General features: G+C 47.7%; 5 protein-coding genes across 8 annotated transcripts; 4 read left to right on the top strand and 1 right to left on the bottom strand.

The window, feature by feature from the left end:
* Positions 1–25,704: 25,704 nt before the first annotated feature.
* On the top strand, positions 25,705–50,514 carry CABP1 (calcium binding protein 1). Of its 4 annotated transcripts, XM_010228677.2 has the most exons (8): positions 37,460–37,575; positions 37,752–37,988; positions 42,471–42,647; positions 45,925–45,955; positions 46,552–46,695; positions 47,604–47,713; positions 48,097–48,244; positions 49,978–50,514. In XM_010228677.2, exons 2-8 carry the CDS (start codon positions 37,944–37,946, stop codon positions 50,001–50,003), a joined length of 681 nt encoding a protein of 226 aa, XP_010226979.1. In that variant the 5' UTR covers positions 37,460–37,575; positions 37,752–37,943; the 3' UTR covers positions 50,004–50,514. The 4 variants fall into 4 exon arrangements, with proteins under 4 accessions (XP_088388523.1, XP_088388524.1, XP_010226979.1 ...); XM_088532397.1 differs by lacking the exons at positions 37,460–37,575; positions 37,752–37,988 and adding an exon at positions 25,705–26,253; XM_010228680.2 differs by lacking the exon at positions 42,471–42,647 and having other exon boundaries at positions 37,462–37,575.
* Positions 50,515–52,496: 1,982 nt separating this feature from the next.
* On the top strand, positions 52,497–58,166 carry MLEC (malectin). Its single transcript, XM_088532396.1, has 5 exons — positions 52,497–52,722; positions 54,743–54,921; positions 56,281–56,457; positions 56,617–56,674; positions 57,146–58,166. The coding sequence occupies exons 1-5, from the start codon at positions 52,497–52,499 to the stop codon at positions 57,373–57,375; spliced, it is 870 nt and encodes a 289-aa protein (XP_088388522.1). The 3' UTR covers positions 57,376–58,166.
* Positions 58,167–63,183: 5,017 nt separating this feature from the next.
* Positions 63,184–66,111, top strand: UNC119B (unc-119 lipid binding chaperone B). The gene is made up of 5 exons (XM_088532395.1): positions 63,184–63,406; positions 63,760–63,873; positions 64,365–64,476; positions 64,709–64,881; positions 65,701–66,111. Exons 1-5 carry the CDS (start codon positions 63,190–63,192, stop codon positions 65,811–65,813), a joined length of 729 nt encoding a protein of 242 aa, XP_088388521.1. The 5' UTR covers positions 63,184–63,189; the 3' UTR covers positions 65,814–66,111.
* Positions 66,112–69,866: 3,755 nt separating this feature from the next.
* ACADS (acyl-CoA dehydrogenase short chain) lies at positions 69,867–75,251 on the top strand. The gene is made up of 10 exons (XM_088532269.1): positions 69,867–69,915; positions 70,070–70,239; positions 71,483–71,632; positions 71,832–71,943; positions 72,142–72,293; positions 72,514–72,684; positions 73,761–73,898; positions 73,982–74,077; positions 74,405–74,461; positions 75,094–75,251. The coding sequence occupies exons 1-10, from the start codon at positions 69,867–69,869 to the stop codon at positions 75,244–75,246; spliced, it is 1,248 nt and encodes a 415-aa protein (XP_088388395.1). The 3' UTR covers positions 75,247–75,251.
* A 4,339-nt stretch (positions 75,252–79,590) lies between these two features.
* SPPL3 (signal peptide peptidase like 3) lies at positions 79,591–133,216 on the bottom strand. The gene is made up of 11 exons (XM_088532413.1): positions 133,043–133,216; positions 104,464–104,541; positions 96,277–96,365; positions 93,632–93,751; positions 91,058–91,136; positions 90,237–90,349; positions 85,153–85,259; positions 84,029–84,192; positions 82,109–82,308; positions 81,101–81,210; positions 79,591–80,486 (listed from the first exon to the last, which is right to left on the bottom strand). The coding sequence occupies exons 1-11, from the start codon at positions 133,063–133,065 to the stop codon at positions 80,415–80,417; spliced, it is 1,155 nt and encodes a 384-aa protein (XP_088388539.1). The 5' UTR covers positions 133,066–133,216; the 3' UTR covers positions 79,591–80,414.
* Between the last annotated feature and the right edge of the window lie 2,223 nt (positions 133,217–135,439).

Raw genomic sequence — 135,439 nt, 5'->3', positions numbered from 1 at the left:
TCCCGGTGCCGCGTCCCCCATCCCTGGGTACCGAGGGACCTCCCGGCGCTCTCCTGAGCACTCCCCGGGCTCGCTGCTCCCTCCGGGGCTCCCGCTCTGCCCCACGATCCAAAGGGACACGTGCGCAGCACGCGCAGCGCCCGGCCGAGGCCTCGCCAAGGCTTCGGTGTTCGGTCCGGGAGGCTGATGAGGAGCGGCAGGCACAGGGAGAGCGCCGCGGTGCCGGAGCCCGTGCACGGGCCCAGTCCGCACGCGGTGCCGCTGGCGGGAAGGGAGCAGCGTTGCCGCTGCGGGTGCCACAGGGCTCCCCCGGGCTCCGGGGAGCACGGACCAAGAGCTGGGAGCGCTTCACTCTGCCAGCTCAGCTGCATTGGTGCCAGGAGTTCAGTCCATACCAGGGTGGGAAATGGGCCCTGGTTCTTTGCATTGCAGCCAAGAGAGTCTTGGATGGAAGATTCCCCATCACCATGGGTGTTCGTCAGCAGCTGGCTAATAAAGTGGTGAATCCAGAAAACTCCCTGGGCTGAATTTCTCTGGTTTTATTCTGCACGTTGATTTCATTTCAGGAAGTCTAAGCCGTGTGGTGTGGGGATGTTCCTGAGCTGCTGTTTGGGTCACTGGCGCTGCAGGGTTCTCTGGCCAGCTGCTTCAGGCAAGGTTTTCTGTGCCCCATGTGAGGTGCTTCGATAATAGTTGCCTAATTCTCTCTAGACTTTGAGGAGACAGAGCATCAAACCTGGGCTGTGAGCTGCCCTAAACCTAGAAATAGCTGAGTGGCTTTTGGTGCCTGCTGGCCCTTCCTTAGCGAGTCTGCAGTGCGGAACAGGGCTGGAAAACGGGGCTGAGGTTGTCTCTGCCCTACAAGTGGGTCCTGGCGTCCTCTGCCAGCAGTGACCGTGGGTAGCTCTGCTCAAGGGCCAGCAGGGCCGGCTCTGCAGAGCTTCCCCATTCACGTTGCGTGTGGTTGGCCTGGGCCATGGGCAAGAGCTGCCTGCTCTTGCTAGGTACAACACTTCTGAGGTGCAGAGGGGTTAAATATATTATTCAGAGTATGTAAGTATATAGTGAATGGGTGTCAAATGTGGTGACATGGGGCAAGGACATAATAAAAGTAGAGGGAGTCCCATATTAGAGCATGTTGTGCTGGAGCATTGGTCTTGCATGTTGCCCGCTCATCATGTAGCCAAAGTAATTGCATTTTGGAGTCAAGTGAGGACACACTTGTATTCCTTCCTTGTGGTATCATGGTTTAATCTTCCCTGCATGGCCAAAACCGCATCGTGCTTCCCCTGGAAGCACTGAACTAAATTTGCCCTTGCTGGGTTTTGGTGTTGCAGGTGTGGATATGAGAGATGGTGGTGACAACTAAATTTTGTTCCATGGCATGCACAGCTCATCCCCAGATAACCTTGCAGCAGAGCATACAAACCAGCCTGGCTAAAATTAAAACTGCTTCTTAAAGCTGCTGTCTGATGTTGCCTGAAGCTTTTTGTTCGTTTTATTTTTGTAAGGTCACTGAGACAGAAGAGTGCATTTTCGAAGCGTATTGGCCTGGAGCCTTTTGTGTAGATGCATTCATTTAACATTTAGGACAACCTCCCTCTCCCTAGTTGCTTCATTTTTTTTTTCCATTGTTTTCTATCTCTTTCTATTCCTGTCTTTTTTTTTATTATTTTATTATTATTTTTATTTTTTAGCTCAGAAGCCCTCAAGTCAATAACAGATCCTAACCTTTATGTGCAGGAATAGAAGCTATCATTTTTACCATCGCAACACGCAGTCCCTAATCATCAGCTTTCACATTCGCTCATCATCAGAGCCGTCCTTAGCAGAAGCAGGATGCATCACTCCAGGTTCCTCTCCCTCGCGAGCAGCTGCCGGGCGCCCGCGGCTGCCGTGGCCCCTCTCCCGGCGCGCTCGGCCACGTGAACCGCTCGTCTGGCGGAGCCGCCTGCGCCCGCCGCTTCCAGCAAAGCCTGTTCCTGCCTCCTTCAGTGGCTTGCAGTGTAGTCTTGGACTACTTACTTCAGATCAAAATGTAAATTCCTTTTTTTTTTTTTAATTTGCATTTTCAAAGAGCTGAGAACATTAAATTCCAGTTCAGATGAGTAGTGGCTGCATGAACAGGCGCTCTGAGAGGTGTCCCAGGTATAGTAAGCTGAGCTTCCAATAAATGTCCAAAATCAGGAGTCATGTTGGAAGATGTAAGTCACTGTTTAAGATCCAATAAAGGGCTCGAGTGTCAGAGTTAGGCACCCACCGTCTGGAATGGACCAGGTCACAAAATCGGGCATCTTTTCTTCCTATTCAGCAAAGGAATATGGAAGAATGAGAACAAAGAGCAGTCAAAAAAGCCTTTGGGCCAAGTGAGAAGCTGTCTGTAAATTTCTCAGCTTCATTTGCACCATTTCTGCAGTAGGGATGATTGCAGATCCTTTATTAATAGATGCATATTAAAAATCCATGAAATGCCCCCTTTAATACTGTTAACTATCAAATACAGTAAAACTGTTTCTATACATGAGAGCTGTAGGCAGCATACTTCATTAGCTGCAAGCTGCTGCTAGCAGCAAACAGCTGCTTCCAAGCTAGTTAATTAAACTAAAGCAAAAACAAGAATATTAGTTCAGATCGTTGAGGATTCTCTCTTCCTTTCCTTTCTGCATTAGGGAGTGCAAGCTGAGCAACAAACCACATGAGTTACTACAAAAAAAAAAAAAAAACTCCTTAACAGTGTTATTAAGATGGATTAATTATTCTCTGTTCTGGTCTCTGAAGATAAAGACTAATTATTATTAATTATGTGTAATTGAAAAATTGGTCCTCCACAAATAATCCAGTAGCAGCTAATGAGATTTTTACTTCTGGCCCCTATAGGGAGGAATACCATGTTCCATAATGTTAGTAAAAACCACCATAAACTAAATCATGGCCTCGGAGAGTTTTATTGGATTTCCTGCCTGCTCTTTAGACCGTGTTTTTTGGCTGTAACCCGTCTCGAGGCATGCGGGGGAGATGGGCTCCGCGTTCTGCTCAGGGCTCAGCGGACACTTAGGGGAAAGAAGATTCTGTAAAGAAAGAAGAATCTGTAAAGCTGTTGGCAATTGATAATGCCCCAAGAGTTTTCTTCAGTAAGCTCCCAGAAACCTGTCAGAAAATAATAATAATAATAAAGCAAAGCCACACAGGTAAGCCAAAGGAAAAAAAGTGTATATGTATAAAAAATCCTGACTTTATGAAGCCAGGAAGGAAGCTTTTGCAAGAAATCTCTCCAGTGAGAAGTGCATCCTCTGCGGGGCAGCATGGACAGCAAAGGAATCTACTGAAGGAGGGAGATCGTGTTGAGATGTGTGAATTCAAGTGACAATGAAGGTTTATTATGACTATACAAAGGCAGAATGTTTTAGATAAGGTTGATTGGCTCGAGACTTGAAAATTCTGGCAGCCCCACAGGTTTGTGGTGTTAGTCACAAAACCTCCAAATACTTTGGTGCGTAACCTTTGACTCAGATGGGAGTCAGGCCCTTAAGATCTGTGGACCTTAGTTTCACATTGGCAAAGTGAGGATAATGCATTTCCTTTACTTCAAGGAGCACTACGAGTAAATTACGGGGTTATAACCCGGGCCGGTACGTGTCTCGGGTTGGGTGCCAGGTGGTGCATGGACTTTGCCTGTGCCGGTGTCATCCAGGTGCAGCCGCGAGTGCGGATTTGGGGGCAGGAATCCACGCGGCTGCTGCTGAGCGAATTCAGGCGCTGACACAGACTAGCGAAGTCCAGTGCAAACAGGTTTCCAGAGGCAGCCGCTGTGACAGGCTGAAGGAGACAGAAAGCCCTGAAGCATTTGACCCATTTTGAGAAGTTTGCTGGGGGTTTTGGTTTGTTTTGTTTTTGATGTGTTTGCACCTGTGTCGGAGAGTCTGTAAATATTGTCATGTTTTCTAAGCACCCTGTGAAGGCAGAAATGAGCTAAAAAACCATCTGGGTGCATTTGCTGGGCGGCTTCCTGAGGGCAGGGGCGTTTGGGCAGGCCCTGGGTGCTGTCTCCCTGCGGGCTGCACGTAGCAGCCTCCTCGCAGGGCTCGGCAGCTTCTCCTTCAGCGAGAGGGCCTGGGGGCGGCTGACGCGGGATGGATCCCTGGGGCCACCCCGGCAAAATCCCACGGAGCGCACCCTGGAACTCAAGCAGTTGTCACTCTGTGACCTTCTTTGTCCCCGTCTCATACTTGTGGTGCTTAAAAGATCATGTTTAGCCCGCTGTAACACTAGTGACTTAATTAGAGCTGAATTTGGTCCTACTGCCTCTGAACATGAGCAGCTTCCATCGAGTCATCTAAAGCATCAGATCTAGTTTCTGCTCTCGCTCAGTCCTGGTGGCGTCTGGTTTCATTTTCCATCTTTTCGAGGCGAGCTCACTTTTCCCCACATTTCAGCATCGCCTGCTGCGTGTCAGCGCCCAGGGCTGCCTGCGTCCCGCGGCCAAGGCCGGCACCGCTGCCGCGGAGGACGCGGAGAGGCATCGCCATTGGTGGCCTCGCTGCGCGTAGCTTGGAGCTGGGCTCCGCTCCTGGCTCAGGAAACCTTGCCAGGGCCGGGGAGGTTTGCTTCTCTGCGCAGGAGTTTGGTCCTGTTGTTAACTTCTTCCTTCCCTCCACCTCTCCCCGTCACTACTGCATGGCCAAAATAAAACTCCATCCTCTTTGCTTGTGGAAAACTGAGGGACAGCTGCTTAAGTGGTAGTGATGAGGTATGAAGGTGTAGGCCTTCAAAAAAGCACAAGATGGTGATTTAGAGTGTTTTTTGGGTTCCTCTAAAATAGATTTTCAACTTCAGCTCCTGACTCTTATATATATTGCTGCATGTAATAGGCATTAGTGAAACCAGTCAATCATTTTATGTAGTTAATTTACTTAAATCATACCTATTAAACTATTGTTTTTGTCTTTTGCTTTGGTGACTTGCAGTGGGCAGGTATTTCTCCATAAGCATGAGGGCAAGAAACATCATTTGTCTGTTACGAGGGACCGGTGACTCTCGTGATATGGCCCTATAGCGAAGCTTGGTCTTCTGTAAAAAGGCGAGAGTTTGGGCAGGGGTCGGAAGCGCCTGCTCCCATTGCCTCCTGCTCCACACTGTACTCACCAAAAGAAAGATACCACAGTGACAAGCACAGAAAATATTTCGTGTGAAGGACGTAAAACAAATCTCAAAATCAGTTCTTTAGCCTCATACCTGCTATAAATTTATAGAGGAGCAGATATTTAGAGGCTGGGATGTGTAAGTAATGGACTTCGGGCCTTCAGAAGCAAGCAGCCTGTCTTTCTGGCTGTCAGGGCTGTGTAACCGTGTTGCCAAGATCCAGTCTGATGTTTTATTTATTATTATTCATAAGCTGCTATTCTTAACAGCAATCAGACTCTTCAGGCTGTGCCGTCGGGGGGATTATCCCACTCGTGGGGTGGGCAGAGTCCCTTCGCCGCGAGGCTCCTTCTCCAAAGAGCGCCCGGGGCTAATCACTGCGGAATGGGACACCTGTCATGTCATCGTGTCCGAGGACGCGAGGCAGGCCTGTCATTCCCTAAAAGCCCTTAAATCTGTTATTACGTGGTAATCCTCGCGCACGAGGCTTCCGAATAAGAAATTGGTGGAGTCCGGCAAGGTATGGCTCATGCTTCCTTTGCATAATTCCCACAGTGCAGCTCTCCCCACTCTCCCTTCGGAAATCATTAATAAGCAATAAGAATATTATATAAGCTGGCATCTTTTTTTAAACCATGATAATTTCAAATGCTATTATAATTAGGACAAAGATGAGAGTTTGAGCTGGGGGAGGGAATGGAAAAAGGATTAAACTGATCTCCACCATGACGTTAGAAGATTGCTTTGACTGTTAGAGCCTAGTTTGGACAATAATGGGTAGACACATGGAGAGGGAAGTAGAGAATTTATTTAAAAGTATTAATGCTTTTCATCCCGGAATGGTATCTGTTGCCGTAAATAGGATCACAGCCTTTTCGACCACCTGTATTTTGATTAACTGGCCCTGCAGAAGCAGCCTGGGAAGGGATATGTGCTTGTGTTGCATCCCGATGTTTATCGGCTCAACACGGAGTTGGATCAGGCAGGCAGAGGATGTTCCATTGCTGCCAATGACTTTGTGTGAGTGAGAACGACAGCGAGCTGGGGTGCCCCGTGCGGCTGCGGCGCTGTCGTGTGGCCGGAGACTCGGCCTCTCGAGCCGCGCTGAATCGGAGATGATATTTTCCTGGAGGAGGTTTAGGATCTGGGAGGTTTAGTGTCAGGCAGGATTCACTGGTGAGGGAAAGCCAAGTGAAAGCACGGTTAATAGATGTAACTAATAGGGCCGCTTTCTTCTGAATGCGGAAGATTTTAAAAGTCACTTGTCAGAATCGTTTTCCCTCTAAGTCTGCAGCAGCCCTCGGATACGAGCCCGCTCCTGATGTTCCCCCTCACTCACATGCGTGAACACGGGCGGGCGGGCGGGAGGAGGCAGCTGCACTGACACGCTATGGGGTTTGCAGGAACACGATGGCAATTTAGCACAACGATTAAAAGATTGCAAACATTTATTAATAGCTTTGCTGCTGCAGCAGCTTTGCCCGAGCAGCCTGGCTTCCTCAGGGATGCGCTTGCCTCCTGCCCGTTCCCTTCCAGCGCGTTAGAAACTGGAGAGGCATTTTTGTGCTCATTTTAAATTTAAAGCTATAGATGCATACAGTGCTGTGGAACATTTTACTTCCTACCAAGGGGTAAAACCCCCCAAACACTGATGTGAGAAAGAAACAAATAGAAGATGGGCAAAGCAAAAAGAAAGATTTGCCCTTTCGGATATTGCTTGGCTTTTCTTCTCCATCCTGTGCTCCTCTGCAGTTGTCTCCTTGCCCTGTCTCCTGCTCCTTCCCCTTGGGATGGAGTGGTGTCTTTTTCCAGCACTGCACTAGATTCAAGTGTGTGTCTGTGGTATCTTTTTGATTTTGTGCAACAGGATCAGTGATAGACAGGTACAAACATGGTGTTGGAGAAGATCCACTGGAAATCCCATGGAGCAATCGGACTCCTGAAGTCAGGAGCAAAAATCAGTTCCCTTGGCCTTCTCCTGGACTGTTGTCCTTCAGATTTGGTTTCCTCTCTAACATGGGGGAATGAGAGAGGGAAATGTTCCAAGAAAAAAAAAGGAGAGAGAAGGACCTTGGATGAACAAGAAATCACCTTCTCCTGGTCCTGCTCATGAGCGGTGAGCACTGTAAAGGAGATGGGCAATTCTGCTTGGAGTGCCTCGCATCTGGGGGATTTTTATCCTGCAGAGCAGATGATAGTGACTGACTGGTGTAAATTTGCAACAGGCGGATAGCTCTCCTACGCAGATGGGGACCTCCTCCATATTCCCATCTACAGTGGAATAATCAGTTTCTTGCGCACTTTTTTAGCTGGGCCCTAGATCTGAGACAAATTGAAATGTCTGGATGGTCTAAAAGGAATACTTTTTTTTTTTTTTTTTTTCCTGCTAAGCAACAATAGCAGCAGATAGAGCTGCTTGCACCTCTGCAGCTGTCCTAAATCATTCCTGTAATTAGGTAGGATGACAGCACGTCTCGGCCGTGACTGTTCCTGTACAGCGTGGCCAAGACTGCAAGGGCCACGGGGCATCGGCTACCTGTGCCTGCCTTATTAGTTCCTTAGGGGAATTTTCCATGTATACGTGCACGCAGTCTAACCGCACCGCTTGGCAATTTCTTAAAAATGCCACTGCATAATCACTGCCTCTCTGCTTAATGCTGTAGAACGGGCAGAAGGGAAAGGAAAGTAGATGCAGTGGATCAGAAAGGAGAAAGCGAGCGAATTGTGCGAGTCCTGTGTTATTTGACGGCCGGCTTTTGTGTGTGGCAGGGCGCTTTGAGGGCATTTGGCTCTTTATGAACTGTTTCCCCTATTCCTTGAAGTTTGCAGTTAACATATTTCATCCACCATTTCTCTAGTCCAAGATGTCCATTTTGGAACTAGAGTAGCAGGATTTTTTTTCTAGCACAAGAGGATGGAGCTTATGGAAAAGACCTGATTATCTCTGTACCTTTTTGAGCAGTGCACGGCACGACCTCAGAACACCCAGCCTCAGTGATAGGTGTAGCCCCTGCAGCACCTTCCTCACTTGTGATATTTAAAGTCTGTCCTAGAAAGGCTGTCAGGTAGCTTCTATAGCCTTAAAACACACTGCTTTTCTAGGGAATAAGTATAATACCTTGAGTAATTCTGGTTGGAGTTTCCACCTGTAGTTTTAGTTGATTCCATGAATGCACTTGGGCTAATTGCTTCCTCCTCTTTCTTCATTTAGAGGCTGCAGTAGCCAAGGAGTGATCTCAATCAGCATGAAACAGACCTCGATGTTGCAGCGGTGCCTGGTCTCAGGTGAGAAGGGACAGAGATAAGATCCCACAAACACTGGTTCAACAGGAAAAGCAACCTGCAGAGAAATTTTATTTCATTTCTTTTTTTCCGAAGAATGCAAGAGGACAGGACAGATAACAGCAGCTAAGTAACTAGCTACTTCGTTAAAGTTCTCATCCTTTCCTGGCAGTAGCTTTTATTTACATTGTTTTCAGTATCTTTCATTTCCAGGTTTGATGTATGCAATAACAAAAGGATGCAAGAATCTTACAGCTTTGGGACAGTTAAGACACCTATTAGTGGAATTATATTGGGTTTTCCATGGCCTGAAAGGCCATTTGGAATGAATTAGCCTTTACAAATACTTAACACAGTAGACCATCCTTTTCAGAATTTCTGCTACCCTCACCACAACCTTAGCCCCTGTTGAGGCTCTTGTCTCACATACACCTTATTGGGATGTTGTTACTACCCTATTTGCTTGGCTTATTGATAGAAAATATATTGTGTTTCCTAGGCATAGGATCCACCATCCTGTTGAGCAGTAGTCAGACTACTCTACTGTTGGTATTTCCTCCCTGTGTTAGGCTACATGCTCCTTCCAGGTACATTGGCCATATCTCTAAAAGCAGAATCCTATGGTTACAAGTTAGTGAAGAATTTGCTTTCTTATATATTGAGATATCTCTCTGTGTCCTGCATCTTGGTTAGTATATCTGAGCTTGAGCAGCAAGAAACAGAACTACAGCTGTGGCTGAAATAAATTGCGCTGGGATCAAAATGCAACGAAGGGCCAAAGTTTTAAGTTTCTCAATTGATAAATAGAGCAGGACAATGAACGTTTTAAAGATTTAAAATATAATTTACTTAAGCAGGCAATTAAAAGAAATTCTGGACTGTTAAGAAATGAACCAAATGCCAAAGGTTCACCCATTCTCTCTTTCTCCCATCGTTAAAGGACGATCAGAGCTTGAGATCAATGGTGAGGGATTGACCTTTACGATTTACTTTTAGCCATCCCACAACGCTGGAGGTAGAGTCAGCACTCGGAAATAACCCAGAAACACCCTTGAGATGCAGTTAGTCTGCAGGGGTACAACCTTTGTAACGCCCAGATGCCCCAGAGGGGCTTAGGAATATAGTGGCCAGTAGCAATGGGGCTAGGTTTTTATTAAAGGATAAGATTTGGAAATGAGAGAAGGGGTGGTGAGCCTGTCTGTTCTGCATAGTGAGAAGCAAGCAGGGGAGGTTCTTCAGGGTTTTCTTGTTTTGGGTTTCTTTGGGTTTTTTTGGCACAGAAATGGGAACAAGGCAAGAGAAACTGAAGATTACTTTGTATCCTTTAGAAGACAGAAAAGAAGAAATAATGAGAAAAGTGGGAGGAGAGATCCTAAGTGCTAGTACAAAGGAGAATTGTCCCTTCTAGGTGCCAGGTGCTAATAAATAACTCTCTAGGTGCTGAGAAGAAGGGTAGAAAGGAGGACAGGGGATTTTCAAGTTTCTCCTTCCTGAATAAAGCCCTTCTATTTAGAGAAAAAGAAATCTCTTCAGAGATAAAATATTCCCAGACAACATGAATGTAGAACAGTCTAAATGATGAAATTGCACATGATGAATTTGGAAGTCTGTTAGTTTTAAAACTCTATCAGAACAAAGTCATTAACATTGAACAGAAGATGCTTGGATGATTTGACGATGAATTAAAAAGTGGAGGGAAGATGGAAAGGCAGCTAATGTAAAACTGCATCATCCTGCTGCCTCCATCAGGACAACACTGTCACACCTCTGCTGCTAGCAGAAACCTGCCAGCCCTTGACATCGTTTTGCATCACAGCATGACCCATAAGCACATTGCACTTGCCATCACATAGCGTAGCAGAGCAGTAGCTGCCCATTTTGCTGGAGAACGTAGCTGTTTTCTGTGCTGCTGAGCGCTGAGAAACTGAGGGAGTTGAAGTACATAGCTCTGGTTTTGTGTGGGTCCTCATCATCCCTACCACTTTTTACTTCTATTAATAGCTCTGTGTAATTTTTCTCTTTCAAGATGCTACTTGCAGAGGTTTGGCTCAGCTGAACTATGTGATATTATGTTTGCCCACTGTTGCTTTCTCACACAGTACTTGAGCCACCGGTCACAGCCATCAAACACTGTGTATGGAAAACACACCAGGATCACTTCGATCATGTTATTGTAAACTCTCCATGTGAAAGCAGTAATACTGGCTTCCAGATCCTGCCTGTGTCATCAGATCAGCTTTCTATTCTCTTCCTTACCTGCCATTATTTTTCTTCCTTTTAACCCAGGACTTCTTTAAATCCTTTTTTTTTTTTTTTTTTTTTTCTCCCACCGTATCCCAAACCCTGAAATCCCTGCTGATCACAAGGAATTGGCTTGGCATGGGCTTGTGCTTCACTTGCTTACCTAGGTGTTTATCCCAAAGTTCACCAAACATCCATCCTTGCTGCCCAGAACCTGGGGCAGGGCACGATTCAGCAGAGCCCCATTTGCAAGCAGAGCTGCTAGAATCCCTTTTCTCCAGACACCTCACATCCAGGCAAGGCCAGGAAATCACAGGGAAATCACTCTGTGCTCCTGCAACACGCTGGGAAAGAGCTGTCACTGCCCCCATGCACTGTCCAGGTTAGAAGAGGATGCAGGTCCTGGGTGGATTGCTTTCCCAGCAGAACCAGCAAATCTAACCCTGGGGTTTCCCGTTGTAATTCCATGTGCTTTCCTTGCAGGACACACACAGGTGTGTCTAGTAGTGAGAGGGCAGTATCCCAGGTCACTCACTGCTGCTGTGCTCATTCGCTGGCCACACGTTGCCAGATCTTGGAAAAGGGAAGTTCTTTGACGAAGAGCCGCTTTGGAAGGCATTTGGTCCTCACCCTAACGAGCCACGTCGGGGCGAGGAGCCGCGGCTGGCGAGGGACGGCCCAGGGGACAGGCAGAGGGGGCCCGAGGGCCGGGGCTGTTGCTAAACTCTCCACAGCGGCTTCCCGTTGTTCGCGGTGCGATGTGGCTTTCGGGGGCTTGCGAGTAATGAGCAGAGCGAGTTTGTCGAGTGTCCCTGTCCCCCAGGGCCGCTGCCCTTTGCGAGGGAACACTGCGTCCCACGGCCTTTCGCAGCCGCGTGCCCAGCCTGACACAAGCGGCCTGGCGGGGCCTGGAGCTGCCGGGAATGACTCACTCCACCTCAGCGGCTCCGGTGAGGAGCTGCAGGGAGAAGCTATTTTTAACCAGACCTTTCAGGTTCAGCGCAGCAGCATCTTCAGCAGGAGGAGGGGGCGGCCGTGGGGATGGCGCACGGAGCTTTGGAGTTACAAATTACCCCCACGTTGCCCCTGGAGCCGGCACCTTCCCCAAGCCCTTTACCCGGCTCTCTGGGTGCTCCGGTCCCAGCTTAAGATGTTGCTGCTAACTCTTCAGTTCCCCAGGGAGCTGGAGATGACTGTGAGTGTCATCAGTGTGAACAGACTCGTTCTGCTCTAGTTACCAAGCTCGCTGCTGCCGTTTCTGCTGACCCATGACCATGGCACGAGCCTTTTCTCTTGCCTTTTCTCTTTGCCTGCCCATGTTTGCCCCTGACTTGGCATTAACATGAGCTCTTTTCACGGGTGTTTTCAAACAGTCACGCTGCCAGCAAATCCCACCTAAACCTCCTGAGGTTTCTCTTGTATGGGAGTTAGTGCTGTAATTTGTAAATGTGTAGTTGTTTTTTCTGATCTTTCCATGCGCTCATTTCATCTCTAGGTGCTTCAGTGACGCTGTATGTAAGACCGAGATAATGATACCCCCTGGGTTAAGCACAGTGTGATCTGCAGCTATGAAACACCACCTAAGTGGTAGTTCTATTGCCACAGAACAATAGGAAATCATATTGCACAACAGTGGAGGACAGCATGTGTAGAAGAAAATATTTACTATGAACACATAGCTCTTTGTATCTAAGTAACTACAGCTCTTATCTTGAAGCACATTAGTATTTATCAGAATTATTGAATTTCATGTTAAACTAAACTTATTCAGGTTATCTGTTCTCCTGAACAGCTTTTGAATTCAAAGCCACATGGCATCGGGGATCCTGCTGCATTAATGTTTACCCTGTTGTTCCTCCGTGTGCTGAAACCCATACAGCAATCAGGGAGCTGCTGGCTCCTGTCATTCTGTGGGCTCCTTCCCATAGGTTAAATGCTTCAGATTTGTCTCTTCATCTTCTTGTTTTCTTCTCTCTACTTCTTTCTTTGTATCCCTACTGCCATTATTGGGGTTTCCCGGTGTATAACCAGTGCACAGTTTGGTGAATACAAAGTCCCAGCTCCTCCCTAAGGCAGTTAGACCCACAAGTTTCTTTAGTGTTCTCTCTTCTGGCAGTCCTGCATGTCTACACGATGGACCCGGAGGCACACTGGCCTTTTTTACAGTGTATTGTGTTTATCATCTTCCTACACATGCCACAGTATGAATAATTCACTTGTCCTTGGTTCCGACTGTTTACTGAAGGGACAATCTATCCTGCATGAAACCAAACAGTATTGTGAGGATCATTTCCTTCTCTAAGCCCAGTTGACAGGTTGTGAAGACTTGTAAATGTGAGATGTTCTTTGTAGGCTCTCGCTAGTAATCTGGATGGTGGCTGCCTGCTGCACAGTAGTGCCAGGTGTCCCAAACTGCTGCTGCCTTTTCCTGAATCTGAGTTTCGTTTTGAGAAAAGGAGAGCTCTGGCTCTTATAATTGCAAATAGACCACTGAAGCATCAACAAAATATTGCCGATATATCTGTATTCATCTTGAGAGAGCAGACCCTATTTCAGGCACATGGACATTCATCTTCGGATTTTTGCACAGTAAAAGAAGATATGTCGTAGTTGCAAATCTGGTGTCAGCTTTGCTCCCTGTTTTCTTCTCCAAAATTTTTTCAGAGTTGATAAAAAGGTACCTAGGGCTGTTGGTTTATCCTTTTAACAGCTGCCTTTTCTCCATCCCCATGGGTGCCTTAGGCAGCAGTGAGCTCCCGCTGGCCGCAGGAAGCGCAGGCTGCTCCCAACCTGGAGCTGCTTGGGAAGACTCCGGAGCGGGATCCCAGCGATGGGCGCTGTCCAGCCACGGATCCCACAGCGGCCGCAGGATCCCAGAGCAGTGAGGGCCAGGAGGCGAACCGGGAGGACATGCACTCGTCAGAGACTAAAAGGGATTTACCTCCCTGCAATTGCAATTGCTTGTTTTGTATCTGGGGAAAATCCCTTTTGACAGCCCAGGCAAAGAGCTTCTAATTCCTGTCTCCGGCTCATTTTTCACTTCAATCCCTCAGCGAAAGGATTTTAATGCTTGATGGATTCAAACAAAATTATTTCTGTTCCTGTGGCTTTGCAAAAGCCTCCAGGGTGTGTGTGTGTGCGCGCAGAGGAGGAGGGATGGGGCTTGTTTTCGTTGCACTTCGATAAACCCCCTCGACAAGGGAAATGTACTTCATTTCTTCATTTAGGACCTTTCTGCTGCTGGTCCCTCCTATGGCAGCCCCCTGGCCCTAGGCTCACAGCGGTGCCCACGAAAGATCTGCTCTTCCTGGGGTTAGCTGATGCCATGTTCCAATGAGGGTCCTGTTGCAAATGGGAATACAAATAACGTGACCAGACTTTGCTTCCAGGAAGAGCGCTGGGAGGGGAGGATAATTGGGGGAAAACTTGTATCTTGGCCAGTTCTAGCTGGGAATGAGACCCCAGCATGGCCCATGCAATCAGCAGCCTTTACCACAGACGTCTTATTTGAACACGTGTATGTTCACGATAGTGTTATTCTAATGGAGAAGTATTGCTTCTTATTAAATTTCCAGGCTCTCCTGCCAGCAGAAATCACTGCAGGGAGCAGGGCAAGGGCTCTGCTTGCATAATATTCAGCAATCTGCCCAAATTTCACTTGCTTTGCCACTGTGCGTTTCCGCTGCACAATGTCCACAGGGCTCTTGTCTCTGGGAAGCAAAACTGCTTAAGTGCCCAATATCCCATTCTTCCGTCCAAGTGAAAACATCATCAGAATAAAAATTAATAAAGCAAGAGTTCTGTGATACACGGCTTTGAATACTTAAAATCAGTGTGCTAAAAATCACCATTAATCTCTGAAAGTTTTACAGTGTTCCTTGGGCTTGGAGATGTCTCTCAGTGTATAGAGCCACTGTTGTTAAGGGTGTCGTAACCGCAGCTGGGGATACCGTGTCCAGCTTAAGTTGTTTCATTTATTCTGACTGTTACCAGGCTGACACATGCTCCGGCAAAGAATTCAGGCTCCTGGAGTGGGAAATGTGCTGTCTGCTGGTCCTCAGCGTGTGTCTGTCTAAGGACATCCCGCTGTGCCCACAGCCTCCAGTGAACACCCCTTTACAGCTAGTGATTAGCACCGTGTGTATCATATTCACATCGTGTTCACAAGGCCAGCGGATCCAGGGCACGCTGAGATGTTGCTGGTACTGCGTTCTGCTTTATACATCTCTTCATACTTTTTTTTTTTTCAAATTCCCCAAATTCAATTTCAATTTCACCCTTTTTCATTACAGTTTTGTAACTCTCCGTTTTGCTTTGGTTAAATACACTGTCTACAGATGAGAAGACCTATTTTATTAGTGTGGTTTTCTAATTTGTTGCATCAGAGACCATTAGCTTACACTATAAAGTCAAAATTATATATAAATTTTATCTTGAAGTTTTAGTTGTAAATACATTAATAACATTTCAGGAATTACTTTATTTAGTAAGTGTATTCTTCCTTGCAATTGTATATTTATCTCACCCTTGACAATAATCACCAAACTTTGGAGACGAGGATGGTAATTTGAAGTGTTAACGAACTTTGGAACGTTGCTAATAAAATCACGTAAGTCCTTTTGGTAGAGGAGGAAGCTGATTTACGGACCAGTGCATCCTGTCTAGCCTGAAAGCTTCAGCTAATTATCACACCAATGACATCGGCAAGCCCCTTTTAAAATATCTTCAAATTGTAAAAAAATGACTTCTAGGTGACATTTTCCAAAGGCACAATAAGTAATTGACCTGGGTTTGTTAAAAAAAAAAATCCAGGAAAATGTAGAGATTTTGCTGTGGCAGTAACTGATTAGTTAACCTTGTGCATTGTCATTCCAGCAAGGAAGTAGACAGAAATATTTGTAATGTGGAGTTCTATACTCTGTTCTTGCCATCACTGCGCTGGATTATTTGTGCTGTAATAATAACCAATAATGTTTGTTAATATTTGGATTGAATGTCTTTCCAAGTCCCCAGTGCTCCATTTTACAAAGGTGTGAGCTGTGAACTCAGCTGGATACCAGTTGGATTAACTTGCTACAGATCTAATTATCTAATGCTACATACATATTAACATATGAGTACCATTTCTTTAACAGCATTTCACTATAGTTATAGTTCTTTACAATAACAATTATATTCACAGAATCACAGACTGCTTAAGGTTGGAAGGGGCCTCTAGAGATCATCTAGTCCAACCCCCTGCTCCAGCAGGGACATCTAGAGCACGTGGCACAGGGTGGCATCCAGGCGGGTTTGGCAGATCTCCATGGAAGGAGACTCCACAGCCTCCCTGGGCAGCCTGTTCCAGGGCTCTGGCACCCTCACATTACAGAAGCTCTTCCTCACATGGAGGTGGAACTTCCTGTGTTTCAACTTACACCCGCTACCCCCCGTCCTGTCACTGGCCACCACAGAGACGAGCCTGGCCCCATCCTCCCTACATTCACCCCTCAGGTACTTGAACGTGTTGATCAAATCTCCTCTCAGCCTTCTCTTCTCCAGACTAAACAGGCCCAGCTCGCTTAGTCTTTCCTCATACGACAGACGCTCCAGTCCCTTAATCATCTTCGTGGCCCTACCCTGGACCCTCTCTAGAAGCTCAATGTCCCTCTTGTCCCGGGGAGCCCAGAACTGCCCCCAATGCTCCAGGTGCCTCCCCAGAGCTGAGCAGAGGGGCAGGATCCCCTCCCTCTCCCGCTGGCAACGCTCCTCCTGGTGCGGCCAGGAGCCCATTGGCCTTCTTGGCCATGAGGGCACATCGTTGCCTCATGGTTAACCGTTGTCAACCAGGACTCCCAAATCCCTCTCTGCAGAGCTGCCTTCCAGCAGGTCCATCCCTAATCTGTCCTGGGGCCTGGGGTTTTTCCTCCTCAGATGCAGGACCCTGCCCTTGTCCTTGTTGAACCTCACGAGGTTCCCCTCTGCCCAGCTCTCCATCCTGTCTAGGTCTCTCTGAATGGCAGCACAGTGACAGGATGCAGTGTCAGTGCCCCAGAGAAAGGATCCTGCCATTTTCTTTTCTTTCACTCGCTGTCTTTTGAAGTTAGTTGGTGATTCTGAGTCCGCTAACACTTTCCACCATGGAAAAGCGAGGGACATGACTAGGTTCTTTAAGCTGAAAAAACATTATCAAACCTTTCTTTAACTGTCACATTCTAATAACCTTCCCATGTACTGCCACTTGCTCGAGCCTAAGTCTTGCCATGCCTTTGGCATGGAAATAATACTTTTTGCTTCTACTCTTACATGTTTTTTCACTCTCCTATTTACTCAGTGGTCTAGTCTGTATACGCCTTTAAGGATATAAAGTTCATTAGGATAATCTCTACATTTTACCTTCACTCACTATTTTTTTATTGCACATTGGGCAGTTTCTAGCATTGTACTGACTCGTGTGCCGTTGTCCAACTTAATAAATGTTGTGTTTCCTTTCAAGCTGATTGCATATTAATTTATCACTGTAGCACTGAGCTTTCCTGCTATGAGCAGGAACTCAGCTAGCAACACAGTTAACTCAGTGCTGTGCAAACTGCTGCTTGCAAAATTTGCAAAGCTACCCAATCCGTGACATTCTTTGCATCTTCTCCCATATGCTGCTTAGTTTCTTGGTCTGTCCTGGTTGTCAAAGCACGTTTGTGATTTTACATGATTTTGTGTTTGAGCTTAATATGCCCTTCTGTTTCAGATCTCTTTCTTGCTGTATTTTGTGTTTCCATTGTGCTTCTGTTTGCTCACACGTACCCCTGGACTGGATGATTGCCGCAAATTGGTACTGGGACCTTCAGTAAGTCTTGAAAATTTGGCGTGGGGGGAGTAGAGGGAGAAACAATTCACTAAAAAGAGGCCAGGCCATAATTCAAAAGTGCAGCAAAAGTCTTGAGAGATCTCTTGAAAATCTTTGAAGAGGTAAAGAGCCAGCCAGTCACACACATGGCTGGGGTTTCCTTTTTTATATTCACCTAGAAAAACCATAATTGACGCTCATTTTTTACATGGAGTGCAACATCTCTTAGTTTATACTTTCTCAATGAGTTTTCACTGCCTGAATTAACTGAAACCTCTTAAGCATTTCAAGTGCATCAAGATTAAGTATTAAGAAAAATAAAGCTGCCTTCTGGTTGTCTTCCTTCTCGTTGTCATGTCCATGGCTGGAACAAGCTCCAGGCTGGGCTCTCGCAATAAAAAGCGCTGCAGGAGAATGGTCTTTTTTCCACGAGTCTCCCCAGAGTAGCCTATTCCATAAGTAAAGAGCATATTCAAAATGCAGTCAATGCTATTTGCCTGAATACGGCACATAACAAAATGATATTTGTGGAGAACAGATGGAGGCCGTCTGATTTAACTGTTCCCATGAGACGGGCAGGCAAATGACCTGGGCTCTTGAAGGAAATACCCTTTGGGGCACTTCCTTGAAGAGAATATTTTTGAAGATTAAAATAAATCAATCTGCGGAAAATAAATCTAATAACCCCCAGTTCATTTACAGAGCCCCATGCCTATAATCTTTGGGACCGTTTGCTCTCTGCCGGGGCAGAGATGCAGCGAGCCAACGTCGCAGCCGACTGACAAATACACTGAGTGCAAATTCCCTCGTCACACACTCTTCCCAGAAAGCTGCAGGGGTGTAAATGAGCAGCTGCTCTTCCGATCACAATTCCACAGAAGTTTTTGTTAGTGTTTTTAGGGCTTCTGTGCCATCTTCTGCTCTCCCTCCGCGTGCTGTTTTCTCCAGATAATTTTCTGCTTTGATTGCAGCCAGGGAGATGGCTGTGACACTGTGTGCATTCCCTAGCCCTGCGCGGAGTCCTAATCCTTCTAATAGCTGGAGGTTTGCAGTTTAAGTCTTTTATTAATATTCCATCTTAATTGTAAAGCACTTCAGTGGTATCCAGAAGCCTATATTACATAACATCCTTATCCACACTGGAGTGCTTCAGAGCTCGGTGTCAGGAAGAAGCTCTCTCTGATCTGCGTCGTCTGTCAGCAGTCCTTGTACCTTGAGTGGCACAAAGCCATTAAAAATTTACTATATATTTCAAATGTTTAAGTGCAGGCAATGTATATTTTTAAACATCCAGCTTTATTAGGAGGAGTGTGACTTGCTGTCACGTACAGATTTAAGTGATGTAATTAGTAAAGCTTCCCATCTTCCAGGAGATCTTTTAGGCAGATCTAAATCATCTGAAAAGTGAAAGGCGCTCTAGGAAATAGTTAAGACAGTTCACAGTGTCAGTGCAGGTAAAATCCTATTATGTATTAGGTCGTCTGAGCAGGGGTCAGTGTGAGGACCAGGAAACTAAGGGGGTTGGGAAAGAGATGGGAGAAGGCAGGAACGGGTCTCCCTGCAGCAGCACTGAGCAGAGAGAAGGGAGAGGCACTTCTGCTAATCCATAATGCGCCTTTGTGCTGCTTAGATTTTACTTCATTGCAGATGATCATCCTCCTTCCTATTATACTGCTTCAGTTATTTCAGGCAGCTGCCAGCCCTCCCAATGTTTGTGCGTCTCAGTGAAGGCTGGAAGTGATCTGTAAAACTAGCAAACCGGCATGTTTAGAGTGTGAACCTTCACGTGCGTTTGTCTTAAGGAGGTTTTGTTCAGGAGATGGATTCAGCTCAGACACAGTGTTCAGACTGAACAAAGCCCGAAGAGAAATCGAGCCTTCCTGGGAAATGGATTCAGGAAACAAACAGCTTTAATGGAGTTATTAATAAGCAGATAAAGGAGAGATATGAACCTGAGTGCCCAATAGCAGGCATGAGTCTCACCTTAAATGTCCCCTGGAAAAGAATAAGAACATAGGGCCTGTGCGTCTGCAGTTTACATTGAGAAGTCACTTGCAGAAACAAAGCAAACCTGTTTGCTCCAGCTCCCATGTCTGCTGCCTGAACTGATTTTTAAGAGCCCACAATGCTTTCTGCTTGTATCTGAATAGAAAATCTTAAATCCCAAAGACTTCAGAATGACTTTGGAAAGCAGGTGTTACCATCTGCACTTTGCATGGGAAGAAACTAAGGCCCTGAGCAACAAAACTCACCTTTCCTGTAGGTTCTCTTCAAGGTGATGGCAGAACTAAGCAGCGATTCAAACAAAATCCCAGGCAATCCGAGTAGCTCCCAGTTTGACACCAGCTCTGCTTATACACCAGTATATGGCTACCTCCCTGCAAACTGGGAAGTGGATTCTTGTGCCATTGCACTGACTTGGGGCCCTTCTCTCTAATTTGCTGAGATGAAAAATGGTCCAATCGTTGTATTTCCATGCAAAAGTTAAATCATTTGTAATACATTAGATAAAACTACTCATTCTGTATGAATTAATTTGATCCTTTAGGAAGTGTCACTTTACTAAAATGAAGTGAAAGTGCTTCTCTAGATATTTAAGATACATATCTATATATCTTATATCTATGTATCTACTCTCTAGATATTTAGGTATTTATCTAGATATTTGGTGGAAATTACCAAAAAGCTCCAGTATTCAATACCAATTTATAATATTATTAATGTTTTTACATCAGCTACTGAAATGCAGCATCCCTCTGAAACAAGACATAAAAAGCATTTTGCAATTCACTTGTTTGAAGACTTGACAAATGACTTTACCTGAAATAGAATGGGATATGTGGGGCAGAATGCAACTACCCAAGCGTGCTCATTATTTATGTAGCTTGTTTAATTATTCTAGACATCAGGACTTTTATTAAATTCTTGCATAAAAGAAAAAAAAAAAAGGCAGATGATGGATTACGACTCCTCGGTGCCTGTGTTAAGTTCCTGGTGCCCACAAGGCCCAGCAGCGTGGCGGGCGCGTGGGGTTTTGAGTCAGCTTGGCTACAGAAACACGATGTTTATCCTTCACTGGCTTCACATCCATGACCCTATTCCCTTGTGTCAGTATGAGGGCTATAATTTTTCATTTGAAAGAGACTATTGGCTGCTAATTGAAACCTGGACAGACATATTTTGCAACTCATACATCTTCCTTTCTGGTTACAAGCCAGACGTGCCAGACTACCTCTCTCTGCAGAGCTATCTTCCACCAGAACCTTGCTGGTTCCATTACCATTATCAGTGTTCATTAAATAAAATATTTGGAACAGAGAGAGAAGAGCTGCCCTGGAGATAAGGAGTGATTCACTCTCGCCGATCCCCGGCGAATTGGGACTCGCTGTATTTGCTTCTTACTCAGGGCTGTTTGTTGTATAACTGAGTTTACGTTGTGTAACTGAGCCGCCTCGTGATGGTAACTCCTGCTGTAGTTGGTGCTAGTGAAAGGTCCAAGGATGAACAGGAGCAACTGCTTTTATCCTGGTTTTACAGGCACCACAGGAGTGGTGGAATAAAGTGATATGAGGATTGGTCTGTCATCATTTTGACTTGTATTAACATGCATTTGAATTATACTTTTGAAAGTAACTGTTTCCTACAAGAAACACAAGAGGTTACTGTGCAGTAGACTGGCTGCAGACAGCAATTCCCTTGGTCTTGCCCCTCAACAGATCTTTGCTTCCAACCCAGACCTCAAGTATTCGGCTGTCACTGATGCCACCCTCCCCTCCCTCAAACTAATTATTTGGACAGGTTTGGGGGTTTTGGGGGTTTTTTTGCCCATATTTGGTGAAGATAAACATGTTGCTAATCAGCAAGAAAAAAAGCAGGCTCTGTACCTGGCAGTCAGGGATCCTTTCACTTGGGCTGAAGAGTCCACCTGTGTCTGAAGGAGGCTGTAACCCTGTGGTCCGGGTCATACGTCAGAAAGCTGGAGCTCACTCAGCCATGTACTTCATTTATTGCATCTGCAAAACAACTGCATAGGCTCACAAAAAGAAAAATTGCTCTTACCTAGGAGTCATTTGAAAACAAAAAGTTAGCAAGTAACTTATTTTTTTCCTGCCACTCCTCCAGGACGAGTTGCTGATCTCGATTCGAGCCAAAGAGAAGCGGCCACATGGAGCATTCCTTTCCATTATCATTTTAAGCCTTTAGACCGCTGGGCACGGAGCAGCGGTGCTGCTGTTGGAGCCGTGTCGGTCTCACTGCAGGGATTCTCAGGGGAGTTTCTCCCCGGCGCCAGCACTCGGGGATCTCCACGTTGACACACGCGCGGGCTGCCCCGTGGTTCCCGTTCTGCGCACGCGTGAGTCGGATGCAGCAGACACACGAGGGGTGACGCTGGGCGCCGCGAGCGCGTGGACCCCCCGCGCCGGGGCAGCTACGCGGCTTCGCTAACCGCGCTCGCGGCTGGGCCAGCTGGGAGCCTCGCTGACTCGGAAAGGGATGGGGAGCAGCAGGCCGGGCGAGGAGGGAGTCTAGGAAAACTGGGCTTTCCTACGAGCCTGGAATAGGGAAGGCTGCGTTTCTTCCCGGGAGCCTGGCTGAAGGCAGCCCTTACAGGCTCAGGGAGCTCAGCCCGAGCAGTCTCCTTGGGCAGCAGTTTCCTTTGCATCCTCTTTCACGTCTCTTGGTTTAAGGAGCTCAGGAAGGGTTGGGGCATCAACTCAGCGTGAAGCGTGGTCTCCTGCCCTGACAGCATGGAGCTGGAATCAGGCAGAAGTCTGTGCCCTCATATGGCAGAGCAGCAATCAGAAAGGCTCGTTGCTTCCCTCTGGAAACCTTTCCCCCTTCCTTATGGGGATGGCTCTGGCGTTTTTCCTGTCCCCCATCCCCGGTGGGCAGAGCTTGGTCCTATTTCTGACAAGTCCCAAGTTCTCATTACACAGCATATGGGGAGCTTTGCCTTGCTTCCCTGCATGATTTCTCCTCCACTTTGTCTTTCCCAGCCATCTCAAGTTTCTTTAGTTGCCTTTTCCCTGTGGTCTGTCCTTTCCTCCAGGCGCTGTTAACTTCTGTTCCGTCACTGCTCCTCGTCCTCTCCCATTCCCAAGGCTGGGATGGGACGATCGCTCTGTGGCCTTTCCGCCTTCCAAGCCACGACCTGCAGCCCCAGCCTCGCGGGGACAGCTATCGAGGGCAGTTCTGTGGTGGGGATGCGGGGGACGGGGGGATTTGAGCTCGGGGATTACAGCCACAGCGATAATGCCTTTGTAATGCTGCCAGGATTACTGCTCTCCCGCGGAGCAAAACCTGAAGAGCAGGACCAAGTCCTCAAGCAGACAGGATCTCCAGCTGTCCGTGTGTTTCCTTTCTCTGGAGGAGGACACAGGCCTGGCCAAATACAGTGTGCCAGAAGACCAGTATTTGGCATCTTTATGACCGCTGCAACAGGCCATGTCTCTACAACCCTTTAACTGAGGTGGAGAGAATAAAGGGATGGGAAAGGCTGCAAGTGAGGGCTGGACAGTCCATCTGCAGCTGTGGGGCAGGCTCCTCATCCTGATCCCAAGAGCATCCTGGCTCTTGGGCCAATCCAGCTTGGATTTTGTGGTCTTTGGCAGACTGTGCCACATGATAAGTGTACTGCCCTAGGAGATGCTATTCTTGCAAGTGCAGTGAAAGCAAACGGAGCCTAAGAAACCCCAGTGCCACAAAACACTGCAGACCCTGGCCCTATTTACCAGCAGCTTTCTGGAGATGCACAGCTTTCCCGTGGGCATTTCTCATTTGTTCCCAAACATCCTACCTGGGCAGCTCCCCTTGACTGAGATGCACTCCTCTGTGCTCAGGGCACACGATGCAGCCCTGAGCAACACTTGTTTTTGCTTTTTCTTTTTTTTAATTGCCTCCACAGAAATGAGGGCGAAAAAAAAAGAATCTGTTGAGCTCTTTCCCCTCAAGCGCCCATGCTTTTGTGCACATCCATGCTATCTGCTACGCTTCTAAGGGCAGCAGGATTCTGCACATGCAGTATTTACAATTAGAAGCCGGGATCAGACACCCACCCTGCCTCGCCCCAGGCTGGCCGCTGCCTCCAGGGAGCCCCCAGGACACAGGGAAGGGAACGCAGCCCCCCCGGCTCCGCCTGGCACCGAATCACACAGCTAGTGGTGACCGAGCCGTGTCTCGGGAAGCAGGAGCACATTACATAATGTAATCTTCATGTCTTGAGGATTCTGGCCTGTCCTCTTTTGCGCTGCCAGATGGAGCCGGAGCCCATCCCTCTCCAAGGGAGCTGCTGTTGCATCTCACAGCTCAGCAGAGCTGGAATTACACGCTGCAAGCGGGCGCTGCTGCTCCCCGCCAGTGGCTACGGAGCCGCTGCCATCCCCATGTTCATTTGTCCATTAAAGGAGATACAAGAACCACCTCGAGAATTAAATTGTCTCAAGTGCTGCCATGTCTTTGTTGCTCTGTTCCGTAATACGGCCCCTGCCTGTGCTCCTATTGCCCCTGCTCCTCAAGATGCTCCTTGCCCGGTCCCCGAAGTGCCCTCCAAAGGGAGGGATCCCACGTGCACAATGAGTCCCCTCCCAGGACCTGCTCCAAAGTCTGCAGCGCTCTGATGATGGAGATGAGCAGCTACCACCCACCTGTTGACAGCGATATCACCACGGTCCTCAGAAATAGCTCAGCAGTCTCCAAGAGCTGGAGGGCCGCGTTCATCCTGCCTAGGCAGGAATCCCTCCGCGTGAGCTTCCTCACGGTGGTGCCAGCAGCCTCTCCAGGGCATCACTGCACCCCGGTGAACATGCTTCCAGGACACAGGTATTGGCACCTTCTCCTTTGCATCTCCAGCTATCTCTGGGCTTCTGGCAGAGGGTCTCTTTAGTGTCCACAGTTCTGGCAGTGCAGGTGCAAAAGCCAAGGCTCCTGCTCATCTGCCTCTGAATTACCTTCTGCTTTGGTATTAAACAGCAGCATATTCTGGAGAAGACAAACGAAAAGAAAAGGTTCCTCAGCTGTAACCCGGAGCAGAAGCAGCGGGTGTGCAGTACGCAGGCAGAACGCACAGTGCTCGCTGCATGCGCTGCTGTAGCGCGGGTATGAGCGGGGACCTGCTGCTGGACAAATGTCCCCACTGCAGAGCCCCTTGCCAGCCCCTAGGAGCCTCCACGGCAGCTCCTGCCACACATCCGAAGCTGGACGGCCTTGCCGCCCCACGGGTGGCCGCAGGGCACAGCATGGAGGGCACACGGCGCACGCTGACCCCAGGCCTGCAGCACAACCCGCCCTCCCGCGTGGCTCTGATCTCCCCGGCGCGTGCAGCCGTCCTGGTGAAGGACGAAGGCACGGGCCGAAGCAGGAGCCCGGGCGCAAGGGAGCTCATCGTGCCTGATCATGCCTCCATCTTCCCGGGCATCGGGACCTCCGGCGTCTCCGCGTGGGGTGGCAACGCACGAGCACTATGCGAGGCTGAGCAGGGCCTGGGGCCTTTCCTGTCGGGAACGTGTCCCCTGCTGTACCTGTGGCTAAAGAGAAGATCATTATTGAACTTTATAGCCCATCCATAGCCCCTTAAATAGCCCTCTGCTTGACCACAACGAGGTTAAATAATCTCCTTTCTAGATACAAACCCCTTTATGGCTACAGCATTGTGCCCTAGGAAACCTTGGTGCCTATTTTGGAGGCTGGAGCACAGCCCCCCAGTGCCCTTGCTGGGACAGGCGGTGGCCACACGGAGACCCTCTTCTCTCAAACCTCGGGACACCTGGGCCTGGGGTCGGCTTGGAGCCCTCTCGTCCAAGGCCCTCGGGTGCTGCCCCGTCCTGCCCGTGTCACTCCGTGCTCGCAGGTACCGCCTGGGCCGGGACTCCCGCTCCCGCGGCCGCCGGTTCTGCTCTGCCCTGGGGGGACCCGCAGGGCTGGGGAGAGGAGCGGAGCCCCCGGGCAGCGAGTGGCGCCGCGGGCCGCCCCCGCGCCACGGAGCCGCCCCCGGCGCGGAGCGGGGCGGGGAGGCCCCGGTTCACCTGGGTGAGCGGCGGCGGCGGCGGCGCGGGGGGAGCCCGGCGGGGGCCGGAGCGCGGCAGCCCCCGCGGAGCGCCCCGCGCGCGCCCGTCACATGGGCCACGGTGCGGGATTTAAGCGGGGCTCCGCGGGCCATGCCGTGAGCGCCGAGCCGCGCAGCCGGCCCGCAGCGGCGCCCTCCGCCCGCCCGGGCATGCGGCTCTAGCGGCCCCGCCATGAGCGGCTCCTCCGTGGCCAAGAGCGAGTCCCGCACCTCGCTGCTGAGGGCGGCGGGCGACAGGAGGGCGGCGGGCGCCCAGCCCCGCGGCGGCGGCGGCCGGGAGCGGGAGCTGCTGCCCGGGGAGCCGAGCGCCCGCAGGCCGCTCTGCCGCCCGGAGGATGCGGGGCGCCTGTCACATGGCCGGGGGCAGAGCCCGCCCGAGGCGGCGGAAGGAGGGCCGAGGAGCGGCGGCGGCTGCAGGGAGCCGGCGCGGGCGCCGCGGCCCCGCCAGCGCCTCCCGCCTCACGCCGGCCCCGGCCGCCCCGCCGAGGCGCCGCCGGCCGCGGCCGCCGGGGAGGAGGCGCCGCAGGACTTCGCCTTGGGCGCCGCGCTGCGCTGCGGCAGCAGCGAGTCCCTGAGGCTGCCGGGGGGCGCCTCGCCTCCCGCCAAGCCCGGCACCAAGTGCTCCGCCAAGGCGGGCGGCCGGCCGCCCGACGCCGACCCGCTCCTGCACCAGCTGCGCCCCATGCTCAGCTCCGTCTTCGGGCAGGTAAGAGCCGGCGGGGCGGGAGCCTCCGCGGGGCCGGGAGCCTCCCCCGGGACGAGGAGCCTCCGCCGATGAAGGAGCCTCCTCCGGGAAGGGAGCCCCGCGGAGCCCGGGCTCGTCCGGGCTCCCCGCTCTGCAGCGGGGGAAGTTGCAGCTCTGGCCGCTGCGGGTAAGAGCCGGAGAAACGGAATTTGATGTTTTCATTTATTTATTTATTTTAAACCCTATTTACTTATTAGATTCCGTCTCCCTGGCTCCCTGCCGTGCTTTGCTGTATTTGTTTATATCTTCTTATGGTACATTTCTGTACAATCAGCATATGAATCATTTCTGATGGCAGAAGCTGTCAGGGGAAGGTAGTGGGAAGGATGGCAAAAAAAACAAAAAACAAAAAAAAACCCTGACCCAGTTCTGAAGCCTCCCCAGTCACTATGTTGGGATGGAACAGATGCTTTTGGGGTTTGCAAGCGCTTTGGGTACAAAGCTGTCGTTTTTAGCTGCCACTGGTAGTGAAATTACCCAACAGGACTACCCTTTGAAAATGAAAAGGCAGAGGGAAACTGGCTTGAAATTTTCTTTTAGAGCCATTTAGGGATGTTCCTAGGAGATGTAATCTCCGGGAAGATTAATGTAACTGCAATCTCTCAGCAGCACAATTATAGGTATAAGCCAGCAGCCCGGAGGGCTAAATTCCAGCCCTGTAAATGATCGATTAAACCAGAATTGTGGTTTGTGAGTTTTGTAGTTGTCGGGTGGGTGGGTGTGTTTTGGGGCTTGTTTGTTTGTTTTTAAGTTGGTTTGGGAGCTTTGCAGAGTGCCTGTTCAAATTAAAACTATATGGGGAGAGTCTTTGTACTTGCGAGGAAGGACGTGATGCTCCTGGTCTCAAAGTGTCGTCTGCCTCTGTCCATCTTGGCTTCTCCAGCAAGGCTCAAACCTCATCTGTTCTCAACAATTTTGCATCCTCACTGACAGTCTGTTGATTTATGAATGTTACTGTTGTGTTTAATGTGGAACTAACATTACCTGCTCTGTGGCAGCAGTTTACCAGAAGCCTAGATTAAAATGTTGTAGTTGCAATAAGGAAGGTCCTAGTGATCAGCTAGCTGGTTAATTTAGGCAACAAAAAGCAGTATTTCAGCACTGGACGCTGAAATCTCTGGGCTCAGCTCTGTCTTGTGCTGTCCTTGTAGCTCTGACAAAAGTGAGATGCATCCAAGGGGAAGGTTTCACTCTGCAGCCCCCTGTGTCCTCCCCACCAGTGTCAGAAGTGTGAGCAAATCCCTGACAGGGCATTGCTTTTCTACCTGCTATGCCACTTGCATCTCACGGTCGTGAGACACTTGTGAATGCCACAAACTTAACCAAATTAAATTGCAGGGTTGGACACGGCCGCTTACACACTGCACAACTGTAGCTGTAGTTCTCTTGCTCTGTACCAAGCCCCTGTGCTTACATACGAGCCCCAACATCTTCCTTCCTGAGCGTGATGCTCTTTATTCCCATTTCCCTCTGTATTCATCTGTCACCTGCTTTCTTTGGACTAACTGTGAGCAAACGACCATCTAGTGGTGGTTTTAGGACTGGCTGTTAGGAGTGTGTAGTGGTAGGGCTATTTTGTGCATACCAGAAGCAGAGCGTGGGGAGCAACGAGCTGGGATGTGGAGGGAGCTGCTCGCAGGAAGACAGATGTGAAGGTTTTCTGCGGTGACATCAAAATCCGGGGATGCCTGAAGGCTCAAGGGTAAGAACAGTGGAAATTTCCTCGCAGGAAGGGATGATGGTGAGTCTCTTCTCATGAGTGAAGAAATGAATGTGAAGCCCTGTGCAGTGTTTTAGACAGGCAGGAACGCGGAGCTGTGGGAGGCCGAGCCTGGGTTCAGCCTTGGCCGCAGGTGCAGCCGAGTCCAGGATCGCCATGCGCCGTGGCCGATGCCGTGACACCAGCCTGCTCCATGCCGTAACAAGAAGAGAGCAACAGCTCGGCAGACAATCTATTTAATCCAAGAACTTCTCTCCAGCCCACACAGCCCACAGTGAAGCAGTCAGAGCAGTGATTTTGCAGCGAGCTCGGGAGGGGAGCGTGGTGATGCATGGCTGCAGCAGCCGCACACAGTGAGCCGGGAGCGTCTGGGGTTTCTCAGCACAGCTGTGCAGATGGGAGACATCCCCAGCGGTGCCGTGATACGGTCACATACGCAGAGCTCCACGGCGGTGCCATCAGACAGGCGGACAAGATTGCAGGGGTGGCTTCCTGGAGGGTGACACTGCTGCAGCAGAAGGAAGCAGCCCAGGACTCCAGGGCTGTCTTGGGCAGATTTGTAGCTGTGCCGGGGGAAGCGCGGGGCAGAGGCAGAAGTGCAGTGTTTATGTAACCAGCACGGCGGTGTGGTGCACGCTGGGTGTGCGCTCTGGGGGAATGCTCAGACTCGGCACTGCCAGGATATGGTATGCAATAATATTTTATTAATTATATTCCTGCTACACTGGTGCAGTGATGCTTTAGCGTAACAAAACAATAATACTCTTTGAAGGCATTTTGCCATTTTGTAATTGAGCACTATGTGAATTAACAAATGCAGGAGATCATAATGGTGTATTAGTATAAGCCGGGCTCTCATTTTAGCCTACCGACACGTTCGCGCACTGGATTGGCGAGGCAGCTGTGGAGCAGCGCGTGGCCGTGGAGTTTATGCCGGGTGAGCCCTTGGCGCGGCACAGCACCGAGGCACGGCCGGAGAGCACGGCGCCGTAGCGCGGTAATGCGGTTGTGTGGCGGAGCGGAGGCTGATACTGGTGCCATGTGGTGGCAGCCTGGCAGTGCACGGGTGCGAGAGCAGTGTAGCGTTGCAGCCTGACAGCAGTTTGGTGGTTTAGCGGTGCCGTAACGCAGCGGTGCGGAGGGGAGCGGTCCCGTAGCACAGCATTGCTGGTGCGGCACGAGGAGAGGGCTGCCGCAGCCCGGCGGAGCCGCCGGAGTGTCCCAGGCACGCGGGGGCACGTGCAGCGTCGGGGTGGGCTGCCTGTACGGTGCGGAGCGGGGCAGCGGTTCTGGGGCACTGCGGTGGTGGTAGCTCATGCGAGAGTGCAGCAGCTCCTGGCAGGGTGCACACATGAAGCAAAGAGGAAAAGTGGCTCCAGAAAGGGGAAGTGCACAGGTATAGGGAGGTATATAGTGTTAGGTGGATATATAGGAGATGTATGTGCTTTGCACCTGGCAGGGGGGCGGTACAGCAGTGGTGAAGGCGCGTAGTGAAGCAGAAGGAGCCGCAGAGCGGGATGCAGCGCTGCACGGAGCCGTAGCCCGTCAGCAAGGACAGAGGAGCGGCAGCTGGGAGAGTGGTGAGGCGACAGCCTGGCAGCAGGACAGGGTTTGTACGTGTGACAGCAGCACAGAGGACATAGAGCAGGCAGGAGGCGGTGGGGACAGCGGTCAAGAGCGGCCGTGGCTGTGATGTAGCAGCCCTGTGGCAGTGGGAGTCAGGATGCAGCAGGATCCTGGGTGCAGGACCTGGGGGTAGCTGCAGTGTGGCGGTGGCAGTGGCAATTCCACAGCTGGATTTGTGGCACAGAGCCACACTGCAAAGGTGCTGCAGTGCCACATCCTCCCGTTACCTTTGCATCAGCCTCCCCGGGCCACGGGCTTGGCCCAAGCTGGCACCTTTCAGTTGAAGAGCTTTTTCCGGCCTTCGCTATGCAATATTAATTTGCAAGTGATCCTGCCATGTGAGCCATGACCGTTTTCAGAGCCATTTAGCTTTCACACCCTGCGTGACTGTTAAATTTTTTAAGTGAAGTGATTCCCTGACAGTTTTCTGTCAATTGCCTCTGGTAGCATGGGGTTCATAGGGGTCAAACAATGCCACAGGGAATCATTAAATATTTACAGGCTTCTGCTGTTAGTGCAGTGGCCGAAGGGGCTTTTGTGTTCCTATTTGTACAGGCAGTTAAAAGCCTCTCCTGTCTGCACTTTCTCCCATTCTCCTCCTTGTCTTAGTGTTCAAATTGCTGTTGAACTGGAGGAGGATTCCTCCTGCATTTCCTTTCCTCCTTTTGCTCATTCTTCCTTTAATTATTCTTGGGCTTTAGTTAAGATTAACAAGTCTCAGTGGGTCTTCGCGCAAACTGGAATGACAGAGCTGTCCGTGTTCTGGAACTGTGCATATCCCACAGCTGTATATGCATGAGGAGTGGGTGGATAAATAACATCTCGGTCCAAACCAGCCAGGAGCCAGCAAGCAAAAAATGCGGTTTTCCATCCTCTCGGAGGGAGGCTGGACACCCTTGCCACTCTCCTCCCAGCACAACGCTCCCTGGCTCAGGCATTGCCTCCAGTTGGCTCTTGGAACAGGAGTTGTGCCTGAGTACAGTCGCTGTGGGAGGACTTTGGCATGGAAGGAGCCTGCTGAGGGGCCAGCAGCCCCGTGCAGCCTCACCAAGGGGATGCCCGGTGATGGCTCTGTCATGGAAACTGGTGGTTGCTTCTGTAAGTTGGGCTGTGCCGGAGCAGTGATGGCCGTGATGGAGGGCTGCAAACGCAGAGCTGCGGGCTAGCGAAGGTGATGTGCCGCCTGCTGCCACGTGTGGCCTGTGTTGTGCTGTGCCAGAGGACACCAGAGCAGCCACATGCCAGCACTCACGGCAAAGCGAGGACGCTTCCTTCCCCGCCACACAGCTTCAGGGTCAAACCCACAGAGTAACGGGGCAGCTGGGGGTGAAGGGGGCTCAAAATGTCCGGTCACTACAGTAATGTCCCTCCTACTGCCTCACGAGCTGCCTTGTGTTGAAGTTATGTAGGGGGGGTCGCGAGAGATGAGGAGGAGCAGGCGCGGGGGCGTCTCTCCCTCAGCGTTTCTTCGGGTTTGTCCCTGCACCTCCGAGTACTCCCTGTGACAAGGACAGAGGGCTCCTCTCCGGTGCTCCCTGGGGTCCTTCCTCTGCCCCCTGCCGCGTACGCGGCCCCTGACGGTGCCAACGGCGCCAACGGCCGCGCGCGGGCAGCTCTGCGTGTCCCCATGGCGCCCCCTGCTGCCCCGCGCGGCTGCCGTGTCCCAACCGGCTCCCGTCCCGTTTCTCCCCAGCCTGTCCCGTTGCCCCCACGTCCCCCGCGTTGCCACAGGCCGGGCGGGCTCCCCGGGAGACACCTCGGGCGGTTGGCACAGGACGGAGCCCGGGTGAAGCGCAATAGCCGCAAGCTGAGGACAGCGGCTCCCGCCCTGGGCACCTCAGGATGACATAGGGTGGCCCAGGGCCTTGCGTCTTCCCCAACGCGTGTAAGGGCCCTCAGGAGCCCTCGCAGCAGCTGCGTGTGTGCCCCCTGCACAAGCAGCCCTTCCTTTGGGGCGCGTGTGCTGCCCCGACCCCCGTGCGCCTTCCGTACTTAAACAGCCAATGTACGCATATGCCTGCCGACACCGTCCGTGTGCTCCGAGGTGCCTCTCCGCGCTCGCTGTATGGAGGGAAAGACACCGAGAGACCCCGTTTCCCTCAAGCGTGTCGCTCTGCTCTGCCCCTTCCAAGGTTTGGGGGAAATGTGTCACTCTTAGCGCTTCTAAAGTGCTGGAGGGACAGGAACCACCGCACTGGTGCTGCTCGCAAGCACCCTGCCTGTGGGAGCTCTGCTGGGAGGTGTTAAGCTCTGCCAATGGTTAATTTTGAAACAAATCTCTGGTTTAAAAGCCTGCTGAAAAGCTTCACAGTAAAACCAAGGCAAAGGAACATTCATTAAATATTCAGTTCATGAAATATACAGCAGCATGAGCATTTCTGGTTGGATCCAGCTTATCTTTTGAGAGAAGAAAATGTTTCAATAATGAATTAATTGTCATTTCAATGATAATTTCCCGGTGCGTTTTGGCAACCTGGACCGCCTTGTTTTCTGTTGAAATACTGTTGAAGCCGACGGCTTTGAGCAAAGTGCCAGTGAGGGACGGGTTTGGCAGTGGGTGTAGTAGCTGGGCTGAGAATCTGTCGGCTCAGCTGGCTGCAGTTCTCTGTAGCGTCAGAGCTCCAGGGACTGGTTTTCCCTGATGAGTCCATGAGTGGTATTGATTTCCAATAACAAGCAGCTATATGGTGTGCAGCCAGTAAAAGATGCTTAGCTCACTTTGGGCTCCCTTTCAATAATCCTGTGACATTCCTGTGACCTTAGAGAGCAGCAGCAGTGCCCACAAACTTGAGTAATCCTGCAATTTTCTCTTAGAAATAAACAGATGTCATAGCTTGCATGGTCCCATTTAGGTTTTTTAGTAACTTTCTTTACAAGCATAAGGCCGTGGACTAGAATAGCTATGAATGAGGTCGTTAGCAGTTTTCTAATCTCTCTTCTACCCCTTCCTCCCTCCTAGAGCACTTTCTGTCTTGCAACCATCTTTGGAAAGAATAGACATCACTGCTTCAGCCCACACTGATGAAACATTCTCTACCCTTGGAAGGGAATGGGCAACACACTGTGTCATGTGAGGCATCATGTCACAGCATTTGAAGGCAGGAAGTGAAAAAATCACCAACAAAATAGTCCTGCTTTCTGCTGAAATAATGCAGAATTTAGTTAGTGACCAGCTCTGCTGAAAAATAGCCAGAGGTTTTGCACTGTGATAAATGAGCTGATCCTTCTAAAGGTGCTGTCAGATCCTTACTCGAGATGGAAGTGAGCTAGGCCTCAGTTATACTGAGTTATACTGAGTTATACTCAGCGGGGTATTTCATACAGTTACGGAGGTTGTTGAGGAGTGGGTTAGCGCTGATTCCCAGGCCTCTGCTCATCTACTCATCAACCACACTTTCTCTAGCACTTCAGTGGGCCGGCCAGATGCTCCCGTCCTTTTTTACTTTGAGAGAGGTAAGGAACCAAGGTAGAACTGATGCTTAGCAGGCACAGAACGATTCATGATTCTCTTATTCCACACTGTTACAACAGCTTCTGGGCCTCAAATTTGTGATTGACATTTTGTAGCCCACTGATGATCTTGAAAAGCAGAAAATATCCACAAACTATGGTGCTGTGGCCAATGTATCTTCTGCGTGGGATTCTGGAAGCTGGGTTAGACCTAAATATTTGTACCAGATCTGCACGGAAGGTGTCAGGAAATGGGACGTTCCCATCTGCTTGTAGCTAACACTCAGTAAAGCCAATTAATTCTAGACAAAGCTACTCTGAACAGAACTTGCCAATCAAGGCTTTGTTACCTTGAGAGTGATGGAAAATATCCTTGCTAGTTTAGGTCTTTTTAATAACCTTTCTGTTGTTTGTGATTGAATATGATCCAATTGCTCTAATGGAGGAGAATATTATGCACAGCGTGAGTCAGCAACACTTTTTTCCTGGAACAGCTGACAGCAAAGCAAGTTCCCAAACTCTCTGCAGAAATATTAAGACCTTTGGATGAAGATCTGGACTGTATCTACGAATATCTGCTGGTGCCCCCCCGCCGCCCGAGATGGATCTGTGCTTGTCTGGCTGGAGGGAGGAACTGGCCGAGGTTCATTTGAGGACAGAAGACACAACTCCATATGCAGCAAAACCACTCAAGGGGCCTAATGCAAAACAAGAAAGGCAGTAACAGTCTGGAGTACCAGGGCATGTTCCAGGGCTGGGGAGCTGTAAAACAAGGACCCCAGCAGCACCGATGACGTGAGGATGCTAATAAATCCAAATGATGGGCTCATCCAAGATCATCCACTAAAAAAGACTGGATTTTTTTTCTCTCCTTTTAAATTGTAGAGCTCTAGTCGGCAGCTAAATGCAGGACTGCAAGGAAAGCTGAGAGCCAATAATCACTGTGTACATCCTGTATACCAAAAATTTGTATCCTGTCAAAACGGTTTAAATAAGGTGGCATATGTTAAGATATTAAATAGTGATGTCTTCCAGGCATGCAGTGGGTAAAGCCATGGATTTCAGTGAAAAGGTGCTAGGAATTGATTTTTTCCCTGCTCTATTATATGTTCCTGTCAGAGATCAACCTTCGTACTAATGTTTTCCTGCTGTAGCGACTGTCTGTGCTGTGTCACAAGCAACAAAAATCACAGTCCAGCAAACCAAAGACCGAACCTTGACCCTGGCCTGGCATCTGAGCGGTCTGGCTTTACAAATCACACTTCCACTGGAAACTTTGACCAAGCAAAGCTGCAGTCAGATAAGTGAGCCCAAATTTCAAATTGACTTTAGATCGTTCTGTTGTGGCTTTTGATATTTGCTGTCGCTGGCTAAAGTTTCTGGCAGCTACCAAAGGATTAGCCATAGTGGGGTCCAATATTTTCCTGTGGGATGAGTATTTGTGCCAAAGGTGCCAGCTCCAAGCGCAGCACTGCTTTTTAAGAGAATCCAGACATTAAACCATCTAAACTAATCCCTGCCCCATGCCAAGTAACCCAGCTCAGGTAGGTCAATGTGCCAGACTTGGGTATGTGCCGAGTTCTCGCTCTGAACCAAACCGCGTCCCCAAAGGGCTCAGTTCCACACCATGGATCAGAGGGGAAATGGAGGAATGCAGGAACAAGGTAAGTAGCATTTCACAAAGTTCCTGCTGATTTTTAGAAAGTTTGAGAACCCCAGGCCTTAAAAAACAGCGTGCTTGCCACAGAGAACAGTGTGGGAAAGCCAGTATACATGCATGTGCAGCCCTCCCACACGCACACTGACTACCCCAGATATAGGCATACCCACAGATCAGCACCTACACACAAATGTTTTTGACATACTTATTCTCAGCATCCTGTTCTCTTGCAGCAGCCTTGGTTGGAGGAAGGGAGAAAATAGGCTCCTTCTAACCTAATCTTCTAATGACCTTTCTGCCAACTCCCCTTCCCTGCTTATCTCTGAGCCGCCCAGCGTGGAGATGGGAACAAGATCCCTGTGTAGAAAGTGATTTTCAGGCTTAAAGGTCAGCAGGATCTGTCTGCTGGAGCGTGCGGTGCTGCCCAGGTGCTCTTACGGGATTCAGGGTAAATAAGGAGACAAGAGACCAGTTTTCGATCATGTCACTCAGGCTCCCTGTGGCTCTGCCCAAGTTGGTTTTTGCAGAGTCAAAGGACTGTGACTGTGCTGCAGACCTGGTGCAGGGGGGCTCCAGGGCCTCTTCCCTTTCTGGATTCCCAGATCCCGGGTTCTTGGCCCCGCAGGACTCTCTGGAAGCAAAGCAGGAGAGCAGGCAACCCGAGCAGTTCACCGGCTCACAATGCTCTGGTACAAGCTCATGGTGAGCGGGTCACTAGCTCAGCTTTGAGCGCTGCAAGGCTCTTAAAATCCCTGTCTTGCAAAGCTGCCCTTAGCAGCGCAGGGGCTGTGCTGGCCTCTTGGGCAGCCCTGTCCTGGCTCCCAGTCCCTAAGAGGCAAGAGATGGCACTTTTCAGTTGCAGGGTGTTCCTGGCCTTTGCTGCCTGTCAAGGGGAAATTCATTAGGAGCAGCGAGGCGATTCTCTCCTCTTTCTGCTTGGGAATTGGAGTCGTTTGTCTCGGGAAGGAGCCCCGGTGCCTCACTTGCTGTGTGGCAGCTTTTGCTCAAGGAAGACAAGCACTTTGCCAATAAATAAGGAGTCTGGGGAATGGCTCCAACTGAAGTTTCAGCATCTTCCATCAAGTCCTCTGCCATGAGGGCCAGGGCTGGCACAGCCCGCAGCATGTGAGTGTTTTTCTTCTTCATCAGGGAGTCTCTCAAACTGTGACAGCAGGCGACAGGCCCAGCTCATAGACAGCTTTGCCTCATGGCCTGCTAAGGGCGAGTTCCTCCATGGAGATCTTCCAGGCCAGAGCTTCTCCATCTTCTCCATCTCAGTTTGTCCCAGGGACAAGAGATGTCTTCAGGATCTGCCACCACAGCCATCACATGCTGCTCACCTTGGAGGATCTGTGACTCCCACTGTTCGTGCAGCTCCTTCTTGGGCAGTGCACCAAGGAAGACCTGGAAGGGACCCAAAAGGAGGTTATTCTGCTGCTTTTGCTCTTGGGAAGTGGTCAGTGCAAGGAAGAGTGCCCTGCATGTCTGACTGTGACTGCAACTTGAAAAGCTCTTGCCTCTTTTCATGGCTGGACTCCTAAACTAGTGTCCTCAGGTGGAAGAAGTCTGTGGGCTCTAAACAACTGTTGATTTACCTTGCAATTATTCTACACTTTCCACAGCAACTCCAGAGTAGAAACGTAAGCAAAACAAAACCAACAACAACAACAAAAAAAAACAGCTTCTTGTAACACTGACAGATCATCCTTTTCTGTCCAACAGCCAAGGAGCTACGAGGAGGGTAAGTCCTTGTCTCCTGCACAGAGGAGCCTGTGGTACAAGTGCTCAGCCCATGGGCTTGGTCTTTGCAGAGCGTTTTGTTTGGAACTGCGCTTTCGGAGAAGGTGGTGGAAGCTTTCAGCTGGACGTTCCTGACTGTCCTGCCAGTCCGTGGCATATGTGGGGTACAAGATCATCCTCATCTTGGTCTCTGTAGTTATCGGAGAAACTAGCTCTTCACACCATGGCTTCTTATCTAAGTGGAGATGCAGCCATGGTGGCTTCACAGCTAAGGATGCTTTCACTATTCACTTCAGAGCCTGTTGCCTGGGGTCATGGTGAGTCTTTTATGCAGTTTAAATCTCCTTTCAGACAGAACGCTGCTACGTTCGGCCTGAGAACAGAGGAAAACTTATTGAGGGCTCATCCTTTCTTTCTGGAGATGATTCTGTCAGCCCACAGTTCAGAGACGGGTCTGGAATAGGAGTCCCTTATGGAGCCCAGGACTCGGGTGCTTGGAAAAGGAATGACGTGTGAACTGTGGATCTGAAGTCTAAAGTCTTTGTCACACCTTGCCGAGCTGTTAAGATTTAGTATTCAGATCTGAGCTCCCCTCTGACAGATGTGTGCAGGAAAGTCATCGGCTGATTTTTTCCTTGCAGAACAGAAAGCTCAAAAGACTTTACCATGAGCCTGGCTCAAGACCTCTCCCTTGTGGTTGAAAGTTACAGCCGTGGGGCTCCAAGTGTCCTCGGCTCCCTGGACCGCTGCCTCCGGCTTGTTTCAACCGAGGCATGACAAGAATGAGGGACCTCCAGTCTGCTGCGATTTATAAGCTGAAGCAGGTCCCGCCCAGATAAATGGTCCATTTCTGCTCCAAAACGAGCTCTGGACTCTGCTCCAAGCCTCTAAGTGGATTGCCTGGTAGCCAGCCTGGCTCTCCGGTGATTGGAAAGACGAAGGGAGTTAAAGTGGGGGTGGGCAGGAGCCGGAGGATGCGATGCTCGGAGGCCGTGAGCACCCAGACTAGCTGGATCCGCCGAACTTGCCACGGAAATCCCTTCTTGCGGTGCCTCTGCTTTAATTCTCCCTGAAGCAGCCCTCGCCCGTGAGTGAAACAATCTTGCCTGCAGATTGAGGGGGGTGGGAGGGATTTGAGCATTAATCTGATGTAGATTATACATCCGCCTCCCTCTCTCTCCCCCCTTCTCACTCTCTCTCCCTCTCTCTCCCTCTCTTTCTCTCTGTTTCCCCTCCCTCTCCTTCCTGCTTCATCCCTTCAAGAAAGTGAACATAAAGTAAAAACACGGAGAGAGAGAGGCAGAGAGAGAAAAAGCTCCCTGAAGAGGGAAGCCCCAGCAGCCAGTAGCTGTTTGGATTTGCCTGGCGCTGCCTTTCTTGCTTTGCTCCCAAGGAATACCTTTAATGGGATCAATTTTATAACCAAGTCCACCGGAAAGGCAGACTCAACATATTATGGGCAACTGTGTGAAGTCTCCACTGAGAAACCTCTCGAAAAAGGTATGTTCCCCGAATCAAAGCGCACTGTGCGTTTCCTCCCCTGCTCCTTGGGATGGGTGACGTCGTGGGCAGAGGGGAGAGGGAGGTGGGAGAAGCGCCGAGTTGCGTACGCAGGGTTCGGCTCTCCCCACCAGCCTTTCTCCGTACGAGCTGCTGGAGCAGGCGCAGGCACCGGGGATGCCGCGTGCCACGACGCGCGTGTCAGCCCCGCGCGGGTCTGTGTGTGCCGGCCTCGGTGTGCGTCCGTGCTCTGTGTGTGCCTGCAGCTCTGCGCTGTGAACGTGCAGGTTTGGGCTTGTTTATGCACGTAAGTCACCGGGACACGTTTTTGCACTGGTATCTTGCTGTCCGCATACACATGTGAGTTTCTGTGCGTGCATGTGCTTAAAGCAAGTGTCAGCACGAGTCCAGGCTGCATGTCACTTCTGCAGGGACATTCGCGTGCTCATGGCTGCGCGCGTGCTCCCGTGAATTCCTGTCGCTGTGTGTAAGAATACACACATTTAAACGCCCGTATCTCAAGTATATGTGTGTCCTCAGCTGTCTGTGTCACTACATTACACTTTTGGAGGTGCATGCGCCTATGGGGGAGTTTGTGTGGGTCACACACGTATGCCTAGTTGTTTGGCTGTGTCCGTGTGTGTGTGTTTGCTCATATATGTCCTCTCACATAAGTGTGCATGTAGGCATACATGTCTTTGCTGCAGACCATTCCTGGGGGACGTTCCCATAGAGTTTTTTTGTGTGTTTTCAGTTACAGAAGCCGCTTTTCTGTTTGTCCGTGCCTCTGTTTATGAGTGGACACGCTGGGCCTCACACGCGTCCTGTCACACGTCAGCGTGGCCCAGGGGTGCATGCTGGGCCCAGCACGTCCAAGCTGCCACACGTGTCTGTTCGACCTCAACCCACAGACCGCTCGGTGCTTAGACTTTAAAATAATCCCAGGGTGAATTGGATCCAGGAGCCGTTCCCCTGTTAGGGGCTGAACTGAAATGGGAATACTTTGCCTGGTGATATTCTTTGTCAGCGTGAGGGAGGTTTTGCAGCACAATGAACCCATCAACCAAGCAGTTCTCGCTTGGCAGTGCTGACAATCTAATAACTCAGCAAAAAAAAGCTGTTTGCTTCGCTGCTTATAAATGAAGAGGTTATGTTAAGCACTGAAAGTACTGCAGTGAGGGACTGGCCCCGTGGAGACCTGGCCAACAGGGAAATGCCGTCAGGATGTTCTATGAGGAGGCCTGGAAAAGCCCCTCTGGAAGGAGTGCGTGGGGAGCAAGGAAGGGGGTCCGTAGCAGGGAGTTTCTTCTGACCTGGAATTTGCCTCTTCCACATAGAAACGTGGCCTGGGCTCTGCCTTGGCCGTACAAATACGGCCAGAAATAGCAAGGGGCAGCAAGGATATGCAAGGAGAAGGTGCCTTGCCAAGCAGGTAGGTAGTGCTGGGCCTGGTCCTTAGCACGGGGTGACCAGTGGTTACCCAATCGTCACACATCTGCAGACCCCACGTTGGCTGCTTGTAGGTTGCTGCCAACTTGCGAAAAATGGAGTCGACTGCAGCTGTGCTGAGCAGGATCAAGGAGATTGCAGCTGAAAGTGTGATGTGTGGCCTGGCTGCTTGCATCAAAATGGATTCACGGTCTTATGTACTCTGTATGATCGGTCTTTTATTTGCTTATTCTTTCATTCCTAAATGCTGTTTGGAATAATGCGCTTTGAGCCTAGTTGCAACAGCAACTAGGATGGCAGGACTAAAAAGAGAGGGCTCCAAAGCAGAATTGGAGAATTTCCCAGGCCTCACCCCAGTTAGCATGAGTTAAGGCCTTGGTGTCTAATGGGGAGCAGTTCTGAGGCTCTTTCTTTTGCTCCCAACACACATGGTTACACTGGACATTTCACAGGACCACTGGGACATTGGACAACTTCCTTTGGCTGTTTTGTGATCGTGGTGTTTTTTTTCTCTGATTTTAATTTGGGCAAGGTGAGAGGAAACTCAGTGAAGAAGATGAGAGGCTGGGCCATGGAGGGTACTAAGTTCATTGGGAAGAAGGAATCATTCCGGTCCTGTTATTCCTCGCTATCCTCACTCTACTACAGCTTCAGTAAAGCTCCTTGAGCAGTCGTGTCCTCAGACTGAAGAGATGCCTACATTTGGGTGCTGTTCAGCTAGAACTACCAGGCACAACTTTCTTATTGCTTGTGATCCAGACCATGTGTTTCTCCTTCAGATGATTAGGAGAACAGCTGAGGAATGCGAAGGCCTCTTGCACTGGATATCTCTTGGGGAAGGTTCTGTCCTTCTGTGATGGAGGGCAGTTACTTGCTTATGTTTTTCTTGTGCTTTGCGGAAGTAGTGCAGAAGTTGCAAATAAAAAAAAAAAAAAGGCAGCAATGAAAGGTCTTCTTACTCCCAGACACTCTCCTTAGCAGCTTCTTAACCACACTGCCAAGTATCATTTACTATTTTGAAGGCAGCAGAAAAATGAATTTCATTGTACAGAAAAGAGATTGTAGCACCAGCTGGAGCACAAGTGGTAGCTAGACAGGAGGAGCTCTGGGTAATGTGGGTGTGAAAGCTGCTCTTGGGTAACCAAGTTTGATCTCTCCAATACAGTCTCCATCAGAAAGTTCCGAATCGCCTCCAGGCACCGGCTCACTTGGGACTGATCGGTGCCCGTGTTCCTTGCCTATTTGGATGGTAACGTTCAGCCTTCGTCACCACCATGTCTGTTGTTGGCAGCTTCCCTCTCCATAGCATCCCCTGAGCATCATCCCGCTGGGGATGAGAGGACCTCTCTGGGCAGGAGGCCCCTGACAGGTCAGGCCCTTGGTGCTTGGACGGGTTGTACGGCCAAGTGGCTCTGCTGCTCCTGGCAACTGTTTCATCTAAAGGGCAGCCTCTCTCCACGCAGGGAAGTAATGGGCTGACCTTTCCTGGCACAGCTCCGTGGCTTGATAATAACCCTATTGACTGCAAGGGTCAGAAAGCAAGGATTAGTTATAAGCTAGCGGCCTTCCATCTTTCACTTGGCTTCAGTGGAATTCCGGACTCGTGGGCTATTTTAAGTGATTTGTACTATTTGTTATATTAAACTGAGAAATGCACCAGGGAATAAAGCTGACAATTTCAGAAATATATTGCATGATGTCATGAAACTGTGCAGTTCAACACAGATGTCATGACATTTAGCTGAGCTGGTGATGTGCCATTTGCGGACTGATGCACATCTTTCACGTTTGGAAGGACAAGGGTCCTATGTGCTACACTTAATCAGCGACAGTTTCCTCCTCGTCCATAACTGCGATGAAGACGCTTCTCTGCTTCCTCCTTTTCCTTCTCCATGGCTTGCTTTCTGACTCGTTTTTGTTTTGGTGCTTGCTATTCACATAACACTATACATGAGCAGATCGGTGTAGCACCGTGTATAAAAATGTGAAACACAAATCTTGTGTGCAATATCACAGCACATGCTGGACAGCAAAAAGATACTGTAGATTTGGACCAGTGTGTGTGGGGCTAGGGGAGAGCTGGTCTTTTAGCCTGCAATGAGAAGGAAGCCCCAAAGGGAAGGGTTAATAGCCAGAGATAAGGGCTATTGACGGAGCTCTGTGGTCACCCCCTGAGCATGCCTGTGAAAGCAGGACTCATTCCTGAGGCAGGAATCTGATGCATGATTAATGTTTATTCTATAAAACCAAGGGTCCTGTGGGTTGTGCTGGCTTTTTATAGCTGCATGGGAATATCGGGATAAGGCTTTTCTTGCAGAGCCAGGGAAATGCATTTCTATAAAAGGAAAGCAGCGGCTCCTTATAAAATCCAGTGCTGGGTTCTATTCTGGAGCTTAGCACAGCAGGACGTGTGCGCTTGGTAGAACGGCCCGGGGTGGCGCAGACGGGCAAAAATGTGGTGCCCGTGACCGCCCTCGACTTTGGCGCTGTAAATGCACCAGCTGCCTGAGCCCCCAGGGACGTCACTAGTCAGAGGCCGAGCGGGGAGGCAAGACTGCCACGGGCAGAGCCGCCAGCCACACAAAGGGCCTTCCTGTGGTGACACGAGGCCACGGTGCCACCGCGTGACGTGGAGCCTGGCGCCGGGCACGTGTGCAGGCCCTGCCGCACCGTGGGGAGGCCATGGCGGAGGCGGCCCGGCACGTGTGGCCTCCTCCTCCTCTGCCATTCCCGCCAGGAGTCAATAAACAACAGTGCTCGGAGCAGGGCCGTCCGGGCTGCTGTTTCAGAGGGAAATCCTCCCCGCTGCCTGTCTGTCCATCCGGGAGGTTTGGAAGGGGAGCTCTGGGACTCGGTGCTTGCGGTCACAGCATGGCGGCTCGGTGTGGGGGGCGCCGCGCGGCCGGGACGCAGGAAGAGCAGCCGTAACGACTCTGCGCCGCGGTTCGCTAGAACTTCAGAGGAAAGGCTGGGCGAGATGGGGAGGTAACGTCCTCTGTTGTGTTGTTTGCTTGCTGCTGGTTGGCCGGGAAGATCCGCCATGAGGAGAAGACGTGCTATAAGGCTGTCCAGACGAGCGAAGAGGGGCCGTCGGCCGGCGAGTACCAGGGGCCGCTCATGGTGCTGGCCCAGAACTGCGCCGTCATGCACAACCTGCTGGGGCCGGCCTGCATCTTCCTGCGCAAGGGCTTCGCCGAAAACAGGCAGCCTGTACGTAAGTTACCCCCAGCCGGGCGAGACGCGCACGGAGCCGTGCGCAGGCGGGCCGGGCGCGCGGAGCTTCCCGCCCCGCGGCCCCGGCGCCCCGGCTCGGCTCCAAGTGCCAACACAGCCCCAGGCGAATGTCTAGCTTGGCGAGACAGCCCCGTGCCCAAGCGGCCAGCAAAGAGGCTCCTAGAAAGGCAGCTTCACAAGGCAGAGCTGTGACTGTTCATAGGGAGAATCCTGTGGCCCGGGAGGGGTCCAATATTCAAAGCTGTTATTCCAGCAAGACGTCCACGTCTCATTCCCAGAGGCTCAGATGAGCATGTAGAGTCTAAATGGCCACTTAAATGCAATCAGGTGTCTGTAGTGAGAGCAAGCTGTCCCATGGAGATGCCCGTATTTGATATCGGTCTTGTCAGCTCACAGCCAGCACACCATGACAGGCAGAAATGAGGATACAGGTACCCGCACACGACCTCTGTGTGCTTTCACACACAGCGTGATGCCAGTGCAGTAATCACAGCCAAATAAGCCAGAGACCCTCAGACTGGCGTCATATTTGCAAATGATACTAGATGACTAAATGCTGTGACCCATACACACACAGAAGAAGAGCAAAACCACATCCATCCATTCAGTCACATCTATTAGTAGCTACATGTTCATATGTACATAACATATATAGAGAAAAAATAAGTATGTGTTTGTATGTAAATTCAAAGGGACCCACTTGACCATGTTGAATATACAAAAATGTGCACTGTGATGTTGTGTATTTACAAGACGTAAGAAATATTTTGGAACATTCCATTCCTACATTAACATGGATTTAAAGACAAACACATAAAGAAACCATGTACTAACACTCACAGATATGAGTGAATAAGTGCATTTTCATATTTATCCAGTGCATTCCATGTCCTTCTGGTAAGACAAAGTGCACCCCAATTACCTGAGACTCAGAGCTTGTTTGCCCTTGTAAGAAATCTCAGCCTTATATACTTGTACACTAATATATGGTTATCTAGAGCTGTAGGAGACACCTAGATCCTTAGCTCCAAAGCCTCATCTTCAGACAGAGACCCTCATAGCATTGGTGCTAGTCACAATTAATTGAAGAGCTTTTGTTCTACCCAACCTTCAGTCACTTAAGTGACCACAGCACAGGAGACATGTCCAGCTGCATGGTGGACGATCCCTGGAAACTCCTTGCATCCTAATACATTTCCAAAACAGGATTAGTGATATCACAAACAACCTTGCTGTAGTGTAAGTGTATCTGATAGAAAGCTTTACTCTGACTGACTCTGAACAGGATCTATTAACAGATTAACAGAAAGAAATGAGAGTAAAATCATTACGGATGGTGTACTGTCAGAGTCACCTCTGCTCATTTCTGGGATCTATCTCTGGAAAGGTTTATTCCTCTTTTCATATGTCCGTCTCCAAAAGCTTTAAAGTGACCCAGCCCATTTCTTCCCAAGCAGGTGATTTTCCTCCTTTAGCATTTGAAGGAACCGTCTTTCCAGTGTAGACCAGCAAACCTCTTCATGACGTTAGCTATTGCTTGAGACAGGTTTTTGGAGGGGCATAAGCCCGCCCCCTCCTACTGCATTCGCAGCCCGTGGCTCTCCGGTGCTAAAATCTGCACGTGCGAAGATCTGCCGAGAGCCCTGTGAGCGCAGGGGCCTCGTGGGGCTAAACGAGAGCGGGTGCCGAAGCCCTTGTTTTGGACACGTCAGGGATGCCGGGAGCAGGGCCGATGGCAGCAGGCGCGCAGGGGATGGTCCGGTGCCGGGGCAGGCCCTTGTCCCCCTGCGGACACCCGGGAGCCTCGGGGCCTGCGGCCTCTTTGCAAAGAGGTGCGCGGGGCGGTGGTGCTGGTGCCAGGTCTTTCCTATGCGTTACGTTAGCAAGGGCAGTAAGACCTCTTGCGTCCAGTCCACAGGGTCTCAACCGTTTGCTCACTCGGGGTCGATGAAAGCAGAACAAATGGGATGACATGTTTGAAAATACCATGTCTGTGCAGGATGAAACAGCAGGGCCAGCGCGCGCTGGCAGTTCATCCGGCACAGAGACGCCTCTGGGAAGGTTACGGGTAGCAAGCTGATCACTCCTCTGGCACAGCCCACTCTGCGCAGACACGAGCCAGTGCGTGTCCTAGTTTGCGACGCACTCTGAGCAGCCGCCATCAGAGTTTCCAGAGGAGCCTGTGGTTACAGAGCAAAGGATCATCCTGCTCGTGCTGATCAAGGGCACTGCCTCCAGGGACGTGCGGTGACACAGCAGGACACCTGGCAAGCAAGGAGACCTCCCCACGGCTGAGGGGACGAGCTGAGAGGCAGGCGAAAGAGATTGTGTTTCTCTGCTGCCAAATTCTCAGATATTTTGGATTTGCCTGGGAGCCATGAAAGGAAGCAGGAAGGGCGCTTAAACCAGACCGCAGTGCATTTCCATGCTCATCTCTTCTTCTCGGTGGAGTGTTGGAATTTTCCTATACTCGTTCATATCCTCCCCTTTCTTCCAAGAAACTCAAATTGGATGTCTGAAGTTGCAGGCTTTCCTGAACATGGTGAAATCCTTGTCCTGTTTTGTCTTTAGATGACCTTGATGATGTATATATATTGTGTGTCTGCCCTCATGCCTGGTTTCGAGATGCGTGTGGAATGGAGGCTGGGAGGAAGGGGGAAGTTCCTGCCTTTCTGGGGGGACTGACTATAGGAAATGACACTGGGACGTTGGCTGTGAGAGGACGTGGCTGTCCCTGTGCTGCCAGCAGGGATCTGTGTAGACAGTGGCAGAGAGCTGCCGGTTACAGGGGCAGCTCCCAGCTGGTTGGACCTGGATGTCTCCGGTGGAGCTGCTGTAGGGAATACAGCCAGAGACGGAGCCAGCCTTCGCTCTGGGAGCTGCCCTTGGGGAATGCCGCAGGAGCCACGGAGATGCTCATAGTACCCTCTCATCCATCAGGTGGGGAGGCTACACAGGCAGCCCGTGCTGGCCCGGGTCTCTTCTGCTTGCTGGGGAGCGCCCATCGTCCCCCTGCCCAGCAGACAAGATGGAGAGGGGCTTCCACAGAGACATGTGCGGGCTGAGACCCTCCCTCCTGGGGAGGAGAACGGGGGAGCCTCGCCAGGTAGATGGTATTAAACATGTCATCACCTTCTTGTTTCTTCTCTCGCTTTCTGGCTTGCCCCAGAACTGTGTGCACCCGCAAGTGCTATTCTGACACCACGTTCCCGGCAAGCAACTGGCTTTAACATAGTGTGTTCTCTCATTGCAGGATAGAGAACTGCGTCCTGAAGAAATTGAAGGTAAAACTTGTCACTCCTGTGTCACCTTTCTCCCTGCCCAGTGAAAACCTACTGGCTGGCCATTCCAGGTTGGCCCCTAAGGGGTAAAATAATTTGGGGCAACTCAAGGGAGGTGATTCCTGGACTCTGGCACCCCCAGCAAGAGGATTAATCTGCAAGACTGCTAATGGTGGGGGAATATGCATCCTTTCTATCTTTCTCAAGGTGGAGGTATAGGTGAGGTAATAGAGCAGCTCCAGGGAAGCTGTCTTGCCTGCTGAGCCCTGCAACGAGGGCTATAGAGAACTGTGCAGAGGTGAGAGTTGGGAAAATTTATTCATCACAGTTTCTTCAGGAAGCGCAGCTTCAGAAAACTCAAGTTTGTGGCAGCTCAAAGCCTCTGCTGTCTGAGCAGGCTTTGCTGAAAGGAGTGGGTCAGCAGTGCTGCCAACAAGCTTAAAATTGCTTCGGTCATTGCCTGTTCTCAGGGAGATCTGCTGGGAAAACATGCAGTACCTTAGAGAACCTGGCCTGATAAAAACTCTAGGGAGGCTTCTTGGAAGAGGTATTTCAAGCCGTCACTCACAATGTTGCTCTTTCTGGATCCACTTCCACAGAATTGAGAGAAGCCTTTAAGGAGTTTGATAAAGACAAGGATGGGTTTATTAACTGCAGGGACCTGGGGAACTGCATGCGGACCATGGGCTACATGCCTACGGAGATGGAGCTCATAGAGCTCTCCCAGCAGATCAACATGAACCGTGAGTACCGCCAGCCGCAACCCCCTGCGCTGCTGTGCTCTGCATTGCTCCCTCGAGCTCCTGCTCTCCCTGTTTCTTTGGTGTATTTTTCCCTCTTTTTTGATTCTCTTTTCTGCTCCCTGTCCATCTTCTCTCTGATTCCTTTGTGGTCCCTGGCGCTTGTTTCCTGCTTGTCAGACTAATGGCTTTGTGTACTGTGCCTTTTGGGAACAGTGTGTAGAAGGGCTGTCTCCCTGTGTTCATGCAGTCAGGGGTAAAATTGCCCATGATGTGAGCAGTGAAGACACAGGAGCACAGGCAGGCGTCGTCCTACTGAGGCTGTCACCTCCGTGGCGTCAGACTGGTGAAAGAGCCTGGGAAGACGGAGATGATTTAGTCTGAGTGGGTGACCGAGGGGCCTTGCACCTTGCTCTGGGTGTCTGCAGGCTCTCACTGTGCTCCTGCAAAGAGCCCGTGCCGGCCGTGTCCGGGAGGAGCCACTGCTGGGATGATGGAAAACTGTGGCAAAAGTGTCTGTAATCGACTGTGCCCCTTCTTTTATCACCATTTATTGTCGGCACTTATCTGTGGCAGTGTAGGATATTCCTCTGAGCCAGGTGGGAAAGGAATTATTTACTGCGTGTTATTTCTGGCATATGCTGAAGTAGAAAGGACAAGTTAACAAGTTACCTGCTCCATGGAAGTAGATGTGACATACACAACACGTAAAAATGGCTAATAACCCTGGTGCCCAGGCTATCATTAGACAAGCAGTAGGAATTTGAGTGCCATTGCTAACTTACAGATACAAACCAAGAAAAATACAATGAATGCACAGTTGGATAAACATTATTCCCTGGAGCAAGGCCCCGCCTCTGTCGCAGGGTGCTCCCGGAGTTCTTACGTGTGATCTTTCCTCTTTTCCCAAGTGGGTGGCCATGTGGATTTTGAAGATTTTGTTGAGTTGATGGGACCAAAGCTTCTGGCAGAAACCGCAGACATGATTGGTGTAAAAGAGCTTCGTGATGCCTTCAGAGAGGTGAGCGCTCGGTGTCGCGTGCTCTGCAGAGAGGTGAGCAAGAGACAGGGAAGAGAGAATTGCTGCTGGGGAAGAGCGGAGGGGAAGGAGAGAGGGGAAATCGGAGAAAAAGCCAAGCCAGGCAGGATACAAGGCAGGGACAGAAAGAAAGTCACTGAGATAAGGGAAGGCAAGGAAGAGGAAACCTGGTGCAGACATGTGGGTAATGAGAGGTCTCTGAGGATAGTCTAGATCCAGACCAAAAGAGGCCCGAAGGAGGAAAAAAGAAGGATATAGAAGAAACACAGGGAAAATGGGGCACTCGAGCTGGACAATACAGGATCCAGCTTAGATTCCATACCCGTTAACCTCTTTTCCTGCTGGTCTTTTTCACATTCCTGCAGTTTGACACTAACGGTGATGGGGAGATCAGCACCAGCGAGCTGCGGGAGGCCATGAAGAAGCTCCTAGGGCAGCAGGTGGGCCATCGGGATATCGAAGAGATCATCCGGGATGTGGATCTGAACGGAGACGGGCGCGTTGATTTTGAAGGTGAGAAGGGATGAATGCTCCCTGTCCATCTGATGTAGCATGAGAGTCAGAGTTTCTGCTCAGAGACTGAAGTGGAAGAAAAAATGTGTATGTTCTGGATCCAGATATCTGAGGCACGGGAAAACAAGTAAGCAAGAAATGGTTTTTTTTCCTCATCAGCTGAGGAAACTGGAAAACATTGGCTCAGGTAGGAAATTCTTCATCTGAAGTGTTCATTTGTCTTGCCACATCTCAGTTTCAATCACGTGCTTTTGGTGTGTGCATGCAGTGCCAGCTTTCTCTTTATGTGATATTCTGCTTTCCATTAAATCTATTGCAAGAGCAGTGAGGAGGTTGGTGGAGAATATATTACACCAACCGTTCTCTCTGGATCACTCTTTTTATCTGAGTTTTTAGAGAAATTGTTTATCTCTATGCCAGAAGATAGTCACATACCAGGCTTGCTCCCTGGCACTACAGGTATCTGATCCAGGAGTACCACATTGTATCCTACAGAAAATGCCTCTCTCCTCACATTTCCCACGCCAGAAAGAATTGGGAAAAAAAAAAAAAAAAAGTAAGAGTGTTTAGGCTACCATCCTAGTCATTAGCCGTAGTGGGAGCAATGTTAATAAAGCTCGTAATAGAGCTCAGGGTTCTTGGCAAGGGAAGTGTTGGTATCAGACGGATGAACAGATGCAGCAGCCTGAAGGTGGGAGAGGGGCCGTCTGCTTCTGGTTTCCTAGCACAAGCCCAGCAGTAAGGGTGAAGCACAGGAACTTCAGAGTTAAAATAAAAGGGACCTGGGTTTTGTTGTTGTTGTTGTTTTTGGTTTTTTTTTTTTTGGCTCAGAGGCTTTCTTGGGTCTATGACATGACAAAGAGCCTCAACCTCAGGATTACCGAGCTTTGTAAGATCTTGAAATGAGAAAAAAAAATGCAAGTATCTCCTTAGGAAGTATCTGGTAGCTGTTGCTCTAACGCATGGACTGATTACATGACACTTGCTCTCCTTGTTTCCCACCACCCAATTATTTTAAACAGCTAAAATAAGATGCTATCCCAGTATCATTTTCTCTGGAGTTACTGCTTTAGTTGTCAGAGGACAGTTCCATTAGTGGAAAGGGAGAAGTCAAAGGAATAATTTCCACTGTCCTCCTCTTTGTGGATTTATTAATTCCTGGGCAATTTAAGTGTAAAATGAAAACGCATTTCGATTTGATGGCATTTACGCTCATTTTGAACAAGTGTAATTGACTTCACAAGCTGCAGGGTAGTGAAGATGTGTCCAGGATATCCTTACAGCTACCCTGTCTCTGAAAGTGCTGATCGAAGTGAACTTTTCTCTGCAGAAGATCTAGCACCCCCCAAAACTCTAGCAATTTCCCCAACTGGTGTCTCTTCGAAACGGCAAGTTTACTCAGAAATTACTGTGCCACCAGGATTATAAATCAGTGTGCCCTGAAATTGCAGTGCAGTGAGGGCAGGCAACGCTTCCCACAGTCTCTCCCAAGGAGTTTTTGTACAAACAAGGCTGGGAAGGAGTCCCAGGGAACAAATTGTCCTGGTTTTTGGGATCACATGCGAGGAACTAAAGACCATTTTGCACAACCTGCCCAGGGCCACCCATGACCTGCCGAGAGGGTGCGGGGGCTCTCGGGTTCCCCTTGACTCCGCATGGTCTCCAGGAAGGAGACGTGGGTTGGGGCCCCTGGATGCCCTCTGCTCCAGCCTGTCTTTTCACCTTCTTTGCAGAGTTTGTTCGCATGATGTCCCGCTGAAGATTATTCTCGGCTAAAGAAGAATCAGCACCTTAGAGAGGGCAGAAGAGGACCTAGATGGAGCATCTAGCCCCGATGTTCCCATGGGAAGGTTTATCGGCTGGCTGCGTTTGGGACATTGCAAGACGACCTGCTGCTCCTCCCTCACGGTGGTCCCTATGCCCCTCCACCCTTTCACACTGTGAAAGACTTGCAACTTCCTACGACTGGAACCATTCCTCGGAGAACATGATTTGCAGGAAACTGCAGAGCCAGGACTTGCCATGATGCTTTCATGGGATATTTGCAACTTTAGACTCCTCCTCCCCAGCTTTTATTCTCCCACCAGCTGCTGCAAAGCAAGAGCAGGAGAGCTCCTCTTGGCTTGGTGGATGAGAGCAAAGCCATCGGGACTGGTGGCAGCCTCAGGGCGTGCTCTGCACTTCTTGGTTTCCCTTGGTGAACCGTGTCCGTATTTGCTGTCTGTGTGTGTGTGTCTCTCTGTGTGGAATTATTTATGCTTCCCCCAGCACACGTTTGCATCTCCTGTGGTTATGTTTACCAAGAGTAAATTCAAATACATGTCTTGTGGGGGGAAAGCGGTAAACGTGCACGCTGAAACGATGCGGCGCCTGGATGTCTCTGGGAGAGGCTGGGGAGAAGGGCTGTGGCGGGTGCAGAGCCGTGAGCCAGTGCCACATCCCTAACGGAGCCGTCGTGCCAGGGAGGCTCTGCTGGGGGCCGCACAGCGGTGCCTCCCCAGCTCCTGCCGACCTCCCGCTCCCCTTGCCCGAGGCCTGTGCAGCCGCTCTCGTCTCAGGAATGTGCATGTGAGCACAGGAGGGGGCATTTGCAGACCTGCACGTTTGCTCGTACCACAGCTGCGGAGCGGGGAGGGAAAGCGGGCGGTAAACCCAGCAGAGTGGAGAGTCCTGCTAAGCTGCACGTCCCGAAGCTCGCACGAGGGAGGGAGCTGCACTGCGCGAGCCGCGTCTGCAGCCAGGAGCGCTTGCACACAAGTGACCTTTGCAAAGGAGGCGGCTGATGAAGAAGCCGGCGTGCAGAGCGTGGCTGCGCTGCCTGCCCGTGCGTGGGGGTTCCTGATTTACTTGGAAGCACAGGGCTCATCCCTGGAGCTGGGGGACGGGCGGCCCAGGCGCCTGCATCATGGCAGAAGGGGCCCCTCGGCCGCAGCTGGGCTCCTTTCCTGCCCGCCTGCCTTTATCTGCATCACACAACCCCAAACCATCCCAGGCAGTTTTGCTGTTTTCTTGCACAGGCAGGGCCAGAGATTAAAGCTCCACTCTAATAACCCAATTCCAGATATAATCCCATAGCTCTCATCTCCAAAGCAGCACCCGGAGATCTGCAAATAGCAGGGCAGACTTCGGCACCGTGCAGCCCCGCATGGGCCGGGATCAGGCCCTTGTGTAGCCACCAAACCTGGCTCCTGAGCACACCCCTCTGTGGCTCTTCTTGGACAACCTGAATCCCAACCCTCATTCCTGGATGGATGGAGAGGGCTGTGCCCTGCAGCATGTGGGGACAGCCCGGGCAGGGCTGAAAGCTGCTTTGGTGCTGGGGCCAGGGAGAGACTGAGGGATTTGTGGGCAATGCCAGGCCTTTTGCTCATAGGTTACTGGTATAAACTCAGCTAGAATGGAGGAATTAGCAATCCGGTGGGGAGCCTGTGACATCTGGGGACAAGCTGACCCCCTGGCCAGCAGTGCTGCAGGTAATCATGAGCCAGGCTGATGAGTAGCCGATGTCCTGCCTGGAGACTGGAGCATCGCGCCCTGACGGCCCCGACCAAGACGCAGGCCTGAGGGAGCGGAGGGAAGTCACGCAGGGCGCGGGTGGCACTGAGGAAGTTCCTTGTTTAAGGGAGTCGTGGCCGATGCTCCCTGCCCCAGCGCCGCCCCGGCCGCTCCCGGCAGGGCGGCCGCGTTGCCGCCCGCGGCCTCGCTCTTGGCGCCGGGCGAATCCTCGAGACCGGCGTAAATGGCGCCTCCCTCCCGGGCCGGGCCGGGCCGCGCGCCCCGCCAACCCGCCCGCCCCGCCGCCGGCCCACAGTGCTGCGCGCGGCGGCCGCGCTGGAACGCGCGGATTGGCCGGGGCGCTGAGGGGAGCGCGGCGGGCCCCGCGCCGCCCGTGCCGCGGCGCCGCCGCCCTCCCCGCGGCCACCGCGTCCTGCGGCCCCGCCGAGACCCTCCCGCCGCCGCCCGAGCGGCGCCGCCGCCGCTGGGGGCGCCCGGCGGGGGCCGCTGCCCCTCGGTGCCCCGGGTCCCCCCCGCGCAGCCATGGCACGCGCCTCCCGCCGCAGTGCCGCCGCGCCCCCACGCCGCCCAACGGAGTCCGCTGCCGGGCTCCTCATTGGCTCGGCGCCTCATGAATATGCAGAGAGCAGCGCGCGGTCGCCCAATGGGAGGCGGGTGCAGAGGTGCCGGCTCCGCCCCCCCGGCAGCCGCTCGGCTGCCCCCTGGCGGCGGCAGGAAGGGGCGGGCGCAGCGCGACATGGTGGGCGCCGGGGCGCGGGGGGCGCCGGCCGCGCGGCCGCCGCTGCTCCCGTCGCTGCCGCTGCTGGCGGCGGCGGCGGCCGCGCTGCTGCTGCGGGGCGCGGCGGCGGCGGGCGGACTGGCCGACAGCGTCGTGTGGGCCGTCAACGCGGGCGGCGAGGCCCATGTGGACGTGAACGGCATCCACTTCCGCAAGGACCCGCTCGAGGGCCGCGTGGGCCGAGGTGAGGCGGGCGCGGGCGGCAGCGGGCACGGGACGCGGCCGCCGCTGCTGCCGCCCCCCGGGGCGGCCTTCCCTCGGCCGGGCCTGCGGCTGCGCCGGAGGCTCCTCCTGCCCTTCCCGCGGGAGGCCCTCGGTTCCCCGGCGGGACAGGCCCTGCGGCGGCGGGAGGCGGCTCTGCCGCGGGGAACGGCGCGGACCGGCCCCGCCGCCTCGATTGAGCCCCCCTCCCCGAGCCGGGGAGCGGAGGAGCCCCGTGAGCGTCGCGGCCGTCCCGGTGACGCTGTCCCGGTGGCGCTGCCCGGCCGCGGTGCCGGGCGCCGCCGCGCAGACTTTACCCTCCGAGCCCTCTCTGCCGCTCCCTGAGCGGCTCCTTGTTGCCCGGCCGCGCTCCCTGCGGATCCGCGCCCGGCCGGGACGAGGAAGCCGGGATGGCGCCTCTGGGCTCTGCCGCCTCAGGCGAGTTGAAACTTCTGCCAAGCGCCAGCTCAGCCGCTGCGCCTCAAGGGACAACACGAGCTGGTGGCAGCTGCAGAGGAGCCGGGTGCCAAGTGTAAGGTTTGAGTGCCCCCGAGGTGTGGGAGATGCCCCCTTGGAGCCACCTCCTGGCACGTCGCAGCTGGGGGATCAGGACCCTTCCCCAGCTGTGTCAACGCTCCTGCCGTGTGCAGGCAGCCAGACCTCTCTGGCTGCTGTCTCAGCTGCTGCTTCCTTCACTTCCTTTACGTGCACCCTTTCCTCTAAAGAGCTGCTGCTGTTGTGCAATCCTTGCTTTGCTCCCCCTGTAATTTATAGCTGGCCAGAAAAGTCTGTTTGCGTCGGGAGAACAGTTTAAAATTATCACCCTCTCTAATTTTGGGGATTAGAGTCTCCAGCCTTAGGCGCCCTGGTTAGGCTGGGGAAGTGAAGCTGGATGTAAGGTTGCCTGATTAGCTGCGTGTAAGAGGAGACGAAGCCCTGGCATTAGTTTCCTCTCCTCGCTTGCGTTGGCTCTCTCTTTGGCAATATGCACCGGGTAGTAGCTCTCGCTTGCTTTGTCTTGGCCAACGCAGTGTCTGTTCCCATGGAAATGGGAGTGGAAATGGCAAGTGTCAGCAGAGAACTTGGTCTGGATCCTCTCTGGTGAGCGGAGCGCGGGCGCGCAGCCGCTGTGCGCGGTCCTGCCCCGTGCCCGTGCAGCGTCGCTGGAGGCAGAAATGGTTGGTTTGTGTTTGCCCAGCCACCCTGAGCTGTGCGAAGTCCTGGCTCAGGTCCAGGTGCTCTGGGAGCTGCTGTCGCTCTGTCTTTCACCTCTGAACAAGGAGAAGCAGATGTTACAATTGAGGTTTTTCTCAGGTGTCGGCCTATTTGAGGTGTTTCTTGGGTACTTCTTTGCTCAGAAATGCCCTTTTCAGCAGGGTGGTTACAATGTTCAGGTTGTGAAGCTGCAGCTGGCAGGGCTGCTGGTGCTTTTGAAATCGGCATGCACATCCTTACCACTTCCTCCTTTTTGGTTTCAAGACGATGGGCATTGTGTGGCTGTGATGAGAAGACGGGTTTTGTAAGATGTGTCTGATGCTTTTTGCCCTTTTGCCATCCCCCACGCTTTGGCCTAGGGGGGAGCCATTGACTTCTAATCCAAATTTGTTACGTGCACTTTAGTTGTGTCCTGCAGAGTTTGTAACTGGAAACACCGCAAAAATATTCTAGGTGGTTTTCCTCTTCGAAGCAGGATCTTGTGGCCACGTCCTTTGGCTCTGTGCCCGGTCTGTGAAACTAGATCTCCCTTGTGAAACGGTGCTAGTGGGTTCCTGCTTCTCAGACTGCAGCACGTCCCTTCACAGGACCCGGGTGCTGGGGTTTCAGCTACCTATGTTCGTGCTCCAGCAGTGTGTCCTCGCGCTCAGCACATGGAGTGGGAATGGTCTGACTAGAGCAGCAAGTGCCACAGCCGCCTAGGGAATTAAGCACCAAAGATTATAGAAAATCTCTTCCCTGTGCCTCAAACTAACCTTTCCTCTCACTGTTTTGTGGTTGAAACTCAGCTTCTGACTATGGCATGAAACTGCCCATCCTGCGATCCAACGCAGAAGACCAGATCCTGTACCAGACCGAGCGTTACAACGAGGAGACCTTTGGCTACGAAGTTCCCATCAAGGAGGAGGGCGACTATGTGCTGGTTTTGAAGTTCGCTGAGGTCTATTTTGCACAGTCTCAGCAGAAGGTGAGTGGCAGCCCCACGCCACTGAGACCTGCCTTTCTCTTTAATGCGAGTTCCTGCCTAGGACTGGGCATGTTCAGGTTGCCTCTGCTGCCTCGTGCACTGTGGTTTTCCTGTGCCCTAGAGAAAGGAGTGAAATGAGGTACGAAAGTTTAACCTCATCGCTAAAGACTCAGGAGTGTGTCCTGAAACATGGAGTTGTCTTCCAGGTTCCAGATATAAGTTGTGCCTGGAGAAGTGCTCTGCAAAAGGAGTGCTCTCTAGCAAATGCATGCAACTAAACATAACCAATGCCAGAATTTTATGATCTGTTTTAAGTTGCTCTGTCTTTGTGGAAAAGTATGTTTGTGTTTTTTCTTCTTTGCTTGTTCCTACCTCTGCCGCATCCCTGTGATGGCAGAACTGCTGCCCACTTGGTACTAGGAAAGTGATCAGATCAACTTAAAGTTGAGGGGGTGCAATAAAGCTCTGTGCTTGCTCAAACTGATCTTGAGAGTACGAAGTTAAATTCAACCCTCATTAGAGCACTTTGGAGTGAAAGATCCTTGTCCACCTTTGAAATTCAGAGGCAGAAACAGAAAGAACTCAAAGCCCTGTGATAAACTGAGAGGGAAGTGGTGTGTGCCTTAATCTGGCTTTCTCCCCACTCAGTGAGCTGCTTCGAGCCCTGTTCCTGAGGTGCTGTGTGGCCTTCTGCCACAGAAGTATTTCACAGAGCACAACTGGTGGAGCTGGCTTGCTGAATGGGTGCAAAAAGTAGTCTGGGATTAAACTGAAGGGCTGAGGCACCTTTTGGCTCCTCTTTCTTGATGTGGTTGTGCTGGGATTTCCCAGGTGCTGAGCTCAGCCTGAGTCACTGCCGCCGCAAGGAGGACTTTCGCTCAGGGCTCACAGATGTGGTTTAGCAGCTCAGCATTTTGCTTCCTTCAAACCCCATCTCCTGCCAGTGGCTTTACCAGGTTGCTTCCTCTTGTGTACAGGCTGCTTGCCGCAAGCGGCCCGGCTCAGCTCAGAGCCTCACAGCGACCCAGCATGGGAGTGGGTTCTCAACCAGTGGCTAGAAAGCAGAGAAATAAGTGTGAACTGGCCAGAAAAAAACCCTGCTGTCCTCAGTCCCGAACACCAGAAGTGGGGATTATGTTAAAAACAGGACATAGATTTCAAGTGTTCATGCTTTAGTGTCTTTAACTGGCTGCTTGTGGCCCCTGGATCTTTCCCAAGGGAACGGAGGACGCGCCATGGGACGGGCAATACCGTGTCATCCTCAGTGCCTAACAAGCCCCAACCTTTCCTGCTCTGTTTCCCTTTTGACGGTCGCGTGCCCGAATCCGTTCTGACACTGTTGTTTCTTCCACCCTGAAGGTGTTTGATGTGCGCTTGAATGGCCACGTGGTGGTAAAGGACTTGGACATTTTTGACAGAGTCGGACACAGCACAGCTCATGATGAGATCATTCCCATGAGCATCAAAAAGGGGAAACTGAGTGTCCAGGGAGAGGTTTCCACGTTCACAGGGAAGCTCCACATTGAGTTTGTAAAGGTAACGAGCCTTGCTGGGCAGAGCCCTGCTTTTTGCTTTTCCACTTCCCTCCTGCTGTGAGATGCAGGAGAGGTCTGGGGGGCAGGAGAGGTGATGGTAGGTGGGGAGAATATTTGTTACCTCACGCTGCAGCACTGACCCCTTCTCCCCTTTCTCTAGGGCTACTATGACAATCCGAAAATCTGTGCCCTGTACATCCTGCAAGGAACAGTGGAAGGTGAGCGCAGTTTCTGAGCCAGATGGCTCTTTCCCCTTGGAGAGCAGCCTGATGCTTCTCAGACTGTGAGATCATAGTTTTTACTGACCCTCCTCTGCCAAAACTGCTTCTCTCTCTAGGCGAGGCCTCTGCAGGAAGCAGTTAGGCTGGAATAGGTGTGTGGGATCTTTCCATTCCTCTGTGGGTGCAGAGCTGCCTGTTTTTTGGAATAAGCCTGGATTTGGTTCATGTCTTCCTGCATATGGGGTAGAGGAGACAAGAACATGCCTGTCTGCCTTGGCTATTTATAGCTGCAGGTAAATTCCCTCTGGCTAATGGATGTTGGCAGCAGCCCTCAGACAAGCAATTTATGGAGACCTTTTAGCTAGTAGTGTGGGGTTTCTCACCTGGAGCCTCCTGAGAACAAGGCAGTTGGTTTTGTTTTCCTCTCCCCCAACATGCCTCCTCACAGCCCTTTTTCTTGTCCGACAGATGTTCCAAAGCTGCAGCCTCATCCTGGCCTGGAGAAAAAAGAGGAAGAAGATGATGAAGACGAATATGATGATAGCTCCAGTGTTAAAAAACAGGCAAATAAGAACCGTGTTCAGTCAGGCCCACGCACACCAAACCCCTATGCCTCAGACAACAGCAGCCTCATGTTCCCCATATTGGTGGCCTTTGGTGTCTTCATTCCTACCCTCTTTTGCCTCTGCCGGTTGTGAGAGCAAGCCCCACCAAACATCAGCAACGGGGCTGGGAGGGAAGGAGTTGGACCAAACACGGTTGCTTTCAATTTCTCCATACTGTTCATAATTTAAGGAAGGAAAAAAAAAAAAAAAGATTCACTTGGAATGAATAGTAGATCTGGGTAAGAGGGAGCTTACCTTCCCCCAGCCAGCCAGCAGTGAGGCCCTCGCCTTCCCCTTTGCACCACGTGCAGCATCCAGTCCTCCCTGGGGCACTTGAGAGTAAACTGAGTCCTGGCTCTCTGTGTGTTGGGCTGTTGGAAGCTGATGCTATCAGTCCCGGGCCGTGTCCCACGCTGAGAGGAAGACACGTGCTGCAAGATCTCTGCCTTTGCTGGGTGAAGTAATGGCCCTAAGCCAGGAAGCAGCCGTTAAAACTGGGCCTGCTGCACGTCTTGTCTAGGAGCGTGGAAATGTTGTGGTGCCATTGAGTGACTAACAACTGGAGGACAGAGCTTGGCTCTTCAGCATCTCCCCAGGCGTGTGCAACACAATGTATGGTACTCACCTGCATAAAGATACCAAGACTCCAACTTGCCGCTCAGCCTCTGCAGAGAAGTTTCCCTCCCAAGAGTGCAAGCTGCGCCGGTAGCAGAGGGATTTATATGGCCTGACTTGCTGCACTGGTCGGGAGAGACTTTCCTAGTGTGACACTTGTAACGGTTGATCCATTGCAGAGGGACTCTGCTGTAGCCTGCGAGAGGCTGGTGTTCTGTTAGCATCTGTTCAGGATGCACTTATTTTCTGTATTGATTTTTTTGGCTTTTGTTCCCCTTAATCTTTTTCTTTTCAAAGCCCATTTTAAGCCCAGATCCTTGTCTTGCCCTTTCTAGCAAACGACTCTCCTTTGGAAGAAGCTGAGAACCCGATGACCTGGAAAGAAGGTTCTGGTCTTGTTCCTGGAGCTTTCTCGCTCTGTGACTGTGAGCACCGTGTCCGTAGGATGGAGTGGAGCAAGCCTGCGAGTGCTCCCTGTGAGTGCTCATCCCCCTGTACAGAGCAGGACTGCCTGCAGCACTGGGACTGCAGCGGAGGTGGCTGTGTCTGCAGTTAGCACAGGCTTTTGCATATCAAGATGCCGGGTGAAGGGGCAGATGTCAAACATATCAGTGCTAGAGAAGGTGGTTTGTTGCCCTCCAGAGATCTAGAAGCAAGCAGGATTCTCCGGACGAGGCCCGTCGGTTCCCCTGCTTGCCTGGTGACAGGCTGCCGAGCTGGGTCGCCCAGTGTCCCCCACCGGTGTTTCTGCCAGGGGTGCCTGTCTGCACATGCAGAGCCTGTGCCCGCCTGGCAGAGGCTGAGCAGAGAACAGAAGCCCTCGCTGCACCTGCCCGTCTCGACCTGCATGAGCCGGGAGCTGCCCTGCAGCTTCTCTCCTAAACGCTCTGCACCTGGCACAGCAGCACTGAGCAGTGTCCTCTTGGCTTCTGCTGCTTCTCCTTGGACGTGAGTCTTCCTTGATGTGGTGTTTGGGTTTAGTCCTCTGTGGTGGCTGAGTCCTTAACCTTTCCTCAAGCTTAGACGAGTCAGCAAAATTTAAGGAGGAGCCTGTCTGCTCCACTAGACCAAGCAGCTGAATCCATCGCTTCTTCCTAACCCTTGGGGTGTGGGATGTTGCTGGTCTCCAGGCTCTGGGACAGGCGCTTGGGGAGCTGTCACAGCCCCTCCCTGCAGCAGCAGTGCTGAACCTCAGCTTTCTGATTGCATACATCACTGCTTCGGGCCTGACACTGATTCTGTGTCTATAAGCTTCAAAGCAGGATCTGAATTAACCTATTCATAGCACGAGTGGAGGAAGCGTGGCCACAGGAACAGCAACAGCAACAGCTTCTGGAGAAGCACAGCAGGGCCGGAGCAAACTGGTGGCAGAGGTCAGGCTTTGGAGGAGGGCAGAGCCTAAGAGCAAACCTTGGGATAAAAAGGCAGAAAACTTGGAGTTATCTGCTTCATCTTCTAGCTCTGGTTAAAAATCCTTGTGCTTTGAAAACTCTTTAATGCCGGCTCTGTTTATTTGGTGGCTGTACCTGAAAAGACTCCTCAGCGTCTGCTGGGTTGCTCCAACTGGATCACAGAGGTGTTCAGATCTTAATCTGTCTGGAGAAGCATGTACTGCTCTGATTTGTTAGGCAAAGAGCCCAGGCTTGAAAGCAGGAGCAGGCTTCTCCTGGAGGTGTTCTCTTCCACGCCTTCCAGCTTGTGCTTTGAGTGTCCCTGAAGCAGACATTCGCCCGCCCTGTGTCTCGCTTGCCAATGCTCTCTGCACAACATGGGCAAAGGGACCTGTGCCTAGACCTGCACGGTTGGAGGCAGGTCTCCTAGGGTAGCTTATCCCGGCCTCGCTGGAGCCAGGGTGCCCCTTCTGTGTCACCGGGCACCAAGGGCGAAACCATGTGGGGCTTGCACTGCCGTGTTTCTGTTGCTCCGTTCAAGTGGATTGTTGCATTTGAGCAAGAGAAGAGAGGAGGCATCTTTCAGCCTTGCTGGCTTCAGCTGAGTTGTTTGGGCTCTGGTTTACCTGTCCCTGTGACTAGTGTAAAGCTGGCAGTAGCTCTTTAGGTGATCGTGGGGTTTCCTGACCCTGTTTCGGCGCTGTGGGTGTTTTTTTTCGGTCCGTCTCCGTGTCAGGCTCGCCTCAGAAGCGGCTGTCAAATGAAGTGGTATGGGAGCACGGGAGGCTGGTGCGGATACCGCTCAGCACCTCCTCAGGGAGCTCCTGTGCGCGTGTTCGGCTCCTCTTCGTGATCTCCGGCGCCGGTGCCGGTCGGGAGGGTGTCACTGCCGACCCTGCCGGGGGAGAAGCACGGTCGGCTCCACCTCTGCGCCATGGACGTGTGAGCGAGTGTCCGTGGGGCTGTTAACCGAGAGCGGGAAGGCCCAGGCGGCTGCTGCTCTGCCGCTTCCCAGCCGGCCGCCGCGGCAGGAGGAGCCTGTCCCTCTGCAGCAGTGTGCGCGGCTGCAGCAGCCCCAGCTCCGTTCCCGAGGTTCCCACATGGATAGGGGTGGACAGGGTGACCCTAACGGATCCCCTCGCGGTGGGCAATCTTCTGCACCTGCCTCCAGCCGTGGTTGTAATGCCTGTTTTCATTCCTCTTCCGGCCCTCCGCTCTATCCAGGGATGCGGGGCGCAGCCGACAGTTGTCTTTTACTGTTTGTGTCCTCAACTCTTGTCCCTTTACGCCAGGCCTTCTGTTTTTCCCCTCTGTGTGAGAGACTGGAACAACAGCTCTGACCCGTTGGGGAATCCCAGGTGGCAATGAGCAGAAAGCCAAATAAATTCCCGTCTCTTTTTTTGGTGCCTTTATATTGGGCTTTGAGTAAAAGTCTGTTTGAAAAAAGCTGCTTTCTTTAGGGAGCTTCTGAGGTTTCCTTTCCCAGGGATAGGCCTTCCCTGCCTGTGCTCAGCCAGGGACAATCTCGCTCTCCCTTGATGCCTGCTCCAGAGGTCCCCGTTGAAGCACGGAGCTGCGTGCAAGTCCCTCGGGCTCCAGCCCTGGAGGCCAATGCAAAGAAAGAGCAGCTGGGGCAGAAGAACTGGAATTCCAGGAGCCTCTTCAGGTCTGGTCTCCCTGGGATCTCCTGCAGTCGGCATGGTGGCTGCCCAGGTACCTGTTTGTGTGCGCGCCTCGGAGCGCCTGCGTCGCGGCTGCTCCAGGAGAGCCACGTGCTGCGTGGGGCTCCTGTGTGAAGATCCTGTCCGGCCACGAGTGCCACGGCCCCTAGGTGCCCAAGGGCGTCCCCCTCCAACAGGCCGTGCATCAGGAGCAGCAGCGTGTGCCTTGTGCCTCGGCCTTCCCTCCAGTTGAAATGGGACAGTGGCCGCCAGGGTCGTGTCTTGATGGTGGAAGTTTGGGCTGGATGGGCCTGTTCCGGTGGGAAGCAGCAGGAAGAGGAGAGGACCAGCAGAGCAGCCTCAGCTCTCAGTGCAAGACAGATTTGAGCAGACGTGCCGAGTGTTTCCGACCGCTCAAACGTGGGAAGAGCTGTCTGCTCCTCACACTCGCGTGCCTGGGAGGGAACGATCCACAAGCTCAGTGGATACAGGAGCTGGCCCAGCACTGAGCTGATTTACCTGCCGTGCTCCTGCGTCTCCAGCAAATGCCGAAGCCAAACGCAGCTCACGGACGCTCTTTCCATCAGCCTGGTTCCTCTGGTCTGTCCTCACCGACTCCTGAGCAGGTCCTGGCAGGCGCTCTCAAAGGCACAAACGGGGCACTGAGCCAGAGTGGGGAATGGGCTCCCTGCAGCACCCCCGCTCCGTGCGGCGTCCCTGCTCCGTGCTCCGCTCCGGCAGGCTGGAACATCCGTGTTTCATCCCGGAACAGCAGTGGGGAAGTGGGGCTGGGCCACGGGCAGGAGGAGGAAGCAGGTCCATGTCTTCCGGGACTCTGGCTTGCTCAGAGTTTATTGCTGTATATTAAATACTATTTTTGGAGATTGGGGGGAGATGGGGAAGGGGAGAGGCAGCACTGCCCCTGGGCTGAAAGGTGGGACATGGGTGCGGGTTATCAATAGGTTTTGATTTATTTTTTTTCCAGAAAGTGCTTTATTGAGCAGAGAAAAAAGAAAAGAGGGGAGATAAAGGAGAAAAAAAAAAAAAGTGCTTTCCTCCCTCCTAGGAACAGTGATGGCTGATTAGAAAATATGAATGATCCTTTGCAAACACCAAAGGTCTCAACTCAAAGTCTGTGTGATGGAGACTTCAAGGCAAGGGGCAAAGTGGGGCCAGGAGCAGCTCAATGCGTGACAGCGGGAGGAGAGGTCTCTGCGGCCCCTGCTCACCTGCACACAGGGTTTTGAAGGAGGATATTCTTTTTATCTGCCCGTTGCTTTGTGTTATAACAGCTTGCTGTGACTTTCCTTCCTTTCAGTTAGTTTTACCTCGAGCCAGGGCCCTGGGTGCAGGGCCAGGCTGCCCGGTGCTCATGGCGTGGGCTCAGCCAAGGCCGCTTCGGGACGGGGGAGATGGCGGGGGTGATTTTATTTTTGGTACATGGTAGCTGTTTAATTTTTTAAATTTCCCCCAGGATGTGCGAGTGAGGGGATGCTCTGAAAGCGGCTGCCTGGCTGTGTTCACCAGCAGCACGTGTGAGGAAAATAAAGGAGATTATATTGTCACTGGGGTGAGCGAGCTGCTCTCTTCTGGGGCTGGGTTGACTTTGCGCATGGGCCCCGAGGGGACAGCGGGTTGTGGCGGAGGGGACAACCCCAGCCCAGGGCTATCCCCGGGTTCTGGTGGTGCTGGGGGAGATGCCGGGGTGCCTCGGTCCAGGGTTGGCGCTGCTGACAGCCATGATGGTGGAGGCTGCTCTGCACTGCTGAGGAGGCCTCAGGGGAGGGTGCCAAGGGCTGGTCTTGAGGAGCCCCTCTGGTCCCTCCTGGCTGCCTCCATCCCACTGCCAGAGCCGGCCTTGGGTGGTGGGAAAACCACTGCAAAAACCCTTTCAAAAAGGCTGGGGCTGCCTGGGGCCAAAGCCCCCTGTTCCTTGCCTTTCCCACTGTGCTGGAGGGCTCCACCTGGGACTAAACTAAGGAGTGCTTTGGCACTGGAAGCGGCTGCTGTGGCCGCTATTGGCGGGTACGATGGGCAAGCAGCCAGGACGGGCATGTGCCGGGAGCGCCGCCCGCCGCGGTCCCCCCTCCAGGCACCGCCCGCGCCGGGCCCTGCTTAGCTTGGAGCGCTGCCCGCGTTGCCAGGCAGCGCCCGCCGCCCCTCCCGCCGCGGCCCCGCCCCTCGCTCCCATAGCTACGGCGGGCGGCGGCGGCCATCTTGGCGGCGGTGGCGGCGGGGCCATGAGCGGCTCGAAGACGCGGGCGGCGGCGGCGGAGCCGGAGCCGGACAAGAAGCCGCCGCCGGGGTTCGGGGGCGCCCTCAGCCGTCTGCGGGGCCGGCGCTGCTCGGCGGACGCGGCTCCCTCGCGGGCCGGAGCGCCTTGGACCGAGTCCGAGCTGCTGGCGCTGGAGACCGTGCGGCCCGAGCACGTCCTGGGGCTGTGCCGGGTCACGGAGAGTGAGTACGGGCCGGTTCGGGCCCTCTGCCGGCGCCGCCGGGGCCCGCCGAGCACCTCGCGGAGCGGCGGCGCCGCTGGCGCCGGCCCCTCGTTGTGCCGAGGTGGCCGCGGCTTCCCCGGCCCTCCCTCCTCGAGCTTTGCGGGATCTTTAGGAACAGGCAGCTCCGTGTCCCGCTCCGCTCCCCCTTTCCTGCCTTGCTGCCGGGCTCACTGTGCCTCTGCGCTCCCTTCCGTGCTCTCCCCTCTGCCGAGACCACTGCAGAACGGCTTGTAGGGTGGGTTTGGACTAATAGGAAACTAATTCGAAAGCTGCTCTGAGATGGCTTGCTATGTGGTTTTCCTCCTCTCCTAGGTTATTTGTGCAAACCAGAAGACAATATTTACGATATCGACTTCACCAGATTCAAGATTCGCGACCTCGAAACTGGAACGGTGCTTTTTGAAATTGCAAAGCCGTCTGCTTCAGGTGAGTGCCACGAAAGTTGCGGAGAGGCTGGAGAGGCGCTGAGAGCAGGGAGCTGCAGCGAAGGAGCCGTGCAGACCAAGCAGAGAGGTCTTGCACCATGTCCTGGGGGCTGAACCCCTCTGCTTTCTGTGTGGGACTGAGTTCTCCTTTCCTGAGAAACTTCCCAGGTCTGTGGTAAAAGCACTGAAGTGACTATAGTGGGAAGGGGGGATGCAATCAACTGCAATTTTCCCCTTGTTCGCTGGCTGTTTTCCAAGTGCTTTGGCTGCCTGTGAGGCTGAGAAGGGAGTTTCTGCACGAGAGCTACCAAAGCTGTGTCAAATCTCACATAATTTTCATTATATATTTATTTCTTAGTGCCACAGAGTCCCAGACTAATTCTTAGACACCTTTATGTTCATTGCCCAAGTGATAGCCAGCTTGTCCTGATACACTTGTTAGATGTACGCTAAGCTGTTAGCAGAATAACTCTGGGTCGTTGCATTTTCTAGAGCAAGATGAAGAAGATGAAGATGATAACAGTGAGCTAGATGCCAGTGCAGGCCGCTTTGTTCGTTACCAGTTCACCCCGGCATTTCTCCGTCTTCGGACTGTTGGTGCAACGTGAGTATGAGTTCACAGAAAGGGACAAAACTGTTTTTTACCAAAAGTCACTTACTAGTTTCTAACTGAATTGAGTGAGGGATTAGAGAGACTCCATTTTACGATACAAATATCAAACTCTTTCTGGATGATTTGCTGAGTTCTCATGTAGCCTCATGTCCAAGGCTCTGTCCTTCCCAATAGGAAGGAGGCAGGTGGTCTTACGGTGTATTTTCCCGCTTTTTGCCTGCAGCGTGGAATTCACAGTGGGAGAAAAGCCAGTGTCAAACTTCCGAATGATTGAGAGACATTACTTCCGAGATCGCTTGCTGAAGAACTTTGACTTTGATTTTGGGTTCTGCATCCCCAGTAGCAGGAACACATGCGAACACATCTATGAATTCCCTCAGCTTTCAGAAGACCTCAGTAAGTACCTGCTTTATTCTTACTTTTCTCTCTCTCCATCTCTCTGCTTGTGGAGAAACAGTCGTTACTAGGGAAAAAGGACAGCAAGAGGTAGATGCTGGTTTCTGGTTTCAGCCACATGCAGTCTTGTGTTGGAGTCACATCTTTGTGCTGCAAATTCTCTGTCTTTGAAAAGAACCTGTGTTAAGGCACAGACTGCGAGAAGGGCTGCTCGGGACATGCCTAACAGTGTAGAAGTCCAGACGATAACAAAACCCTGAAAAAAAATGTTCTTAGTAGCCACCTGTGTGTCTTCAGCACTTGCTTGTCCGAGCTGGACGCTGCTGCTCTGGAACAGCCGTGGCCCTTCGAGGGACGGGTGTCTGAGCCTACCAAGATCTCTGCAGTTACGTGCGACTCCTGCTACACGTGACCTTAAGCGGTGGCTGGAGCAGGAGGATGTGGGCCCGGCTGCTGATGGGGGGAGGAGGTGTGGACGTGCAGGCCGTGTCTCGGCCTGTGTTGGTCAATGGCCACTTCTCTGCGGCCTTGCACACGACAGCAGCTCTGCTCCCGTGGGGACTTGCGCAGCTTCTCGCTGTCACCTGCGAGAATTCTCCCTCTCTGCTTTTTCGCCTTTGTCTTGAGAATAGGAAGGGCAGGATGGAGCTTTTGAACTGCACTCAGTAGAGCAGTTGGATTCCCTTGCTTAGCAAGGGCAGAGCATCAGCCTTGTAAATCCAGCAAAGCGGCAGGCTCCTTTTCCCTCTGACTTCGTGCTGTCCAGTGGAGTGTGGCAGCTGTTTGGGCTTGAGCATAATGGAGCTTTCTCTTTCACAGTCCGTCTGATGGTCGAGAATCCCTACGAGACACGCTCAGACAGCTTTTACTTTGTGGACAACAAGTTGATCATGCACAACAAGGCCGACTATGCTTACAATGGAGGACAGTAACTGTTACACGTCCGTTGGATGCTGTGCTACTGCAAACCATTCCGGATATCCAGAGGGGGACCGGAGTTACTGTCCTATGCAGCAAGGCTTCTTGCCAAACCTCTTCTCCTCGTGTGAGACTGAAAACATGAAGAAAAGAAGGCAGCTCATGAAAGTAGAGGAAATCTCCCTACAGCGCTTCCCTATCCAACATTCCCATGTACCTTGCCTCTGTCTTTCTCCATTCCTGGATACCTTCTGGTACCTCAGTTAGGTTATGGATTGGAGGCTCTGCTAGAAAATTATTGCTGTTACTTTTTTTTTTTTTTTTCCTCTAGTTAGTTTGCACTTGTAGTGCTTCAGGTGTTTTACCAGTCAAGTGACTGACTACGCTCTTACAAGAGGTCAGATTGTTTCAGTAAGCTGTTTCTTAGCAGGAAAAATTGCCCCTTTCAATTAGCCAGCAAAGCCTGAAGAGCAGATCCCTAGCCCAGGTGGATAGATCACCTATCATCGCATAGTGCTTTAGTCTGTAGCATGGCTAGGTTTGCTTTGTAGGGTGCATCTTTATATTCCCTTTTGGAAAGTTAAAATAAGAGACTAATTGAGGTTCTGAGTAGTGCAGGAATCTTCCTTCTGCTTCCAGGAGCCTGAACTGCTCCTGGCAATTGCTTTATCTGTATTTACCAGGGATTTCACTAGAAATGCAAGATAAAAGAAAAATGGAGTTAATCCAGGTTAGTCATTGACTCAACCTGGAGTCAATAGCATTTCTATTTTGGCTCATGTGAGTAAATTCTTGATTATGGAGCGTGGGGTCAACTTTAGAGCTGAAGTTAATCTCACTTTGTTCACCTTTTCTCCTGCTTCCTATGTGTAGGATTTGGGGCTCTTGTTAAAGAATGTCTTTGGGCTGGCAACTGCCAGTCAGTCTAGCTGCAGCTGTCAGTCTAGCTGCAGTGGGGTATCCATCCCTTGGAGGAAAGAGGGAGAAGGTGGAAATTCACCTAAGAATGTGTGGGAAGCGGAGCTTCCTAGGCTTCCTTCTTTGTATATCTTTAAACCTTTTGGACCTGAATGACCCATCTCTGGAGGGAGAGATGGTGTTACCAGCTCACTTGCTCTGTTTTACCTCAGCTGTAATATATTAGCTAAAAGCTGTGCAGGTCAAATTGCTCAGCTGGTGTTCTGGAGTGGGATTCTTATGACCAAAAAGTGTGAATTATTCAAGTTCCCATCACAGCTTTGCCTGCTTATTTATGGTTTAGGATGTTTTTCCTCTGAGTTAGCTGCACGCTAGACCAAAGGGTGTATTACCCAGCAGGCTCTGGTGACTGTCATTTTTCCTTTTCCCTCACCGGGCTGCTCAGTCACGATTATGGTAAACGAGCATCAGCTTGTGTCTAGATTAGCGACATTTGCTAGCATTAATTCCACCCATTCCCCAACAGAGTTGGGGGATAGACTTGCTTACCTGTTGTATTAAGTAAGGATCAGAGTAGAATGTGCCCTAGGAGGATTAGATGGGGTGGACTTCGCAGCCCGGAGCCTGCTCACGCAGCACGGCCGTGCGAAGCCACTGCCAGGCAGTGAGGTTAGCTTTGGCACAGAGCATCGTCGTGAACAGTGAGAGTTTGCGGGGTGGCAGCCATGAAAGAATCTCCAGCTCTTGGGAAGGGTGTTTGATTAGGATTAGCCACAACAAATGACCCGTTTGGGAAGGAGCATTAATCATGAGCAGCCACAGCAAATGTCTTGGGAATGTGGAGAGGCAAGGTCTGCGTGGCTGAAAGATGAGTGATTTTGCTGCCATGCATCCCCTCTAGCAGCCCCACAGGCACTTGAGCAACCTTGTTTGGTGACTTCAGAATTAGTGAAGCTGCTGTAAGGTGGAGCTCAAGCGGCCTCTTGCTGTGGTTGTCTTCAGAGTGGCTCGTGCTGTGCCTCTGCAGTGGGAAACTTTTGTTTTGCTCTAAGTTCTGGCTCATGATAAGGCAGAACTGCCCAGAAGGGGGGTTTCCATCCTAAACTGTTGGGAGATGCTCAGGATAAAAGTGTCTGAAGAGGCTGCTCACTATTTCCTGGCAGATTTTAGGATGCTGAGCTGAAATTGTGTGTAGCATAAACCCAGGTGCCTTGAAATGTTACTTCTGTCTCATTTTTTGGTATGAAGCAACCTCCTCTGGCTCTTTCTTATGACTGTGACAATTCCTATCTGCTTTCTATGGATGTCTGTGCTATCTGAGCACAGATACTTACCAGGAAAATTCACTGGCGCCAGAGTGAGCAGCAGAAATGACTCTGCTGGCGAAAACCACCTTGTGCAAGCGGCCTGCGCGGGCCAGGGCGCAGTGTGAGCGCGTGAGGCCGCGCGCCGTCTAGGCACCGCTCTGCAGAGTGCGGCTGCCCGGGGGAGAAGGCGCCTCGATGGAAATCGGGCATTTGATGCCTTAGGCAAGTGGATTCCTGTCTGAAATAGCCATTGCTTTGTCAGTAATGATGAGAGGAAATCATGGAATTGGTTGCTTTCCCACAGGTGAATGTATAGTTTGTTGAGCAATAAGAAAAGGAAAGCTGCAGTAAAAACATAGCAGGGCTTGCAGGCAGGCAGCAGTAGCAGCCTAGGATAGTTTCTAACTGGAGTTGTTTGCTTTGCCAACTTAGGGAGTTTTTGCCCCGAGAGGCTTGCTGCAGAAAAAAATCCTTATGAGAGGGTCATCTGGCACTGGCAGAGAGTTGATTGCAACCCAAAAAGTCTGGGACTTCTGGACTCTTGTCCCTACTTTGTGTGCTTCCTTAGGGTCCCTCTTCTCTTAGATGCCTTGTGCGAAGCCTCTTCCCGTTGTGGCCTAGGTGATGACTTTGGTGAACGCAGTTTAACACGGATCATTTTCTTCCTTCTGGTTTCTATATTCCAGCCCTTGGGCTAGGAAGGAATTCTGATGGGATCTCCTGCTTGTCATGTGAATGGTCTCTTCCTAGCCCTGCAATGGAAAGAGTCACTTTGTGTCAGTCCAAGTGGATGTAAGAGAAAGGGTATCTCTATGGAGAGCCTCTGTCAGATCACGGGTGCTGAGCTGGAAGGAGGAAAAAGTCAGGATTATACTGCATTCTGCTATGACAAAACCAAAAAGGGAACCAAAATCACAGACTCCTACTAAATCTTTCCAGTATTGGCCGTTTCAGGACCAGGACTTCTTTCACAGCACTCCAGAGATGACTGCGTGACTCTGTATAGGCGAGATTCCTGGACAGTTGTTTTGGGAGAGACTGAAGGATTCATATTGCACCTTGCCAAGGAAGGTTGTCCCCCCTTCTCTGGGCAGGGTGCTGCCCTTATTGTCCTCTCCTTTTGCTAGGAAGCATCTTCCATTCTGTGCTTTCCTGAGGACTTTAATGCAGCTACCTTCAGATTAGCTCCCCTTTGGAGCCTGAGGATGTTTCTTCGAGGGCTCAGGAAGACCAAAACAAGCACCTAGAAGGCAGAAATGAAGGAGGAAGGTGGTGGCGACGAACTTGTGATGCCACCTGTGACACTTCTACTTCTTGGCTCTGTCCTTTGCTACAGCTCTTTCTCCATCTTTGCTTCCTGCTCGCGGATGGCAGGCAGATGAAGTCAACTGCCTCTTCCTCGGCACCGAGGAGCACCAGCAACTCACCTGATGGCCTGCACGGAGCTGGGCTGCTCCCAGGCACAACCTGTGACTGTCACCTCGTGGCCTTGGTGTGTCCTCTTCCCGGCAGGAGGCTGCCGGGGGGCTGGCGCTGCAGCGCAGAGGTGGAGGGGCCGGGTCCCGGCTCCGGTTCTGGTCCCGGTCTCCAGCACCAGCAATAACCCCCAATAAACCTCTGCCCCGCACCGAGCCCCTGCGCTGCGGCGGGGGGCGGCCGCGGGGGGCGGGGCTACACCGCGGGGGGCGGGGCTAGGGGAGCGGGGAGGGGCCACGGGCTGGGGTGAGTTGGGGAGTGGGCGGGGTCTTGCTGTTCTGGAGGCGGGGCCACCAGCCGTGGGGGCGGGGCCTGCTGTGGCGGCGCGTGCGCCCTGCGGCGTCACTGCCCTGAGGCGAGGCGGACATGGCGGCGGCGGCGCTCGCGGCGCGCGGCAGGCGCGCGGCTCCCCGGGGTGAGGGCGCCGGTGGCCGTCGCGCTCCCGCCGCGGGACGGCTCGGGGCTCGCGGCGGGAGCGGGGCGGGGGGGAAAGCGGCGCGGGGGTCGCGGCCTGCGGGGCGCCCCCGTGCCCTTCAGCGCGCGGGGCCTGACGCGCCGCGGGCGCGCAGCGCTGGCGCTTGCGCTGGGCCGCGTCCGGCGGCTGCACGCGGTTTTCCAGGTCGCCGAGCTGCCCGAGACGCACCAGCTGCTGCGCCAGACCTGCCGCCACTTCGCCGAGAAGGAGCTGGCGCCGGCGGCCGCGCAGCTCGACAGGGAGCACCGCTTCCCGGCCGCGCAGGTGAGCGGGCCCCGCGCGCCGCCCCCAACGCCGGCACCAAAGCGGCAGGAGCCTCCACCACCGAGCCCGCCGTGTGCCCGTCGTGTCCCCCTTCCCCGCTAGGCGACAAGGAAGGATAGGCAGGAATTTCACTCCCTCTCTAGAGAAGATAAAGGTTCCCAGCCCTCTCACTGGTCTTACCTCATCATTTTGCATTTGATCTTGGGGATTCTTGCTTGAAAGTGCAGAGGAAAATTCAAAATATTTTTCTTTCTTTTCTTTCTTTTCTTTCTTTTCTTTCTTTTCTTTCTTTTCTTTCTTTTCTTTCTTTTCTTTCTTTTCTTTCTTTTCTTTCCTTTCTTTCCTTTCTTTTAATAAATCAGTGAGCATAGAGCTGGTTGCTCTCTTTCCCCCCTCTGGATTTGATGTAAAGGACTAGCATTTCGAGAGCTCATAGGGGAAGCAAAACCCTTTTTGAAAAAAATCCCTGCTGGTCCTATTAAAGCAGGCAGAAGCTTGTAAAAAGAAAACTTATTTCTGCAACACCAGAAGTTTAGGATAATCTTAATATATCTTAAATATAAAAACAGATAAACGTTTGTTTTAAATATTAATTTGAATTACAAAATTCAGTTAGGTAAAAGCAAGCAATGCGGAGCAGTCTGTGCTCTGAGGAGCTTCAGGCTAAGAATCCAGGTGTCTGGCTGAGAATAACTGTGCGCCGTGAGCGGTCATTAACTTCTGTGATAAGCAAGACCTGGCTTTAATGGGAATTAAAACCCAGCTTCTTGCAAACTGTTCTGTGGGTCATTCACTCTGTAAAATTCTTTCCTTGTGCAGTCCTAGGCTGAAGCACAGCAGACTTGAAGGTAACGTAGTAATAATTTTTATTAGCTATTTCCCATTGCGAGCTTCCAGCTGACCAAGTAACTGAGGGAAGAACTCTGGTGGGAGGTTGAGGCAATTGAGATAATGTGGAAATTCCCTATTTCAGATAGGAAGGGCTCTGTTCGTTCAGGCAGCAGAGTGAGCTCTTTAAACAAGCAGGAGCCAGGTCCTCATCGACACTGGCCATGTGCAGCGCTGGTTAAGGCCACTGGGACCCATGGGTGCACAAGTGACTGCCTGTGCAGGTGGATCCCCATTTGGCTGCTGGTCATGCACGTGTCCTGCTGTGTGTAGCCTTCACCTGTGTGTAGGGGCGTGTTTGTGTGGGTGTTTCTGTGGGGATACCAGCGATGCCCAGGGGTTTCTCTGCCTGCAGGTGAAGAAGATGGGTGAGCTGGGGCTGATGGCCATGGACGTGCCGGAGCAGTACAAGGGAGCCGGCCTCGACTACCTGGCCTATTCCATTGCCGTAGAGGAGATCAGCAGGGGCTGCGCCTCCACGGGCGTCATTATGAGCGTCAATAACGTGAGTGTCCCCCGAGAGGCCGTGCGGGGGCAGGAGTGGAACCCAGTCTGGCAGCGGGGCGGGTGGTTGTGCCACTGGAGAGGGGAGAACCGGAGGAATGGGATATGTTACCCAGTGCAGGGGGTTTGGGAGCCCAGCAGAGCCGTGGGGGAGTTCATAGCTACCAGATGCCTCTAAAACAACTCTTATTTTTTTAAAGTCTCTTTACTTAGGGCCAATACTCAAGTTTGGTTCTGAAGAACAGAAGCAGGAGTGGATTACGCCCTTTACCAGTGGGGAGAAAATTGGATGTTTTGCCCTTAGTGAACCAGGTGATGTGACTGTTATCATTCCTGTGGCAAAGTAAGTAGGGTACCCTCTTCCCTTAACCAAATTTAGGATAGACTTCAGATCTGTCAAGCAATAATGGTCTACAGAAGAGTAATTTATAGCCGTTCCATTTAAATGAAGCTTCAGCAGCCAAGGCATTAACTGCCACCCGTGTTTTGTTTGCCTGGTGCCTTGATCAGGAAACGGCAGCGATGCAGGAGCTGCTTCCACCGTGGCTCGCCTGGACGGTGATGAGTGGGTTCTGAACGGCACCAAGGCCTGGATCACCAACGCCTGGGACGCGGCTGCCACCGTGGTGTTTGCGACCACCGACAAAGCCCTGAAGCACAAGGTGCCAGCTGTGAAAGAGGGCTGGGAGGAAGAAGCCCTTTGCGAAGGCCCTGGGGACAGTTAGTGCTGGGCAGGCATTGAGGCAGGAGGATTAAAGCACCATGACTTTGTTCTGTCACTCAACACCCACCCCAACCCTTTTCGTGGTTACCTGAGTCTGTGACTCCCCTGAAAAATATTTGACGGTTCCTGTGGAGTCCTGAGCGTGTGTCTTGTTGCAGGGCATCAGCGCCTTCCTGGTTCCCATGCCCACTGCAGGCCTCTCGCTGGGCAAGAAGGAAGACAAACTGGGAATCCGGGCGTCTTCCACTGCCAGCCTCATCTTCGAGGACTGCCGGATCCCCAAGGCCAACCTGCTGGGGCAGCCGGGCATGGGCTTCAAGATAGCCATGGTGAGACGGGGGTTTGGGGAGGGGGCAGCTGGGCTTGGCTCAAACAGCAATTCCAGCTTCGCCTCACTGAGGCCTCTCAGGATTTTCAAAAACCGTTCTCAGGCTTAACAACCACTGGGACAAAACCCGCTACCATAAGCTACTCTGTAGCACTAGGCAGCCGACCTTTGGCAAGCAAGAGAAATCATTGATAGAGCTGGAGAAATCCTTGGTTTGTCATAAACCAGAGGCAGCACCCTCCTTATTGTGCCTGTGTGAGTGTTAGGTGAGGGAATGTCAGTGCAGCTGGGGCGGGTCATCTTTATTCTTAAAATTTTTCTCCTCCTCTTACAATCAAAAGCTGACTGTCCCCCCCCCAGGAACTTGCAGGAAAAAGAAAAGGAAAAAGTGCTGCATTTTTTCCCCCCCTAAATACTTTGGCAAAGAAACACTGTCCTAAATGCACATCCAAAGAAAGAGGGATGAGAACTGAGCTGCATGTGTGACTTCTGAGGAAGAATCAGGCAGCTGCAGAACAGCAGGTTCCCTGCCATGAAGCGGTCCCGTTTGGATATGTTCATTGCTTTTCCCATAAGGGCAAAACACCAGCTGTTAGACCAACTTTTTCAAAAAGTCTGAGCTCCCTGGAGAGCAGAACCCATCCTATTATGTCCAAAAATAAGGGAATTCCCTAGTCACCAGACAGTTTTTTTAAGGCTGTCAGGCCAAGGCATGTTTTTTTTTTTTTTTTTTTTTTTTTCCTCTTTTTTTTTCCCCCCATGCACATGGTGAGGCCAGAAAGCCTAATGCCATGTGTTTTAAGTCAGATTTTTGGTCCTCCCAATTCACTAGGCTCTTTGGAAGTGCTCGTTTAAGTGTGTTTATCAAAAAAGGGTGTAAAAAGGAATGGTGAGCAGCTTTCCAACTTTCACGTGATGTCAGATGAGCTGTACAGTGAGCCAGAGGAGGAGTTCACTGAAGGCTTCCATTCAGCTCTTGCTGGAGCAGCTGCTCCCAGGTTTGCTCTGTGTCTGGATGTGTTCTGCTCAAGAATAGCTTAAACACCTCCGCTGTGTGTTTTCTTTTTTTTTTTCCAGCAAGCCCTGGATGCAGGAAGGATTGGAATCGCCTCACAGGCTCTTGGAATAGCCCAGGCAGCTTTGGATTGCGCTGTGGAATATGCTGAAAAGAGAACGGCCTTCGGGTCGCCCATCACGAAGCTGCAGGCGGTTCAGGTAGGGGCAGGTGCTGGGCCCGGCGGCCGCGGGGCAGGGCCCGGTGCGCTCCCGGTCACAGCCGCGGCCGCGCGGCTCTGCAGTTCAAGCTGGCGGACATGGCGGTGGCGCTGGAGGGCGCGCGCTTGCTGACCTGGAGAGCGGCGATGCTGAAGGACAACGGGAAGCCCTTCACCAAGGTGCGTGCGGCCGGGGGAGCCGTGTCAGCTCTGCACGTAGGCTCAGGGCAAGAGAAACCTGCTCGTAGTGTTGTGTCTTACTGCGCTTAGCTCTCACTAGCCAGGATAGCTGTGTTTAGCCCTCCAGTAGTTTTTTTGAACCATTCTGTTGTCTATCTTGCCAGCCTGTAGTTATCTTAGGGGACAGGAGTGGCCTCAGAGCCAGAGCCCCCGGTCAGACCTGTCTCCTGCTGTAGCTGAGGCCTCCATGTGTTTAAGTGTCTCGTACAAGTGTCATGTTTGTTTTTGTGCTGCCTGCCTCCTTGGTGATCCTTTCCCTCTCCAAAGGAAGCTGCAATGGCCAAGCTGGCTGCATCAGAAGCTGCGACAGCCATTTCTCATCAGGTAATGGCACAATTAGTCTCAGCTGGGCATTGTGCTGAGCACAGGTGCAATAAGATGGGTGGTGAGGTATTGTACTATCTCTGCTAGACTATTAACAAGAGCGTTTTGTATGTATCAATCTCAAGCTGGAGCTGGATGCCATGGCCATCCCGCTGGGGTGGGAGGTGTGGAGAGGTTCCTGCACTGACGTGCAGCAGCTCTGTGACCCTTCACAACTACCTTGTTCTTGGTGGTGTCCAAGCAGCCTTCCTGGGTTTTGACTGGGTGCAGGAACAGGGGAAGAAGCATGGGTGCCCCACACAGGACGAGCAGCATGTTTGTCTCACAGAGGGCAGAAGGAACAGGCCCGCTGGTGTCTCTTTATTTCACTCCTGCCCTTGAAGCTTTCATGGTGAAGTTAGCTAATTACTAAAGACCACTGTCTTGGCTCCTTCCCTGCCTGGGCTGGATCAGTGCTGCTGTTATCCAGTGCAAATCCAATTTATTCTGTTTGCAAATGGCAAACAGCCTCCTGGGCTCCACCAGTTTATTCCTGCAGAGGGATTAGCACCTTTCACGCAGGATGGGCTTTGTGGAAAGTAACTTCCTTACCTGCCCTGTCCTCCCCCTTCATTTTCCTTTCTAATTTTCAGGCCATCCAGATCCTGGGCGGGATGGGCTACGTGACGGAGATGCCGGCAGAACGGCACTACCGCGACGCCCGCATCACCGAGATCTACGAAGGCACCAGCGAGATCCAGCGGCTGGTGATCGCGGGGCAGCTGCTCAAGGCCTATCGCAGCTGAGGGCGCCGCGAGGCGGCGGCACCGCCCGTCGCGCCGCGTCGAACGCGCTGCAGCGGCCCGCGCACGGCCTTGGCCAGGAGGGCACCGGGGAAGCTTCCTCACTCCTCACTGACCCTCCTCTTAACACGTGCTCGTTCTTTGGACAAAGTTTGGTGCCTAGACATCCGTGTCGAGGTGTGGGGAGAGCGGAGACACCGCTGGCTCTGGGGGTGCAGGCCCTGCCTCAGGGGAAGGGCCCTTTGGAGCTGGCAGAGGTACCAGGACTTTGTTGCTCCATGCAGTCACTCTGTGTAAATGGCCCGGCTGTTTCTTGTTTTGTAAAGATTCGTCCCACCACAGTACACCATAACCAGTGCCTAAATCCAAGCGGAGGTACCAGGAGGCACGAATGCCATGTTCCGCTACCTCTTGTGCTCCCAACGTCGAGTTCAGGTGGGGGAAGCTGCTGTCCACAAGCTCATTCCTGGGTACAGGCTGCACCGAGACCATCTTTGCTGCTGATCCAAGGGGCAGCAGTGACGGGGGCTGCTGCTGCAGCGAGCCCTGGGACCCGGGGTGCCACGTACCCAAAATGGAGCTCACAGAGGCTGCGCTCGCTCTCTATGGTGGCACAAAAGCAAAGAGGGTAGAATTCTGTTTCGGCCACCAAAGAGCAGCAGCTCAGATTCAGCTGTGAAAGAACCCTCAGCTTTTCTCTTGCTCAGAGAAAAGGTCAGACATAGAGGCAAAAATAAAGGGCAGGAAAACCCACATATGTAGGGAACCCTCACCTCAAAGCAGCTCACGTGAAACCAACCACTGTCTAAAAGACAAGACAGTGACTGATGCGGCAGTAAGAGCCTTTAATCTCTGCTGGCTTTGGGAAACAACCAGAAAATGAGGACATGCTACAGAAAAAAAAAAAAAAAAAAAAAACAGGAAGCTTTAACAGTAGCACATGGCCTCAATCAGTTGTTTTTTTTTTTGGCAAGAAGGGAACTTCAAGAACATAAAACAGCAGAAGAGAAGGCTCTGAACAGATGCTGGAGCAGACTGAGACTACAGCCCACCCTCGTGTCCAGAGAACACACTACAACCAATGGTTATGTTCCTGCAGTGTCATTTATTTATATTTGCATTGAGAGAAAAACGACAAGATTAGCAACATTACACAGAAGACAACAGATTAGAAAATAAAACCTGCATTTAAAGGACCATCAGTCCTCAATTTAAATGAGATTTCATTCATTGTCTTGCACACAGCCAGAGGCACAAACAGAGTAGCTCAAACACACCATTTTTTTTGCTGTTCTTTGGTCGTTGGGCAGATTTCTCAGCATTGCAGCTCCTCCCCTTGCAGGTCATTAGAGGCACCTGCACGATGGGGCAAAGTCCTGGCAGCAGCTTCAGTCTCATCTTGCTGCTCTCTCAACCCTGAGGATCAAGAGGAGCAGCCAGACGGTGAATTCAAAATGCCTGTTTCTATTAGGGAAACAAAATCTTGTTTGTTGTAAATATTTGAAGGCTTCCAGGCATGAACAACACACACCCAGCGTGATTCCTGTGATTTTGGAGCACTTGTTTGTACAGTCATGGAGGAGGAAGGGGGTTTTGGTTTTGTGTGTTTACACGAGGAAGCCGTTTTTCCCTCGCAGCCCCTCAGCTGGAACAGCAGCTCCAGGAAAGCTCCAAGAAAGCGCATGCGTTGTGGATGCCGCATTACCATTAAGCAGAAGCCTGTGAGCGAGGCCTGGCTGGATCCCCCAGGCCCATGGGCTCAATCAGGCCACGCTTGGGGCACCGTCTCCCCCTCTGCCCGTAGCCGCGGCTCCTGGCTCGGCTCTGCGGCTCTCAGTGCTGCGGATCCGCTCCTCTTCCCTGGGGAGCAGGGAGCGAGCGCAGCGCCCAGCCGGAACTCCCCAACGACGCAGGGGGAGCAGCGGCGGCACCAGCCCGGCCTTCCCGCTCCATGCGCTAAATCCTTGCAGGAGCCTTCAGTGCCCAACGCGGGGCAGGGGCTGCTGCGGCGGCCCCGGCCGGCACCGTCACTGCCCCGGCTGGCGGCTGCTCTGCCTCCCTGCGCCCCCCAGCAAAGGAGCCCGTGCGACGGCTGCAGGAGGTGGGGGGCCTTGGAGGGGACGGCCAGGTACAACATGGAACTGCAGTTACGTTAAGGTGTGAGCCCAAGTCCAGCTTAAGACACTCCCTTCTGTCCTTATCTTTGAAACAGCTTCTTCAGATACCTTCCTTGCAGCCAGAGAGCCGAAGGGGGACAGCAGCCCCCACGTGGCAGCCCCCCTGCTGAGGACCAGCCCTTCTCAGAGCGACACTTAACCCTGCCTGCTGCTGCCTGTGGCCATTTTATCTGTCACTTAGCGCGTCTGTCTGCTCCGCAGGGTTGCTGCCAAAGAGAAACTGCCAAAGTCACAAAACAGGAATGAGTTTTGCAGCATTAAACGGAGCTCTCCCAGAGAGCCACCCCCAGGGAGAGCCCCAGCCCCAGCACGGAGGCCAGGCTGGCACCGATGAGGGCTCTAGACGGAGGCGGCATCCCCAAGGAAGGGACGTTGTGACAAAGCTCAGAGCAGCAGGGCCAGGGGACAGTGCTGCCAGGAGCCACCCGGCAAGAGGCCTACGGAGCCCTGAAGGCTCCAGGAGGAGGTGACAGTCCCTGGAATTCCTTCTTAGGAAACAGTCACAACTGAGGGGCAGGGCACAAATTCCCCACCCCACACACTCAATTCCATCTATTTCGCTATGTTACACATGAAAAACAGTCTCTTCACCCCAGCTCCCAGCAGCCCGAGGTCAGGGCAGAGCCTTGGTCAGCACCAGGAGAGCAGGACACCCTCCCCGCTCCGTGTCCGTGAGCGGCGCAGCCGGCCTTGCCAAGTGCCTGGCAGCCACGGAGAGGCAAATGCGAGAGGCGCTGCAGAAACGAGGCAGAATACCTGCAAAAACGACAACAAACAGAATAAAGGTTAGGAAACATACATGGCGTGTTACAACTTTGAAGAAAACACATTTGTTAGGTAGAAAATGCATTTCAAACTACAGTTGTTTTGTGTTTGTACAAAAAGGAACTGACCTGGGAGCTGTCCCTCTCCCGCTTCCCGGAGACGGCCGGCGGCTCCATCCATACCAGGGCCGGCCCCATGTCCAGTCACCATCCTGGGCTGCAGCATCTCACCTGGAACCACTGTAAAGAGCAAAAGCAGGATTTTAATTTAAAAAAGTCGCAGCCTTAACTGTGACATTTACTTGAGCATGAGCAATTACAGACACATGCTAGCAAAAATACCGTAAAGTAGAAGATATGAACAGGAAAGGGATTGTTAGAAGAAAAACTCCAAGGCCACAACCTCCTCGGCCACCCGCACCCACACACGTCCGAGACCCTGGGGTCTCTCCCGGGTTTTTGGGGTCCCATCCACATCCCGCCCAGCCAAAGCCCCACTGGTGCCCGGGCCCAGGACGAGGAGCCGCCTGCCCCAGGGCTCCCTGTGCCCAGAGCAGGTTCCCCCCCACTGCCCGGGATCGGGATCCGGGATCCGGCAGGCGCCCGAGCGAGCGGGACCGGGTGTTCTAGACCCCCCGCACCTGCCCGGAGGAGCCCAACCCGGGGGCGCTGCCGGGCACGAGGCCCCATTCCGGGCTGGAATCACCCCCCTTCCTCGCAGGCAGCAGCGGCCCCAGGTGGCCCCAAACCCACCTGGCAAAATGTCCTACCAAGGCCTGGAGAGCAGCTCCGGGTGGCTCTGCAGCAGCTTTTTGGTCAACAAAACAACGTAACTGGAACCGCTTCGGTTTGGGGTTTGCTTGTTGTTGTTGTTGTTGTTTTAAATTCCACATTTTAACAGACTTTCGGGTACAACAAAGCAGCCAACGCACAAAGTCGACCAGTCACAACAGTAAAGGACAAATTTCTTTTTCTTTTTTCCTTTTTTTTTTCTTTCTTTTTTTTTTTTTAAGGGGCAGGGGCATGGAAAAATACAGCACACTAATGAAACAAAATGCAAAAAAAATACAAAAAAATAGAAAATAGAAAAAATGTATTTACAAGTGATACATTACTATGATCAGAAGCACAAAGACACTTGCTGCTATAATACATGCACTGGGTCAAGAAGGAACTACCAAAAACCTGCAAGGGAGCTCTTCGGGGGAAAAAAGGGGAAAAAAGAACCAAAAAAGGACACCCGCTTCCCTCCCCCCTCAAATAAACAGGGTTGGATTTCAACTTTTTTTTTTCTTCCAGAGTTTGCTACATTGATCAAAATCAAACACCCCCTAAAGTCAATGAATACAATTGGTACAAGTACTACACTGGTTCTGGAACTGCAGGTTCAGTTTTAGGATGGGGGAGGAAAGAAAACAGCAGCTCATTGTAAATTCATATACAAGAAAGCCAGAGTAAACTGCTCTACATGCTAAAAATTACAGCAAGCCCCTGTCTGCTACATAGCATGATCTTAGCAGGTTTTCCTTTTTATTTATTCATATATATATCTATATGTGTGTATATATATATGTATAAAAATCGTGCCCTTTTTCACTGCAACATGACATCTGGGTGGAAATTACAACAAATTTTTATATGTATACTGCAAGAAGTCACTCAATGTCTGTGGATTTAATAAGTAACCTCACACCACAGGAAATATTTAATAAATCAAAAACAAACAAACAAAAAAAAATTGTGACAGATGAGATTCTGTCTCAGTTCTTTTCAAAACCGAAGTCCAACAGGAAACTGGTCCCAATGCACAGGAGGGGTTCTCTGAAGAAGCTTCAGTTTCTTAATTGTTTTTTCTTTTAGTGTTCACAACTCTCTGAACGACTTCAAGCCGTTCTCAGTTTCGAGTCTGTCTCCTTTCTCACACAGATAATAGTCTGGTACTAATCCATTACTGTGAGGAAAAGAGGAAAGTGGCTGCAGTTGCACAAAGGGTCCCCAATTCCACATCTGCGGGGAGAAAAGGAATCAAACAGAGCTCCAAGATCTTTGCTTCTGCCTTTTTTTTTTTTTCTTCCTCCTTTTTCTCCTTTTAACACAAAGTCCATTCCTACAAGTCCCATAACTGGTACCTTCTCCAGTACCAGCCAGTCCAGCTTTAGGAGACAACGAAGCCACAAGTTTAAGTGAAAAGGACCAAGGCAGAAGTTCAGGTCACTTTCTTTCTGTTCCATCATACTTCCAGGAAACGGGAGCTGCTGGACTTAGAGTGGAAAGGCTCGGACCACATGCGGCGTAGATCACCCTGGACAGCAGAAGGGCAGAAAGGACATTCGCTCAGAAACTTTCAAGCCCATTTAGAGATCAGTTTAAAAAACACCTCCAGGAAAGAGCATGTCTTAAAGCAAACCTACTCTTCAGTGCTTTTTGGAAGCAGTATTGAAGACCATAAAAAAAATCCCTTCCATGCTAGCTTGAAACATCTCATCTTTAGGCAGATCTACCTAAAACGGATTTCTGATCAGAAGGAAATAACTGCTTGTGAGAAAATCTGTCCTTTCCTGCTCTCCACTCTGCAGAGCGCTGGATGGGGTTTCAACAGCAGCCTTGAACCCAAGAAAGCTGCATTTTAAAAATTCAGTCCATAATATGTCACTGAAAGAGGTAAACAAGGAGCTGCCTCTCCTCTAGCTTTTCTACCTTTTCACATGCCCTCTTTCTTGACCAGCTGGGCAAGGACAAATTCTCATAATTAAAACAGTATTTAATACTTCAGAACTTGGTTCATTTACATTCACGAGCCAGGAACTCTCTGGGTTACAGAGTCCTCCCAAGGAGGATTCCCCTGCAGCAGCTGTAGCTCAAGGCTTGGTCACTAAAAGAAAAAACAATCCTGCTGGGGACATGGACCCATCTTACCTTTAAATAGGCCATAGTGAGGAGTGGCAATAAAGTAAATGGTACCAAATAGAGGAGGGCAGGCTGGGCTGCCCGGTGGATACGAGAAGCTACTGTTGCCGTTAATAGACCTGCAAGAGAAAATAAACACCATAAATATCATTAAGTAGTGTTTGAACGTTCTCATTCTCTCATCTGAAGTGGTTCCTTTTCCTGACATTTTGAGAGATGGGTTATGAAGTTCTTCACCTGTGCCTCACTTCCCTGAATAAAATTAAAACAAAAAAAAAAAAGAAGGGAAAAAATGTTCTGTTTTAATATTAAGCTGTCCTTAGGCAGTTACTCCAGAGCTCAAAGATGAAGCAGTAACTTAAACAAATCACAACAACAGGGGTAGGAGACAAGCTGGATGCCCCATACGGGCTATGACTTCAGCTCCAGCGCTGATGTCTCAAGGTCACCACTCTGAGGTCCAAAGGGAATATAGGGACAAAGACAATTGCCGGGGGGGGAGACTGCTGCAAAACAGTCCTTCCTCTTCATCCTCAGAAGAACTGGAGTCATTCAGGATATGCACACACGGAATTCCGAACTTAGGGAAAAAAAAATCTGTAAGCGAGGAGAAGGATGTCTACAGCATCAAATTACAAAGAGCATGGCAGTTGTGTTTATTAAAATTTTCTGTATGTACCAAAAATGTCACAGGATCGTAAAGCTTCAATGCTCAAAACAAAACACATGGATTACCTAGATGCATTCTTTACAGTATCAGCCATCCAGGAATTCCCATTTAAAAATTGCTAGTAAAAATACAACAATAATAAATAAATAAATCTTTAGAAGGATATCCATAGAAAGGCGTTTCTCCCTAGACCATGCCAATAAAACCAAAAGTGAGTGGGGAATCAAAAAAAAAGGAATATAACCAAGCTTAAAAATCTCTTAATTACTGGTTCCATCATCTTTTAAGCCTCCTGCAATAACCCCACCTCTGCCCACGAAGCAGCTATCCTTGAACCAGTTACTCACCTACAAAATATCCAATGAGTGTGCAGTGGAAGTAGGAGACCTTCTGCATTCGCCCAGAGATGTTCCCTGGTCCTGGGGCACCACAGGAGTCACTGTTGGCTTGTTTTTTGTAGTTGTCATAACGCAGGACAAAGCAGAGCAGGAGACCTGGCATCACAATATCTCCAATCCCCAGCATGGAGAAGTGGCTGCCTGTGGAACTGGACAGCAGTTGAAATTGGGTTTACGCCCAAGGCACAAGACAAGCTCTGCAATCCTCCCCTCTGTTTTTTGGCTTCATTTTGCACATTCTTCTATTGACAAACTTGCACGTGGAAGCTGCAATGCCAGCTACTAGACACTGGCCTCAGTGAGCTCATCACCAGCTCAGCTTAGCTTTAAATATGCCCATTTTGGCAGCAAAAACACATTGTGCCAAACCAGAAACAAACACATCTAATGATTGGATTAATATAAAGATTGCACCCTTGTCCCAATTCACAAAGACCTCTAATACAAGACAATAAATCGATTCATTGACTATTTAGATCTTTGGCTTCATTTAGACAAAACATCAAGAAAACAATACTTTCATCAGCTTCTTTAATCAAAGTCAATTGCTAAACAGATTAAGAACTAAAATTAACCATTATCTAAACCTCAAGATCTTTCTCATGAGAATGAAGCCAAGTTATCACAAAGTCACAAGATGACTTTTTTTTTTTTATTAGAGCAGACAATCAATCCTAATTTCTATATTTTCAACATTCCAACATCTAAAGAAAGAAAGTAGAATAAGTAAAGTCAATTTAATGTGTTACATAACTTCTGAAGTACTTTATTTCTGGATCAGGCCACTCACAGCAGCTCAAAATCAGAAACATGAAGAAACCTCTGCAGTAAATAGCTGTGGAGTGACCTCCCCTCACCATAGGCCTTAGCCACTATTTAGTCTCCACTGCTTAGATCGGTCTCAGCTCCTTCTGCTTTTAAGTTTTAGGTCCCAAATCTTACACCAGCAGTGCTTAAAACTGTAGAACTCACATGTGTGTAGAGAAGCCCATCCAGTTCTGAGCAGGACATCTTTTAACCTAACTGTAACATTTTGCATGCTAGGAGACAGCAAATGCAAATGTGCCCCGTACCTACTGCACATTATTATATATTTATTGCCATATTATTATATATATTATCATCATGACCTCTCTTCCTCAGGTGTGGCAAGCATCAACAGTAAGGATGGGGCAATACAATCCCTCTTTCTTGGCTCTCTGCAGTGACACATTGGGACTTTTAAATGATTTTAAAGCAAAATATATAGAAATTTCGTATCTGATTTCTCATCTCTCGCTGTTCCTCCAGGAGCAGCAGCTTTGGGGCACAGGAGGAGACAGTGCTCACAATCTCCCAGCCCTGCTCAGTTGGCTTCACAAACTGCTGCATCTTTTCTCCCACTGGTGTTTGGTTTGTAGTACTCAAGCCCAACGCTGTGGGAAAAGTGGCAACAGGCACTTGCAGCCCCATTCTCAATTCTAACCCTATGCAAAAAAATGGTTGGTTTTAATAGGGAAGTTACTTAACCAAACCATAAACCACAAAAGGTTAATGGCAAAAAATAATCAACGTAAAACTGGTGATCTTCTTGAAAACTGAAGCAGAGCTTGAGAGAATCTACAAAAATCTTTTCTGTTCTTTGGGCCCATAATATCCTTTTTGGGCCTTTTCCTTTGAGACTTCTCATACTGACCACTCGAAACATGAAACTACTACTGGTCTAGTCCAAAGATCTTAATTCCTCCAGAACATCAGTGACTGAAGGAGGAGTGACTGAACAGGGAGATAAGGTGATATTTTCCATTGGCATTAATTAGTGTTACTAGAAAGTACAGGGAAGGAGAATTTCTGCTATAAAATACAGTAAAAAAGAGCTGCTGGTTTTACCTTGGAAATACAAGTTTACCAGGCAGTGATAGACGGGGAACATCTCTGCCCACATTTGGTCCCAGGTGAAGTTTTCGGGATAAAACATCAAGGGGATTATCAGCTGGTTGTGTGGCCACTTTCACCATTACGTTGCTGTTAAAGATGTAGGCAGAAAAAAATACCTGCGGAGCGAGGAAATCATCAGGAAATACAAACTGCAACTACATGGCAACTCAAACCCACCCTTTTTTCAAATTTCTTTAGCTTTGCCTATTTAAGAAAAGAAAGGAAATTGCCTAAAATTTCCATTTACATGTGTGCATATAACAGGACAAAAAGTGAAACGTATTTCAAAAATTCAGATAAAGGTTTTTACACTATTAGTCTTCAAGAATAACTGGAATAGGCTTCCTAATATCAAGTTACTGATTGTCTGGCATAGGTATAGTAAGGACTATAAGCACCAGCAAAGGCAGGTAACAGGATAGATGCTGAAAATATGAGGACGATAGGAAGCAGAAGATGCTCCCTCCTAAATTAAACTATAAAACATTTATTTCAAACAGGCCTTTAAACTAATAAAGCTCATCACAGTGGGAAACGGATTCTCTGCCAGAGCCATCAGCAAGCGCTACCCTGACTCACTGCTGAACATTATGTAAAGGTGAAACAAAATCTTTCTCAGTATTACCAAATATATTCTGTCAGGCTACTTGTAAGAGTGTCAAAAAGATTTTACACCAGCCTCGCCAGCTCTAAGTCACTCTGTGTTCCTATTTTGTGCCCGTGGCTGCTGATGGTCGCTGGGCGCGCGGGTTCTGCGTACCCGGGAACGGGGCTTCCCGCTTGCCTGGGCACGTTCGTTCTCATCTGCAGCCACCCTTGCAGAATTCAAGTTTTATTTTTTTTCTTATACTATGCCCAAATTTAGATATTCAAATCTTATTTCTACTTTTTTTCCTATTGAGGAAGTCATTCTGTCTCCTGCTGCAAACTGTTCTAACTTCTCACAGAGCAGCAATGAGGTTGAGCCGCTGGCTTTGCCAGGACTCATCAGCTCCACACTCTGTGTTCCCTGTGAAAAAGGCCAAAGGCCAATTACAAACCTGGAGGGTATAAACAATTTTAGCAAAAACACTTACCCAAAAAACATCATAAATTAGCAAACCAGAGAGTAGCAAGCAGGAAACCTTCAGGCTCGGCAGCCGAACGAAGGCAATCATTGCAACACACAGGCCCATAGCCAGAGCTGCAAAATGCAAAAACATCATTAGTTCCTTAAAATATAGCAACCTTTTTTTTTTTTTTTTTTTCTCTCCAAAAACCAGCAGAACCCACAGAAGAGCCCCAAAATGAAGCTTTCATTTGCACCTAGGTAGTGCTGCAGGCACTAGGTGGCTAAGGTCTCCAGATAATGAAGTTGTTCTTACTAGAGTTAAAAAAAAAGCCAAAAAAGAATTCAGTAACCAACTGTAAACATGTCCCTACAGAAACAGAAATAATTCTTCAGGCACAACTGTCCAGTCCATTCCACTTCACTATTCACCACAAAGAAATGTGTTCTAGCGTCCTACAGAGTGTCCTATAAAACAGACTATTCAATTAAAAAACAAATGAACAAACAACAACAAAAAACCCCAACCCCTCCACTTTGAACTTTTGTGCCCCAGCACAGAAAACTCAACTTTTGAACTACTAGGAGATTTTGTAATAAATGCATAAGTAAATAAACATAATCCTTTACTCTTAATTCATATATCAGCGTGGTTACAAGATAAGTCACAACATAGCAGGATAATATAACACTCAAATCCACTCTTCTCTTTGGGCAAGATTATGCAAGACTGCCTGAACAGAATGATTTCAATAGACAAGGATTTCCTAGTAACAGAAACCTTGGTGAAAGCCTAAGGAACAAAGGGAAAAAGAAATATGGACACATCTTTTTCTCCCTCTTCTCCCAAGGTTTGGCTTTCAGTCAGATTGACATTCGATGCTGCGAGCTCAGGGCTAGGCGAAGGGCAGGTTAAGCATGTGCAATGCCCCCACGTTTATTTGCAGTCACAACTCCATGTGACTCTAAATATTTTGTCGCAACTCTAAATATTTTGTTAGGATTGAAAACCAAGATGTTACACACACACACAGACACACACACACACAGACACACACACACAAATTCGTATTTTTGTGATTTCCTGGGGGTTTTTTTGAGCCTAGTTTTAACATACCTAATATTCTTAATGGACAATTGAATATGTTTCACCTGCCTACAAGTAAATCACTAAATACATATATAAAAATCAACTTTTGTCTACAATATCAATGTATTTACAAGAAATAATGGAGCTCTGTTGGGCCCCCATTTCACTTAAGTGTGCAGACATTTGCAAACCAAATGTACATGTTTAATGTGACAAAGAATTAGCAAGCAGTTAGAATCCTATTTTGATCAACTAAAGGCTCAGGAAAAATGGTTCGGAAAGACTGTGCCCACCAGCACGAGAACTCAGCTAGGCCAGAGCTCACATTAACGCTGCAGCTCTCACGCTGCCCTTGGTTGTGCATCCTGCAGCTGCATTTTATCTCTGTGCCACGTCTCTGCCCAAGGCTCCTCGTCCCAAGGGGACCGAGGCCCTCAACACAAGCCTGAGTGTGGCAGGAAAGCAAAGGGATTGATTATTCCCATAGAAACATACCCCGAGTCAGGCTGTGCAACTGTAACTAGTTACAAAACATAAGCGAATTACTGCAGTTTGAAGAATCTGACATAGCAAAGCAGTGAGCAGAACAACTGCGGGCAGTAATTCAACCCAGACTTCCCCTGGCAGAAGAGCAAATACAAGAGAACAGTCTGTCTTAAATCAAAGAGATTTGTCTAAAGCCAATGTTAATAATAGCTCAAGCAGGCTTATATTTAGGAAAGGATTTCCAGGTTATAATTAACTGGAAGTGGAAATATTTTAACCAGCATGAAGTTTTCTGTATTGTTCACAGACCGAATTTCTGTATCACTGCAGTGAACAGTGGCAGGCACGAAGCTTCACCATGTGAAGAAAATATGGGGTATAAAGGGGGATAGCAAAGAAGTCCTTTCCATCAGAAGGGAACACTGTGCACACGCTAATAAATTATGCAGGTTTTGTGTCTGGTTTAAATCATGTTGGTAAACTGAAGAAAGAGAAGGGAAGTAAGAATGCCCAAGAGCAAAGAGTGAGAACAGGCTGAAGTGCAGCCCAGGAGCCAGCACGTCGCACCCAACAGTGCGAGTTAGCTTCCTTTTCCAGCAAAACACAGAAATCACACAGGGAAAAAGAAAAAAAAAGCACCTATAACCAAGCTCATGGATGCTGCTGACAAATGTGTGAGGCAGACACCCACAGAAACATGCACCAAATCATAAGAAAGTAAATAAAAGCCATGCAAGCTGCAGGGAGAAGTGCTGGGTGACTGGTCCACTGAGGTTAATAGGAAAGAATTAACCAAACGGGTTTTCAATTAACTGAGTGAATCAGCTGGAGAGTCACTGCAAGCAGATCCCCTTTGGGAATAGGGCTGTTCCAAGAAGGAAGAATATCCCTGCTTCTGCGAGGAGTCTCTGCAGATCTGGGGTATTTCCCAGCTGCTCTGCCTTGCTGCACCAGAGCAGCAGGTCCTGCTCTCCACACACGGTGTCTGAGGCACCAGCTGTCCCGCAAGCTGCCAGGCCGTCGCTGGAGGAATCTGTTCCTGAAGCTCTGATCAAATTGGGTTCTTCTAAAACTTCGTTTTTCAGCAGATTCGTGAGAGAGGACATAAGAGCAGCACCTCTGTGCCCAGCTCCAGGGATCTGTATCTGTTCCTGGGTATCACGCTCTTTCCTGTGCTCCGCAACGACACACAGCTACTGCACACACAGTGTCCCCATTTCACGGCTCTGGCTATTTCCTCTGTTTTGGAGAGGTCTTAATCCATTTTTTTACCAGGTTACAACGACCATTGTTGATAATTTTGTCTTTGTGCTGCACAAATGCACATTCTCACGGGCCAGAGCAATCCCCTGCAGACGACATCATCTCACTTGATCACATAAAATGGTCCTAGACTTTAGAAACAGCTCAATAAATGCTGGGGAGTAGAGGAGAGTTACCAGTACCTGCGATTGTGACTATTCTGGCAGGAATTGCCATACGCTGATTTTGTAGGTACCCAAAAGCACCAGGAAGCATTTCCCCTGCTCTCTGCTTAGCTCTGCAGCAGAAACGCTCTCACCACGATCCACGTGGAGGGCAGCCAGCCGCACGCACCACCGCCGCGGTGCTTCGAGGAGCGAACGCCCGTCCTGTCCTCCCTCCTGCGGCAGCACGGGCGGCACAAAGCGCCCTCCGGCACTGCTGCTCCTTCCTGCTCCACGAACACGAGAGCTGGAGCCGGGGCAGAGGTAAGGAGCTGAAGCGCCCAGAGCACGGGGCAGACCCTGCTCGTCACCAACCCGTGCCCCGCTCAACCACGTTACCGCGAGCTCCTTGCCACATCCGTTGCTCCAGACAAGATGGACTGGGACTAGCCCAAGCGTTCAGCTGCAGAGAAGCAAAGGGCAGACACAGAGCTGATGTGATGCCCTTTACTGCAATGAGCACAAGGGGTGGAACCGCAGTGTCTGCCTCCCTGACCCAGGCCAACAACTAACACTCCATCTTCGGTGTCACCAGCACGCGTCCTTTAATTGCATTTAAGCCTTCTAAAGGGCACTTACCTATACCGCACAAGCTTCCTGAACCTAAAAGGACTTAAAATACTCCAAAGCTGGAAGATATCAACACTATTCAGCAGCTCAGCTACCAAGGGAAATAAAAACCAGAAACCACTTTGCACTGGTACTTTAGCACTCTGCAGATTAATTATCTCAAAGCCCACTATTTCAGACTGAAACGCTCACAAAATCATTTTGAAGTAAATGCATGTCTCTATATATAAAGGCAAGTCCTCTGATTTTGTCAAAATTCACATTTGACACTCCATTTAGCTACGTAGCTAGAGCAGATCAAAAAGCATTCTGGATTTCACGGTGAACTACTCAGCTTAAAACAAAACAAACTTCATCTGCATTTTTTCCATTTAATATCTGGATATTTTAAAAGGTATCCCCTAATATACAAAAGGTGGCACTTTTAAAGGCAGCGAAAAGCATGAATAAAACATACTTGTTTTACAAAAGGAAGAACCAACCTGTCACAATAGCTTTTAATGCTAAAGAGTTGCTACTACAATCTCATCTTGGAGAAGCTGGGAAGCTGATGTGTATTTTTATTGCAACAAGCAATTTCAAGGATAGGTAACGTCCTAGCTCTTTTTCTCAGGCAATCGACCTCTTCAGGGTGACATTTCACAAGATGCCTTGAGCCCATTTATTTTGACCCTGCTGAGAAGTGGAGGTTCTGCTCCGGGCTGCCCCCTTCTCCCTCTGCTATCATATCCCACTGCGCCCTGTCTGATAACACCAAGCTGCCGTTTACCATGTGCAAAATTTAGCACAGACCTGACTGCAAAATAATGTAATTGATCTCACTGGAAAAGCAGAAAAATAGTTTGGCAAGAGTACTCTGCCATTCTAGTGAGCTGAATCAGCTTGCCATGTGATTCAAAGAGTGCCAGAACTGGCACAAGGGATTTGGGAGGCAAAAAGGGAGGAGTGAAGCTTCTTTGGGGAACTGTAAGCTGTGAATTCAGCTCAACCAGCAGAAAAAAATCTCATCTTTCAGTCAACTGGATGCCTTTCAGCTTCACCCAACCCACCATGCTAACTGGCAACTATCAAAGAGATCAAAGAGAACTGGCTACTGTGAGCTGTCTCACAACACATTATTCGATTATCTAAACCAAAAAACAGCACAAGATGAATGGCAGGAGTTAGCCAGATTACTCAGATCGAGTTAGGCTTCACAAGCACCTTTGCTTCCACACATTTTTAACTAAAACTGGCAATTCACGCTAAACCATCCTGATGCAGAATAGCTTCCATGAGTGTCCTGGCACTGTCAGCAGCTCTTACAAACCAGAAAAACAGGTGGCTCAGGCACTACCCCAGCACGTGTCTGACACAGGCTGTTTGCAGGGAGTCTATCACTCCAGTATTGCAACTCGCCAAGGCTTTAAGAGTAGCAAATTTCACCAGTCATCACCAAACGACTGGATGTGTCAGAAGAGGCACAAACCAGCAGTCAAGTCCCTCAAGTCACATACTCACCATCCATAAGGAGCCAGTGGCCAGTGAGGACCCAGATAAGGACGAGCATCACAGAAAGAGAAAATGAAAGCAACTCCGCAGCAGTGAAACGCCCACAGCAGCCAAAGGAAATCCTGGGAACAAGGCACAAACATTAGCTGGAAGATTTTAGTTTCCATTTAAAGAACAGAAAATAGACACTCCTGGAACAAGGTTGGGTGGCCAGTGAAGGGTGTCATCAACAACTGAAAGGGAAGTTCCCTTGCCAAATAGGTACCAAAACAACAACAAAATAAAAGCTTTCTTCACATTGTGTAGAAAGCATGAACTAAAGAAATGAAAGAAGTCATGCCAATTGTTACTATGACTATTAGGTATTTCCTAGTACCAGCTAGGATGGTGCTTTTTTGCAACATGAACTCCAGTTGAAAACGAAACAAAAAATAATTTCAAAACATGACATTAATAACTGCCATTTTCCCTAGTGCAACCAAAGTCTCTGAGAGCCATTCATAGGCCAATATAAAAATTACAGTCCAACACCAAATTCCAAATTCTGAAATTTCAGTCACAATAAGCCGAACTTCTTAAAAGCCACTGTTATGAATTCTAGTTCCCTGCAGTGGCAGCGTATTTCCCAGGCTGGCAAGCATGTGTGACTTGTAGAAGCTGTGCTTCCTAGTTTCCTAGGGAAAACACTGCTGGCACAAAAAATATGCACAAACATCAGCACTCAAGCCCTGAGGTTAATACTTGTAACCAGAGACGCTGTTAAAGAAGCCCCATTAAAAGAAATAAATACAACATCCAAGAAGAGAAGTAAAAATGTCTCAAGTCCTTACTTGTTTTGAGGCGAACAAGGCCGTGTTAAGTACTGGCACATTGGGAGCAGAAGGAAAGCGAAAGCTATTGTTGCAAGGACTAGAAAAAGAAGAAGAGGTAATATTAGTACATTCAGACCTAATTTCTACAGCACACAAACAACCTCCTCTAACTTGAAAAAGCTCTTGCAACAGTGCCCTATTGGCATGTGCTGCAGTATTATTAAAACAAGAGCGGTTAAAGACTTCAAGGTTTTCTGCAAAACTTCTCTGGCTATAATGTTTCCAGCTTCAGCCTAAACAAAAGCTCTCAACAGAGTGCCAAAGCCCCCAGTCCCCAAACTTTAAACAAAATATATATAAGTCTTAAAGCTATTCATCATCACAACAGCAAGAAAAGGAGTTTCCAGCTATTCCAGGAGTCAAGAAAAATGAAAGAACTTACTACAGCCTGATTGTGGGATTCTTGTGAAATTCTTCAACGTATCACATAGACTAAGCCAGCATAATAAAGATTCTTCTTTGCGTTTGTAGCCTAGGTAAAGTTGCTCCCCCCCCCCCATCTTATAACCATTTAAGTATTACTGAAGCATAGTACACCTTAAAAATGAAAGTTATGCCAGCAGCTGGGAATTTAAAATTGACAAAATATGCAATGTTTTATGCTTTGGAAGGCAGGACAAATGAGAAACACTTATAGGTAGCTAAATGGACTACTTTGATAAATGTTTTCTTTTTATGCAACATTTATCTGAACAGCACTTTTAAAAAATAGGGGAAAAAAAGGGAGGAAAAATAAAGAGAAAAGAAAGAAAAGTCCAATTCTTTCTCATTCCACACCTCCTGAGCCCTGGGGGCCTGGGAGCCTTTTCTGGGAGCTTTTCTCCAGCTCTTTGCAGCAGGGCACCCTGTGCCTCCTGCCCTGCCTCCCCAGAGCCGGGCCCACGTTGATTAAAGCTAATTGCACAAATGCCCTTTGCCCGGGAGTCCCTGCTCCCACTGCAGCCCCCCTGCCCAGGCTCCTGCTCCGAAGCTGCTCCTGCCTCAGGCCTTGGTGCCCACTGCTCCGCTGGGAAGCCCTTGGCCGGGCACGGCGCCAGCGCCTCGGCTCTGCCCCCTATTTATCGCTCAGCGCTGGCCCGGGGCTCTTCGTGCCTGGCTCTTCCCCAAAAGGCAAAGCTTTGAGGCAGGAAGATTTAGGAGAGGTTTCAGAAAGCAGATGCTAGAGCTGCAATTTAAAAGTCCCCCCGCATCAGCCTCTCAGGAGCTACAAGGAGAGGACGTGAAACGCTCCTCAAACAAATCCCGGGGCTCCCATCTCCACAACGGGCTCCATCCTGGCACCTCGGTGGGCCTCGGGGCTGCATTTAATGCTCCCCCTAAAGCAAAACCAACGGCAAGTGCAACAGCATCAGGCTGCTTCCAGGATAAAGATACCTAAGGGCGTTAATCCAAATAGCCTGAATTCCCCTAAATGTCCAAAAAGTCCTCAGGAGACCCAAAATGCTGCAAATCAAGTTACAAATGTAACAAATGCATGCTCAGGCTGGAAAGAACTGGCCAATCAGCAAGACAAATTAAAAGGTGTCTGTCCTCACAAAGCCTCCCTCAGCACCGACAGCTAATATACTGTAAAAGTTGTACTAAGCAATATGTTTTTAATAGAAAAGTATACATACAACACAGGACCAGGTTTTAAAAGCAGCACACAGCAGGTCTTGTGTGCCCAGATCTGGGATGGGAATCTCAAGGCTCCCGGCACAAGGAGGGATTTAGACACCCCCGCGAGTATCAGCCTCTCGGGAAGGCTGCGGAGGATGCGCAGGACAGCAGCTGCAGCAGGAGGGATATCTCAATACATGGGCTGAGGAGGGCAATTTTAAAAACTGCTGCAAATCCAGAGCAGGGTGAAAAAAATAGTAAAGAAAAAAAAAGTATCTTTAATCCTGAATAGCAGCTGGTTTCCTGGAGAATTGCAGAAGGATCAATGGGGCAAAATTTTGCCAAAATCAAAGCACTAGTATTTAATTAGATACCAAAACATAAATAGTAACAAAACGCAACTTCTCTGATCCTGTTTTTCTGCAACAATCAGTTTAGTTTTGTTTTAAATTTAATAAGTCCATGAGATTAAAATAAAAAACAACGAAACCAGAAGTATCCTTGAAATAAACAAACAAAAAACAAAATTAAAATAGGAAGTGTCTGCATATGACCTCCAGAGATTACTTCCAACTGAATTATGCTTGAATCCTATAAAGTACCTGAATTTTGGAAAAAAACACATGCAATTCTGAGCACTGATTTATAACAATTATTTTTAAGGTAAAATAATATATTCAGTGTCCTTCACACCTGGCAATTTATAGTTCAACAGGCTTATCAAATCTCCATATGGAAAATGCTTCTCAAATAATATTTGTTATTTTATTATTAGCTAGGGAGAGATGGAAATATAATCCTGAAAACAGATGAGTTACGTTTTTATTTCCAAACATACCATGACATTCATCCTAATTCTTGGTGACTGGACTGGATTGCATTAATGCTCTCTTTCCTACTTCAGTAATTACAATGAGAAGAAAACTTAGTCACCTGCTGTGCATATTGTAAAGACAACCTGAACTGAATCGAAGAAGAAGAACATAACTAGGAGAGACACAGAGGCCCCGATGGGCAGGAACAACGCCTGGGTGGAGTCGATGGTTTGAATACCTGCAGAAAACAGAACACAACATTGAGCTCAGGCTGCTTCTCACCATACACATACTGAAAGATTAATCCTATGCACACAGCTTGGGACTCTTAACACTAAACTTCATTTCAGTGCTGAAGTCAGTTCTGAGATCCTTGGGCACCGTCACAGGCAGCCGCAACAGGACCATAGCAGGGGCTCGGTAACACACAGCAACAGGCTCAGCCTGCTTTGCACAGACAGAAAAATGATGGAAATGGGTAATTTTTTTTCTTAGTGTTGCCATTTAAGTATTAAATTTTGCACTGAGCAACACAGACCTGATGAACTGAGCAGCCTGCAGTTCAAGCTCTTGCAGCACGAGGCATGGAGCTAACCAAAAGCTCGAGGCTGCTGTCGCTCGTGCAAAGGCTGCCGCAGCTGCAGTGTCACCTGGGTGAAGGTCACCGCACGAGCGCTTCAGTCGCAGCGCTGATGGCAATCACCAGATAACAGCAAGTCTCACAGGAAAGGGCACTTTTCAGAAAACACCTAAGACGTTTCCACGTTTATGGCACTGCTAACTCGGACCAGCCCTATGCTTGTCTTTCATGCTTAAAAGCAACACAAAAAGTCAGGCTTACGTTTTATAGTAGGAAGTAGTTTCAGTTTACATTTTATAGTTGGAGGTGGTTTCAAACAGTGCGGAGATAGTAAAGGACTTTATTGAGATTATATTCTTCACTTTGACTCTGCACTGCGGTCATCTAGTCTGAACAAGATCGGACCTAAAACCAGCTTAACACCTCCACAGTATCCCAAAATAATTAGGCATCACTGTATAAAGCAGGACTTTAAGTCATAGGATTTTAAGGATGAGCTTTTAGGTTATCAAGAAATATATTTATTGCATATATAAAAACATATACACACACCCTCAAGTATACGTATACACATTACACATTCTGTGTGCGTGCGCACACATACGCCTACATATAATTTTTCTGTGGAAGATTGGAAAATTGTCCGAACAATTAATGACTTATCCAGAACTTAGTTATCGGTGTATGAAAGCATGTCGAGAACCATCAGACAACCATGAGTACCCAACTTCAGTTTATTTCATTTTCTTTTATAAAGAAATGAGATAGACAATGGGCACAGAGCCATGTCACTTGTTTGGTATAGGCGTTTATTAATTCAGATAAAGGCTCTATTATTCTCAAACATTAGCATCATAAATAAATTTAAAAACATAAACCAGAACCACCGAGTTACTTGGGCTTTTTCTGTGTTTTTCAGTTTGTTTTTTGGTCTAGTACAAAACAGGGAAATACAATATAGACAGTCCAGTCAGACAGTACTAAGACACAGAAATGCTTATATCCTAATCCATGGCTTAGTTGTTGTTCCTCCTGCTTTGGAAAAGAGAAATTACTCACATGCCCTTCAATTTCTCAAGAAAAAAAAAAAAAAAGGGAATGACATACTACAAACCACCTTGGCATACGGGAATAAGTGCCTGCAGTGTTAAATGTCAAAGTTTTTCATTTCACTTCTGATCATTTTGACAGTTAATCCCCTTAATGTGCTTATTTCCCAGTCCAGACTGTCTTCTCTCTCTTCACAGATGCCAAAAGCTGCAACTGTTCATTAATGAATCACCAAACACATCAACCTCTTAGCTGTAGCTGTGCAGTTCAGTCTAATTGTATGCTATTTATTTAATAATCTTAAAGCTATACTTATTTCAAACAAAGCAACCACTATATTCAGGATTTTGTGCGCAGGACTGCTCATGTGTCTCACTTTATTCTTGTGTTTCTTGAAACAATTCCTTCTGGAGTCTGTTCTTAAAATACAGCCGTATAAATGACCATGAAGTACACTACAGTGCAAATTTACAGCACATTATACACGGTACTTTCCACTTCAACTGCTTGCATTCATAGTTTCACCTGTGAAGCAGCGTATCTCAAAGGGCCAAGCTGCCTGGTATCTATTTATACCGTAACAGAGGGGATAATCACCACATAGTAGCTGACAAGTTAATCCACACTCTGAATAGATTGTGTTAGGCACATACTTTGTCGTCCATCTATAAATGAGCTGCCCAAAGCCATGCGAAATCTATACCTCAATTTTTCTATTGATAAAGCTGAATCATCCTTACAGACCCTTGTCAGCACACCAGGAGGTCAAACCTCTCTTTGTTAATGCACAGGCTAATATGTCACAGTGACGAACACCAGACGAAAAGAAGCGACATTCCCTTCTCAGAACTGCATTAAAAAGAGTAGAGCTGCCTCCACTTCCAGTAATATTGTGCGACAAATTGTGCGACATGCAGTTTCTCTACCACATGGAAATGTTGATGATTAAATTCTGTTTCCATGGGCATGAACTAGATAGCACTATTGATGCACAGCAAAATGTTTAAGTGCCCAGACAGAACATTAGCTGAATCTACAAAGCAGGTGGCTGAAACAAATGAACAGACAAAGTAAAAGAAGATGCTGCACATTGAAGATGGGAAAGAAAGATAAAGAGTAAAGCTAATCCTTACTGTTATTGGTGCTGTTGCCATTAAAAGACCCAGCTGCACTGCTATTGTCTTTCTCTTTGTCTTGGTTCTCAAAGTCCATGTTGAGAGACCTGCAGAGAAGAAAAAAAAAAAAACTTAATGGGGAATTTTCAAACTCCTGCTTAGATTTATCAGTTATGGTCTCATTATCACCCTGCTACAGTACCCGCTCCCTGGAAAGGCACTTTAATGTGGTTATGAGAACAAACCCTATACATACTTGGAACACCATTATTAATTTCTATAGGACACTGGAAACCAAAGTGTCTCCATTTAATTCTCCTTTTGATAAGATAATGTTATCTTTCTTCTCACAGAAGATAGTACTGACTTTTAGTCAAGAAAGAAGACAGAGAAGCAGCACAAGGGCTCTTGCTTCAGGTTCTGCTAAACACTCCCTTCTATTATTTGAACTGCATCATCTCTGGTACCCCAACAACATATGTAACACGACCCAATACTTACTTACCTGAATGCAAAAGGACAAGTAAAATGAGCACAGAGAGCTCAGGGCTGAGAGTAAAGGCACCACACCAGTTAAAAAAAAAAAGCTCACATGCACAAAACCCTATACAAACAGTGATCTCGATAGCCCAGTGTACCACCATATCCAGTATACTACAAAAATGACATTTTTATACATGCACTTCAAAAGCCCCAAGCAATGCAGTATTCCCCCCCTTTTGCCACAGGCCTGTCCTTCTATGCAATCTCCAAATTGCACTCTAGCAAATTCTGGCTTAATGTCTTGAAATGGTGCAATTCTCTTCAAGATCTGTCTTGAATAGCAATTATTTCTATCACTAAATTCTAGGTAGTATATATATATATATATATATATATGTGTGTGTGTGTGTATATATAAATAAATACTAGCAATCAGGTTTAACCATTCTCTTACACACATGTTATTCATGACTCAGCTGTGAATTTATTTATTCAAAGAAACTACTGAGAGGCACCACAAGCACTGCACAACTTTGCCTTACGTCTGCAGCATCACTGGTATTTTGATAAAACTTCCAGGTCAACAGGCATTGAACTCTGCTTCAAGTTGAGCTGCTAATCTTGGAAATGTGCAAATGAAGTAAGCGCTGCTAATTTATCACAGAGGTTAAAAAACAAACAAACAGAAAACCCCACAATCCTTAAATCCTTTATACAAATCTACAGGTGTCAGTTATGTCATGTGAATGTAAAGGTCACCCATCAATGCAGAGCTGAGTTATTTTGAGCTGCAGAGTTACACAACCTGAAATGGAGCATGTATAGGATTTTAGCAGCTAAATAGGGGTGGTAGCTGGAAGGAAGAGAGGTTTGCAGCAGGAAAGCAAGCAAACACACCAAATGTAGGGAAGGAGAGCTCTGATTCCTCTGCTCCTATTACACAGGTACTCCCAAACAGCAGGATGAAAATAAAGTGGCTTTGGGACCCCAGCAAAATATGAAGAACCTTCAACCTTAGAGCTTCTATAGAGCTTCTATAACAACTCCAAACCATCAGCTAAAAAGTTAACAAAAACAGAAACGGGCAATATCCAACACCAGAATTCCAGCAAATGAACTGGCCCTTCTCATCTAATAGCTTGTGTTTCTACAGCTCTCTCTGCTCTGTGTCTTGTCTGGGGTGCCCTCTCCCTCCGACCCCATTTCCTTTTTCCCATTCATCAACTATAGCCTCGTAATTCTCTTCTCAAACTATCGAAAGCCAAGAGGAGGCTGACAGCCCAGCAGGCCTTGATCCAAGAGCCGGCCAAACAAGGTAATCCTCTCATGGCTGCATTTCATTCTCCTTTGAATCAGCGCAGCTCAGCAAGACCACGAATCCAACGATGTATCAAAGAACTCCTAACTTAGGGGCATTGCTGTCAGCGAGGAAATCTGAAAAGAACCTCTTGGTCCTACTGGTCAAACAACTCCAGTCCTATTTCACTCGCTCCTATAGTGTCAGCAATTATCACGTTACCTATGAACAGTCCTACCTCGATATTGACCATAAACTAGGAGATTACTCTCACTTAGCAACGCAGCTGCTGCTCCAAGTCCAATCCTGAATAATCTGCAACCATTTTACAATTTGGCCCTTCCCTCTGCTGCAAATTACTGCCCAAATAAAAAAGCCTGAGAAGTGACCACAAAAGCATCCTGCAGGAAAATTCAAGTTTGTACTGTCATAGGAACTACACTGAAAGCTCTTGGACTGCAAATGAGCGGCAAGCTGAGAAGCATTTGCTTTTTTGTTCACATCTTTGCCAGGGCTGCAATGGCAGCACTTGGCTGGAAGCTCCCACCAGGCAAGAGGCTGCACAGATGTTTTCTTGTGGGTGTCCCAGCAGCTCGAGGCGGCGTGTCCAGCACGGAGCTGCCACGGCAGCAGGGTTTCACCTCACGCAGGGAGACGCTCCGGCAGGGCACACCAAGCCGAAGGAAGGAGCAAAAACTGTTGGCACGTTATCACCATAAAGGTTCCGATTCTGCCTATTGATCCCAACCTGCCATTGCAATGAAGTTCCAGGGAAACCCTGCAAGAATATGTTCTTAGGAAACATCAGAGGAAATGTGAAAGCAAGGATGCACGGTGTCTCTTGCAGATGCAATGTAAGGAGCAGTTCCTCCCTGCTTGACTTGGTGAACAGTCCCCCATATTAAAGCTCGGTGACTTCTGTTCTGTCACAAAATTGCCAGGTTCCAATCTTTCCAAATGAAAATTAAAATCAGAATCAGTCACTGACCTGAGGCAGTTTAATTCAAACAGATCTCAATGCAAGTTATATATATAGAGAGAGGCTAAACTCTGCCATATGCTCCAACATTGTTACTGTGGCTTTTAAAACATACTTCTGAGATTCAAGGGGCAAGCTCCAATGCAAGATCTGCAGTGGGATAAAGAAAGAGGGAAATTACAGCAGGAAGTACATGCAAATGTATTTTCACTCCCTAGGTGGGGGAAGTTCCCCTAAGTTGCGTGTCTGGTAAGAGCATCTCACCTGCAGCAGGAATTTGGGTGCCGCAGACGGTGCGCCCAGGCTCGGCTCCGCCGGCATCGGACAGCAGATGCTTATGAACTTGGAGCACATCCTTTCTCTAAAAGTTTCCCTGTGAAATATGTATCCTGATTTCTGTAAATGTCAAGGCATAAAGCCAACCATAACAACATTATTTGAACTGGTTTTTGTTTGCAGGCATCTTTAGTTACCCACTGTCTAGCGACAGAAGATACTGGTGGCTTCCTTTGCTCATTCACACTGAACACCAATTTCTATTCAACACAAATATGGGGACAAATTCTTTCTTCTATCTCCTAGTCTCAACGTTGTTTAGTACAGTTTCCCAGTGGTACTTTACATAGAAAAGTGATCATATTCTGGCAAAGATGACTTTTTCTCACACAAAAAGAGCTATTGTAAAATTTGAAAAAGTAGTGGAAAATTATAAAACCTTATGCAGGGAGAGGAAGATACATAAAAACATACCTACAAGCATATATATACAGAAAGTTAAAAGTGCATGCATAGCATTGCCAGCCAAGAAAAACGTTACATTAAGATAAACTCAGAAACTTGGTTAAAGTTTCTTTCAGGGAGAAATAAATAAGCTATTTTTATTACCTCACATGCTGTTACTAGAATTAGTCACACATTTTATTTGAGTATTTGGAATCATTTCCATACAGCTAAATCTAAACTTCTTCTACCTCCTCTGAAATGCCGTATTCAGCTCCAATGTAGCATGCACAGACCCCTGCTAACTAGCAAAGACCAGGAACGTGGAGTCACCATGGTTGTGCAGTGCTGTTAAGGAACCAGACAAGAGGAGGTCTTATCCCACAGAACTTACAACCTAATTATCTGAATAAGCAAGGCAGAGGTGGCGGCGGGGAGGGGAAGGAGAGAAAGAATAATTCAACCAATGTGTCTTGTTCTTTGGTATCACAAATTACTATACTAGCTTTTGGAGGCCTCCAATACTTTGCATGCTTAATGTGGGAAGGTCAGAGTCTGCAGCATGAGAAGATCAGTTGTCATCTGCAGATAGGAGACAAAGCTTGTACTTTAATCCTATGCTATCTAGCAAACACAGCAAAGATACGTGAGGGCCCTCGTCACTGATTCTGAAGCAGAAAGCCAACCAGCATATACATAAAATGTATATAATATGTATTTTATACTTATCTAATTTATCTATCTGTAAAACATGTGCAAATTCTTCTGTAAATACCCGCAAAACAAAGCTGGCCTTCATTCCATTTGAGAAGCATCTATATAACATTTTGGCTTAAAACCAGATACGTGCATTAAATCAGGCTTTGCACAGAAGGAGGGATCATGTTTGGGTATGTGATAGGACAGAAGGAGATTTAGCTGTTACCTGCCTGCAAAGTAATCCCACCGTTCAAACCCACAGAGCAGCCTGGAGGAAACAGCCCTCGTGCAAGAGGGCGATTGTGCAACCAGGAGCCATAGGAAATACAGCTAAATTCCAGGCTAAGCTCGTGCATTTAAAAATCCACAACTAAAGAGCACATCTGCACACGCCAATTCACCGCTTTTACCTGTTCAAGAGAATACTGGCCCTTTTGACAGTTTATAATAAAGTTTATCAAGTTCGAGGCCTGAGAAACTGTCTGAAAGGAGGAGGGAGAGCAGCGCAGAAGGGCTCGAAGCTAAAATTCCCAGCACAGCCATAAAGGAAACACCCTGACCCACAGCAAGAGAAGCAGGTCTCAGCTTTATAAGCCACACACTTCACTCTGATGGGGAATTTACCTTGGATTGGCTCTCCTATCTATTAGGAGAAAAGGAAGGGGAATTCACTTGTCCTGTCTTACAACAGCTCCATTTTCCCCTTGGCCTTTCGCCGACTAAACCCCTCTAATTCCTCAAGTTCAGAGAGAGCTCCTCTTTTATTCCAGGGCAAATCTACCCTTTTTTTAAATGCTTTACAGATAACTGGAGGATTAAAAAAATATATATTCTACTTCTGCTAATTATTAACATTTTTAATACATTATCTGTCAGAAGGTCACATCCCCCAGTAATTTCAAGAAGATAGTGGTCTTGATCTTCCTTTAAACTTGAGTTATTCAAGACAGAAGATAAGAATAAACCAACACATATGTCTATATAAAGGGCATTGTCATTTGAAAGATGAAAGACAGGGGAACCTGAGGAGATATCCGAACAAAACCTGATTTTATTGACCTCTCCTTGGAGAGGCAATATATACTGCACACATCAGCGTTCTCTCATGTTCCCTGTGAAGGCAACAACAGCATCATTTTCTAAAATACGCCCATGGTGCCCTTAATGTGGGCAGGGAGAAGGGGGGCACAGCAGCATTTCAGAAGCTGAAGCTACTTCTCACATTTAGCTTTCAGCTACGAGGTCAAACCCAAAAGTATCTTTGTAGATTAAAAACCCACGCTACAGCACTGGATGCTGACTAAATCCCTCCACCGAAACTGTTATTCTGTTCCAAAGGCAAGTAAATCTGAAAGCTATCTATCCTGATCCTGACATTGAATCCTTACATTTGATACCTTTTCTTTCAGGTATAAGTTATCCCAAATTGCTAACAAGCAATTATGAAGCAGTACAAGAATCACTTCTAACAAGCTAGAATTATGTATCCTAAAACTAGGCAGAGCTTTACTTTTGTGTTAAAAAATATGTTAGCAACTCATATATAGACCTGCAAATATGAAATGAGAAAAATCCAAGAGTTTAACTTACTAAAATGAAAAGCATCAGAATACAGACATGAAAAAGAAGTGGTTTTAATAGTCTAATGGGTGCAGCTTTTATCTATTTTTTTTTACCATTTTACTATTTACACAATCCGATTTAGAACTTGTTTATAAATGCACATCCAGTAAAACATATCTAAATAATGTTTAAAGCATCTCTTCACATTAGTTACACATTCAATTCTCTCATTCTTAACAGACAGTCTACTGCAGTAGTTAATTGCAACACTACTAGATGAAGATACACATTTTTTAAAAAGTGCACGTTAAAATGTCTGAATAACAATATATTAGGTATATACACAATATTATTTAATCATAAAGGATAGTTTTCCTGTGATTGCTTTCAGCAACTACAAAAATCCAAAGGCACAGAGCATCAGCTCACAAAGCAGGCGTTTGAAGGGATCGTGTTCTCAGAGCTCCACTTTATTCCTTTCGGATTTCCTACATGTGAATTGACTCATAACCCCTTCCAAGATAAGCTTGTTCATCCACATTGCTCTTAAAGATGAAAGACTGAGACTCACATCCCAGGATGTTTTCTTCCTCCCGAGATTTTAATTGCCAGTATATATAAGATATTGTTCAGGAATTGTTTCTTAGTAAGAACAGAACTAAATGTTAGATCATTCAAAAAAAAAAAATGTACTTCATTCATGCAGGATGAAAAGAAACCTCGTGCTCCTTTACAACTAAACCATGACATCTTAAGAATGTGTGGTCTGAAACTACAAATGTAGCAAACAATAAGAATACTCCTTGAAAAGCAGAAACCCTATGTAATTCAACAGAAGAACACCAACTGACAATGAGTCAGGATGCTACTAGGCACAAAACCAAGCCCCTCTATCCATCTAAGGAAGCGATGAGAATAGAGGCTATTTTTGCTACAGTAAAACAAATCCATACTAGAAAACATGGTATTTTTAGTATATTATCAACTAAAACTCCAGCAACTCACCTAACCCTGACCCAGGTAGGAGCCACAAGCCAGCCAAGTGACAGGGTTTCTGCACACACCCGTGCAATGACTCGCTAGCTTCCACCCACGCCGACAAGCAACACAGAGCACCTTCCTAAACAAGGCTAATAAACTTAGCAAGCAGTGATAGAGTGTGTTTTCTCTTTCCAAAGATTAGCTCCACATAACCAACACCTTGTTTTGAGGTTGGAATATTGCATTATCTTCACTGAATCATGATCCTGGTTCTAAAGGTCCTGAGGGTCACATCTCATGTCCTTTGTCAACCTTGCAACTGCTGATTTACTATCATAGCTGTCACTAAAGGTATCAAGATATATACTTGAAGCGTTAGTAAGCTTACTGACTTACTATTGATAGCTGCTAAAGAAAACAGGAACTTGAGCAAGATTCCTTAAGTTTACAAAATGGTGACAAATCTTAACAACCGAACTTAAGGAATGAGTCAATCTAGCTTCTTTCCAACGCTATTCAACATGAAAAATTTATATAGAACTACTAACCTGCTTTTAAGACCATGTTAAACACGCATGTTCCAACAGACTGCTATATAAAATAAAAACTACCAATTATAAGCACTTCATTAATTTTCTAAAGGAACAACAATTGGGAGAGTGCAATTCCCAGAAATAATTCGGCCTCGATTTACCCCAGGGCTCCGTTGCAGTTTAATAGTTTAATGCAGCATGAGACAAAGCATTAGATCTAGATGAAGACATCAGTGCTTTCATTTATGAACGAGTATATTCACCAGTGATTTGACTCTTCCCAGAAAGTTGCTATTCCACCTATTTTGTCAGAAGTTTTTATTTTACTACTTTAGGAATCTCCAGATGAATTATCACTTGGAACTTACCACTGCATTTGAATTCCTTAAACAACTTATATCTTAGACAAGCTATATCTTAGAACCTTTTGTTACCACCATTCTACAATTTTGTGTAAAAACTATTTTTGACCTTTTCTATTTCCCCCTTCTCTATTATGCTCTTCTTCATATTGCAGTAAAGACCACAAATACTTGGATATCTCTATTTTACAAGAGTTAGCTGCAAATAAACAAGGAAGACACAGACAACACAGAAATATTACATATAAAATACGGTCATTGTAAACATTAAGTTCACCTCTTTCTCAACAATTTTCATACCCTCCAAAGTACATTTTTAAAAAACTGCCTTCAAGGACTAACTTTGAAGTTATCTTGCATATCCTTGTAACTTTATTAATCATACAATTATGTCTTTCACAAAACCCAGCTAGCTACTTTTTCTTCTGTTTCCATTTCCCTCTAGAACCAAGAAGTATTTCATTTGCATTAGCCACTAACTGGACAACGATACAATGAAACAAAAGGCATAAACTATATTCAGTCCCTTACTGAGATATTTTTCTTTAAAAAAGCAAAATTATACAAAAGCTTAAAGAAAATTCTTACCTGAAACTGCCATAGACTATGAGCAGGATAGAAATCAGGAAAGTAGACACTTGACTAGAATCCACAAGGGAATATGCCCTAGAATTGGGAAAAGAAAGAGACTTGTGTTATTATGAGTATTCACTTCCCCAGTGTCATTTTCTAATTCTTTTTCTTATCACAATACCAACAGAGAATTACTTTACAGCAGCAACTTCTAAAAATCTCATGCCATCTCGGAAAGCTACATCTGCAGCTTATAAATTAACCTTTTATATTCAAGACCACAAGACCTGCAGCAGCAGAAGCTGAGGACACTCGGGAGTCCCCACCTAAACAATTGCTCCCTCTTCCTGGCACACCTGGAGCTGGAACTGGAACGTCATGCCCAGTTTTGGGACTCCCAGTAACAAAAAAACTCTGACAAACTGGAATAAGCCACACGAAGGGCTGCCAAGGGGTCTGGGCCGAGATGTAGCCAGGGACCGAAGCCGACGTGGCACAAATTCCTGCAGCTCCAAGCCAAACGCCAAGGAGAAGGGTGAAGCGCATCAGTTTTAGCCTACAAAAGATAGCTGAACAGCCACCAAAAAGCCTGGCTTCAGGAAAAATATGGAACCAAGATAAATGAATTGTGCAGTAATTCCAAAATACCGACCACTGAGCAAATGTGAATTAAAGATACCAGACAGCTAAAGAACCACTCATCCCTTTCCCAATTTAAAAGCCATTTATAGGCAATTACCATAACACTAGGCAGACACTTTAAAATAAACACATTTTTAATATATAAACACAAATATGGATTTCCCAATGTAGGAATCTAACGTTTAACATTACCAAAAAACATCTAATTTCATCTTCCTTATGAAATTAGATGCTCATGGAATAAGCTTTTAAGGAATGAGAAACTATTTATTTTCATTAATTACCATGAATTTCAATATTAGCCCAAATGAAAAGCCAGTGTGTTCTCTGCCCATGAAGGCGGCTGCCACAGAAAGATGCTCTGAAGCTGGGTATTTTTTAATTTCAGTCATGTCTGACCTTCACTTCCAAGGTTGCACCCAACAGCTCTTAAAATAATCCATGAAGATCAATACACCAAACTGCAAATACGTCCAAGACACAAGCGGACACTTAAAATGAGCACATATAACTGCTCTGAGATGCTAAACAGTTAGTTCACTGAGTATTATTGTAGCCACTGATTACAAATAAGCAGAGAGGGAAGAAGGAAGAAATGGCCTCCAGGTCAGCGTCCTGGCTTGAGGTCCCATTAAGAGCTCCGTTCAGGGAGCAGCCCTTGAGCTAAAGGAAAGCTAAAGGGATCCAACCTTGAGCTAAAAGGAAAAGGAAACTTCGCATCCTGTTTGGATTGGAGAATAAATAATGGAATTTGTCTATTAAAAGAATCTTCTGGAGCTCCAGTTTTACGAGGAAAGACAAGACGGCTGAAGGGAATCTCAAATGGGCTTAAGCATCCCCAGAGTTAGGCATTAAACTTCATTAACTGATGCTCGTAAAATTATATAGTCGTGAATCCACAAATATTTTTGAGATGAACAATATTTTATAACGGATTCATCAATCAGCAGCAACTTTGAAAGCTCTAATAATTAAAATGCCATTTCACTGCAATTACTAAACATTAATACTTACTATCAAAGTAAGGTTGTAAACGTTAGAGAGATTTATAAAGCAGATAAAACAAGGACAATGGATCAATCCTGTGCATAACGCATTAAGGTTTGTATTAAAATTTGAAGGCCCTTGGAAGGAATGGAAGAAACTGAATATAAGTAAAATTATTCTAAATAATAATCTAAAATAACATAAATCCACTGATATGCTGCAGTGATGGCTAGGACAGCTCTCTGCCAACTCTAAGCAAGGGAGAAACCACAAGTAAAGTGCTTCCAGCCTGCACAGAAACAGTGCAACATTTTAACTGTGCATTCACGGCAGACCTAGCAGAACTCCCTAACTTCTCTGCCTCGACATCTTTCAGCAGGACATTCTAAAAGCTCCACGCTGATAGCAGGATTACGATCTGGAACTACTTCTGCCCGCTGACACGCCAGGAAAAGGGCCAAGGAGTTGTACGTACATTTTCCCTCTCGAGGCAGGGCAGCACCAGGGTCCTGGCGTGAGGAGGTGCCTGCGGGGTGGGAGTCCAGCAAGCAGCTCAGATGGGCCCAGATCCCGTCCAAAGTCTCCAACACAAGTTGCCACAAGCAAACTCCAAAAATAATTCTTTGGTGGTTCAGGTGGATCCAATGGTGGATCAGAGCAATTCTCAGCACTGCCTACATGACCACCCACAAAGAAAAGATGTTTCTGCTTCATTCTTATTCTGAAAATTAATACTGGATCAGATTAGCCTGACAACTGCTGTCTTCTGAAGGATTCATTTTAGTGCTGTGGTTCGTCCGTGTGCCGTATGACAAGAATAACCACCAAGCCATTTTTAAATTCCAGTCTGCGTGCGAAGCCCTACTCGGACACAAGGCCAGCACTAGCCATCCCAGCGCAGCACATTATTTAGGAATCTTACACTACCACACCTCACATTCAACACCCATGGAAGGAAGTTGCTTTGGACTTTATTTAATCAGGCTATCAGAAAGATTCTTGCTGACTCAGTCGAGTAACTAATGACCAGAATTAACTGCTGAACTCCAGCACTTAATAAATCCTAATGCACAGATGGTTTACTTTTCTCAGTCAACTAACGACAGGGAGATAAGGGCCCCAAATCCTTCCCTAGACCCAGGGTTCACATTCAGGACCTGCAGCCTTCCACGGCCACGATCGATTTTAATAAATCCTTGGCCATCGGGCGTTTCTTTGGGGCAGTTTCCCGGCCAGCGGTGAGAGCGCTGAGGGCAGCCGAGGCAGGGACACAGCGGGCACTGTTGTGTGTCCCGCTGCCTGCACGGCTCCACAGGGAGGGAATTGTGCCCAGGCCAATCCCGGCGGGGAGCACTCCAGCCTGGCACGGGCGGCCCCGCGGACTTCCCCCACAGAGCAACCCTGGGGATGCCCGGCCACGGCAGGCGACCCACGCAATGCTCTGCCTGTTCTGGGGGAAAAAGAACGAATAATGGCTCTGTTCCCGAGGGAATAGAGACCCTCTTCATTCTCAGCTAGGAAAGATGCATACTGGATAATAAAAGCTGCAAGGACAACAGTAGCAGCGTTAAATCAGGGCTACCCACAAGCTCCCTCCCTAGGGCAGCTGCCATATGGTCAAGCTCACCTTCCTTCTCTGGGAACATTCACCTCATGCACCTTCGAGCCCTCGGCTGTTCAGCAATTTCTTATATAAAAGACATTTTACCCCTGCCCTTCTTATAGTCCATAAATAATTAAATCCTCTGCTTTTATTATTTCTTTTATATTTCTGCTCAGGAAAACTCCCCAGTAAATACACCTTTTTTTTTTTTTTTTGCACTCCATTTTGCCCTACAAGGACCCAGAGGAGGCAGTAGAGCGGGGAATCGACATGATCACACACCGAACGCGGCCCTCTGCGCAACGTCCTCCTCTCAAGCCATGGTTTGAGGTGGCCACGGCCATGACTTCCTCACCTTCCACCAAACAGCTGGCAATTTCTCTTCCTTCACTCCCTGGCAGCACAAGCATTTGTGAAGCCACATGGAAAGCTAGATCAGGGAATGTGTCTGATTGAAAAGTAACTGTGAAAGCAGGGGAAGCTTTTCCATGTGGATCAGATTCCTGGTCCGTGTGGTTTCCAATGGCAGGAAAGCAAGGCACAAGGGAAGGGCCTTCTCCTTTTGCTGGCTGCAGTGGCTTATGCATCCCTCTCCCCCGCCCCCTAAAACCTTTTGTCTTAAAAGGTTGGGAAAATTTGGTGTAACTAAAAGAAACCCCTTTTGTTTGCATAGTCTGCTAAACGTAGATGTAATAAACCTGATCCCTCAATGCTCCAGGAGCAAAAGCCACTTCCCTCACTTCCAGGTGCCAGAGAAATCATAACAAACGCTGTGCAGAGGAGAGGCTCTCAGTGCCCAATTCCCACAGGAAGGCCCAGTGATCACCCTAGACGTGGCTCCTCCTTGTACTAAATCTGTTACAAGCCCAAGACAAACTGCTGCATTTACCCTACACGTAGCAGAATGCAGACAACACAGCAGCAAACAAGTCGCATCAGCCTGAACGATGCAGGAAATGAACTGACTTCGCTGAAGTTCACGTGGACAGAGAAGTCTGCATTTCATTGTGTTCATCAGGGACACAAGCATTCAAAGGCTTTCAATATTAAGAGAAAAAAAAAACTATTAAAGGAAGGTAAACACACTACACAGGCTGGTGTAAGGATGCACTAGAATACAGTAGACAGGCTTTTTATTTTGCTTAAAGGCACCAGGTCTGTAACCTGCAGACATCTATCATGGAATTACAGAAAACAGCACTGATAGGAACATCAGCAAATCATTTAATTCAGTGTCTTTCCCCACATTAAGACTAAATAATAACTCAACCAGCTCCAGTGAACATTTACACTTCCACAGCTGTTTAAAACAGTCACCAGTGAAAACTGCAGGACTTTTCTTGACATCCAATTGCAGTTTCAGCCCATACATTTTCCATATTCACAAAGTCCTTTCAAACCGGCAGGGACTATCCTGCTCCACTCCCCACTGGGATAAACAGGATCCACGCTTGGATCCATCTGCATATTTCAGTTTTGGAAAGACGGGGCTGCTCAAGGAGCAACCACACAACCTCAAATGCTGTCAGCCACATGAAAAGCTGTGACTCCTCATTCAATCAATAGGACACTCTTCATCTCACGCTTAAAATATCCCAATTATTTTTAATGTCTGCTGTCCCATGACTATAACAGACATTAACCCATGCTACCTTCCCAGACACATAACCCACTTTCACAATTTCCATTCTCTTCTATGGCAACCTCCTGTTTGCACAGCACTGAGAAGGCTACGACGAAGCAGCTCTTTTCTTGCCCTATTACTCACCATCCATTTCTAGAAGTTAATAAATGCAAGCATTCAGCTTGTGCCCCTATCTCAGCAGCCACTTATTTCAAAGAGATCCAAAAGGAAAAGGGGGAAAAAACAGGACAAAACAAAAAAGCTTTTACTGGAAATTTGTTGTCAGTTATGGAAAAGCTTCTCCCCTCCCCTTCCCTCCAAGGGCTTCATATATTTCACAAGCTATTTAATGCGCTCATTACATCAGACATTGCTATTGTAATAGAGAAAATGTGAACCGAAAGTCAAGAAATTCTCGTTGGTGAATCCCAGACAAGGAGAAGAAGAATATTTTGCAATTTCACTTCCACCCACCCCCTAGGCTGTTGGGCTGTGTATGGAAAGCAATGCTCACCTTCACATCACCATCACTGTCCCTATGCACCCTTTGGGCCATACAGAAGAGTACGTCCTTAACTAGGATAATGTTTTCTTGAATATACTTGTCTGCTTGACATCTTTCAAACATCCTATTAACTATTTTATTCCTTAAAGAAGGGTGAGTGAACACATGGATCAGGCAATTTATTGTCCAGGGTAATTCACTGTTCATGTTTCGGTGCAAGGCAATCTTGAGCTGTTGCTTCAACGTCGTTTATTAAGAAGAGCAAATGAAGCTCAAGGACTCTGGAGGGTAGCGCCAGGGCACGCAAGAAGGGCACCACCACGTACACCAAGATCAATCACAGTTAATTGTGCAGATATTCATTTTGCTGGGGGAATGGACTCATTTCATAAGTAAAGCTAATAGTAATTTTTTCCTTAACTGGATTCCAGGTCAAGGGTAAACCTAAAAAGCCTCTCTCTCAAATACTTTAGGTGTGCAAGATATATATATAAGAGCTGCCATTAGGCTTGCTGCCAAGCCAAAGCTGTACCTTTAACATGAAAATGGAGTGTAAAAATGAAGCATGAAGTCATGGCACGGAAACTGTAAACATACCTCAACACTAATCTATTCTTTACTGTGATTCATAGGAAAAACAAGCAAATTCCTATGGATTCATTTACATTCAGGAATAGTTTCACCTAATTGTCATCTGCAGATAAGATCTGCTAACTCTGAGTAGTTTATGGAAGCATGGGTCATCTAAGGAAAAAGAAGCCTTAAGTTGCGCGCGCACACACACACACACACACAGAGAATACATCAAGGTTTGGATTCAGGCATGCTCTTCCAAGTTATCATAGGAAAATAACAGGAAATAAATAAAAATAAATAGGAAAATAACAATATTTCCATATTATTAGATATCAAAAATTAAACTAAACCAGAAATAATTGATATATCCATTTTAAGAACCTCATTCCCTCTTCTATCCCTTTTCAGACAATGGTTTTCCTAAAACTCTCCCCCCAAATAACTGCCAAGCTCCCCGTTAAACTGCCGAGAGCCAACACTCCAGCAAGCTCCTGCTGAGAAGGGCCCAAAGGACACGTTCACCAACACATCAGGAGAGACAACGAGGCAAAAACCATTTGCTGTTAAAGCCATTATCCAAACCACCCTTCTGGCTCACCACACTGTTTGCCAACAGAACAGAGAATTCCATGTTTTACAACATTTAAGAATTACAACAGCTGGAGGGTTGCCAGACTGCACATTCACTAGGAGCCCTCCCAAGCAGGGCCCAAAGCGAAGGAATCTCTTGCTCAGTAAAAGCAGCGCCTCTTCCAAAGGACACAGGGCAACAGCCCCCTCTTCCAAGGGCACAGGAATCCCGGCAACTGCTGGATTGCTCCTCCAGTCTAGTGGGGCCATGCTGGAGTTAACACGATATTGGGGAGAAAAATGTACAATTGATAGTTAATACACAAAAACTGCATCTTTGAATAAATTGTCCTGGACACATGAATCTGCTTGAGAAAGATGCACCCAGAAATTAACATTCAAAAAACATGTTGAATGTGCTTTGTATTACTGCAAGAGAAAATACAGCCTTTATTCCACACTCTAAATTTATAGACTGAATAGGAGCCTGGACATCTAATATTCACCTCTTATATACACACAAAAATAAAGTCATATTTTCAGGTTTGTTGTTTTATTGAGAAGGGTTGGTTGTTTGGTTTGGGTTGTCTATACCTTGACCTTTAAAAGTAATTAGTTTCGCCCATTCTTGACAGTTTAATCTAGAGAAACCCAACTTCAGATATGATTTCTCTATGTTGGTTTGAGTACCAAGGGTCAGGAGCAGGAGAGACCTACAGGCCTCTGCCTATACATAGGGCTACAAAATATCTCGCTCAAACATTTGCCATTTCACCAGGTGTGGCTGCTGCTGACAAAGCTTAGTTTATTCACAGGAAAGGAAAAGATGAAAGAGGTGGGAAGGTTACTGGGGCAAAGCAGCAAAGCTGCCCTGACAAACTGTCGTTTTTTGGTGAAGTCTTCCCACAGGTCAGCGCAGAAGGAAAACGGAGGCAGCGCGTGGCCTGCACAGAGCAGGAACGAAGCTTCCAGCAGGAGCCCAGTGAGGGCTGCTGAAGCACCCTGTGATACCATGACCTTCAACTTCACTCCAGCTAAATTAAACAAACTTCAACTTGCTGTCTCCCCTTGCCTACGCTAAGTTAGCACTGATTTAATTAAGCTAATTTGCACAACAGGTACTATAGTTTCTGCAGGCTATTTTGTCATATTTTCTGTTTTGTAATAATTTCTGTATTAACTGACTTCAATCTTTCCAGATTTGTTTTCCCTACTAAATTACACTATTGCAGTGTGCAGTTGTATCACCCCTGTTCCTCAAAACTGAAGTTATTTGGCCACATGAGCCCTTCTGAGCACCGCACACTCATAATCCCCAGCTTTCCCAATAGCTTTGTTAGAGTTGCACGGTCCTATCACAAAATAAAACACCAAAGGATGGGACATGCATTAACACAATTGTCAGATAAGCTCAAGCATCACTAATAAGGACATTCAGTGAGGTACAAAAAGAAATCCAGTGCATCTGCAAGGGCTAAGCTATCAAGTATCTTCTTTAAGTGCTTCAAAAGAATCAGAAAAAGAATTAAGGATAATTCGTTAAACACTGAATAAATGAAAAAAATGCATCACCTGTAATTGTCTTCCTGGTTGTACCTATTGACACAAAACTGCTGGGCACTGCAGGGAAAGATTCAAGCTTTGCTCTAGCATCATATGAATGGCCAAAACAAAATATAAATACAGTGCTTTTAGGGAAGAATAAGAATAGCAATGGTCAGAACAAGTTGCAGATATAAATACACATATATCTGACAAAACATGACAGTTGCAATTTAACTACAAGAACAGTTTAGAATAGCAAAAATTACAAAGACAACTTTCCTCATCTGGAAGACTTTAAATAACCAAAAAGAACCAAATATCAAATAAATATTAAAGATAAACCACAAATAACCGAAAGGAGGACTGGAAGAGGAAAGGGGGAGCAGCTACGTGCAGCCCCGTCTCAGCCCAGCCACAAGCAATGTGGCTTCATGTAAATTTTAAGATTCCACCAGAGCAGTGAACTCCACAAAGGTCAGGTCATTATTTAGCCCACCCCAAAGCTTTGCTGAAACAGCTGGACTATCGAAATTACCACTTAGAGCTGTATGAATATTCCAAAAATAACCCTTTTGCATCAGAAGGAAAAAAAAAACAAAAACACGCAAATGCTGGGTGCGGTTACTGTAATTGAAGTCAACAGAGCACTACTGTGCAACTGCCTACGGTTTCATGCTAGAGAGCCTCACGGTGACCCAGATGACGTTGTATTTTCAAGGAGGATACTCTGGGAGCATTACACATTATCCCTGGCCAGGGAAGTTTTCTACAGCTTTTACAGCAAAGACCTTCTCAGGATGTAGCGACACCATTTTATACCCCAGCCATACTACAAAGCAGAATTTTCAAGCACTTGAGAATCAGCTCTGCGGTGGGAGGAGGGCTGCTGCTGATTACTGCTACGTTTGCATTTTATTGCACTTATTCGAGTAACACAGAGAGGCTAAAAGCCTCCAGTAGTCCTCAACAGAGGCTCCAGTGCAGGCTTTTATGGCTGTGAGTCTTTTCCTACTTGACAGAAGGGCTCATTAGCAAGGACTACAATCTCCTCTAACACGAGGATGCTCCCTACTTTCAGCCTACAATAAAAATCCATTTACAGCTTGAAGGAGGAAGACGGGTCTTTTCTATGCAAGCTTGTGAACAAAGCGCTGCCCTCGGCGAGCTAAGGAGACAGCCCTAGCGTAACAGCGACCGCGACACCGGAGCAGACCCATGGGGAGAGCTGATCCATGCAGGTTTAGATGCTGCTGCACTGAAAATGTTGGCAACTCATTTATTTAACCATTCTCAGCTTTGAAAAGAATGATTTGTACTGTGGTACTTCTGCTAACTAGTTAAAAAAAAATCTCAATGTGGGTGCAGCCATCAGCATCTCAGATGACCCTAAATTGAGGCTAAAAGTTGTCTGACCGGACAAAACAAGCTGTTTTCGTTGTTAGGAATTTAAATATTTGCCAGATTTTCATTGTTACCCAATATGGGCCAGGAAAAGAGTGGTGAGTAAAGATTTCATGTCCCTCTCATATCGATTCTGCAAGCTATTTTTCAACCTTTGAAAATAACAGGTCCTGTAAAACTGGCTTATGTGAAAAATAATAAATGTATTTTCACTAAAGGTGAAGAAAAAATAAATAAATTTGGAAAACCAGACCCCCACAATATGCTCATACCAGAGCAGCTTTAGTTTTCATTACTTCAAAACTGTTGACTACTCATTCTTTAAGTTTTTCCAAATTTAGAGAAGTAGGCGATAGCAAGACTCCAGCTCTACTCTTGCTCTTCTCCAAAGCAACAAAAGCTTCTCAACTCCGTGGTAGGTTTAGGGCACTGCTTTGATATCAAGTTAAAGTGTGGGTAGTGACAACCCACAAAACTGAAAAACAATTAATTTATTCTCCAAGACGATCAAGAGGCACTTGAAAATAAGCAGAAAGTATTGTAATCATTCCTGGTAATAAACATAAAAAGTGCTAGCGGGGAAAAAATTGAGCTTTAAGTAGGTCAAGTAACTATGGGCAGCTGCGCCCAGGAAATTTAAGAGAATTTTAATTCCTTCACTGAAGCTAAAATATCAACTAAAAATAACACCCCCTTCTACTTTTTGATACAAGTGAAAAGCAGAGAGTTGAGAACAAAACCCTAAACATTCCAGTTAGGATCAAAAGCTCCAAGTAAAACCTACTACAGGAGTTTCTGCCACCAGACGGACCCCATCTCAATCCATCTCCTTGCACAGAACTGGTGAGTTGACACCCGCAAAACCAGATGTCTAATGCTGCATATCAAACAGGAACAGACTTTGCTTTTAAAAAGTAAATGCAAAACAACTACTCTATAAAGAATAAATTCCTTCAAATAGAAAAAAAAGAAGAAAAAAGACCAAGCAAACATCATTAAAGTTGACATTAATGGTATGTCAAACAGCACCTTCCTCTACTGAAGGGATCCCACTCACCTATACGGCCCGACACCATAGGCGAATGCACGGCGAGTCCCATGGTTACCAACTGAGGGGGCAAAATTAAGCTCAGAACTGGGATTTTACTCCTGTTCTAGCACGAGCCATTGGCTTGAGGTTAACTCAAATGGAAGTTCTCATACACGGAAGCACAGTACGTGCTCCACAGACGCTTCCCCATCACGCAAAAAGGACTCTATGGCTGTACAAACTAAAATGACCAGCAAGTGTATCTGAGAATCTGTGCACCCGTCAGAGGAGGAAAAAAAAAAAAAGCAGCTTCTTTCTCCAAGCAGAAAAACGCCAGAATGATATGTTACATTATATTACATCACAGAGAAATAGGCCCAATCAACGCCACATGTTTCCAAAGAGCCTGTGCCAAAAGTTTGGTGCCTGTGCCTAGCATGGAGCTAGGAACTAGGAACCAGCACTTCGGCTTCAAATTTTAGTATGGCATTAAATGTGTATATATACATGCACTAATGCAATTAACTTGTCAAAGCTGCATATGATTTAGTACAGAAATCACTTAAGTTTCTACCTTACGGGCACTGCTACTTTTCCATCATGCTTAGCTTACTTGTATCACTATTTCGCACAGGGACCCCCATAGTCACATTTTTCCTGCAGCGTTCTCTCTTCATCCTATCTTTTTCAAACCTTATTTTGCAGGAGCAGACAATAAATACAGCATGGGAAGGAGAGAACACTATTAGAGGGGAAGATGAGCACTGGTATTAAAGCGTTAATATAGCTTTAGTGTTAACAGATTTATCAGTCTGTCACTGGAACAGGCTCAGAAAACAGTTTCTAAGATGATTAGGAGAGATAAGAACGTTGTTTAGCCTAGAAAAATACAGGCTAAGAGGACAAGAAGGCACACAAAAATGGGGGAACTACTAGAAAAAGGTATCTGCATAAAGATGATTTAAAATTGGATTGCTGGCAATAGGGGAATTCACACAGTAAACTCATCCGTCTGGAAAAGTTCTTCCCACTCAACTCCATGCTCATTTTTAGATTAACTTCACCAGTGCCATGGGAACACTAGTGTCAACACAAGGATGGTTCTGCCAGTTTCATGCACTGTACTTTGTGGAGGGGAAAAAATACAATCACAAGCAGGGAACAAGAAGGCAACATGCCCTGCTGCTCCTGTGCATACCCAGTACTTCCTAAGCAGCAGAGGTTTAATGAAACGATAACGTTTGGACACATTATTAAAAGCATCTCACATGTTAAGCTTCTAACACTCTGGAAGTTCATAGACTTATTAACAGTGAACCTTCACAAAAGCAACTGCCTGCTCTTCACTACATGATCCTTCTGTGTAAATTGAAGTGTATGCATAGGACCAAGTCAGATTTTCACCTGGCCATGATTCAGTTACATCCACCTGGAAGCTCAGCAGGTTTTATCACAGTAGGATGGTTTCATTTCCTTATTTTTCTCCTACAAACGCAGGCTGAAACATACACATGCCCAAACCCAATGGCTGGTGAGAGTGAAGTTTAACCCACAACATTTCTGTGCGTCTGAGGGTCATTAGGTTCAGAAGATTCTAGAAGCTCCAACAAGCTGCAAGATATACAAATGCCAAGCAACCTTTAAAAAGTGCAACGCTAATTCTACATTTAAGAAAGCATAAAGCATAGAAGAGTGAGTTTCCAAATGATTCTGAACACACGCAGATAAGCACGGAAAAACTTGTGGGGGAGGAGGGCAGGGGGCAGCAGCCGGTGTCCCATCGGTGCCGCCGGGAAACCCGTTCCTCCTCTCCCACTGGGACCTGCACTCTTCCCCCCACTCCTATTTTCTATCAGTAACTGGCAGTATTTTTCTGAGATGATTAAAACATTTGGAAGACATTCTCCACTAATTGACCTACCTCGGTCAAAACAAAACAAAATAAAACAAAAAAAAACCTTTTTTCCACAAGACTGCAAAAATCCCGAGTCTTGGGAGCATTCAAACCCTATTTCTTGTGCCCCCTATAACCCATTCTTGCCTTTCTAATCCAGCACCCATGCTCAGACCCATAACTCTTCTGGATTCCCATGTTTAAAAGCCACCTACAAATATACTACAGAGGTAAATCCTTCCAAAATCCTTCTATAATCCTCGAGCTACTTTAAGCAACAGACTTCTCTGAAAATATCAGCGTCCCTTGGGAAGGCAGCGATTATGTGCTGTTGTCCTGCAGTTACATTTCTGTTGATGTTTCTTGCTCAGGAACAAAATACGTTCCTAGAAAAAAAGATTTTGTAGTAAACATGGAGAGGTTTAACTTTGCTAAAAATAGTGCAATTCCCCCTTGGAATGTTCTCTACTCCAAGAAAACCCTACAGGCAAAAGCCCTCTCATGTGAACTATAGGAACAGAAGTTAAATTCTAAAACATGTAGAAACAAGATTACAAACCTGATTCAAACACGTTATCAAGCTTTTATGGATTGTTATTGCAAGTGTTATACATAAGCCACGTACTAATTTTAGAGATAATGTGCTAATTTCACATGCAATTTATCACTTTGCTTTGATTCCTGTAACTAAAATGCCACTTGAGTCCATAAGAATAACCAGATCTGATTCACTTTTACATCACTATTCAGATTTGAATGTAAACAGTGCTGAGCACAGAAAAATGGATACTTTACACACAATTCTTATAGCTTAATCATTATTTTATTTGACAAACAGTTCTGCGTAAGTAATAAAGCACAGCAAAGCTCTAGTTACAAGCTTTAAGCTTATGTTTTAAAATATTTTTGATTATTATTTCTTAGGGCTTGCAGGATTTAAGTTAAGATTTTCCACTTGTGCACTTGACGTCTGTCACCTTTTTCAGCCATGCATAACGTTACAAATCAATACTATATAGACAGAAAAGTTAAATACATTTCATTCACAGAGATCAATCTCAAGAGTTCACAGAAAAAAGGCACCAAACTTAAAAGAAAAATGTGCAACCGCTTCTGGACATTCAAAGAGTGTTTTTAATATTTAAGTGTGTTTTAGTCCATGTATGAACACACACTACATAAACATTTCTAAAGGGTGAAAACATTGAAAGCCTTTGGATGAGGAACAGGAGAAGCTTTTGCATTTACCTCTACCAAACATTTTTCTTCCTCAGTTCCAACAGTGAAGATCCAAGTGGTGGCTTGGGATTATCAGAAATCCCAGATTGTCCATACTAGATTTTCATCAAGACGAGCAAATGAAGACTAAAGCAACACCATTCTAGGGAGAGACTAAAGCAGGGCTAGAGGAACTTCACCACAACCATGGACTGTACAACCGCGGTCCTGCGTCACCCTATCTGGAAACACACATTTAGGGAATAAGCAAAAGCTGATAACGAGTGAGAAGCTGCCCCAACACCTCGCATTAAGCCAACCAATTCTCCTGGCTGTTTTGTTGCCTGTATTTAAAAACCGTTCTAAATCAGAATATTGGAAAAATAAGAAAAAAGCAGGTCCGCTATGTCATTATATAAAAAGAACGAAGTTGAGAGGCGACTTAATGTGACAAAGCAGCAACCAAACAAGCAGTCCTGCTGCCACTTCATTAGACGGACAGGAAAACTTGGTGTTTAACTGTCAGGCTTTTACAAATTTCAGATATTCCATCAAATGAACTTGTGGCCCATATATACACCTACAATCATATGGAGGTTATTCAAATCCCCCTACCTATGGCACCTCAAGCATTTCATTTACAAGACCACATCTCTAAAGAGTCAGTGGAGAGATGCAGACTTCTGACTAAGGTTTTCTGAATTATCCTCTAACATCGCCATTTTAATTTATATATTTATGTAGTCCTAAATCTGGAGTTTCAAATTAAATGAGGTGAATAAACTCTTCAATTTCTGAGGTAGATATGAGTAAAAATTCAATTAGTCTACATAAAGCTTATTTAATACCTAGCGTTTTATTTCTCTCATGAATAACTTGTTGTGAAGGTTGAAAACACGTGGGCTTACACTAGTATGATTTTGAAAAACTAAATACAAAACAAATATACTATCCAAAAGAGTTTTCATCCATTTTAGACTATGGTGAAATCAGTCTTAATTTCCTTTCTCTTTTAACAGCTTTCATTTATTAAGTGGAGCTAAGATAGATGGGAAACCATACACTATATATGAGGAACTTTGTGGAAGCCAAATGCGGGATCTGATCAGGAATGTGATGATGAAGAGATTACTCTGCCCTCCTTCGTGTTTGAGAAAGGCACTTTGCTTATTGATTCCTGTTAGGGGGAAGATCACATGGATTCCAGGAACATGCTACTCTATTACATTTTGTCTCACATATTGGGGCAAAACAGAAAACATGAACTACAACATCTGTTCTCCTGGGAATGAAGGAAAATAAACATCTAACCACATGGGTTCTCAGCAGAGGAATAGTAGTATCTTTTACTAGGAAGAAAAACCAGAAAGGCATTTTCTCTTGAACTTAAAGGTAACATTAGGCATCTTATCATTCTCCCACAGTATGAACATGCGATGGGCAGCACTACCAAAATTATTAATAACTTTATCTGAAGACAGGAAAGGGTACACAAATTATCTGCCATAATTCGAACAGGAAAGAATTAAATTCATATTAGTCTAAGAGGTTACATCTGACCTGTGATTTACAGTCACAACCTGCCACTGAACATTAGTTTTGTATTCTCCAGGATTAGTTATGGGCAATGAAGATGTTACTATCACTCTTCTTTAGTGCTGAGATTTTCTTTAGTGTCTGACATTTTTGAGCTGCTTATCACACATCTTTCTTAGGCCTCCTAATTTCTCTATGAGCTGCAACCAACCCAAAAAGTAGACTTCCAGATTCATTACCTACTTCCCAGACTCCAGGATGGTTTCCCATTCATTTTTCAATTAGAAAGATGGTTCCTTTTGGCTTTCAAGACCTGCATGGCAAGTTCTGCTAAGCATGAAACCACCAGTCACCACAGAGGTGGTTATTTAGGGAACTTGTAGCCTTCCCAGTTTCAGAGCTTCCGTACTAAACAGAAAGGTCTCTTGGAAGTTGTTTCCCTCTCACAGAAGGCGACTCCAGCCGGGAGCACAACGCAGCAATGAGACCTTCCTCCCTAGCACATCCCTCCAAAGACATCAGGCAAAAATAAATTCTTTGAAAGAAGTAGCTCTTGGAGGCTACCTTTGTAGGCATATACACACCAGAAAGGCAGGTATTTTTATTTGTTAACTGTGAGCTACTCTGCCAGTAGTTGTTCTATAAATTAGGGAGATGTATAAATTCTGAATGTAAGTGGGTATTCTTTCCCTGACCATTTTCCTGGGCCATTCTAGGAGTGCCTTAATTAGCAGAATGAATGATTTCACTCTTTATAATTAACATATAAACCAGACACTCTGCAGTATTAGAAGGAATAAACGAATAAGCCAGAAAAGGCATCACAGAATTGCCCAGGGATAACCTACTATACAGACAATTTGATAACTAGTTGAATTCAATTTATTTCTAAAGAACCCTTTAGTAGTCAATATTGCATTTTCTGTTGTTACTATTAATGATCTATAGTGCTGCTTCTGTTTTACTGTCAAGTATTGTCTCTTAGAAAAAGTTGCTATAAAAAACAGTGCTATAAAAAAATATTTTCAACTCCAGGATATGCAGTGCAAAGGTGCTATTTAAAGAAAATGCCAGACTCAAAGCTACCTCCCAAATCAAACGCAACTCAGGAGCAGCCCATCTGTTTTTAACTCCCCTTCAGAGCAGCCCTTACGGTGAAAATTGCACCTGGTACAGAACATAGAAGGTAACACATAATCTTGCCACTACACTGTGCTCAGATCATGATTTTCCTTATTTTCTTTTAATACCTTGAAAATATGAATCTTAAATCTGTTCAGGGCAGTTACTTAAAGCACCTCTCAGCTGCCCTCTTCAAGTTTCTATTTAGGAAGTTTTTCCAACTCTGTAGTGAGGAAAGCACAGCTTGGGTAACAAGGAGGTTTTGTAGCTTATATGAAATGGAGCAAAACCTGAACAGGAATTAGGAACCACAAATCTCCTCACAAGCCAATGGAAATAGAACGCCCGCTTCTTGAGCCATGCTCAGATGGCTTTTTAACAAAAATGGCAATTGGTAGTACAGAGTTAGGTAGAAATTTATTACCATCTAGCTATCATCAGAGATTATATCAGAGACTAGAGCATTTTTCTTTATGTCTAGTAACACACATACAAATTTAGTTATAAACATGCTAAAAGCTGAACAGCTCTCCCATATCATCAAAAAAGAAGCCCATTTACCCTTGATTTCTAAAAGCAACAACACCACCACCACATTATACACCCAAGACACTCCTATTTATAAAACATCTACTGCCCACAGCAAACTTTGTTGCCAAAATAAGAGCACTACCCGTTTCTATCAGTTAGGCATTTTGCAGTCACCCTCCACTAAGAAAGCCTAAGCACTTGATTTTAAACTGTTGAACAACTTGCATGAAAAAAGGAGTGGGAGATCCACTCTGGTCATAAGACACCTTTTTTTAAGAATCAAACTCAGTCAGTTCCTACAACTCTTTTAAAATATTTTACTTCGTTCATTTCTCGCATAAATTGTCAGCAAAATAATTAGTAAGCCAGAGATATTGAAGATAAGTTTGATCTCTTCAGAGGATACGGAGGGAGGAAGGGAGGAGGTGGGAAGGAAGAGGACATTTCTCACTGGCCAGACAGGTCAGGAGATCTTATTATCTCACTTTAAACATCTCCAAATCAAACACACACACACACACACACACACCTCCCTTTGGTGCAAAAGCCTTTAGATTATTTTAAAATCAGCACATGTGAACCTTCCACTGTGATCAAGCAGCCTTTTCTCTCATCAACACCCTTCTTGCACGTCAAATGTTTGGTGTGCTGGGGAGAGACATAGCACATTACAATAGATATGCAAATCCTATTAATAAATACCAATAGTGTTCTGAAAACTCCCTATTCAGCCAAAACTACCCACTTCCACCCACTTCCTATGAGTTATCAAGATAGATGATACTCAAGCGCAACAGTCTCCAAATAGCACTGAAAACACTACCAAAAAAAAAAAAAAAAAAAAAAAACAGTTGAACTATAAATAGCAAATTTATGGCTATTATTAAGAATGAGGATTAACAGATTTTCACACTTTATGATGACGAAAGGAATCTATGTTAGTGTTTTGCAGAACTGAAACAATAAGATCATGTGAACAAGGTTCCATAAAATTGAGTCTTTAGCATTACAAGACACAGCCCTTCTTCCAGCAATGCAATTCAGCCTCCTTGCACACAGTCATCCATTTAACTCCAGAAATGGCATTCTTCCCAATAAAGCTGATCAAGATAAATACTCTATAAAACTAACAGCTTGATTTCGCCTCACTCCTCCTGCTCTTACTGCCCTATTATCTCAATATCCGAAGTACTGCAAAGATCCAGGACTAAGTTCATCTAATTATGCAACTGGCCAAATGTGCATCACCCTCATCACATTTGTCAACATTCAATCATATTTATATGATTATGGTTGCCATGGTGTCAGCAAGCAGTTAAAAGAAAAGAGGTAATAAAACAAAACAGATTATTTGACAGAAAGACAAGGTCTAAGGATACTCAGAAAAATTCCTGTACATCTACTACTCAGACTACAATGTTCTGCAAGAGAAATGACAGAGTTGGCAGCATTGCTCAAGCTACCTCTCAGCATATGCAGAGAAGACACCTGCTAGGGTGTCTGAATTTTGTGATTTGAAATGAAGACTTACACGCTCAATTTCTGCTACATCAAGAGCACAGATAATCTAAGCAGTACAGATAGAACAAAGTATCTTGCCAGGGAGGACCTAACAAGAGCGGATTTTACCATGAGGGTCCTAGAGCAAAGCATCCTATGCAGTTGGGTTCCAGTCCAGCCCTGATGCTCCTCTTGCACGCATGTGCTGACAGTCTAATCAAGCTGCAAGCCAAGAGGGCAAACAGCTGGACTTTGCAGCTATCAGCACATGTAGAATCAGCAACAGAGATATTCTTTTGCTAACCTGGTAAATGTCTGGAGTAACACCCACTGGAGCCAAGGCGTAATAAAATAAGGTTTTATTCACATTAGTAAGGTTTCTTTCTCCAAGCGAGTGGAGCCAATTAATCACAGCAGAACTCTGACAGTAGTGTGTGATGCAAATCCCACCTCTTTGGTAAATCATTGTCCTCTCATAAAGAGATATCAATATAATCTTCATAGCAGTTCAGAAACTAAGAACATACAAGAGTACCTGCCTCACAAAGATGATTTATCTGAAATACACAGATGTTTTGGTAACGAACACTGCTGTTTTTAACCCTGATCGCTGCAAAACTACGCGTATCAACATCAATTGCTCTGCTGTCACTGCCTGGGCGCTATGAAGAGCTCAGATGTCTCCTCCACTGTTCAGTGTCTTGCTGCTAAGCAAAGGAACAAGTCTTTTGGTTGAAAAGTCACTCAACACCCCACTGTAGCAGAACAGAAAAGAATGCAGATAGTCTGCTCTCACTTCAGAAAACTAAGACAACAGTGGAGGCAAACTACAAAAAAAAAGAAAAAAACATAACAAGGAGTATTAAAAATATTGACATTCACTTATAGAGGCAGGTTTGGGGAGAATAATAAACTTATCATTTATGTTGCAATCTCCTTGAGAATCTTCCTTAATGAAGTTGTGAACATGCGTGGGAAGAAGTAGGACAACAACCTCAATTTAACTAAAGCAAATTAATTCCTACAACAGGTCCAAGAAACATCCTACTAGAGACCCCAGCACCTCTACCTTTCCAACAGCGAGGTATTGTCATTTTTGTAACATGTATTAGTTGAAAAAATGCACTTAGACAAACTACTTGAGAAAAACGCATCTAAGACCTAATTTACAAAAATATCACAAAGTCTTTTAAGATTTGAAGAATATTCCGAATTCAGGATTTGAAGAATATGCTGAAGGAACAACACTTTAAGGTTTCCCAGTTATACTATTCTAAACATACCCACTAGTGAATGGATCAACAAGAGTATAGACTAAGCAGCAATACACCAAGTTCTTATGTCCTTAAGAACATTTGGCTATCACTAGTTCTAGTTTCTGCCACAGGACTCGGATGTTTCCAAAAGTAGTATCTGTTCAAATGTTGAATTCTCTTGGCTGTTACAGTTGTCAAGCACAGATTTCCCTCTGCTTCTCATTTCTGTCAAGTTGATAAAATATTAATATGAGGCGTCATTCCGAATGCTGCACTGCTTCCTTGATCAAGCACTTCTTTTTGTCCAAGTCCAAAATTTTTTTTTATTTCTATGTTTAACTTCCACAAGTACTCCTGTAATTTAGTTACAAATAGGCAAAATATTCAAATATTCCTAATTTTTAAGATACCAAAATGTACTAGCTACTCCAATCAGAAATTAACTAAGTTGGTTGCTTTTATCACTATAGTCAAAAGAGGGATATTATCTCACCTACATAGACTCTACTGTTGACTTAAAAACAAGCCTCATATCTTTGACTTGTATTGATTATGTTCTTAGAAAACCAAACTCTTGATAGCAGTGTGTTCAAAAAACAGATCCCAAAAAAAAACAAAACCAATGACTAACAGCCTTATCAACAACATGGCATAATAACAAGCAAGCCAAAATTAAAGTAAAATTCATCAATACGGCCTTGTCATACTGCTGGAGAGCAGCTGTGAGCACTATTGATGAGCTGGCTTATCCAGACAGTACATGATTATAACACAGATGTTATCATGACTTGCCTGTGCAGAATTAAGCATTACTTTCTTCCATTAAAGAGCAAGCTGACACCATCCGCACCTAACTATGAATCTTCAGGGGCAGTTTCCAAAGGATATTCCTGCGTGGGACAAAGCTAGGGTGGCAGAAGTCTGTTTCCCCAGATGTACATGCCTTTCGCTACACTAAGCCTGTATGCAGACAGAATAATGTCCTCATTTGATGTCTGTTCAGATCCTGAAACGCACACAATTATTCACGACTGTGAAGAGGAGGGACTTGGTTGCCATGAGAATACAGCACGTCAAGGCAGGCAAACAGGGCTATAAACAGATAGATTTTATAGATAAATAAAATGCAGACATGGGAGAAGTTGACGAATGACAGGGCTGGGAAGGGCTTGATCTCTGATCCACAACCAAAGGCAAGACAAGCATAAGACATGAATAGAGGTGATCATCACGCTTAAGGTAGCCCTTTCAATTGCAGGTGCAAATAAGCAGGCAGCAGAACAGATGGAGACTACTTTCTGGCCCTAAATTCTAGCCTAATATCTAGAAATTTTTGTTTCCAGCAACTATGAAAAATAGGAACAATCTTTAGAGAGAGTGTTTTGTGATTCTTATGAAACTTCTTCCAGTAATGTCGCCTGCAGAGAAGCAGTTCTATTCTAGGGCAGACTTTTTTCATCCTTTGATTTAGCCTTAAGGTAGTTCCTTTTTATGACCTATCTGCAAAAGCATAAGATATAAAGTGAAAAATAACTAGCTAGAAAACTAGCACTAGAGTTCTTGTAAGGCACACAAGTATGCTGAAGAAATTCCTTCTGTTCTGCACCATCCGTAACTGCTTTCAGCTGCATCTGCTTTAGAAGTAAAGTTAGCAGAAAGTAAAAAGGAAAAATGTCCAGCTCTTTACTCTTTAGCTTTAAAAACTCATTTTTTGGTGAAAAAAAAAAAATCTTTAAGCGAGGTTCAATGCAAAGCTTAGATTCCACTCTTCATCTTCAAAACCCTATAGAGATCATAATATTTCTCAAGAGAGCTTTTAGCCCTTTGCAATGACTTCTTAGACAGTTATTCAAGCAAAGCTGTAGGACCAACCACCTCAAGAAAAGAGTTCTCAAAGCAGATCATCCTTCTTCCAGCCCACAGACTATTAGCCTAATAGGTCCAAAAGGATCAGAATAACCTTATGCCTTCACATCTAGAAAGCAAGATACACCTCACCTACACCAGTCTGCAAAACTGGCTCTAAAAATCCTACAGCCCAACTCAGTTTGCCTCCTGCTACTCCACCAACCTCACCTTTAGCTAACAGTCACCTGGGACGTGAACTTCCATTGACTAAATAAACCAAGGTTGTGCTACACCTGCTTTATCTTGCCAAATAGGTCTAACACAGATGCTAGTGAGATAAATCATAACTGTAGCTCTGGAACAACATACCACTGAGCTTTGGTAGAAAGCTCTTTGCAGAACTCTGCCTGTGCATCACTGTTGTAGAGGCAGGTGCACTAAATTGACCTGCTGAGATCCTTTGGTACAATATTAAACTAGGCTGGTACTAGGTACAATATTAAACTACTAATCCATGTGAACAGTGCTCTTGCTCTTCTAGCACGAATTTGCTGCTTGTAGCCCTGATGAGCTGGGAACAAGGTATAAAAGCAGGCGGCTCCGAAAAAAATTGACTTGGTAGAAAGCCTTTAACTCACGACACTTCTGTGGAGTTCTCTGAACTACTGCCAGGCTTTGAAATCTGTTAAAGCAATGCATATGTTTAAGAAAAATAATCACAGCAAATTTATTGCAAGTTATCTTGCTTGCTATCAGATAAACAAAAGGTTTTGGTTTTGTTCTTAATATTTCTCTGTCCAAACATAGAGAGCATAGGAATGAAAAAGTAAATCTAGTCCTTTGAGACAAAAAGGAGAAAAGCACAGATCAGATAGGAATAAGGGATAGCAAGAGAGGACATCAAGCTTAAGTCCCTGTGGAGTCTGCTGTTCACATTGTACTTCCACACCATACTGGCTCTGTAGTGGAAACTCCTGGAGCTGAGGCACAGAAATGGAAGAGGGTCTTTTCACAGTCTTCAGCTACCAGCATCACATGAGAAAATACATCCTAGGTCCAAAAGGTGAGGTAGCTGCAGAAAATAAGGGAGCATCATCCAAACCAGACTGAGACACACAGGAGAAAATACTGTTTTCATAAGGGAGGAGAGAGGAATTCAAACACTATGATTTTCCTTTCATATGCCTTTGTTTAGGAAAAAAGGGATAAAATATATAAACTATGAGATATAATCATATCTCAGCAGCATCTATTTGGGCAACTTCAGGAATAAGGGAGGCATCTTAAGCATAGGCCAGCAGAACACAATCATTTCTAGTGCATTCTCAGTGCTTCAGGAAGCATGTCATGACCACTTGAAAGAATCTCTGTTCTGACATCATGCTTTAAAAGTCAATCTATCCTTGGACCTGTTTGCCCTCACAAATGAGACCATCCTTATACTTCACGTAATGCACTTATCACGTTAGAATATTTGTTGTGCTATTAAAAAGAAAAATCTATTTTAATTAATTAGTTTTCAGTTACAAAATACCTTTGCAAGAAGTCAGCAGACCATTCTTACCTTATCACACCCCTCGCCCATACCATGCTACTTAATGCAATGTACAGAAATGGAAGATACCCAAAGGAATTAGGGTCTGAGGCTCAGATGGGACCACACACAGAAACGCTCAAGGGGCCCCGATAATGGAGGTGACAGCGCAACAGCTACACAATTAATCGGTTTCATGATAATCTCATCTGCGTGGTTCTGGTGGACAGAAGGACACTTAATATATCACAAGAATTGAGTTCCCATAGGGACAGCGCACGAGAGGAGCACAGTGACCTGGCAGCTGCCTGTGCTTCAAGCACAGTCACCACTTGTAAAAGATGTACAAGGAAAAGATCCGTGTTAGCATTCTTGGAAGAAGCAAGGAGCAAGGGGGTGGCCATGAAGCACTGCAATGACATAAATGATCCATTAATCTTATTAAATCATCACCTTTTAAAAAGGGTTTTATTGTCTTGATCCAGTTCAGCTGCCACACTAGCTTGTGTCTCACTCAACCCACGTAACCAGCTGAATCATTCCAAACTTTAATCTTCATCAATTACACTAAAGCAAAGTAGCCGCAAAAAGGAAACGCGCACAATGATTGTGCTACTATTTCAGCCTGGCTTTCTCTGGAAATTTTACTCAGATGTCACTAGAAATAAATTAAACTGCTCAACCAAATGGTGTGTGTCAACTATTTCTTTTTAGAGTATAACATAATGCTTAGAGTCACCATAAAAGCTCAAAGTGAAATAAAGATTACAACAAATGTGGCATTTGCACCAAAGACATTGAGATATTATATTATGAAAATAATTAACTAAAATAGTCTGAATTGGCAAAATAACCAGAATTCTGCTCTGCTCTTCCTTCAAATTTTAAGAAATCTGCATCACTGTATTTAAAAAGAATGACATTTTTTCAAAATACTTTTGGTAGGAAGATTTCGGAAGTATACAACTTTCCTCATTGTGTTTCAGTGACAAGTGATGAATGACAGATATCGCTATTGAAATCTAACATTTAGAATTGTGTCATTCACCAAAACATGCCCAATCTCATAAGAACTTAATAGTCTCCCTTAATCCATCTTGTTTGGTGTCCTTCATACAATCCCTCCAGTTCCAAGAGCATTAAGTTGCCTAACTCGCTCCAAAATCCTGAGTTCACAAAGTAAGAAATTATTTTATTGGATTACACCCTGCAATATATATGAGAGATATCTCAGGCTTCATCTAACTGACACAAAGCATGCAAGAAAAAAAAAAAAGTGATAATGGTAAACCCATATACCTAATAGCTCACCCATGACACAGGAAATCATACGCAGACTTGCCCTTTTTGAGAGAATTCAACATCTCTAGAAAAGCAGTCAAACTACTCCCAGAGACTACAAACCCTGCAGCCTTTCATATTACATTTTTATTAAGGCAGGAAGTAGACCCTATATCCTCTCCAAACCCAAGTTAGTATCTTAACCCTTCAGTCACAAAGGCACGCTGCTTCCTGGCCCCTCACATACTCGCAGCATTGCAAACGCAGAGGACACACAGAGCTCGTGTTCAGAGTGATGCATCTGGGGGGTGAGAGCATCCCCGGAAGGCGAGAGGCAAATTCTGCCCCTCAAAGACGCACCTGATCTCCTGTATCCTGTCCAAGCCTCCAATCACAGCATGAAAACGGAGGAACCTTTATTTTTTCATATGAATAAGCTAAAGACAAAACTGCCATAAATCTTAGGCACTGCACACCAGTACCAAGAAAACACTGATTTATACTGTTTTGCATTTTTAAAGTTTTCTTTAAAAAAATACTATATTAGTAAATACAGCCTTCTAATTGAAGTGGCAGAACTTTTTGTTTTCCTTTATCAACATCTTATCTATGTATATTCAAGTGCTTGTAAGCTTCAGCTAATCCCATGCTCTTCACCTTATTTGTCTTTCAAGTCAATGCTGTAAACACAGCCTCTGTCTCTTATGACAGAGAGTTGGAGATATCAAAACCTGAAGGGAGGATAATAAAACATAAATAAATAGTAAAGTGAGAAGGGTGCTAAAAGACAAACATATTAACTTTAAATGTGATATTCCCAAGTTTACTAAGGTTTAAGTCACTTCTCTGACTCTCCCTTCAAATCATCATTCCGATGGAAGAGGCAAACACTGCAATTCGGATTACTCTTAGACTACACTCTAGGAAAGGAAGAATTAGAAACATTTTTGTTTTGGTGAAGAATTCTCATCCTTCTTCTCTCTTCATGTATTAAGCGAGTTGTGAAAATCTTTTGTGCATTCAAAGGGCATAGAGACAAAGCAATCTCTGTGTCCAGACTCCACAACAGTAAAAAGGCCGGGGAGGGGGAGAGCAGGGGGAGGAAAGAAGAGGTTACACCAGGCCTTGAAAAACACTAAACACCTTCTAATTGAGGATAAACAAGATACGGTGCTGCTTTGTCCTCTAAAGAGGATCCAGAGCAAAACTCTCACCCCAAGGTGCTGGAAATTAAGGAATGACCAAACATTTCACAAAAGTCACCCTCTAGGTCTGCTGCTTCCCTATTAACCTGTATTTCCAACAACTTAGCACATGGAGAGGGAGCTCTCACAATTTACCTCTTATTCATACACACACACTTGAACTGGGGTGATGGGCAAACGGCTCTTCTGATATTTATTCCTCCTGGGCTGTAGAAGGAACTTTTGTCACTACCACATCCCATTTCCCTGCTCGGACACAGGCAGGAAGCAAAGGAAAAATGAGTGCTCCACAATCTCCTCCTTCTCCCAGTATATTCCACTAGCAGGAAATTAAGTTTCAACTATCATTTAATCTAGAAAGACAGGACCAAAAGCTTCTAGATGAAGTAACTGTGTTTCTTTATGGCTTGCAATTTTGAGTAACAGCAGTAAAATACAGAATTCCTTTAACTTCTTTCTATCACTGCAGACACTTGGCAAAGAAAGTTTCTCTAGTCACTAACGACAAGCATTTTATGCAAACACTTTTCTTAGAGAGAGCATATATCCCTTTAAAAAGTATTTCCGTCTGGCACTTATCCCACGTTTCACATTAAAATTAGCTTTTCCAAGATGACTATGTACAGCTTCACCAGGAAAATTCTCTGTAGTTCCTCCTCTGAGGGATCACACACCTACATTTGAAATACTGGTTCACTTAAAACTATTTAAGAGATTAAAAATGAGCTAAATAAAAGTACAGATGGTTATAGATGTGAGCATTAACAAAAAGAAAAAAAAAGTTATTGCAAGAAATAATCCACAATAGAGAATACGAATAGAGACAGAAGACAAATTATATTTTTTAGATTAAGAAAGGAATGGGAAGAAAAGTATAGGTTCCTCCTTTTAAAATGTCTTAATGAAAGAAAGTATTTGCAATCTATTTTATTAGGTAGTTAAAAATAATAATAAAAAAACTACCTTAAAATCTCAGACTTATATTTACCAAAAAAAAAAGTAAAATCAGAATCACTTTCCCATAGTAACAATTCAAAAATAACATTATTAACAGAGACTTCAATCACTGAGAAGATCATACACTGTGTAAATATTTGACAATACTTTTGTCCAGAAATCACAGTTTACAAGTACATATTTAAGAGGTATTCCTAACGGGTCAGAGACAATAAACTGCTTTCAGTGGCAAAGAATAAAACAAACCCTTATCATAGCTTATGAAGCTACAACGATTCGGTGATGTTGATAGCTAAAGAGGAGTAATCAAGTCCTACACTTCAGGACAAAAGAGAAGCACCACTGGGGCCATGAACCAATTTACTCGCTCTCAATTTACATCTATACAAAGGACAGGTAAGTGAAAGGATTTTTCCTTTCATTTCCTGATTAGATGACAAACACCTTATCTATCTTCACAGCAGCTACATACCACACCAAAGAACATGAAAAGCACCCTTCACAAAAAAAGCAGCCTTCACGGGGCCAGCAAATGGAAAGGACGTAAGCTGCCAACTTCAGAACTGCACAAGGGCCCTAATTACTGGACACAATCCTGCACGATCCCTTTGTACAAGCAGCAGCTTCCTGGGTAAATGATTTAACATGTACGTTTTTCCTAAAAGCACTAGCCCATTTTCTACAGAGTTGCATTATCGCAATTATTTTTTTTTTAAAAAAAGCAAGACGTGCTGGAAGCCTAAGTAATTAAACACTCGTATGCAGAGCAGAGAGCATAAGTTATAGAACAAGAATCCTCAGTCTGAAAATACTTTTTGTATTTTCTGTATATCCAAACAACGCTGATCACAGTGCTACACGTGAAATGAAAGCAACCTCCGAAAGAGGAGGCCGTGTTGGTGAGTATAAGAACAACAAAGTTACGCTGCTCCGAGCTGCGGGCTGCCCATCGCTGTTCTGCTACAGCCCCGATATGACAGGAAAGAACCACGTTGCTCGTGACACATCCAGCGCAGTCCTCATCTTGCTTCCCTCCCCTAGCGCACACAACTCACACAAGAGTCTGAGCCTCTGTTAAAAGTCCGGCTTTTGGATCAGTACTGTGTCCAAGATGCTTCTTCAAAAACCACGGAGGAGTTAAAAGATGAAAATAATGTAAGAGCATAAATTTTATGTTTTTAAAGAAAGTTAGCTGACAAGATCAACAGTAGTTTACAAAGTTGCAACTTGATCCTATAATTTAAATATAGTAAGATAAAACATCACTAGACACATCTAACTGGACTACCTTAAACTGCATAAATCATAAGCTTCCTATAACAATATACAGTTAATTCTCATTAGTCAAAGGTGTCTTTTTGGTCTTATAAAGCACAGCAGACCACTAAATGAACTGATGGCTTCAAAACAAAACAGGAACTTCTGAGGAGACAACAGCACGTGCAGCAGCTCCAAGAGAGGAGTGAGGGAGGAGGGGGCTCTCAGAGCCTCAACGTGTGGCAGAACAGGAATCTGGCTTCCAAATTCTGAAAAAATAATTCCCAAGACTACTCAGAATAGAAATATTCTGTGCATGTTCAACTCCTCCTCCACACTGGGCACATACCAAGGTCAAAAGCTGGGCTTTAACTCATCTCCTAGTAAGAATAATGGATCTTTCTCAAAAAAAGAAAAAAAGAAAGAAAAGAAACAAGCACCTCTAGAGGTTATTATTAGAACTAATTTAAAATGCAGTAAGAAAGTGTCCGGATTGGTGGCACTGCTGCAGTGCTGAGGCCAACAGCACAGGTAGATCCTGTGCAACATTCCCCTTGCGCCCACGGGCAGTGCCCAGAGGCAGAGCGCGGACGCTGCCCGCTGCGCGCAGGGCCGGCCCGGGACCCGCGCGGGGGAAATGCCCTCCGCTCCGGCTCGCTCTGCCTCGCCTCTTCCCACAGGAACTGCTCTCTTCCTGCTCGGTTTATTTCCTGTCGGCGGCGCGAGCCCGGTGTCACCGGGGAACACGGCGCACGGAGCGCGCAGCAGGCACCTGCGGCCTCGCAGCCCGCGGTCGGCCCGGCCGCATCCCCGCCCCAGGGAGCTCCGGGGGCGGCCGCGCCGCTGCCCCACCGGCGGCCCCCGCACCGGGAGCGCCCCGCCCGCCCCGCCGGAAGGAGGCCGGGCCGGAACCCCCCCCCCGCGCCGCCGCCCGGCCCGGCCCGGCGCCCGCGCGCCCTCCCCGCGCCTCACCACGAGTACGTCTGCTCCGCCATGGCTGCGGCGGCGCGGGCGGGCGCCGAGCTCCTGCGCCGCCGCCTGCTGCTCGCCGGGCCTCAGTGGCGGCCCCGCTGCGGCTCCCGGCCCAACATGGCGGCGGCGGCTGTGAGGAGGGAGGGGAGCGAAGGGGGGTCCCCGCCCGGGCGGGGAGCGGATGGGGGCGATGGTGGCGGCGGCGAGGAGGAGGAGGAGGAAGCGGCGGCTCAGCAGCCGCTGCGCGGGGCCGCGCCGGGGCGGCGGCGGCGGCTGGGCCTCATGGCCGGGGCGGCGGCGCGGGCAGGGGGCGGGCGGCGGCACCGGCTGCCCAGGCGAGGCCGCGCGGCGTCGCCGCGCTCGCGCACGGAGGGGCGGGGCCGGCGGCGCGCGGGGGGCGGAGCTCGGCGTCACGTGCCCACAACACGCTCACGTGCCGCCGCCCGCCGCCGCGCGCAGGCGCGTTGCGCGGGGCCGCCGCGGCGCGGGCGGGCGGGTTTAAACGCGGGCGGCGGCGGCGGGAGCCCGGGCTGCACCGCGGAGCGGCCCCTGGGGAGGAGCGGGGTTGTGCACGAGTGCCGCGGTCTGGCCTCTGGGAGCCCTTTTTCCGCTAAAACAAGTACAGCTCAGGGCAGGTTACGTGTGTGTTTTTGACAGAGAAATGTGATTTTTTAAAAAAAAATATTTATGCCTCTACTTGGTAATGAGAGGCTGGGTTGCAGGCATTGAGGTCAGCATCCCCTGTCCCTAGGGATGTTGCACCAGAGCTGAGCACCCACAAAATGGCTCTCCTGGGGCCGTGTGGCCAACGGGGTGCCCTGCATCGCTCTAAGGACAGAGCCAATCCCTCTGCAGGCAATTCCAGAAGAATTTCCTGTCCTTCCAGAAGAAGTTCCTGGAAGAACAACCGAGGGGCTGTGTGGCACAGGCATCGGCTTGGCCGGGGCTCATGAGGTGAAGGAGAAGGACCGTGCATGTCCGTGTCCTGCACTTTGATGTATCCATTAAGCCTAGGAAGGCGACTGCCCTTCCCGTTCTTGTCTGGCCCTGATTCTCTGTGGCGCAGGGGTACGTGGCTTCCTAGGAATGAGCGTGGAGTTTTTGTTTTGGCTCCCCTTTAAGAGGAGGATGAGGTGATAAATATTCAGGTAGGATAATTCTAGATCGGTCTGGAGCTCACAGCTCGCGTTCCACGTGTCTCTGGAGAGTGTGAGACCTCTGGATTTACCATCCGTCAAACACGGAAAGCAGGAAAAGAGTGGATCAAAAGGTCAACATTCCTTTAGGTAGGTTTGCAGCAGAGAAAACAGCATCGCTCGGACCAAATACAAGTTATACACATCATGTTAGCATTTAGCTCTGTATGAAACTACACAAGCCCCAGGCAGAGGAACTGGTGGCTCTCTGAACCCACCCTGTGCCTTTCTCCTCCTTGCTTTCTTCAGGGCCCTGCCAAATCTTGACCTCTTGATGACGACTCTCCTGGGTGCAGATCCAGTGTCTTGGCTCAGGTCCCCATGCTTGAGTAATCCTCGCCTCCTGTTACTTCACGGCAGCAGTTCGTGCGTATGGGGCTTTGTGGAGTTGGGAGCAATTGATTTCAGTCCAGCTGTGCCGACTCATTTGTTGTTCCTGACGGTGTGGGAGGGAGACGAGCCAGTTTTAACCTGCAGTTGGAAGTGATGTAACTGCCCTGAATAGAATAACAATGCCTGGGTCTGGTAAAAATAGGTATTTCTTTGAAACAAAGTAGTATATGGAAATGCTGTGTCTTAATACAATCTTGCTAAAATCTTCAAAAAATTACCTATTGGGGACTAGAATCTTCTCCTTGCATCTCCAGATACACCAGATGCCTCAGAAATGGGTCACTCCAACTTATTCCTGTTTTAATGGGTAGAATATGAGAGTTTTGTCAGTCCTGTTTGTTTTCCAGCCACCTGAAGGATGATGATATGCATGCAAATCCTGATTCCTCCAGTGGGAGGAGGGAATCCCTGGTGTTCTTGTGCTTTATTTTCCTTTGAGACCTTGCAGCTAATCTGTGGCCTCTGGGATGTTGCCATCCTTCAGCACCCAAAGCCTCTTCAACCCCAGCAAAAGGATCCAGTGACAGTCAGAAAACTGGTAATTAGTTTGGGATATCTGCTGTACCCTCAGCGTCTGCGAGGCACGTTTGTGCTAACCTGATCACTGGTTAGAATAAATGCAAGAGGAAAACCTACCTAGACCTTTGAATCAATGTGGGGAAAGATAAACCTGTGTTTCAATCTTGTCTTGGTACTAAAGAGTCCTGCTTGGATCTAAAATCAATGTTAGTATCTATAAAATGATAATATCCATGCTTTGCGTCCATAGCTTCTCAGTCTTGCAAAGTTCTCAGTATGTTAATTTGAT

The sequence above is a fragment of the Tinamus guttatus genome, unplaced genomic scaffold (genome assembly GCF_059628265.1).
Source record: "Tinamus guttatus ecotype Peru unplaced genomic scaffold, ASM5962826v1 Tinamus_guttatus_pri_ptg000459l, whole genome shotgun sequence".
NCBI classification, from domain to species: Eukaryota; Metazoa; Chordata; class Aves; order Tinamiformes; family Tinamidae; genus Tinamus; species Tinamus guttatus.
The sequence above is the reverse complement of the archived record's forward strand: the minus strand, read 5'-3'. Positions and strand labels throughout refer to the sequence as shown.

Bases quoted from the DNA above. Each gene is read 5' to 3' on its own strand.
- CABP1 (XM_088532397.1), top strand. From the start codon at position 25,720: ATGAGCGGCTCCTCCGTGGCCAAGAGCGAGTCCCGCACCTCGCTGCTG. The intron at 42,648-45,924 runs GTACGTAAGTTA...CTCTCATTGCAG, and splicing joins TCGCCGAAAACAGGCAGCCT to GATAGAGAACTGCGTCCTGA. The intron at 46,696-47,603 runs GTGAGTACCGCC...TCTTTTCCCAAG, and splicing joins CCAGCAGATCAACATGAACC to TGGGTGGCCATGTGGATTTT.
- MLEC (XM_088532396.1), top strand. From the start codon at position 52,497: ATGGTGGGCGCCGGGGCGCGGGGGGCGCCGGCCGCGCGGCCGCCGCTG. The intron at 54,922-56,280 runs GTGAGTGGCAGC...TCCACCCTGAAG, and splicing joins TTGCACAGTCTCAGCAGAAG to GTGTTTGATGTGCGCTTGAA. The intron at 56,458-56,616 runs GTAACGAGCCTT...CCCTTTCTCTAG, and splicing joins TCCACATTGAGTTTGTAAAG to GGCTACTATGACAATCCGAA.
- UNC119B (XM_088532395.1), top strand. From the start codon at position 63,190: ATGAGCGGCTCGAAGACGCGGGCGGCGGCGGCGGAGCCGGAGCCGGAC. The intron at 63,407-63,759 runs GTGAGTACGGGC...CTCCTCTCCTAG, and splicing joins GCTGTGCCGGGTCACGGAGA to GTTATTTGTGCAAACCAGAA. The intron at 63,874-64,364 runs GTGAGTGCCACG...TGCATTTTCTAG, and splicing joins TGCAAAGCCGTCTGCTTCAG to AGCAAGATGAAGAAGATGAA.
- ACADS (XM_088532269.1), top strand. From the start codon at position 69,867: ATGGCGGCGGCGGCGCTCGCGGCGCGCGGCAGGCGCGCGGCTCCCCGG. The intron at 69,916-70,069 runs GTGAGGGCGCCG...GCGGGCGCGCAG, and splicing joins CAGGCGCGCGGCTCCCCGGG to CGCTGGCGCTTGCGCTGGGC. The intron at 74,462-75,093 runs GTAATGGCACAA...TCTAATTTTCAG, and splicing joins CGACAGCCATTTCTCATCAG to GCCATCCAGATCCTGGGCGG.
- SPPL3 (XM_088532413.1), bottom strand. From the start codon at position 133,065: ATGGCGGAGCAGACGTACTCGTG. The intron at 96,366-104,463 runs GTAAGAATTTTC...TCTTCTCTGCAG, and splicing joins ATAGTCTATGGCAGTTTCAG to GTCTCTCAACATGGACTTTG. The intron at 91,137-93,631 runs GTGACTAAGTTT...TTCTTTTTCTAG, and splicing joins CTTTACAATATGCACAGCAG to TCCTTGCAACAATAGCTTTC.